This window comes from Falco punctatus, assembly GCF_963210335.1.
Source record: "Falco punctatus genome assembly, contig: scaffold_76, whole genome shotgun sequence".
Classification (NCBI taxonomy): Eukaryota; Metazoa; Chordata; class Aves; order Falconiformes; family Falconidae; genus Falco; species Falco punctatus.
The window spans coordinates 263333-406141 of record NW_027660277.1 but is presented as its reverse complement, the minus strand read 5'-3'; the positions used below and the strand labels follow the sequence as shown (position 1 = coordinate 406141).

The 142809-nt window shown below is 51.2% G+C and overlaps 2 protein-coding genes across 2 annotated transcripts; both read right to left on the bottom strand.

The window, feature by feature from the left end:
• Positions 1 to 26654: 26654 nt before the first annotated feature.
• On the bottom strand, positions 26655 to 127428 carry LOC308057288 (hydrocephalus-inducing protein homolog). Its single transcript, XM_080411431.1, has 52 exons — positions 126125 to 127428; positions 124844 to 124969; positions 123092 to 123211; positions 119553 to 119687; positions 112685 to 112884; positions 107071 to 107195; positions 104287 to 104488; positions 100896 to 101079; positions 96160 to 96259; positions 94530 to 94648; positions 92251 to 92474; positions 91927 to 91994; positions 89731 to 89966; positions 88823 to 88923; positions 87413 to 87548; positions 86765 to 86929; positions 83319 to 83471; positions 74867 to 75105; positions 72247 to 72502; positions 71001 to 71144; positions 69104 to 69247; positions 67842 to 68276; positions 54676 to 54809; positions 53506 to 53671; positions 49983 to 50151; positions 46593 to 46714; positions 45933 to 46433; positions 45427 to 45610; positions 44798 to 44939; positions 43766 to 43932; positions 42372 to 43159; positions 41748 to 41921; positions 41220 to 41422; positions 40859 to 41041; positions 40495 to 40614; positions 39033 to 39150; positions 38721 to 38893; positions 38009 to 38207; positions 37049 to 37148; positions 36072 to 36171; positions 35407 to 35575; positions 34889 to 35127; positions 34398 to 34566; positions 33604 to 34042; positions 33011 to 33246; positions 32247 to 32398; positions 31094 to 31286; positions 30444 to 30552; positions 29595 to 29858; positions 28868 to 29010; positions 28306 to 28527; positions 26655 to 27125 (listed from the first exon to the last, which is right to left on the bottom strand). Exons 1-52 carry the CDS (start codon positions 126242 to 126244, stop codon positions 26961 to 26963), a joined length of 9975 nt encoding a protein of 3324 aa, XP_080267557.1. The 5' UTR covers positions 126245 to 127428; the 3' UTR covers positions 26655 to 26960.
• Positions 50135 to 52792, bottom strand: LOC308057291 (hydrocephalus-inducing protein homolog). Its single transcript, XM_080411434.1, has 4 exons — positions 52566 to 52792; positions 52292 to 52480; positions 51741 to 51890; positions 50135 to 50666 (listed from the first exon to the last, which is right to left on the bottom strand). Exons 1-4 carry the CDS (start codon positions 52731 to 52733, stop codon positions 50304 to 50306), a joined length of 870 nt encoding a protein of 289 aa, XP_080267560.1. The 5' UTR covers positions 52734 to 52792; the 3' UTR covers positions 50135 to 50303.
• Positions 127429 to 142809: the final 15381 nt, after the last annotated feature.

Genomic DNA, 142809 nt, shown 5'->3' with positions numbered 1-142809 from the left:
GTTCCCAAAGCAAACATATAATTGGTTATTAGCCCCTAAGCACGCGCTGCTCTCACACCACTAATTATCATGATTAGAACAAGCATTCTATCCACGCAGCTACTTGCGTTAGCCATGTTTTAGCCTTGCGGTTTGCTACTCCCTTTATTCCCATCCCGCTCCCTATCTCCCTTGGCCTTGCGCCTGTCTTCCCTGACAGCTGCAGCTTGTTACAGCCACGGCCTGTTAGTACAACAAAGTTACTTGGTCTCAGGATTCAGGAATAGATCAAGGCCACTTTCTTGTTAACTTCAGCACAACAACTTCAGCACAATTCTAATTCCAGGCCTGGATTGTGCAGATCTTTAGGGATTCTATGGCCACGCTTCTGCAGCCATTCTGCCCTAAGGAGATCTTGTCTATCGTGCAAGTGTTGGTGCTGGCTTAGAGGAAGGGGAAGATCTGAGGCCAGCTCATCACGCTTACTGACCAACCCAAACCACACATCCCAGTAGCTCTCCAGTGCTCAGTACCAAACCCCCCTGCAGCAGCGCCCCGCGTGCGGGCAGCCTAAGCAGCAGCTGCTGGCCAGCCTTCAGGACTGGGGGGCTGGCGGGACCCTGCCAGGGAGGAGACGGCTCCGGCAGGGCTTGCTTCTCCACGCTGCAGGCTGGAATCACCACCCCTGACGTGTTCGACAAACACACAGATGTGGTGCTTTGGGACACAGTTTAGCGGTGGGCTTGGCAATCCGGGTTAAGTTGGACTTGGTCATCTTCAAGGTCTTTTCCAGCCTCAATCATTCTATGATTCTACGAGGCTGATGGCATTTGCCCCACGCCTAGCAAGCAGCAATGGGGAGGAAACGATGCTGGGGACCCCCTGCTGTCAGGGCCAGGCAGCAAAGCTCAGGGGCAGGGGAACAAGGCAGCCAGAGCCCTCCCTGACCCAGGGCAAGGCAAGCTCTGCTCCACATCATCTCCAGCTCCCAGCGTGCTGCATTGAAGAAGCCTATTTAGCTGCTCTCTCCTGCCATACAGGAATAACCTGAATCTGGCACAGAGCAAGTTTTGCTGCCCAGGGCTCAGGAGGGGAGACATGACTTCACCCACTTCCTATGGGGACAGGAACTGAGCCAGCGCAGGAAAACTCACTCTGATTAACAACCACGGAGCCAGAATCAGACCCTGCTCGCACCTTCTACCTGCCCTTGAAGCAAGCAATTAAGGAGCCGAGGCTGAACTCCCCCAACTGTGCCCTGGGCGTGCAGAACCACAAAGGATGCTCTGAGCCTGGGTCTGCCATCCACAGCAAACAAGCCAAGATTTGCTTTAGCACAGCTCCTGCTCAGCAGCTGTCAGCCCTCCTGCAAGCTGTGTGGGAAGTTGAGGGAAAACAGGGTATTCATCTGCCAAACACCTAGATGGTTCCTCAGCAGGCTTTTAGCACAAGGCTGGAGGCTTCCAGCAGGACTAAAACCACCGAGAACTACTCCTGAGCCACACACGTTACCTCTCTTCTGGGGAAACTGCTTTTTGGGGCTCCGAACCAAGGGGAGACAGAAGAGTAATGGAATAGACAGTCCTGCTTGAGGGCTGCCTCCTCTTGGGTATGCTGTCTTCTAAAATACTCCTATGGGTATGGGTTCTGATCTCCCTCCTCAAAGAGGGTGAGATCCTGCCCCCAGGCTTTTGCTTCTGCATTAGACTCACAGAGCTACTGAAAGAGAGCCATCTGCATCATTACTTTTATTACTGACAGCAATAAAAGCATCTCAATACATAGTGTCTGTCAGCCATGCACAAGCTCAGTGGTGCTTTGCTAATTACTGAAGTTTTCTGTGCTGACAAAGAGATGCCAAGGGATGCAGCAACCAATGGGGCAAAACTGCACAGAGGAATTTCAGTGCCGCACCACAGATCCCCTGGGCTAGAAGCGTGTTGTAGCGCCTTGCCACAAGGGCCAGTGGGCACTGCAGGCACCCACATACAGGCACAGGATCTGGTCCTACACCTTGAAGACCACCCATCATACTATACTAGGTACTCTTTGGAGACAGGAGTCTAATGTGAGTCAGCATTTAGGGAGCTCTGAGTAGAGAAGCAATTCTCCTTTCACAACTCCAAGCATCTCTCCGGCACCTCCTGTCTCTGGCAGCCTTCTGCACCCGCATGGAGCACCTGCCATAGACGTTATTGTTTCTGGATGGCACTGGACTGGTGGATTTGCTTTGCACCTCTGGCACACCTCTGGGAACCCGTCATGCATCTCCTCAGCCACGTGTCCCTGAGCAAAGCTCACCTTCCCACACCAAGCTGGTGCTACGCTGCCAGGTTGCAATAAATGTTGTTACTGCAGCAAACTGGGTTTGGTGTACAATCAGCAGCACTCAGGGCAAGCAGCTTGGGCATCATCTCACTTGAGCAGGACTTGACAGCTGAAAGAATATCGAAACTTTATGAATACTGACTTGGTTGAGACCAGGACTTACCTCCATAAACTTATTTTCCCACATCCACACGGTCCACACAGGGTGGGCTGAACGTCATCTGGGAAAGGCCAAGTGACCAACAGGACTTTCAGTGGAATTGAAACCTTTTCCAAACCTGTACGAGTGCTTCGCACGCAGGTTTCAGAAACCCTTTCAAGTACCATAATCTGATGTTAAGGTGCTGGGCAGGGATATGCTGGAGCCCAGAACATCCCAAGTCACCCTCATTTCAGTACGAGCTGGGATTTTTCACACCCAGACACATGTACACAGGTGAAAAGAAGGAGTTTAGGCATGTAAAGCACTGAAGGACAAGTTTTCATTGTAAATCATTACGCTCGTAGCAGCAAACATTTTCTCCACACTCATCCATAAATTTGTAGCAACAGAACCGCCACCACACACACAGTCCATCCAGGGGACAGTACCTGTGCTCCTAAGCAGCCCAAAGGACACACAATTTAAAGCAACCAAATCATACGCTAAGGGAAAAATTGTGACTTGTTCACATGGAAGAGCTCCATGCTTGCTTAAGCAATGCTAGGGACAGATCTGACCCAGCTTCGGCAGAAATTTAAGCAATGTTCACCTGATTCTGCGTAAGTCACCCTAAGAAGGGTGTGATCCATTGAGAACTACTGCTGCCTGCGAGCAAGTCAGTACCGATACACAGCCAAGCGAGGGAAACGCCTCCCAACACCTTAAACTGCTGTTTTGCTCTTAGCACTTCTGTTTCTTAATAAACACTCTGTTGGTGGCTCCGAAAGAGCAACCCGGCTGCTTTCTGTACGCGCGTCACAGGGAGCCTGCCGTGGTGCCGGACACATTAGCCAGGGCTCGCCGCGCGAGGTCAGGGAACGCTGTCTGGTGCTCTGCACTACTCCTGCAATAAGCTCTGCACCACACCTCGAAAGACTGATTGATTAAACGTTTCTGCTTCACTTTAGCAATTAATCTCAGCAGCCTTTCACTTACCTGTGTGCTTCAAAGCTAGAGAGATAATCCCTTCATCATCCCCTTGCTCTCCTTCGCAATTCGTAGTTTATTTCAAAATAACTGCCACATTGTACTGGCAGGCAGGAATGAAATCCTGGGTTCTTCTCCCAGGGAGCTGCACATGTTCCTGGGAAATCACCCATCTCAGAGCCAGCAGAGAGTTTATCTCCGTGGCCTACCCACACAAATCACTTTTGCAAAGATTGACTACGGAGGAACCAGCTGTTTCAGTAAGAACAAGACTCTCAGGTTTTTCAAAGCAAGCCACAAAGATCCTGGCCCTAATTATTTACTCACTCTGTTCCGTCACAAAGTATAAACCCCACGGCCCTAGTCTCCACTGTCACTGCTCATCTGCCCCAGAGAAATTCTATCCCTCTCAATTTCATCCTATAGATTCTGTATAGGCATACAAATAAGGCACTTTTTTGTGCTTCCCTAGCTGATATTTCATTTATTCTTCCTAGAAACTGTTACCCAAAACAATAAGCTCCTCTGAGTGAGCATAAACCATTCTCCGTGAATATGTCAATAACTGGAAAACATTAGATAAAGCTGAAATAAGTCGTAAGGCTACATAAGCGTTTGGAAGATACAGGAGCATTTGTAACTTCCACAAACCCAAGACAACTAAAATGCTCTTTGCCGGGCTAAAGCAGCACACAGTATCACCTCGGTTAGGACACCACACTTCCAAGGACCAACGCTGAGGAACAGGGACAAACCAAACCTCCCTCTCAGGCGAGAGGAAACACACGCCAAGTGCCTTCATGCAACTGAGGAAGCGTCTCGTTCGGCACCACAACGTACCCCTGCTGAGCCAAGGCCGACAGAAGCATTTTAACATGACGCCTTTTCCTAAAGATATTCCCCACTTACTCTTGAGTGAAGCTTAAAGCTGATGGTGTTTCTGTGGCCTGATCTTGGCTTCTCCTAGCCTAATATAAATTTTACACCTATCTCAGGAGGCAGCGAGCTCTTCCTGCCAAATCCCAAGAGCCCTCAAGTCCTGGCTGCATTAGTCATGATGTCGTGAGCTGTGGGATGCAGGTGGGTAGAGGGCAAAAAGAAAGAACAAGGGTCTGCGGCAAAACAACGTAGAAGCAGTGCAGGGGACAGATGTGTAAGAGACAGTGGCATTGCAGCGAGTCTGACAGAGGCACGCATTCCCACGTTGCGCTTCAAACATAGCACCGCCAAGGAATGAAGCTTCACACGTGCGTATGCACACCGTAACGGAGAATCAAGGTTCCTCCCGCCTCCGAATCAGCAACTCCCAGAAAAACCGGATTCCAAAAAACCTCATTCCTGCTTGAGGGGATGCACTTTAAAAGCCCCCCTGAACACCAACTATTTGTCACTTTTCTTTGAGGCAAAGCCGGGACAGGGGAGATACACCTGGAGAGGGAGTTAAGGTGACCAGGACAACAGGGAATGATGGTAGATGACAGTCATGGGGGGGCTGGGTGGAGAGCACCGAGCCGACACAAGCATCCCCCAGGGAGAGGCCGGCACACAGCCACACAGAACAAGGGCACACTCAGCCTTTGTCCCTTACCTGCTCACTTGAAGCACCAAAACATGCAGAGGTTCTGAAATACAAGGTTTTAGAAGTAGTCTGCAAAGCAAGCTTCACATTTTTCTGCTTTGAAAGGTCTCTGTTTTGAAGGACGCAGAGACTGGGCACCATGCAGTGCCCAGACCTTACCTGTGTCGTAGTGTACTGTCAGGGACCCGGAATAATCACCAGTCTTCTGTGGGTGGAAGTCCACTGTTACTTGCATGGCATCGCCAATCCCAAGAGTCCCAGCAGAGCGATCAACAGAGAAAGGGCTGCAACACGGAGAGGCACATCAGGATTACTGTGGGACATTTGGGGACTATGCTCCTTCTGCCGTCTAGCTCACTCCAGCTCACCTGTATTAGCAAGGGGCCAAGAAACCACAGTCAGCAGCAGAAAAAGAGAACATACAGGGCCAGGAACTGAGCCACCGACCCAACTCCTGAAGAGCTCCAGCCTAAGCTATAAAGATCCTAAGCTATAAAATGACCTCATCTCCCCCATACCCTGCATCCAGTTCTCTGCAGCAAGGCTCAAGAGTCTGACTGCTAGCGGTACGATCGGAGGAGGGTTTTTGAAGGGCACAGAGATGGCAAGAGTTATTTGCATGCACAACTTGACACTGAGTTCCTCAGGAATCCGTCTTTTCCTGCCACCTAATACACCTCAAGAGATGCAAATGTCAAGGTGATACCTGTCCCAGTGAGATTACAGCCTGGAAATCAGACAGGGAGAACAGAAGTTTATTCTTGAAGAACAGAAAATAATTAAACTCTAATTGGCAGAATTAATCTATTTTTATTTTTTTTTTACCTTGAAAGCATCCTGGTTTTGACGTACGGAAAGCAGACTCCACAATCAGTAAGATTGTGAAGTAGGTATGTTTATTCAGCGCTGGGCAGCACGGGGGAGTAGTCCCGCCAAAACCGTGCGCGCCTGATACGAAAACTTGCTCTGTTTTTATAAGACAACTCATTACATATTCATAATATGATGTAATACGCCTATACATATGCATTACCTATCCCCGCTTTGTATTAAAATTAGTTCTGCGAGCCATTTCCGTATTTTTTTCTCGACTGAGTTTGCGCAGTGTCCCCTGGTGGTGGTCGTCAGGGGTCCTGAGGATGAAGGCAGGCGAGTCTTGCTAGTTACCCCCACATCTGGCGCAGGCTCAGTAACGTCCTGCTCTTTGTCCAAACCGCAGAACCAGCTTTGACTTGTTTTTGCAAGGTTGTAATCTTTCTTTGGACTTCTATGGTCATAAAGCTGGACTTATATGGTCATGAAGCCCTTTACTCCCGTACACCTTATCACAGTACCCAAGCAAACCGTGTAAGATTTGGCAAACAGCTTTAATTTTACAACTTTTACCCTAAACAGCTAAACAGACTATTACAATTGTTAAACTCTACCCTATCTCTTACCCCCCCCCTCTCAGTTTTGCCTAAGAAAGGGCACATTTTATCAGTGTTTCAATGAAAGCTGCCCTAAGCCAAGAAAAATCTGTAGGAGTGCAAAGGCAGATTAGAGTGATACAGAAACAAGAAAACAAGACACAAAAGGAGTACCCATTTACAGCCTGAACAATTAAATCTCTAGCTAAATGAAGCACCATTACCAGGAGCATTTCAAGGCACCTTTAGCAGGAGGTTTTCGGTGTATTCACAAGCGATGCAGTCTGGGGCTCTGGGTTGTGATCCAGGCTTGGTAACTGTTTGCTTGGCCTACTAGAGAAATTCTGTGCAATGTGTTGGAAATAATTATGAAAAGGTTTTGGTGTACTTTGGATTTAACAAGAGCAATTATGATTTGTGGCCAGGTAAACAGCTCTCAGCTGACAGACACATAATTCAGTCCTTTAGTGCTCAGGGGAAAGTCAGATGCAACATGTTTCTGCACAACAGCAGCTGGGCTTTGTGGCTCTTGTACAGCCTCACTTAGAAAGCAAAAGTTATTTGGTTTAACACTTTGCTGGTGGTCAATTAACCTTAAAAATATGTTCTGCAGAGTTTCCCAGTGATTGGGGAATGCAGCCCACAAAAAATGTGAAAAACTGGAGCCATGTGCAAGCTGAGCTTCGTTCATGTAAGCAGTGACAGCTGATGAAATTGCTGGAGTTCCTGCTCATTAAGGAGATATTGCTGCAATTAGGGGCCTGACCTGCTCCCATTACAACTAGCAAGAACATCACCAGTGACTAATGGGGAAGCACTGGGCCTGCAATGTTCACGTGCTGGACCTGAGACTTTTGAGAGGGAGGAGGAAAGCCAAGGTGCCACCAGCCTCAGAACCGGACTGCTCTCCATGGCCCTGCACCTGCACTGGGGGTTGTGCCTGGTTATACTGGGCAGGGCTCTGCTGGTGCTTGGCTGGCATCACTGCCTGCTGGGGGAAAGGCACAGAAAAATTCCCCCCCACCTCTTTTATTTTGTTGTTTTTACCAGAAACATTGCCGGAACAGAAAAGTTGCTGGTTAAGGGCCACACTTCAGCACTACCTCCCATCCCATCCCCTTCCTACTCCATCCCCTTGTCTGCATACCCCTGCCCTCAGATAGCTGGGATGGGAATGACACTCCCAAGGATGACTTCAGGGGATGCCCGAGAAAGTAGATACCTTTACATCTTCAAATTACCAGAGAAGAGGATCCCACCGAGGTCAGGACTCATTCTCAGGACTGAGAAACAGAGCGCAAGTCAGACGCTGCACCTCCTGCCTCCCACCCCACGCTGTACCCACAGGAACACTTGGTTCCTGCTGTAGCAGGAGCTTGTTATCCCTCACGTAGACCTGGTTCTCAAAGACCCAGAGGGATGCAAGGTCCATGCTTAACCTCAACTCTGAACTTCAGTGCACGTCACTAAGCTGTTCCCTGCAGCCTACAGATAAGAGATGCTAAGGAAACGTCCCTGACACACTAATAGCCACATGAAAACCACTGCCAAGAGATGAAGCTGGCAGGCTAAACTCTGGCCTTTTAGCCATTAATTGTGAGCTGCTCTTTAGGATAATTCTTGTCCTGTTAGACCTACCCTGTTAGTGAATCACTACTGCTCCTGAAACGACAGGAAAGATAAGGTTTGGAGGTTTTTTAACAGCTTCTCTTCTGACATCCTTTTTAACTATGCCCATTTGTACGTTTGCTTTGTTGTACAACATCTAAACTGTCACAGGTCCAGATCTCCCAGCGGTGCCTTGCAATCCCCGGCTTGTATAAACTCATCTAGCTGCACCAGCCCGAGGGAGACCTTCCTGCCAGAACCTGCTGAGATCTTGCCCGTAATTGCCCTTCAGAAAGGGAACAACACCAGGTTAGTAAGCAATTTCGTTGTGATCTATCTTGGTGTTTACATCTTGCTTGCTTTCACCAGGCATCAGCTCCCCATCTTGACAAAGCTGGGCAAAAGTTAAATCCCATGAGGATACCACGGGCAAAATACTCCTGACAAGTCAGAAACACAACTGACAAGTGAACAACGCTGACAATTCTGTGGCTCAGGATTTCCCGACTACCGCGCTGCCTTTTCTCCTGCAACCATACGTTTAGTCAGTGCAGCGTGCAACGAGGCTGCAACATCCTTCGTCCCATGGTATGTTTCTCTTCTACAACCCCAACCCCTTTAGTCCACTGGTGCCTTAATTTGCATTATAAAATCATCTGAGTTTGTGAGAATTGATTTCATTAAAAGCTGCCTCCAACCCCAAGACCGACAGTAAAATTACTGGTTTGAATTGCCTCATCTGTCAACTAAGACCTATTGCAGGAAAAAAACCCAAAGATCATTTAATCTTGGCATACAGAATTTTTTGGTAATGGTATAAAAGCCAAAGTCGAGCACTGTAACCATTCCAGTAAACACAGTCTGTTAGGTCAAAGCATCCAAGACTCCATCTCCATACTGAAAAAATCCTGCACAGAGCCAGCATCTCACAAGCTCTCTCTTTCCCTCTTTCCCTGCACATAGGCTCTGTTGTCACATCCCTGTACATCCCATGGTAACTCTCCAATCCCACGCCTCCATGTAGTATAATGGGCACTGCAGGGAGGGATGCAAGGCGGCTCCTAGCACTGTGCCATGTAGGATCCTTTCCTGAGCTTCCAGAGCTTGATGGGACATTCCTAAATGGACCTTCTCAGACAGATCCTCTCTAACCCCGTAGCACAGCATAGCACAATGTAACATCAGGAAAAGGCAGTGCTGCACTGAGATCTGCTTCCAGGCAAGCTTGGGGGAGTACAGTCGAGATACCGGACTGCTGGGCTGCTATTCAGGGGACACAGCAGAACTGCATGCAGCCGAGGGATGGGAAATGCAAACACCTGTATTTGGGGTGGAAGAATCCCTGGCAGTACAGGCTGGTGGGCACGAAAACCTTTCTACGGAAAGGGAGCTTAGGGGCTGCGGCACAGGACATACAGGGAGATGCTGGGATAAATGGCTTTGCACAGCCTTGAGAAGGAAAGACGAAGGTTGGTATCACTTGGTCTTACTTTTCGTGTTGTGTGCACACCTGATCAAACTTTGACACTTGCTTTGAGCACTGTGTTTGCTCAGATGATCTCCAGAGGTCTCTTCCAAAGTTATTCTATGATTTTATCTTCTCCATCAGCCCAATTCCATTTCACATGTTCCCCAAATTTCCAATATTTCCTATACACCTGTGCATATATATAGGCAGATGGTAGACAGACAGGCATTAGAGGAACTCAACCTTTAAGAAAGTTCCCAATGAGGAATTCATTATGACATTTTGCTGAACACTTAAAGCCAAAAAAAAAAAAAAAAAAAAACCAAACCAAAAAAACCCGAGCAAAAAGACAGGAACCTCAGAGTATTTAAAAAGAAATCTGAAGGAAAGTGGGGGTGACCTAATTAGAATAAAAAAGCAAAACGCTGCTTATATTCAAAGATCATCAGTTTGAAATTTCAAACTGGCTTTCAAAAGTTCATAACGAAATGGAAGAGATGACCGATGCCTTTGGCTGACATGGGAAATCTTACCAGCTTTTGATCTCTGCGCACATGCAATCCAGTTATTCAGAATTGTACTTTCTTGTGTAGTTTGAAATAAAGCTTTCGTAACGCTTCCCATCCCTTTGTTGCAAATCAGGACTGAAACATTCAATTGCTGAAGTTCAGCATAAAAATCGTATCAAGCAGGATTCAACATACGCTGGATCACTCAATAGAAGAGTTGGCAAGGACGTTGCCAAGAGATGCTACACACGACTGGGTACTTGTTTTGGTGGTGACGACTAGATCTGGAAATCCCAGAGGGAAGCTGTACAGGGATTTACAAGGTCCTGCCTATGTATTTCCACAGTGACAAGCAGCAGCCTGCTTGAATAGCATCCTGGAAGCCTGCTTCCATAGCCTTGTCAGGCTTTGGTAGAAGCCTCTTGGACCTTCACGTTTCCCAGGAGAAAGAGCAAAGAGCCTTCTCTTGACCCCTGTTTTCCTGGGGAAGAAACTGAAGCAACTCAGGTGCACGAAGGCAGACGGCACGTCTTTGCTGCATTCTGGACCTCAGCTCCTGCACCAAGACCTCTGGGACCAAGCAACTCGGAGCTAACTACCAGCCAGCTGAACTGGTTTCCTTGCAGGTGCAGTGTCCAAAATGCATTACCTTCTCCAGTCCAGCAAACTGGAAAACCAGTGACTGTCTTCTGAGACCAACAGGAACAGTACAGGCTGTCCACGACACAGCACATGTCAGGCACCTGACCAGGAGACTGCCCAAATACCACGTGCTTGTGGCCTCCCAAGGAACGTGTATATTTGGCCAACAGGGCCACATACCCATTTCAGAAGGTACTGAAGATCAAGGAGCTTGCCGGTAGCTACTACAAAGTGCTAGAGCACTTTCCAGGAGATCTGAGAGAGACAAAGCTCTACAAGAGGCTCCCACCCCACATACCAGGTATTTGCTGCACCTTTGGCCTGTGCGCCCATTGGCATTCTGCTTTGGGGCTAAAGTGCAGCTTTGAAGCTGCTGCCAGCTCATCTCCACTTAACAGCTCATTCTAATGAAGAATACTGGATCCCAGGGACTAGATCAAACCTACTGGAAAACCAGGTTCTGGACCCCACAGGGTTTCTGTCAGGGTCTCAATACCAATTGCTTTGATCTATCATCTCTGATTGCACTTGCTACTCGAGACAAACTGCTGATAAATTCTTAAATGTCTCTTCCACCAGCTCAGAGCTTGCCCATTTCTTAACACTGCCCTTGGTCTGCAGGAACTGAGCTCCTAGAGCTGTCGTCTGCCCTGCAGGATCTTCCACAGCCCAAGGGCAGTCCAGCTGCCTTCTTACAATTGCTCTTTCAGTCTAACAGAATCAGCCTTGCACGACTGTGCTCTGAAGACACCGTTGCACTATAAAACTCCACTCTGCAGCTTGCAGAGTTTAAGCAGAGGTTGCGCCATGCTTCAAACACTATAATCAACAGCAAACCCCATGTGCCCTGCCCATTTCCAGCCATGGCAGCAGTACAGCAGCTCACATGCTCTGGTTCCTTTTTGTCGCTGTTTCCCAACTATATTATCACACCACAGTGTTTTGCACAAAAAGAGATGAGCTCCCTACCTCTGCGTGCTGATGCAGTAGCGGGCCACCCAGTTACCAACGTTGCGAACCAGCAGCGTTTTCTGGGTGCTGTACTTGACGGGACAGGCTGAGAAGTTCACCTGGTCGGGGAAGTCCAGGATAGCTCGGGCACCTATAGCTCGGATAGGCACAACAAACTTCTCCCTTTCTGTGATGCAGATGAGCTCGTGGAAATAATCCTGCAGGGAAAGAAACAATCTCAGCACAATGCATTTAGCATCATTCCCACGGCAGAAGGAAAACCGCTGTTTTTCTAGGACTGTAGCAGTATCGTTCAGTAACGCAATAATAGTACCTTTTACCTTCATGAGCTTTCATTCCAGTAGCATGACTTGCACAGGGTCGTTAACTTGCAAAGAAACAAGCTCACTGATTCACCCGCTTTCGCAGCAAGCTGACAGCACCACAATTATCTGATGCTTTGATTCTGAGACACCAGAACAGTCTCTTCGTGCAAGGGATCACAGCACTAATGGAACCTGCTTCGATCGCCACCGCAGACTATTGGAAGCACCACTGAGAACCCAGCTGTGCCACAGCACTAACTCCAATGCCAGCAACGCGGCGACCTCGTTGAAGCTTGGCAGGGGATGCTCAGGTACGTTTTCAAAAGGACTTCACCACATACGTGATCAACGGTCAGTCTTTGGTGAAATACTTCACAAGCTGGTGACATACAGAATTAGACAATTGCGGCAGCGTCAGGGCAGTGTAGGGTACGGGTGTATTTCCTGCCCCTTCTCACAGCGTTACAGGACCAAGGCTGGGGACACGCACCCTTCAAAAGCCACCTGGTCCATCTCCCCACACCAGAGCTGGCTCAGCTCCAGACCCAAACTGTTTTTGCGAGAGGTTTCACAAGTACCTAAAAGCACTAACAGTTCCACCCCTGCCCTCAGCAGCCTACGCCAGCTCTGCGCTAGAGTTAAAGGGTGTTAGTTCTTCCTGTGTCTGAACTCTGTTTCCCTTTACATCTCACCCCAGCCTCAGGAGACAGCTCTGGCTGATGCCTTAATCACACCCCTCTGTAAGGTCTGTTCTAGAGGAGTAAGTGACGGGGTGCCTGGTTAGCACACCCACCCCAGGCAGGTGGCATCGGGAGCTGCACACGGGGGACACTCAGACACCCCACCAGAGCAAAGCCGGCTGTGCATTGCCAGCCACTGCCTTCTGCAGAACAGAGCCAGGCAATCCCCCCCCATCCCGGCTGCCTGGCGTTTAGCAGCAGGAAGGCAAATCAAATTACCAAAATCATGTTACTGTAGGGATGAGCAGATCAGACCCCAGATGGATGGCAGGCACCGCTGGCTGCGCTGCAAGTACCACCTTGCCCCCATTGAAATCAGTGAGGAAACTGTTGCCCCAGGGCCAGGAGCCATTGCCCCCAGCAGGCTCTTATCAATGAGCTGATCAAAGCTCTGCTTCTCATCAGTCACTGGCTGCCCTGATTTTTGCCCCGGTGCTTTTAACTCACTTGATATTCTTGTAATTGTTGAAGCAGGAAGCGCTTTGATTTAGGAACCGCACACAGCGGCAAACTCCCTTCAGCAGAACTGATCCGGATTCCTCCACGGCTGGGATTTCCTGCTCCCATCCCCTCCTGGAAGGGCCCTAAGGCAGCCAGCCCAGGCACAGACACGTACCCAGTGCTCCAACACAACAGCTGACACCCAGCGCCTCACCCACCACCCAGCGCCTCGCCCACCGCTAAGGTTGCCAAAACAGATGCTGCCCCATCCAAGGCACAAAGAATAAAGAAGGATCTCTTTTTCTAGACATCTCAAACAGTCACCCTACAAACTACACAAGGGCTTTTGCTTCTCCTATTTGGAAGGTAAAATACTAGCAAGGGAACTGCAGCAAGCAACCTGCAGGATTTAACATCATATTGCAGGCAAGGGTTTCATCTTCAGCAAGTCTTTGTGAATTAAGCAAATTTGTACTCAATCTTGCAGCCCAAGCCCTCTAAAATAAAAGCTATGGGCAGCCCATATGACTTTAAAGCACCCATTATCTCCCGGGTACTTCACCTCCCAGACTGTTCAGATGCTCAGAAACTGCATTAGCAAATGGAGAGTGCCATTTGCTTTTGCTGTTGTTGTTATTTCGGCCACACTACTGTAACAAAGGCAAGTCCAATTGAAAGCTACCTGCCTTAGTCAGTCTTGGCATGCCATATTTACTTACCTCTCTCTTCCGGATGCCAGGTAGACAGAGGAGGATGCAAGTACAGATCAGCAGGGAGATAAAAAAAAAAAAAGGAACTTCAACAATTGGAGGTATTTGAGGGAAGTAAAAGGAAGTAATTGTCAAGTCGTTGTCATTGCTAAGAAGCAAATGGATCAACAGCAATGCAATTAAGAGCCCAAGAAATAAATACCCCCCTCCCCCCAAAGCAAGCACTGGCAGCCTTCCCAGCTCCCTTGTTGGTGAGGGGCACTGGGACCACCTGCACAGCAACGCACAAGGAAAGGGAATTCTTTCTCCAGGGACCTGAGGGCAAGGCTAAAGCAGCAAGGGTTTGGTTTCACAGAGACAACCACGAGCTTGGGAGAGAAAGCTGCCTCTCGCCATTCCTGCAGATGCACATTATGCTCCAAGCCCCCTCTCCAGGGACACCGTGGGACATGGCATCCCGTGCAAGGCTTGACTCAGCACTTCAGAGCGGGCTGACCCTTCAGCCACGCTCTACCACCCCACCAAAGTGGGACCTTGCACCAGGCTGAATGCAGCGTCAGCCCAAACAGGGGGAAAGCCAAGGCAGAGGGGTGCTAGGCAGAAGCTGGCTGCTTGTGTCGCTGTGAACCCATGGTCCCTTAAGCTTTTGAAAGCTGACTTGCCCTCCCTTGGGGGTAAGAGGTTGCAAAGTCTCTACTGCAGCACTGCCTCGTGTTACCAGGGCGCTAACTCTGCTACGCCCTTGCTTGTAGCCTAGGGGCACAGTTGAGACCAGTGCAAAATGTTGTTCTGCTTTGCAACTGCAAACCCTTAGCAGACTGTTTAAGACCAGGTTTCTAAATAGACATGCCTGGATGACAGAGGGGTTGCATCCCATCTATGCTTTAAAGTTTGTTGTGTTTAGACACAGCTTCAGGCTATAGGTTTTCATGCAAATACGACTTCATCCTGCATACAACTCCCCTCTCAATTTCAAGGAAGATACAGACAGTCGTACGATGGTTCCCCTTTTCGTGCTCCCCTGTGACAAGCAGTAAATTACAAGCTCTGGCCTTCCAGGTTTCACCACTGGCATCTGAACTGGCACCCACTTGAGACTGAAGCAGCTGCTCATCTTTGGTGCTGTTTCAGGCTCTTTGTAAACTCGGGCTAACAGCAATTACTGTCACACTGACGTGCGGAATTAGACTCTATAACTCGAAAGTTATAAAGTAGGTATGTTTATTGCGCGCAGATGCACGGGGGATCGCTCCTCCACAAGCGTGCATACCCGAAGTGACGAACCATCCCACATTTATACAATGAAACAAATGAATATTCAATTAGCGCCTATACATATTTGTTACCTAAACCCCGCTTCGTATGTTAATTAGCTTATCAGTCCGTTTCCTGGAATGTGGTGGTCTTGCAGGTTTGTAGGTGATTCATGTTCTTGTGACCATCCAATCTTCTCCAGCAAGGAGACTTAGCACTCCCTTCCTCTAGATAGCATTTGAATGTCTCTCATCTTCTCTCATTCTCTTTTAAATAGCCCCTTTTGTTAGAGAAAGAACGGCAGGCGTCTCCCCGTCTCCCCTTTGTTAGAGGAAGAAGGGCAGGCGTCTCCTCAAAAACTGTAGTTGTCTCCTCAGAGCTGTGTGCCTATGTGATCAGACACCGCACCCATGACTAGTCACCCTACCCACATTTCTGAGTAGACATATACAATCACAGTCGGTGTTAAGCGTCCCCATTTCACACTATTTCTCCATATCAACACCAATATCAACCCTAACTGCCCAGAACCCCAAACTCAGATGTCAGTTTCCCTGCATAACCTATCCCAAACGCTTCACTGAACTCCTTGCAGCAGCCAACCTGCACAGAAAAGATCCTTGTAGCATGAGGTAACACGGCAAGCCAAGCAGGGAAAGCTCCCGCTGAAACCCTGATATCAGAAAGGCTGGAAAATAAGGGCCATGACAAGAGAGGAGGGACCGGAGGATGAAGATCTGTTTGCAGCAGAGGGGGTGCCCCTGCGCCTGCCCCCCTCACCTGCCGGTTCGCAGGAGTCTTTGAAATGAGTCACTTGGCTTCACGTTCATGTGGCGCCGGGCCATTTGCCTTGGTCTTCTGCCCCTTTCCTCCTCACAAGAGTCATCTTAAAAGTATTCTTGGAATAGCTTCTGTGCACAACAAAACATCTAACAGGGCTGGGCTGAATTTTAAAGGACTTCATTTCAGTAACGCAATAACTCACTGTCCTGTCATATTTCAGAGTAATCAATGTGCATTAATTCAGTCTCCACTGAGCATCAGCAATGAATTTCACAAACCTCACAGACTGAACTTGCATTGCCTGAAAACAGTGCACTGCTACAGTGAAAAGAGCAAGAGGACAACACAGAATAAGCTCTGCTATGTTTTTATGTGCTTCTTACTTCCTTCTTCCTTTACAATAAACTATTAATAAGCCTGTAGGACTCACAAATGGAAGTATTTCTGTCTGTTGTTTATCTGCCGGTCAGTGCCACAATGGTTCCCAATTCAGCAGAGACTGTCAGACCATAACGCAAGAACACACGGGAACAGGGGCTGGCACGAGAACACCCACGCTGTACAACTGGAGCCATAAAACAGAAACGTGCAAATCAGAAGCAGCAAGAGTAACAAATTGGAAATGTTGCCCAGCAGAAAAATTAGCAGTTCATTTATAACACAAGTGCAAATAAACCAAGAGGCACACCAGCTATTTCTTTTCTGACAGTCTGAGCACGTGGCACATTCCCAAATGACTGCGAGACAGTAGGAAACTGCTCATTTTCCAAGAAAGGGCTACGTGGCATTTCAGCCACTAACAACTCACATGGCCCTATTACTTAGGGCTTAGCCACAATTTTACTCCTTTCAATCAGGACTGACTTCACTGAAGTCAGACTTACCCCAGGGAAGAACAGATTCAAAGCAAGAGAATTATACAAACCAACTCCCCATCAGGAAGACCCACATCCCAGTTCACTGGGTTACCCACAGTCCCTGTGGATCGTGCAGCATCAGGGATGTAGGGGTTGTTCAAAGGCAGCACTCCTGAGCCTTCCACAACTAGCACAGATACTCTGCAGGCAAGCAACTGCAAGCCCAGCGCAGGTGGCTTTACAGAACCATTTCCCAAAGCCTGCCTCTTGGCCAAGGGCTTTGCAAGGTGCTCTGCACATCCTGACCATGCTACTGATGCATTTCTAGCTCAGCTACAGCACTCTGGCACTTCGCTGACTCACACTCCATCAAGTATGAGACGAAACGTTCCATTTGTACAAAATTCTGGTTCTGCTGTATAACACCCATGTGCTCCTCACCCAGCGGCCCACATCCCTCCCCCAATGCCCTGCAAGGAGCGCAAAACCCAGTTCGGCAGAAACCGCCGTGGTGTCGCTGAAGCTGTGCAGAGGACCTTGCTGGCACAGCTCCCTAATGCCACACACTCACCAGTTCAAGGGCAAGACAAGGGACAAAGTACTGGACATGAGTGCTCCTGGGGGTTCTCTCACCCTACTTCTATTTGGGGTGATGTTCATCTGTTGCTCTGCTGCTTCTCTCTAGTTGAAGAGCAGCAATTTGCCCTTCATGGGAACCAATTTACTTCCACACCCAAAATGAATGCTAATTCATACTAATAAATCACATTTTAAAGGAAGCAGTGCCCTCTGCAAAGCATGCCTCAGTGAGGTTAAGCTCTTGTGTCACTTGGGCAGTATGGAGAACTGCCCTAGGCCAACATCATTTTTACCTTCCATACGAATGACGTAAAACCATTTCTCAGTCCCTCCCCAAAGCAACAGATCATTTCACAAGCTCAGGGAGCCAGGGACCGCAGAGCATTTCCTCTCTAGTTTGCTACAGCCACGCTGTTTGAGGATAGGACAGGGCATTAAACTAAATCTAAGCAGCGAACGCAAGATGAGAGAACAGCTGTGCCCAAAGGGATCCTGCGCCTCTGGCCTGGTGCGGAAACGCCAGCTGGCTCAGAGCGACCCCCTCACCTTGCATCACCCACAAAGTCACACAAAGAACCCTGCCAAGAGGCAGCAGAGTGCTGGTGCAAAGAATCAGCCTGTCTGTCTGTGTTCCCCTGTAGGACAAGGCCTCAAGGACAAGAGTCCAAGTACTGATAGCCTGATGAACAGAGACTTGTTAGAACCTGTAGAGCACAAGCCCTGGGAACCAAGGAACAAGCCAACTGCAGACCCCTGAGCCGCTACAGCTGAGGAGGCAGCCAGGCGGACAGAGAAACAAGTAGCCGGATAAGGGAACGGATGGCGCCGATATGTAATCAAGAAAGCCGCGTAGAAAGAAACTCCCTAACTTTGGAATAGAAATTATTGCTATGTCAAGATAAACTAATAAGTTCCTATTTTTCTAACGGTGTGCCTTAAATATCAACCAATCAGTGTTTTTTACGCTTAAGATTTAACCAATCAGTGTGTAATATGTAGAAGGTAGAAACGTATAATTGTAAGAAAATCACTAATAAACCGACAACTTGCTTGCATCAAGCTGCGTCCCGTCTCTTCATTCACCGCAAATTGGTGACCCCGACATGATCCGGTGAAGGATTTGATGTGGACGGACTCTCGAATCGCCTATCTGAGCGACATGCAGCGAATCCCACAGAACTTTGAATGATCCGCTGAAAGGAAGTGGGAGCTGGCCAGAACACCCTCCGGAGTTGAGAGGTGAGCTGTGGGAAATCCGTAATAGGGAATCAGGCTTCATCCCCGGAAAGAGACGTATATGAGCTTATGAAAGGTCTCCCTAACAAACATAAGGAAAGTATTTCTGGGCATGACCTTAAAGCAATGCTTAAGTGGGTGCAAGTAAATATGCCTGCAGTGACCGCAACTACAATTTTCACGCGGGAACTTTGGGACGACACAGGGGTGAAATTGTGGGATTCTGCGACAAAAGGCAATACTGAGTCCCACCATCTGCTCTCTTCATGGAGAGTTATTTTTGAGACTATAAAAGCACAAAAAGAAAAGGCAGAGAAAGGAGAGAAGGAGGAGTCGCAAGCTCCTATAGCCCTTTCCTTATCAGCCTCTAAATCACAGTGCTCTAAACCCCTGGGTGTCAATGCAGTGGAGTAACTGCCAGAAAACGATCCCTTTGACCCAGGACTGGTAGAGCCTGAACAAGAACCTGATTTATACCCTCCTGATCTACGTGATGTGTGGGCAAAAATAAAGAAACAAGCCTTAAAGGAGGGGGATCTAGAAATGGCTAAAACTATAGTTGCTCCGGTCTTGTATTCTCAGGGTCGGGCAGGGGGAGCACGATGGGAGGCTCTTTCTTTTTCGGTTGTTAAAGAACTGCGCCGCACGGTTACGGAACATGGTATTTCTTCTCCCTGTTTTATAAGTCTGTTATCTTCTGTGTTTGATGCTTATGTCATGACTCCTCATGATTTGAAATCTTTAGCACGATTGCTGCTAACCCCGACTCAGTACACGTTATGGGAGTCGCACTGGAGAGGGGGACTGCAAGCACTCCTGCTCACGTACGTTAACCATAATGATGCTGCATCAGCTGCACTGGCAATAGAGCATCTTGCGGGCACCGGTGCACGTGCTGATCCGGTAGCGCAGGCTCAACACTGCCCCCGTGCGGCTCTCGAGGCAATTAGAGAAGAGGCGAAAAAGGCTTTTTTCCAGGTCCCTGACGTACAAACGCCACAAAAAGCCTTTACTAACATCACTCAGGAGTCTCGAGAACCTTATATGCAGTTTATTGGTAGACTAAAACAGGCTTTGGAACGTCAAGTAGATAATGCGGAAGCTCGGGATATATTGTTAACAAAACTAGCTGTTGAAAATGCTAATGTTGATTGTAAAAGGCTACTGAAGTCTCTTCCCAACCCGAACCCCGCTCTGGTGGAAATGGTGGAAGCATGTAACCGAATCGGTACGGTTGACCACAAGTTTGAAGCTATGGCTGCTGCTTTTGCAACGATGCGTGGTGTGGGGAATTGCTATGGTTGTGGTAAGCCTGGTCATCTAAAGAGAAATTGTCTTGCTCGGGCTGCGGGGAATAAACAACAACCTCCTGGTCCTGGATTTTGTCCGAAATGTCAGAAAGGGCGTGATTATGCTAATCGATGTTGACCTAAGTATGACTTCCAGGGACAACCGATACAGGGAAACCGACCACGGAGCGCGGGGCAGCGACGCACGCAGACACAAATGCCACAGCTGACATTTCAACATCCTTGGAGAGAAGCACCGACACCTCAAGTCTCTGTCCAGCAACCTCAGGCAGCGCCGGATTGGACCTGGCAACCTCACACACAGTAACACTGCATGATTCCTTGGTTCATTTATTATCAACAAATGTCAAAGGACCATTACCCTCCGATACACAAGCTCTGTTAATTGGTAGATCTTCCACAACATTGTCTGGTCTCTTTGTTTTACTGGGTGTTATTGACTCTGACAGTGTGGACGAAATCAAAATCATGGCATGGACTCCATTTCCACCTTGTACGATACCTCAGGGTAGTAGAATAGCGCAATTGATTTTGATCCCGGCAGGGGTAAGCTCTCTTACCACTGATCACCCTCTGCAGAGGAGAGGAGGTTTTGGTTCTACAGGGTTGCCTCACATTTTGTGGGCACAATCTATTTTTCCACAGCGACCTATGTATCAGTGTACCCTTATTTACAATGACCAACAAATAGCACTAAATGCGATCATTGACACTGGAGCTGATGTCACAGTAATTTCTCAAGCCAAATGGCCTCCGCAATGGCCACTGACTAATGTCTCTCAGACACTGGCTGGGATAGGGGGACCGGTAACAGTCGTCAGAGTTTGGAACTAATTCGAATTCAAGGACCAGAGGGACATGTGGCTTCTGTTAAACCTTTTGTGCTGCCTGTCCCTATGGTTTTGTGGGGACGTGATATATTGTCACAATGGGGAATGTCCATCCGTACACATTTTTAGATGGGGCCATTGAAGTGCGCGACACCCTGAAAATAACTTGGAAGACTGATGTTCCTATTTGGGTGGATCAATGGCCCCTTCCTTTGGAAAAACTTCGCGCACTTCAAAACTTAGTCTCAGAACAACTGTCCCAAGGACACATTGTACCTTCTACTAGCCCATGGAATTCACCTGTTTTCGTTATTAAAAAACAAACTGGCAAGTGGTTCTTGCTCCATGATCTTAGAAAAATTAATGATGCTATGGAAGATATGGGAGCCCTCCAACCCGGGCTCCCGTCCCCGACTATGATCCCTTGACATTGGCATCTAACTGTCCTAGATCTTAAAGATTGTTTTTTCAGTATCCCGTTACATCCAGATGATGCCCCGAAATTTGCCTTTTCATTTCCAAGCATCACCATGCAAGCTCCATTGCAGAGATATCAGTGGGTTGGACTGCCACAAGGTATGAAAAATAGCCCTACAATGTGTCAATGGTACGTTGCAAAAATACTCAGTCCTGTCCGAAATGCTATGCCTACTGTGTTATTGTATCATTATATGGATGACCTTTTAGTGGCAGCACAACATCACAAAGTCATGGAGAAAGCTGTAGCCCTTGTCACAGATGCCGTGAATTCGGCAGGTCTCTCTATAGCACCAGAAAAGGTCCAGAAGTTTCCCCCTTGGAAATATCTGGGCTGGGGAATAAGAGCACACACTATTGTTCCTCAACCATTGCAGATCAATACCAATGTAAGAAACCAGCATGATGCACAAAAATTACTGGGAACAATAAATTGGGTTTGACCACTATTGGGAATTTCTAATACAGACTTGGGTCCTCTGTTTGACCTACTAAAAGGGGACACTAATCTTTGTTCGCCACGTAGTCTTAACTCTGAAGCAGATACATCTTTACAAAAGGTTGCCTCAGCTATCGCTTCTCGACAGGCCCACCGATGGGCCCCTGAACTACCTTTTTACTTGATTATTTTAAACCCTGCTCGACAGCCTCATGCCCTGATATTTCAATGGGACCTTCAGAACTCAGACCCCCTGTCGATTATTGAATGGATCTTTTTACCTAACCAGTCTACAAAAACTATTTTGACACAACACGAAGTGTTTGCCTCTCTGATTGTTCAAGCTAGATCACGCCTGTTAACCTTATCAGGGAAGGATTTTGTCTCTATTTGTCTGCCAATAACAACAGTATACTTACAATGGCTTTATCAGCAATCAGACACCTTTGTTATGGCACTTGCCGACTATACAGGTCAAATAACTTCTCATCCACCTTCACACAAACTGTTTAACATTGACTTTCGTCTGATGTTAAAACCCAAAAGAAGCAAACAACCCTTACAGGCACTTACTGTCTTTACAGATGGATCAGGCAAATCACATCAATCTGTTCTCCTATGGTGGGATGATCAACAGAGACAATGGGACTCGGACATAGAGACAGTCTCCGGTTCACCTCAAATAGTAGAACTGAATGCAGTTGTTCGTGTTTTCCGAAAATGGAACGTACCACTCAACCTTGTTACTGATTCCACTTATGTTGCAGGTATTGTTACACGAGCCGAAGCTTCTGTGCTGCGGAATGTTTCACATTCACAACTCTTTACCCTGTTACAGGAACTTATTTTCCTTTTGGACTCTCGATCTGCACCTTATTTTGTTATGCATATTAGGTCTCACACCTCACTACCTGGTTTTCTTGCAGAAGGCAATCGACGAGCTGATCTATTGATGTTACCAGTTCAAGTATTGCCAGACCACATTGCACAAGCTAAACTGAGTCACTCTTTTTTCCATCAAAATGCTGGAGCTCTTAAACGACAGCTTGACCTTACTTCTCACCAAGCGCCAAATATTATTGCTGTCTGTCCTGATTGTCAAAAACATTCTTTCCCATCAATTGCTGCAGGAGTTAACCCTAGAGGATGACAAAGCCTACAATTATGGCAAACAGACGTCACACATTATTCTGAATTTGGTAACCTTAAATATATCCACTCTTCCATTGATACATTTTCAGGTGCCTTGTTTGCCTCTTGTCACACAGGGGAAAAGGCACGAGATGTTCGTAGACATTTAATGCGTGCTTTTGCTACTTTGGGTATTCCCTTAAAGATAAAGACAGATAATGGTCCAGCTTATGTTTCAACAACTATAAAAACCTTTTTTGCCCTATGTGGTATAACTCATATTACTGGCATTCCTCATTCCCCCACCGGTCAATCTCTCATTGAACGGTCTCATCAGTCGCTAAAACATCTATTACAACAACAAAAAGGGGGAATGGGAATGGCTATTCCAGAGGAACGGTTACAGAAAGCATTGTATGTTTTCAATTTTTTAAATTGTTCCCACCGGTCAATCTCTCATTGAACGGTCTCATCAGTCGCTAAAACATCTATTACAACAACAAAAAGGGGGAATGGGAATGGCTATTCCAGAGGAACGGTTACAGAAAGCATTGTATGTTTTCAATTTTTTAAATTGTTCTTTAATAGATAACAACCCACCGACAGTTTGACATTTTACTGCAAATACCTTCTTCAAGGCACGGGTTAAAGCCCCAGTATTGGTTCGAGATCCAGAAACAGGTACAATTATGGGACCATATCCTCTTGTTACATGGGGAAAAGGTTATGCTTGTGTCTCCACAGAAAAAGGACCCAGATGGATCCCAGCAAAGAATGTACGACCTTTCCGTGAACCTTTACCGCAGACAACTGATACCGACACCGACCCTACAGAATGAAATAAAAACTGTGTGAGGATTTCTGTTTTGCATTAGTGTCAGGTAACCAAATTCAGGATATAGCATCTAGATTTCACTTTTTACAGCGCTTGGAACGGACAATATCGCCCTGGATTAAACCACTTAAAAAAGGTAATACGTTTGGACCAGACCAGATCCCCAACGCACTGACAGCACCGCTAGCAGATATTATCTTCCATTACATCGACTTTCAACGACACTGTCATGAACCAGATTGGACAGCGTCTCGATTTCTACGGTTATGTTGCTATGAACATGGACCATCTTGTCGACCGTGGATCAAGATTCATCGTGAACTCTGTGATCACGATCGCTGGTGAGTTGTAAGACTAAGGGACAGATGGGGTCATTGGATGTGTTCTGAGTGTAATAATCAAATATTAAGGTTTAATCATATACAGTGGGCTGAACGTTTTATGGGAAAACCTCTTTTGGAATTAGAGGGAGTTATAGGGTTAGGTTCTGAGATTTTGCCAGACTTAGTTTTTGCAAATTTTTTATCATTGATTGAAAGCGTAGAAGTACGGGCTATTGCACGATTGTTGTTTCAATATATTGTATTAGCAAGCAGAATTTATATTATTAACAAGAACATTACTGTAGGATTAGAGTGTGGACAATCAATTGCAGTGCCTCGGTCATGGACAGTACGACCAGAAGAATGGCTGGTTGTAAAACAACGATGGAAAAAGAGAAACAAGTGTTGTCAGTAATATGGATAATGATGTTCATACTTGGACCTTGGCCTATTGAAGGTGGCTCTTATCCCCCTTTTCTACCAAAGGTAAATGTTTGGGTCACGTTGGCGAACTTGACTGGACAGGATACTCTGTGTCTTGCTATGGCCACTCCAGATCAGCCTTTTTCCACATGTCTTGTGGGCTTACCATTAGATGAATGGCCTATACCTAGGGACCTTCAAAGTCTTTTTCCACCCAAAAACGTATCAAAAAATGTGACAGACAATTGGGATGTATGGATACCCCATCTCCCACTGGCCACTTTGGAACCACAAGAAATTGAACTCCTTGGTTCTGTAAAAATGGATTTTTGCATAAAATTTAACTACATGGGAAAGAATCAATCTAGGGCATGGGACGTTTCCCCTACTCATCCTGTTTTTAGAAATGCAAGTATCTGGTGTAATTACACTGCTAGCGACTTGTCTAAATCTAGCAATGCTCCGCTCTCACTACCTGCTGGAGTATTTTTTATTTGTGGTGATAGAGCATGGCCTGTCATTCCTTCTCATATAAAAGGAGGTCCGTGTAGCTTAGGGCGACTTTCCGTCCTGACTCCTAACACATCTATGATTTTACAACATTGCTACTCTCGAAGGACAAAGCGTGGCGTTCATGCATTTGCCTCCGATTGTGATGATAACATGCAATTTTGGTCCTTTGCCCAACGCTTTATTGCATCTCTTCTGTTGCCTGGAGCTGCTGCAGGAAAGGCTCTGGCAACATTAGATAAGCTTGGCTGTTGGCTTGCCAAACAAACTAATGCCACAAGCAGTGCCCTGTCTGGTCTTTTATTAGATGTTGATAGTGTTCGCCACGCAACATTACAAAATAGAGCTGCAATAGATTTTTTGCTTCTGGCACAAGGTCACGGTTGTGAAGAATTTGAAGGGATGTGTTGCATGAACCTTTCAGATCATTCGGAATCAATTCATGCTAGCATCCAAAGATTGAGGGATGGAGTTTCTCATCTTCAACAAAGTGATACTTGGGATTGGTTAGATAAACTGTTCAGTGGTTGGGGCATTTCAGGATGGTTAAGAAGTTTAGTGAAGATGATTATATATGCTTTAGTTGCTTTTTTGTTTGTTTTATTACTTATACCTTGTCTTTTACAATGCTTACAAAAATTAATAACTCATTTGATTTCAGGGGTTCTTTTTGTGCAACAGGAAGGGGGAGATGTAGGACAAGGCCTCAAGGACAAGAGTCCAAGTACTGATAGCCTGATGAATAGAGACTTGTTAGAACTTGTAGGGCACAAGCCCTGGGAACCAAGGAACAAGCCAACTGCAGACCCCTGAGCCGCTACAGCTGAGGAGGCAGCCAGGCGGACAGAGAAACAAGTAGCCAGATAAGGGAACGGATGGCGCCGATATGTAATCAAGAAAGCCGCGTAGAAAGAAACTCCCTAACTTTGGAATAGAAATTATTGCTATGTCAAGATAAACTAATAAGTTCCTATTGTTCTAACGGTGTGCCTTAAATATCAACCAATCGGTGTTTTTTACGCTTAAGATTTAACCAATCAGTGTGTAATATGTAGAAGGTAGAAACATATGTAATTGTAAGAAAATCACTAATAAATGGACAACTTGCTTGCATCAAGCTGTGTCCCGTCTCTTCATTCGCTGCAGCACCTTACCATCCAGACTGGGTGGAAGCAGCTCCCCAGTGTGGCTCAATGCCCTTTCGTCCTCCACAGCCGCCATCCGGTTGTATTCCAGGGCCACATTCCCCGTGTTGGACAGCATGGAACTGAAAAGCAAGAAGGAGGAGTGAAAAGACAATGACCAATAAATACAAAGCAAGTAGAAAAGTAACACTGTATGGTGAGCTTCTGGTACCCCTTCCTTGATGCTCAGGAGTATCTTTGTCCCCAGGCAACTCTGCCACGTCTAGACCACTGCCCTGGGCTACCCGGAGACAAAGTGTTTCAAAGTTTGGAGGTTAAAGAGGAAAGGGCAGGCATGGTGCCCAGGAGACTTAATCCAAGGGTCTTACTCTGGTCTTTACATCTCAGTTTGACATTATTTTGACTGCAAACCTGTCCTCGAGCAGATGAGGACAGGCAACATGCAATGGAAGCAAATCCATGGTTGTTGTCAGCAGAAAGGCATGGCAGAATTGAACCTTTCCTGGCACGCCTTGGCAGGACGGTGGCCACCATCTCCTGCTTGGCTTTACGTGCAGATACGCAGGCCCCAGCACCCTGCCAGGACTTGGACAGGATGAAACAATACATGATTTGTTTAAAGAGAAGAACAGCAGGTGAGACTGAACACAAAGCCCTAGAAGGGACTCGAGTCCACATATGAGGCATCTCCAGGCACCCAGGATGTGTGGAAGCTGAAACCTCAGAACCAGCAGGCAGCAGCACACACACCCCTGCCCCCACCCCCCGCCAGGCCTAATCACCCAGTTAGAAATTAGAAGAGGCTTATTAAGTGGCCAAACAATAAACATGTCAGTGTTTTATTTTTTGCCTTTATTGGCACTTTATTGCCTTTATTTTCACCAGACCACGAGCAGAAGGAGAAGCAGAGGCCACCAGAGAGCACGGCACAGCTCCGGCGAAGCAGGCACCAGGTCAGCCCTGGGCAAAGGCAGCTCCCACGCACGGGTCCCTGCCTGGCCTCTGGCTCTCACGGGAATGTCCTCGTCTGGAAGGGCAAGGTCTCCTTGCACTGAATCGTGTCCGTATCCAGCTTGAGCTCAGCGTAGTCGACAACAGCACTGAGGCAAAGCTCCACCTCACGGCTGCTCTCCTCCAGGACAGTGTGAGCTGGTTCTGGGTCTGTCTCGATCACCTCCAAACAGGAAAGGGAAGAATCACTGAGCAGAGCCTAGAAAGCCCGGCTGAGCAAGAGGAGGCTTTTGGCCTCCAAGATCAGCCTCGTACAGGGGCTAGAAAGGACCATTCCCATTTATTTCCCCGGGAAGGTGACAAAATTTAACCCTTCCATTACAGTGTTTGTTTCTACCGACTGAACACCATAATCACCACCATGACTGAGAATACACCCATGGGGACAATGACTGGGTCAATAGGTACCTGTCCCTGTGTTTCAACCCTGTAGAGTGTCAGACCTTTTTCATGGCCCGCTACAGATCCAGCAGGCCTCTAAATTAGGATTAAGTTCCCCTGTGGGAGTTCTGTGGATGGAGAACCCCAAGACTGAACAAAACCAGAAAGCACCTTTTCCCTCTTGTCTTAGCGGGAGGTGCTTTCCAGACACCATGTGTGGGGCAACAGCCACGCTGGTGAGGGCTGGGGACGGGCGTTTTGGAATGGGGACGAACTCACTAGGAAAGCCTCCGACTGCTGCTGCTGATGGGGAAGAAGAAGGGGTTTACAGGTCTTAAAAAGGCTCAGAAACTAGGGAGGAACACGTGCCAGGTACGTGTGTGTGGCACTTTCTGGAGCGATGCTTCTCCAGACTGCTGCACGACTGCCACGCAGCACCTGGGCTGCTCCACAATGAGATATCCCACACAACATGGGCACCACCACCAAAATCTCTGCTATCGGTGTAGGCAGAGCTGACAGCTCACCCACCGTGTGCCGGTGGGCTGGCCAGCGCACACACAAGAGCACTAGTGTGGCTCTCCACTCCAAAACAAGAGTCAGAGTGCAGCGCCTTAAACTCCTTGTTGGTGAAAAGGCACTGAAGTCGATGAAGAAATTTTAACACCACAAAACGTGATAAAATTGTAAAATGTGCCCTCCTGTTCAACACAGGTTGCAACACTTCAGCTTTTGGCAGAGACCGGTAGTTTGCATGTGGCTAAACATGTCTTGTCAAAAGACATTTTGTGTTGGTGTCACAGGTCACTGCATCTGCCTCTCCCCCAAAACGCACTGCGGGTGAACCTCACGGGTGGATTAAACGTCAGGAGGACGCAGGAGCTGCTCAGCCAGCAGAGATGGTGGCCTGCCAGGGGTTTTTTGTAGCAGCTCCGTTAGCTTTTCCTGTTTGCGTTTCTTACCTTCTTCTTCACAGGCCACGTGGCTCCTGGGCCCCTCATGGTGGTATCCACCCACTTGATGGTGCGCAGGCAGTCATCCAAGTCTTTAATCTGCTCCGGCGGCAGCGGGAAGGTGATCCTAGCCACCTTGCACTTCACAGGGTGCATTTTGAAGGTGACCGCGACATCCGATTTCAAGGTCACTGTGATGGCCTTAGCACAGCCAGCATGGAGGTGTCCCACCTAGGGAGAACCAGAGAGCCAAGACCTAACTGGAATCACTAGCAAGGGCAGGACTGACAGCAAAGAGATCGATCGATGTGGTGAGCAGCTGTGCCAGGAATCTGCCTCTTACCGTGTATTCATCTGGGGTTTGACAGAGGAAAATACAAAAGATGCCACCTCCCGTAACACTGAGCCTTTTCTGTGGGGTTGACAGCCCCGCGCCAGCTAACCAGGGATTGCAGCTCCTTTGTGGCACTGAAACAGGCTCTCACCGGTACGTGGTGACTCCCTGCCAGCTCCTGGGAACCCGCCGGGCAGGGCTGGAGCAATGGGAAAAGGCAGAGCCATCCAAACTCACCTTGGGGGAGAAGTGAAATGGGGTGTCTGCCAGCCACTCAAACCGCATCGCCTCCGTCCTGCTGCGGTTGGTGATGGTGAAGGTCACGCTGTAGGGTTTCCCGATGTGACAGTCCCCGAACGGGATGTGATTCACTCTGGCAGCTGCTAGGAAGGAGAGCAGGAGGTCTCAGTGTGCCTGAGGTCCATCCACCCTCCTCACATCCACAGAGACAGGCGTGGCCAACTCTTCCTTGCTCCAAGCCTTCCTCCCTGGGGAGACGCAGTTCCCCATCCTACCGCTCCCATGGAAGCGCCCTGCCACATCCCTAAACCCGTGGCTGTGGCTGTGCAGAGCCACGCAGCACAGCATGCACTGCCCCTCTGCACAGAGCCAGCACGCTCCCAGACCGCCAGGCCAGGGGGTGACAGCACAGGCTGCGTATATCGAGGGCACAAATCATTAGACACGGGCTTCATCTCCATAGCATACCATGGGCTGGCAGCCCTCCTTTTGGAGATACTCAGCTGAACGCGGGTATCTCTGACCCTTCCCTGCTAGCCTGCAAGCTTCTCCCTTGACAGACGGTCTTCTCTTCTGCTCTCAAGCTGCCTCTTAAGCCTCTGCAGGCTACAGAAGGCAGCAGGATCTGGCTGCTAAAGCTGGACCGCAGGTGCGCGGCACAGGGTGAGCAGAAACGTCTGTTTTCCTGTTCCTTGATCCACCTGGGCAGCCTTTCCTCTCTTACCCTCAATTACGTCTTCCTCTAGATTGCCCTCAGCATTCTCCTCCTCCTCACTGTCTGCCACCAGTCCGTGGATGTTATCTAGCGTGAAGTCATCCTCGTAGCCTTCGCCCACCAGCTGAATGTCGGTCTCCTCATACGGGTTGTTCACCACCGACAAGTGGATCCTGCCTTCCACACGCTGGGCCAGGGTGGGTTTGAAAAGCACGTCAAACTCTGCTAATTCCCCACGGAGCAGGACCAGGAGAGCGGTGTGAGGCTTCCTCTCTGCACAGCAATGAAATCAGCGACAAGTGATACAGCTGTACCGCTGAAATATTTCTGTGGGGCGTAAGGGGTTGAAACCCAGCTACCTCTAAGCACAGGTTCTCCCACCAATGGTGCCAGACCCTCCTCCTATGCTCACAAGGCTACGACAGCACCACGCGTATCACTGCTGAAGTGCCTTAAACACAGGTTAACACCCAGCGCTCACTCAAACTGCAGTCAGTCAGCTCCTGCCACACGTAAAGCTGAGCCAAAGAATGGGTTTGGCTTCTGTTGGCTGGCTGTGGGCTCAGGGGCTGCCTCCATTCAGGCTGCTACTCCCACACGCAGCAAAGACCTCAGATGGTCCGCTGAAGTGGTGACAGCCCCCCGCAACTCAACCCACCATGTCCAGAGGAACAGAAAAAACTTCCAACCACTTTCTAGGAGGAAGCCGTGCGCAGAGTCCACATGAAAAGCTGGGGGTACGGAGAGCCCCAGCGAAGAAACAACATCTAACATTTGGCGGCTGCTTGGCCAAGCCAAGAGCAGGGCACACATTTCTCCCCTGTGTGGATGACCGCGCTTCACGCTTACTGGATTTACCTCCTGCAGGAGAGTCCTCCTTCACGCCCCCAGCTTGGTAGACGCATTGTGTGGTGGGCCTGGCTTTCAAGAAGAAAACTCCCGCTTCATCCAACAGGTCTATCGTCAACTGAGAAAAAGGAACACAGAGCACAACCACACTGCTGTGGGTACAGGGTGACACGTGGGTTGGCACCGTACTGGTGCTGGTCCAGCACGGGGCATCCAGCATGCTTCCCCGCTTCAAACACAGCTCTTAGCTAAACTTACAAAGTTCAAGTAAAACTAGACAGAAAAAAGAAGCGTTCAGAGGCGCTGGGATACAAAAGTAATGAACAGAATTTTTCATTAAAGTGTAGTAAAATGGGATCAAATACAATCTAATGCAACTAGGACATCACACGTGCCCACCCGAGAATCAAAGCGTGAGAAGAGAGATGGGGGGAAAACACCCCACCAACTTTCTTGCGCTGTATTTAACTGAAAAGGATAGGCTAGTCAGAAAAATCGCATTTCCAAGAGGAACTCTCTTCCTGGAAATTACAAGTCAGTCATTTGCTTAAAAAGAATTTCTGAGAGCTGTTTCCAGGTCTGCCATGCTTCCTGGGACCTTTTCTCCACGAGACAAGCACTTGTTCCCAGACCAGAGCGTTCCCTGAGCAGGTCCTCACCTGGACAGGTAGGGTGCCACCATTATGAAGGACCAGAGGGAGCTTTTGTGAATCACCCAGCAACAGCTTCTTAAAGACCAGCAGAGGGTTCCCTCTCTTACTGTGAAGTACCGGGCGCAGGACTGTCACCCGAGGCACAGTCCCATCTCCACTGACACGGAAGGTCAGGCTTTGCGCTTTAATTGCTGCAGGGCTGCAGGAAAGGCAGAGGAGAGATCGTGACGGCCGGCACTAACCAATTTCCCACCTGGCAAGCAACAAAGAGGGGCCACCCACTGCATTTTCCCTGGCTGGTGCTCCTGTACCCCACGACACAGGTCTCCTCCACCCCCCTCCTCCCAATCCAATCAGGGCCATTCACAAGAGCTCTGAAGAGCCAGAGCCTTCCAGAGTAGCAGTTAAAGAACATGTCACTGAATCGAATCATGCAGCACAGCAGGTAAATAATGAGGCGAGAGGTGAGACATGGCAAATTCACTGGCTGCGATGATATGAGACACATGCAAAAAGCACGAGCGCAGCATGGAAATAGTATAAAAGCAAGAAGGGAAAAATAAATGGCACCATCAGTAATGATTATTTCCAAGGACGCTAAAAAAGGAATTGCGTACTAGAGCAGAAAGCTGACTTGTCCTGACTCAGCCACTAAACGGCTGGGGAAGAGCCGGTCAGAGCCCTGGTACACACGTCCCAGGACAGGGGAACTCGGCTCCTCTTTTAGAAGGGCTCCAGTCGCTCCTTTGACAGAGAATAGCTTAACATACCCCAGGTAATCACATACAATCATCTCATTTTAACAGAAACAAGGAGGAAATAATGCACGCTGGCTGGCTGGCACAGAAACGGCTTCATCTAAACCTTTGTCCTTGGAAAGCCCCAGCTCAGCTGTTGCACATCTCCATTTCTTGCTGATTCACTAACTCCCAGCTGGCTACCAAATGCTGCACTGTCTTCACAGTCACTCGCAGAGGCTAAGCTATAACCCCTTCTCTTTCTACTCTGTCTAGTAGTTACCGCCTCCTCTATTCTCTAATGCTAAGCACTCTGCCTAAGGCTACCGAGAGCATCAGGGTTAACAAGAGGTCGGGGTCCTCCCAGAGGAGGGGCAGCCATCAGGCAGGTCCCCCCGCCCAGATTTCACAGGGGGAGTTACCTCGCCAGGACATCGAGGGAAGCCTCAAAAGTGCACTGGTAGCTCTGCATCATCTGTGGAGTGAAGGTCACCGTAGCAAAGGCGTGGGAGCAGCTGGGCACGCACATCCGAACGGGATCCACCTTGAAAATGTCACTGATGGGGCTGTGAAACTTGGGGGAACCCACAGAGCCGTGTTAGGAGGAAACATCCTTCAGTGTTTCGTACGCAGTCTTATTCTTATATGCGTCACCGGGAACAGCCCCAGACAGCGTGTCTCCCTTCCTGCTTGCCCTGGGCAGGCTCCTTCCATCGCAGGGGTGACTCCAAAGCGGTGCTGACCTTGCACAGGGAGCCCAGGAGCGCAAAAGCTGGCTTTGAGCACTGGGCAGCCACCCCAGCACACAAGGGAGGGGGGCACTGCACGGAAACCCCGCAACTAACCTCAAACTGGCCTTTAAAGAGAAGGAAAAGGCCAGGGAGCCTGAGGGAATGGTCTGCTTTGAGCCCAGGCACGTCAGGCCAGTAAAGGCCCCCTCTGAGCGGGCTTCCAAGAGATGTGCAGAAGGGTTTGGGTCTCCCACCAAAGACCCAGCCAGAGCGGTGAGCCAAAGCCTTGCTCGAGACGTGCCAAATTCAGAACTGCCACCCTGGCACTGCTGCTCCCCCCTGTAGCCTGACCTGCACGGAGCTGGACTAGGGCGGGCAAGAGGAAGCAACGAGTCTGGAGAACAAGGCAGCGCAGCCTGTAAAGAGCAACGGTCACCTTGGCCTCTTGTTCTTACCTCACCGGCGATGGGTTTGATGGAAAGGACCACATTGCAGGGGACTTTGTTGACATTGTGGATCTCGAAGCGAGCTGTGGCCCGGTGCCCAACCCGAACGTCGGTGAAGATAAACTTGTTCTCATCTCTGACATACACACCCTTGTCTCGCACCGTCTGCGGGGTCTGGCAGAGGTTGACGTTGCTGCAGATTCGATGCTCCTCAAAGATGGACTCGATGTCATCAACCACAAATGCTGCGGAGCAGAGCAGAGGGAGGGCTGAATGCTGAATTCCTGATGAATTTTTCGGGACCCTGCTGGCCTCTCGGAAGGCTTGATAAACCCTTTCTGCCCAGGTCACTGCAAAACCCAGCCTTGGGCGGGGAGTCGGCTGCGAGGATGGAGCTCAGTCCCAGTCAAGGAGTATTGCTTTCCTTTTATCCTTCCATGCATCCCTCCCAGCCTCTCCCCGCTGGCTGACTTGAAAAGAACTGGAACCTCTGAGGATTTTAGGGTTTAGCTTCAAGGTCAGGGCGCCTCTCTAACCAAGCAATAAGTTCAGGTGCTGACCAGCAGCAGGTCTGGCTGTGGGAACCTGTGGACGGGGCGTACCTGGGAGGCAGGACTCAGCCAGCAGGGTATAGGGGATGCCGAGGGGATTGTCCTGGGGGTCTCTGTCGCTGATATCGATGCGCAGGTGCTCCTCGCACGTCCCCAGTGATTCCGCAGAGCAATCCACCGTGATCATCTGCTGGCCCCCAGGAGGGATGGAACCAAAGCCAGGGTACACCGTGAACATGCCTAGAGTGATGCGAGCCTGCAGAAAGAGTCCCAGGAGAGGCTGACGTCCAGCAGCCCAGCCTTGAGCATCCCCAGCAAGGAGTACGCCGCTCCTCAACCTCCAGCCAGGCCGAGCCCCCAGTCCCAGGGCAGGGAGGGATGACTCCACGGCCCAGAGGCAGCCCCAGGACGAGAGGGACAAGCCAGGAGGAGCTGCAGGCCTATCCTGGCTGGCACAGAGGACGGAGTTTGGGTGTAAAAGGTGAAGGTGCTAGCTGGGATCCTCCAGCCTCAGGGGTAAAACAGGAGAGCAGAAATAACTGTGAGAAGTGACGGGAGGGAAGGGAGGGGACTGGGAAGACGAAAACACAAGGTCATCTGGTATCTATGGAGTGGGACTTCAAACAGGAACGTGCCCACATCTGTGGTATTCACAGTCCTATTTTGGCTAGCAGCCACCAAAACACGGGACCTGCTCCTCTCTCTTGACCCCACAACTCCAAGTCTGAGCCAGAGCACGGGACTGTCAGTGCAACTGAGCAGCTCCTGCCTCTGCTTGTGGCTGGGAGATGACGGACCTCCATCGTGCAGACCATGTCCCACCCCACGGTGATGAGCCCCCATCAGCGTCCTCCCCCAGCACCCGCAGCAGTGTGTCTTGGGGAGCGGGAGCCACCCACCTGCATGGAGGGGCTGGCAACCTTCTGCAGCGAGCGCTTGCTTTTCTTGGCTGAGCAAGTCCTTTGGTGTAAGTTCTCACTCTTGCCAGAGTGGGCAGATTTCATTTGACATCCACTAAGAGCAGAAAGCAGAAACACCCATCATGCTGAGCCCCCACCCTGCCTTCCTCTGAAGCCAAAGCTGACCTTCCCCTCCCCACAGAGGAAAGCCTCCCTGCCCCTCGCAGCCCCGGCGGCACCTCCTGCAGCTTACAGACAGCTCAGCTGTATCACCAGCTTTGCCCGACACACGGGGACACTGAGGCACTTCTCCACTCCCTGTTCACAAGCAGGTGACGTGAACTGGACAATAACCCAGGTGTCTGGGCTGCCTGTCACACACCAGCCACGCTGTCGTGCCTCCTCAGGCAGGACAGGTGATGCAGGTCTTCTCTCACCTTTTCTCTTGCAATCGGGATGCGTCCTGGTCTGCTCGGTAGATGAGGAATTTAAAGTCAAGGCTGCCTTTGTTCTCCAGCATGAAGGTGCAGGTTTTCCTGCTGCCCTTCACCATGGCACCGAAGTTGATGAGCGAGGCGGGGTGAATGCTGTACTTGCTGAACACAGCTTTCGCCGACACCCTCACTGGGATGATGGCGACGGTCTCGCCTCCTCCGCAGATGCTGGGCTCCATCACCTGCAGCCAGAGGAGGGCTTGGTAAAACCAGCAAAGAGGCCAGCCTCTGACTCTGTTCCCTGATCCCATCCCAGGTCCCCATCAGCTCATCCTCCCTGTTTCAACGCCTCCTCCGGAGCCAGACTTTCAGCTCCGCTTAGGAAGCATCACAAATGTTTTCTGAGACATTGCTGTCACCTACGAGAATTACCCAGCTAAAGCCCTCCTTCCAGAAGGCACCTGTCCTGCTCACGCTCCCAAGACGTGCTGTGCCACCGCTGCCTGGCTGGGGCAGCTCACCTGGTAGTGCAGGATGGGTTTGTCCTCGATATTCACTTCCGTCTTGGGGTGGAAGAACACCTGGACCTGCACAGGGCGCCCGGAGGCAGCCAGCAGGCCCTTCTGCGGCTGGATAGTGAAGTGGCTTGCCAGGTCTGGTATGGTGGTGCCTGCAGCTTTCAGCTGGAAACTGGGGAGAAAGGGAAGGAACAAAGACCTCTGCAGTTAAAAGTACAAGTGCCACCAGCACAGCCAGGGCTTGACATAAGACCATAAAAAAATTAAAAGGGAAAGAGTCCAGCTCTGCTTGGGGAATCTCAGATCTTGAGAGAGTGCAGACCATCATGAGTGTTGCAAACTAACCTCGACAGCCAATTTTCTCATCCCCTCCTTTAAAGAGTCATAAAGAGAAAGGAGCTGCCCCTCAGAGGAAGGCAATGGATCTCAGCAGTGAGTGGCTTCAATTTCAGGGCCTCTCCTTCTGGTTCCTGCTCAGCTGTGAAGGACTTCTGGTGTGGGGCTGCATTCTCCCTTAAAGTCTTTGAGATTAGGGAGCCCGGGCTTTTTATTTAACCAGACCACGAGGCAGCCAGCACGGGAAGCGGTTCTAGCCATGGGCAGGAGGAGAAGGCAGGCCTGGGCAGATGGTGGCACCACGCGTTCACAGACCAGGCAGCTGGACCCACCTGTACGCAATCTCGTACTTCCCCTTGTTCCTCAGAGTCAGCACTTGCTTCGCATCATCCAGGACTTTCAGGACTCCAAAATCCACGGTGCCACCTGCACCTGCAGAAAACCCGCAGAGCCAGGCAAGAAACGGGGAGTATTAGTGAGCTGCTACAGACCACACCAAGTGACAAGACAGATATTTCAACACTTCCAGGCCAATTTCAATTGGCCTCTCAATACTGAAATGGGGCTTATAAGAAAGGTGGGGACAGGTGTTTCCTGGGGGGCTGTAGTGACAGGACAGGGGGCAATGGCTTTGAACTGGAGGAGGGGAGATTTACATGAGCTGTTGGGAAGAAATTCTTCACTGTGAGGGTGGCGAGGCACTGGCAGAGGCTGCCCGGAGCAGCTGTGGCTGCCCCACTCAAGGCCAGGTTGGACGGGGCTTGGGGCAACCTGGACTAGTGGAAGGTGTTCCTGCCCATGGCAGGGGGGTTGGGACAAGACAATCTTTGAGGTCCTTTCCAACCCAAACTGTTCTATGACACTGGGAGTTCTCAGGCAGCCCAAAACCCTTCTCAGGAAGTTTCCGTTCTTGGAAATTTTCTTTAGCTACTTTGCTGCCCTTGCTCTTCTTACTCGGAGAATATCTGCAGGGTTTAGCAGGTGAGGAGCTGGGTTTCTGTCTTCTTGCTTCCAAGCACTGATCCAACAACTTTATGTGCCCTGCTGAGCCCTCAGGAGCTGCCAATTGCTCGCTCACATCGCTGTGGTTTCTAAGCCCCCAGACCAACCTGCACACTGCAAAGCTCAGGGGCGAGAGACTCGAGGCTGGCTGTGCCCTGACAGCCCTTCACTCCACTCAACTTGCAGGATACGCGCTTTATGTGACCGGGCCACGCTTGCATGCTACCCCATCCCAAGCGCTTTGGTTGCTCACCTGCCAAGGCAAGGCAACGCACCCAGACTGCTTTGTTTTGGGGCATCCACTGACCTTTAGGAATGTTGATGATTGGAGCAACATCATAGCCCTCTGCAGAAATGAGGATATTTTCGGTCTGGACAATCCCCAGGATGTTTTCTGCATCTGAAACCTGAGGCAGCGAGAAACGAACAGTGCTTAGACCGTTCTCTTAAATTCTTTTGGTAGACAACATACGAGTCCTTGTCTCTGCTGGCTGCTTCCACCATGGCCTCCCCTGCTTGACAAGCACTTGTGGATTCCCAAACTCTCCCAACCTGCTCATCTCACGGGCTGACCCAGCGAGATGCTGCTGCAGTAAGAAGCCCTACCAGCCCAGCTCGGCACTCCTTCAGCAGGCAGTGCTGCCGCGGAAGCACCCGGGGAGACACAGCGATGGAAAAACAATCTCAAGAATTGTGAGGTGTCCCAGAGCAGGTGGCATTGACCGTCAACCCTCTCCCCTTCAATCACCCAGCATCCTCACTGAAGTGCAGCCCCCAAACACGGGGAACAAAAGCCCAGGGTGACAGCTTGTTGCTCTCCGTTAAGAGCCCCGGACAGGCTCCAGCATGGGCGCAGGGAGCACGCCGAGGTCTGGACAACCAAACAACAGCATTCAACCACACACAGCGGCAAGGTGGCTGTAACGCGGGCTCAGGACACAGCGCCTGGTTGTCTGGGCTGACGCAGATGCTCAGGGATGCACCATGTGCTCTGGTGAACCCAGGCTGAGGCAGCAGAAGTTGGGGTCACAGCAGCCTTGTGTCCCTCAGGTGCAGCTCTTCCTGGCCCGGCAGCACACATGCCCCCTGAAGCTCAGCTATAAGAGCAAGTTCCTTGCCGCTAAGGGCCTGCCCCCCCGGCGATGCGGGTAGAAAGGAACCTCGGGAAGGCTCATCCTTTGTCCCCCTCTTTGCAGGGAACCCTTCAAGCACAGCCTCCACCCCAAAGATCTCGTTGCCCTGCCAGGGAGGGCACAGTCCCCCTCACCTCCAGTCGGATCTTCTTCTCAATGTTGAGAGCCTTTGTGGGCTTGAAATACAGATGCACGTCAAACTCCGTGCGCGGACCAACGATGCCCTCGCGTTGTGACACGGAGAAGTCCTCGCCCAGGTTTTCCAGCCCACAGAGCCGCCAGGCCACAGGCAGCAGGGTGCTGTTTCGCAGGACCAGGGTCTTGCTGTCCTCCCTGCAGAGGCAGAAAGACACCCTGCACCAGCTGCTCGATGGTCAGGATAGGCCTTGCAACTGAATGCATCTTGGAGCAGCCCTATGCATTAGTTTATATATATATCTTTATCTATACACATCCAGTATTTACAGTATCCATAACATTAGTTAAGTGTTTTCTCTGTGTCACAAGTCTCAGAGGTGAGGTCCTGGGGAAGGGCTGGGTGCTAACGGTGTATCCAACAGAAGGGACATAAGGAGGAGCAACTGCACTGCTCTCCGAACCAGCAGACGAGATACAAATGAATCAAGATGCCCATTGCACCACGTTGCTGGGGGGCTACAGAGCTTGCGGCTGTCCTGAGAGAACCAAGCCAGCAAGGAACGGTGAGCAAGAGACCGGGAACTGCTGGCAGAAAGAGGGACGCCAGCCCAACATCCAGCCTGAAGGGCCATGCAGCCAGCCAGAGAGGCTGAAGGGGAGCTCACCGACAGCACCCGTCCCCAGCAGAGGGGCCGCGGGATGACTGACCTGTGCAGAAGCAGCCTGTTGAAATGCACGCGCTTGGGGCTGACCCTCAGCTCCACCTTCACCCCCTGGCAGCACAGGGGGAAGACCACCGGCTCTGGGTTCTCCTTAATGCGGCAGACGAGCTTGTCTTCCACCAGACCAGCTGAAGTGGGGTACGCCCAAATGCTCAGCTTCTAGCCCCGTCCCCGAAACAAGAAATACAGAAGAGCACTCAGTGAGCAGGAGGAATGGCTCCTGGGCACTTACACCAGTGCCTGCCCTACCTGCTGTCCCCTACCTGTTCGGTTTCAGCCTCATGCTGGGAGGTTCTACAAGGAACGTGTCCGCCTTGAGAGCGCGCTCAAAGGAGAAATGAGCCTCTACTTCCAAGGGGGTGACGTTGAGGATGGTTATCATCTCACAGTTGCTGGGATAGTCCAGTGCCTTGTACCTGTCCGCAAAAGGGGAGAAGGCTGCAGAGGAGACCGTCGCCTTCATCCCACACCAAGGAAAGCGCCATGTCCTGGCAGCGGGAGGCTGCACTGCAAGACCATGTTCCAACAAGCAGGCCAAGAAAAAGGATCATTTTCAGGGGCACACTGGATGCTATGTGTCTCCATCCTTGCGTTACTTTGATGTCCACCCCTGTACTTGGTGCCTCCAGCCCAGACACGTGATGATGCACAGGCCACTTAAAGAGCATTTTACAAATTAGAAATTCAAAGATGCCTGGAAAAACAGAGGTACTGCAGGCACGTGGGTTCTCCCCCTTTCTTTGTTGGGTTTCCTTCCCTGCAGGGTAGAAAGAAATGCTCTTGGAAAGAGCTTTTAAAAATAGTTTAGCTTTTGTCTTCCAAAACAGTCACGAGATTGCCTTGTATTTCATAGGTTAGCTCAAAGCCTGAGGGAAGGAAATAGAGAGGATTCATTCCCAAGAGGAATGCTGAATTTAAAAAAAACGTCCCTTCCCTCGGGTATGGAGCAGATTTGGGAGTTAAAGGGTTAAAAAGCACAAACAGAAACCCAAGGCCATGCAGCAGCCTGACTAAAGATCCTCTTTTGGTTTTTGAACTGTTTTGATTTCATTTGCTTGGGTTGTCAAAATACCACCAGCTCTCCAGAGCTCCCATGAAGAGGACAACTTAATTTCTACTATTGAAAAAAAAAGCTATGTTAAAAATAGAAATGCGCCAGCAGCTACAATGGCAACTTTTTCAGGCAGACTTTGTCCAGCATTGAGGACGGGGAAACAGAATTTCCATTTTCATTCCTCTGCAGATCCCCCACGCCCCCATATCCGCAGGTCGAATCATAAGGCCTTACTAATATTACAAACGGATGAATGTTTTACAAAACCATCAGCAGAGTAATTGCTTGTTCAGTCCACCTGTAGAGCTCAAAGCACTTTTAAAAAACACCATAAAGTTCATTTCGTAGGTGGCGAAGCTGAGATGTGGCGGGGGGACACAAGCTGCTCCAAGTGACCTTCAGGCTGGAAGCAGCACATGGCTCTGGCCACCAAGGCACCCACCAGGGAGGAAGATCAGCTCCGTCTCTCCCCTGCTCCTCCAGGACTCACTTGCCCATCATCTGCTCAAGTTCACACATCTGTGGCCCTTCAGCCCCCTGCATCTCCCAGGCAGGTCTCCACCTGGGCCTGCCCTGAATTGTGCCTCTGGGACGGCTCATCCCCAGACGTGTCCGTGACAGCACGAGGCCCTGGAGGTGCCATCCCAACGTCCCATGCTGTGCAGGCAGCACATCAGGATGCTCGCTCAGGGCGGGGAGCACGTACCAGTCTCTTGACTTCCCACACAGCAGCGGTCCAAAGTGGAAGACACCCGTCTCCGTGACATACTGCTTGAAGACAATGTCATCGTCTCCCTTGCTCTTCCTTTGGTGGGGAAACACCAGCCTGGGCAGAGAAAACAGGGAATGAAGAGCTGTGAGATGCTCCAAGTAGAAAACCTGGTCAGAAAGCCGTAACCCTTACTGGTGGCCGCGGTACCAGTACTCCCAGCTCCAGGCATGGGACAAGATGCTGGGCGGCTCAGGCAGCACGCTCTGCCCGAGCCAGAAGGTCACCGGGGTACAAGGGGCAGCCCTGGCTCTGAGCCCAGGGGGGAGCAGCGTGGGAGGCTCCCAGGGGCAAGCCTTACCGTGGGTCTTGGCTGATGGTGGGGTACAGGCAGGTGCCCCTGCAGGGCAGCTGGTACAGTCGCTTTGTCCCCAGGATCTCGAAACGCAGCGTCTGCTCAAACTGGCCCAGCACCGTGGAGCTGAAGTGGACCTTCAGTTCCACCTCGCCGCGGGCAGGCACTATCCACCGGCAGCTGCTCAGCCTGGCAGTTAAAGAGAGGGCTTCAGACACGGCTAATGAGCAAACAAGACGAGGAGGAGGGTTGTGGACTCGCCATCCCACGGAGGCACCAACAGAGGGGCCCTGAGGAGCTGGGGATGACAGACCTCACTTGACAGGGTGGCCGCGAAGCAGAAGGATCTCCTCAGCCCTCAGCTCACCTGACATGTCTCGGCGGGGATGGGACCGTGTCCTCGCCGCTTTGGTGCGCCCCAGGAGAAGATACGGGTCCTTCCCTGTCCAGCCCCTGGAGACATCTCCTGCCCTGACTGGAGCTCTGCTTCTCTCTCGCAGCCTCCCAGCTGCCCGCAGCTTTCTCCTCGCTCGACTGGCTCCTCACAGGGGCGACCTGCTCCTCTGCGGTCTGAGCCACAAGGGGAGGGAGAAAACAGAGAGGTGAGACCTGCCCCGAGACATCCCCCTCCGGGAAAGCAAGCTGTGGGTTTGTTAACAATTAGGGGAAGCACTAAATAAACAACCACATCTGCCCAGGGACTTGGTCTTCCTCATCAGGTTTAGTTTTGCCTACAACACTCTCCTTGCCCAGGACCTCAAGGCAAGGCGAGGGCTTGAGGGGTTTTTTTAAACCGTTATTCTCATCTTACAGACATCACAGTGATCCTTCCCCACCCACCCCCCTGCCCTGGCACCTTCACTTCAGGCACAACGGGGGCATCCACGAGACTTACGGCAGCATTCTTGTCTTCTTCTGCAGTGGCGCCTTCTGGCACAACAAAGACAAAGTGCTTGAGGGCTTCTCCTGCTGCAGGGGCCATCCGCTCTGCCGGGTAGTGGATCACGGAGTAGAAAGCAGTAGGGGGAATGGGAAGCCCGGAGGGACCCAGTCCAAGGCTATCCAGGACCTAAAGCGTAAGAGAAAACCCTGTTTGTACCCCTGTCACCTTCATCCTCACACTCACTCCTTAAAGGCACGGAGCTTTCGGCAATGTGGTGGGGCTTTATTTATATGGGGCACAGCGCTTCTTCATGCCCAGTGGAGTGGGCAGGCTCCAGAGCAGTGCCAGGACCTACAAGTGGGACCTCGAGAGAAACCTCTCCCTGGAGTGACTCAGCTGAAGGAAACCTGAGCTGCCCTGCCCTGGGACCATTTGCAATGATTTCCAGGCTGGGAAATTCTCTCAACAGACGGGATGCTTGTACAGAGAGCACTCCTGCTTCCCACCCACCTGAGGGATGGTGAGAACCTCCCCAGCCATGGGGCTGCTGCGGAGCCGTTGTGGAACATCATCGGTGGCCTGGACCGGGGCCCAGGAGCACGGTAGGCTCAGCCTCCGAGCCTCACAGGGCTCTACCTGCTCTGCCGCTGGCAGCTCGCTGCTCTCCAGGATCTTCCTAGTCATATCTTCTGAGCCCAGCACCTGGATGTCCAAGCAGGGCACCCCGACACCCTGGCCTCTGGCTGACCCTTTTGCACCTTCCCCTTCCAGCTGAGGTATTCTGGCATCCTCAAGAGCCTTCAGTTTTGCCAGATGCTCTTTCTCCAGCCTCTCCTGATGCTCCTTCTCTCTGTCCCTCCAGCTCCTGGGGCTGGATGCGTGCTGGGGCTGCTCTTCTGCTGGGCGCCGTGCATCCTCGTGGTTCAGGGGGAATAGCAGGATACCCTGAACCCTGTCCCAGGATGCCAAAATACGCGCAACATCCTTCTGCGACGTCTCGTAGATATTAAACCTCAGGGCCAAGTTCTCGCTGTCACTCTGGGCCTCATTTTTTGTTTCCCCCTCTTCCAGGTCTGTGGGGTGTGCAGCCGCTGCCAGGTGGGCATCCATCAGGGTGACCTTGCTCTGCTTTTGCTCATCTTCCTTTGTGCAGCGTGCAACAGAGCCCAGGCGCTTCCTTACAGATCGTGTCTTGACCACCCCCTTGGTGACCTCCGACCTCTGGCTGTTGGATGTGTTGGTGTTGCTGGTGGGACTGTTCATGCCCTGGGCAGGAAGAGCAAAAAAAGCAGGGAGCATTTCAAAGCACTGACTCAGGTGCTGTAGGGCAGCAATGATCTTTACAATAGCACCCCAAACCTCGCTCGAGACCTGTGCTAGGCACCCTACAAATCCCAGTTCAGAACATAGCTGGTACCCAGTTTAGCTCAACAAACCAAACTCTTCAGTGTCAGACTGATGAGCGGTCCTGCAAACCAGCTGAGGAACAGAACAGGTTCCCAAACCAAGCAGAGAACTTAAGACACCTCCTTACTCCCGTGCAGTCCTCTGGGTTCATTTCTGGTGCGCTGAGCATCCCTGTGGCTGGCTGATTCTTTGCAAAGTCTGCCTGCTTCTTTGCAAAGTCTGCCTGCTAATGAATACCTAAGGCCTGGGGGCATCTCCTGCCAGACATGTAGGAAAAGACCCCACATCCCAGACAGATCATGGCTCACAGGTGTAAGTCACAGGCAGAGTGGGAAGAAACGCTGGACTAAAACTACCTAGGGCTTCAGTAGTCAATATGTGGAGTTACATGAAGCCAGGACTCAAAGGCAGCATGATCTTAGTAGAGCAGCTCTAGCAGCAAACCCATGGGAAGACACCCCGGTGCAGCAGCAGCACGATCAGACCCCGGTGGTTGTTTCCCAGCGCAGCCCCACATGTTGCTCCTGCCAGGTGCTCGTCCCCAGCACTGCGTGGGGCTCCCTGAGGCACGGCGCAGCTCCGTAGGAAGGTCCCCAGGGCTTTCAGTCATCTCTGTAAACAACCACGCACCTGCTTGACACCAGGCCGGCTTTCCCTCCTCAAAGCATTCTCTTGGTCTTTTCCAGTCTTTCTCTTCCCCTGCTCAGAATTCTTCAGCTCTTCCTCCTTCAAGCGTTCCAGCTCCTGCCGACGCTTTTCCTCAAGCTCTCGAGCTAGCTGCTCCATCTCCCTTCAGCAAGCCAAACAGAAAACACGCCCGAGAGTCACCACCAGAAGTCTGGGCTTGCCGCCATCCCAGCTGGTCCTGCACTTCATTCCCTGACCCTGAGGCCAGGCAGAACCGTTAGGCCATCTCTGTGGACCTCCCTCAGCCTGAGGAGGCTGGGAATATCCCAAGTGAGGAGAGGTGGGAGGGGACCTCCAGGGCCAGCCAAACCTCAGCCTTGCTTCATAAGGGCAGCCTGGGCTGAACGAAGTGCGGAAACACACGCTCGCTTTAAGCGGGTCCCCCTCCCAGTTTCGGACTTAGCCTGTGCATCCTCCTCAACCCCTGCGGCCTCCCCTCCTGGGCTGCTTTGCTGGATCAGAGCTTCTCCCAGGCTGACCTGCTGCTGCAGCTGAGGGTGAGCCCAAGAGCCACCGGCTTCTATGGCCGGTGTCGCTCAGGAAGGAAAAACCTGGGAGATCAGCAAGGACTTCCCCTACGGCAGGACTGGGATCTAAACCAAGCCAGCACGGCTGTGCCTCACACCAAGCCACACCACAACCCCTCTGGTGTGGGGAAGAAGGGGGGTGAAGATGAGAATCAACGTAATTAACTTAGAGACACTTCTAAGGAGCAGCGGCCAGGCAAGCCCAGAGCCCAGGTGCCGGCAGCCACCGTCTAAACCCGCGGGCTCCCTGCTCAGCTGGAGAGAAGATGTTCTCTCCCGGGAGGAAGGGCCTTCCTCTGCTGGGAACCTGGGGGTGGAACTGCCCGCCTGGAGCAGACCCTTTCAGGCCTTCGCTCCGTGACCCCTCTGAGCTCAACCGAGGTCTCCGGAGCAGGAAAACCCTGCAGGGGCACCCTCCTGGGGAGTTACAGGCGCACAGACCTCTGCCTCCTCTCGCGCTGGACTTGGCGTATCTGGTTATGAAGCTGAATTTTCTGCTCCGCAGTGAGGGCATCATACTCATCCTCGTCCATCTCCCAGAGACGTTCTCTCTCCCTGCGGGCAGCTTCTTCCTGCTCCCGTCCTTCAGCCAAGGCCAGAGGAGAAACCATTAGCAGAGCTTGCTGTTGGGGGTGAGCTGCCAGGATTCACAGCTGTGTCCCGAGCCAGCCGATCATCCTGCCAGGAGGTGCTGGGGAGCTCACAGCCCTGCTCCAAAATTCAGATCAGCCCCTGAACTATCAACAGTTCACGGCGAGTTCCCGCGCCTTGCCTGGCTCCTGCGCACCAGCGTGGCGGGCAGCTGCTGCTGCTGCTTCGGTCCTGAGCCACAACAGCTGGCACTTGTGCCCAGGCTTTCACGGTAGAGACCAAGGGAAGTCTTCACAGCCTCAGCTCTGCTCTGCTGCATTTTAAGCAACTGTGAGCTGAGCGCTGGCTACACCCAGGCAGAAGGTGGAAGGATTAATAAGACCACTTCTTACAAGCCCTGCTGGTAACCCAGATACACACAGATAAGGCTGAGTGCTTGACAGGGAAGATTTGAGAGGTGCGGAGATGAAAAGTCTCACCTTCCTGCTCTTTTGCAGCTGTCTCCCTGGCTTTAAAGGACACATAATCCTGGAACAGGTTCACGACATAGATGTGAGGCCGATTTCCAACAGCTTTGAGCAGGCAGAGGAGAGCAGATGCCATGTTGTGCGCAAAGAGGGTTTCCAGGCCATCAAACACCACGCCCTGGTAGCAGTCACTCAGCTGCGAATAAAGTTGAAAAGGAACAGCTTTTCTAGCCAGCTGTGGCACACACGGGGCTCTCAGCCAGTCAGTAAATGTCCACTGTCAGCAGATGTCAAAGGACACCAGCCATCGTTGTGTCCAGCGCATCGGCCCAGACAAGCTCTGATCTTTCCCCACGTTCTGCCACCTTGGGGCATCTGCAGCTTCCCCCAAGGATCCCTGCGTGCAGCTCGGGGCTCCTCCGAGAGCAGATACAGACCTCCTCTCCAAACTGCCTCGCTGCCTGTCTCTGCGGAGCAGGAACGCAGCATCTGCCCCCACCCCACCCCACCCCACGTACCTGGAGCCTTTCGGAGAGGATGGCCACCAGCAAGTCCTCGGGCAGCACGCAGCTCAGACAGCCCAGCCCTCCCTCTGTGCTGCCACCGATGCTCAGCCATCGCTGCGCAGGGACGCAGGGAAGGGGAGGGTGGAGATGAGAAATGGAGGAGCCCTGCAATGTTGAACGCCACAAGTAAACCAAACCACTTGGGTAACCCCTGAACAGTTCCAACTGCTGGGCTTGCAGCCAGGGTTTCCCACTAGCGGGAGGCTCGAACCAACCCTGCAGGCCAGCAGCTCCAGGGGACAACCCTGGAGGACACATCCCGTGGCTTGCAAGCCCCCGGCACAGCATCCCGCAGCTTTGCCCACTGCCTGCGGCCACATTAGCCAGGACTGCGCTTTGCCAACAAACTGTTGAGGCCCAGTCGAGATTTCTGCCAGAGCACAGGGGTTTGTTCCCACCCCAAGCATGCCCAGCTGGCGCTCTGCACCACACACCCACACACCAGCCCCCACTCTAAGCAGCCCCTTCGCTTCTCAGATGCAACAGAAAGGACCCAGGCATTACCCAGCGCAGATCACGCTTCACCTGGCAGCTTGTCGAATCCCTTCGATGCTGTTCCCGGGATTGGGATGCACGGCCATGCGGCTTCCTCTTGCTTGCTGCAGTGCTCACCGGCCTTTGGGAACTCGGGGACTGCAGGCTGCCGTCCTCCTCAGAGCTGGACTGGCGCAGCGCTGAGCTGTGCCCGGCCTTGGCGCGGCACTGCACGCTGAGAGACACATCTGCATTGTGACCTGCAGAGGGGACAGACGGCTCAGCGGGGCTGGCGATGGGTGCTGCGGGGAGCAAGCAGGCACCTTCCACCCCTGGCAGGGACACAGCACTTGTCCCCCAGCCTGCTGGGCACTAGCAGCGCTGCTCTCCAGAAGCAGCTCCTGCCCTGCTTCCCTTACTAGCACGATAAAGCTGAGAGAGGACGGAAAGGCCAGAGAGTTTGTCGTGCACAGCCCCGTGTCCCTCCTTAATAAACATGCACACAGGTAACACTTTGCACAGCAGCTCCCCTATGGATCAAGCCAAAGATTCGTCCCCCAGCACCATCATTTTCCTACCTTGCACCCATCCTGCCTTCTCCCGTGGAGACTGTAACGGGCAGCCCTGCCCCAGCAGCATCACCCATCTCCATGGAAGCTAAACCCTCTGCCTGGGATAACCCCACCTGGCACCCAGAGCCTCTTCCCTTCCACCAGCTCCCAACCACCCAGGTTCAAAGCTGAGCAATGTAAAACGTCCCCTGCCAAGGCCAGCGTCTGGCCTCACCCTGCAGAGCTCAGGGCAACAACTGCCCAAGAAAGTTTCCCCAAAGTCTCCAGTCTCACATGGAGCACAGCACAGCACGTGCCAGCTCCGCAACCTGACAGTGTCAGTATAGGGGGAAAAAAAAATACATTTCCAGAGAAAAAGAGCTCATCTGCAGTGCGTCTCATCCAAAACTCCTCCAAGAGGTTATTCTTCCCTTCCTCTCATGTCTGTGAAGCCACACTCACAGTCAGTCACCTAGAGCTTAATGAGCCACTTCGGAGGGTTATTCCTTGTTCAAGCGGGCAGCAGTTCTGCCTGATGGCCACAGGGAGCAAGCTGGATTCAGCTCGGAGAAAATGTGTTTATAAAGCTCTGAGAAAGGTACGGGTGTGCTTCACCACTCCCAGAAAAAGGAACGTGTGTCAAGAAGCCCAGAGGCAGTAAAAATGCCTTTGTCTGACCCCTCAAAACAGAGCTTCTTATTCACCCGAGCTGTGTTATGAAATGGCTCTGCATTTCTACACGCTTGCACCCGTGCTCCCCAAGAGACCCAAGGGCTGCCAAACTCCTCTGGAGCAAGCAGAAGCAGGTGGCCGTGGTGGGTTTCCAAAGCGCCGCTCTGCGCCCAGTGTTCCTCCTTACCCTCATCCTCTGTCTCCTTGTGGCTCTGCTCAGCGGCAGCCCTGATGCACAGCTCCCGGGCACGGAGCCCTGCCGCGCTGCTCCCGTCAGAGATGGCTTCTGTCACCACGGCGTCGATGGACAAGCAGGCAGCGCCGTAATATTTGGACAGGGCGACCGCTGCCGCTGTCTTTCCTTGAGAGAGAGAGGAAGGCGGCTTGGTGACATTTGCAGGTGAAGCATTCTCAGCGACAGGCTCTGGAAAGCCCCCCCAGAGGCTTTGCAGGTTTCAAGGACGTTCAGAAAGCACATGTCCCTTTAGGGGACACCACGAGGGAGGCAGCTTCAGCACGGTCAGAAGCGCTGAACTCCAGAGCCAGGTGGATCGCCTCCACCTCCGGTTCAGCCCAGGACTTTGTCCCTTGTGGTGTGACCTCAGCCCTGGGCCAGGACATTGTTTCGAGCCCTGGCCCACCACCACCGTTCGCTACCCTGTGCTGGTGGGTGCCAGCTGGGCGCAGTCTGGGGGTCAGCATGGGCTAGGGGCTGCTCCCATGAGGAAACACGGGCACCAGGCAATGTGGTCCCATGCAGCAAGAGCGACATGGCCACCCCATCTGGGGGGACAAGAGCCTAGCTATAGGGACACAAGATGAGCCACACCACTGGCACCAGCTAGGCAGAGGCCTGGGACCGTTTCACGGACCAGCAGAGCTGTGGCTTGCCTCGCTTCGCTTCAACTGGCCGACCAAGCACCACGGCCCACCAGGATAAGTCTCTCCTGCTTCCCGCTCTCCTTGCAGCCAACAGCTCACGCACCTGTCCGAGGTGCCCCATGGACGATGATGACGATCCCTCTGCGGCTTCCGCCTGTGCGCCGTTCGGCAGAGATATCGATGCCCAGGTGGCGGGCGATGGCCCTACGGACAGGGCTGTCGGCCAGCTCTCCTGCAGCCTCCTTGCTGCTGCTGGTGCTCTGCTGGTGCTCTGCTGTGTAGAACCAGGTAGAAAAGTCAGCCTCCTGCCTCCCTGGGACCCTGATCGCCCTCCCCATCCCCTCAGACCCTGGGAGAGGAGACTGCTGCAAGCAATGTCACAGCTCAGATCTCATCGTGCCCGTCCTCGAGGCTCGCGCAGATCCAGCTGCTGGCGAAGGGGCCTGTTCAGAGCACAGTAAGTGGGGTGGCAGGAGGAGGAAAGAGCATCTGGCAACACCCAGGAGGCCTGGGCCACATCTTCCATGAACCCTCCCCACGGTCCTCATGGGAGTTTGGTCCCGGGTCCTGGTGCCTAAGGGGGGTGACAGGTGCAACTGGGCATTGGGAACAGTCCCGAGGGAGATGGCACCAGGCTGCAGTGAAGCAATGGAGGTGGCACTGAAGTCCACCGCTGGGGCCCTTTTGCCACAACAGACAAAATAGGTGAAGAGCTTCGGGTTACCACCCGTCCCGCGTCTTTCCTTAACACCTTCCTCCTCCTCTTCCCCACATTCAGATTCTGAATTCACCCTGTTGGACTGGCTTTCATCGAAAAGGGAGGGGGGAACGACCGAGCTACGGGGTGAGGTGCTGCCAACAACCCCAGCGGAGTGCTTTCTGCCCCCATCTGACAGGTGCCAGGCACCTTCAGAGCTGGCCGAGGAGGAAGGACGTGGGGAAGGAATGGCAACCTGCTCTTGGCCATTCCCACTTTGCAGGGCCACAAGCAAAAGCAAAACTCTCCTAAGGAGGGAGACTCCCAAGGCACCGAGGAGCCTGCCCAGGGGTATTCTGAGCTTGTGCTTGTGTTGCCGCGAAGGAACAAATCTAAACCAGCTCGTTATATTAGACTTGGTCCTACAGGCTGAAGAACTCATCTGAGCCTGCTCTTTGTGGCTGAGGGACACAAGGGGACACCCTGATGATTTCCCCAGTGTGTGGCAGTAAGATATGAGCTTGCTTTAGCTGCACTCAGAGCTGCGAGAGGATGCGTCTTACAAGCCACAGGTTTTCACCTAGCAATTCCTCCACCAAGCTGGGGAACAGGCGGCTGCTAAAAGCACGGGCTTTCCGTGGAGAATGAGGTCATGGAGAACTCAGGGTACGCAGCCTGGACTCCCTGCTGTGTCCACACTCAGGACAGACCATGCCAAACCCTCACCCTTGTCCTGGTCCGCTGGGTCCCCAGTCTTGGGCTTTGCTTGATCATCCTGCAGCCCCTTCTGGTCCTGAGAGTACTCCAGCACCTCTGGGGGCAGCTTCTCACCCAGGCCACGCAGAGGCAGCAACAAGGTGTTGCGGCTGTCGTAGTCTTTCAGCATGCGCAGGACCTGTGTGCGGAGGGACAAGAAACCACATACAGGAGGGGTTTCTTGACCACACGAACACACTGCCCAGCCAACCAGTCTTCTCCCTCATGCCTTCCTCCCAGCACGGACTACCCAAGCACCCCCCTCGGCCTGGCAGCAGGGCTGGCTGCCCCTCAAGTGCCACCAGGCTGTGCCCTGGGGACTGCCTCCATCTCCCTGGCGCAAGCCCGGGAATGCCACCACAGCACTGTGAAGCTACGGCAGCACGCACACGGGGACCAGACCTTCCCGCTCACCTGCTCCTCCTCAAGGTACTGCTGGTCAAACTCCAGCGAGTAAAACTCGATGGGAAACTCGCACGGGTTCTTCACCACCACTGTCCCCTCCGCCCCATGGCTGTATGGCAGCACCGGTCCCAGCTCAAGCACTGGGGGGCTGAACTCCAGCTGCGGCTCCAGACCTTGTCCCGAGACCTGCAGCTGGAGGTGCTGGCTGCTCTGGCAAATGTTAATCTTCAGCCTCCTTCTGTAGGACTTCTGAAAAGAGAGAAGCACAGAAAGGTCCTGCGCTAAGTCCCAGGTGACAAGGGCCTGGAATTCAACCCTTGCCCCAAGGTCAGCGGTGTCATCGGTACCTCTAAGGTGAATGGAAAACAGGTATTTAATTATAGCAGAGGCTGCAGCACCTGCATGCTGGCTCCAGGTAACTGGGATGGATCCTGGGTGAGGTGTAACTGGCTGTTTGGTGTCAGATCTGAAACAGTCTGCCACACGTTTTCACCCAGTCACGAGGGAGCGCAGCGCTCATGAGAAAGGTCCTCGGGGTTACGCTGCCCAGACACAGCTGTGGCACTGCTGCATCAGGCAAACACCAGCCACGCAAGAGGCAGATGAGCTCTCGCTGGCTAGAAATAAGGGTCATCTTCTCTGCTCAGCGTTTGGCTCTGGCCAAAGCCCAACACAAGCTGGTTGCATCCCTACTAGCAATTATACCGTCCCTGGGACTGTTCCCAGGCATGGAAGCACTTGTGTCCATGCTGTCACACACTGCCAGCTTCCAAGTCACTGTGGCCACATGCAAACTGCCTTTGGGAATGCTCCATCGCTTAAGCTGACTCCCAGACCGCGTGGGAACACGCAGGCAGGTTGGGCCAGAGCCACAGGGACTGCTGGCAGTGTACCGCTACAGGTGACAGTCCCGCCGTGCCCAGGAAGGTGTCTGGCGGCTGTTTTGTCTGCTGGTACCGGCAGCAGGATTAGCCCAGGTTGGCCCTTCCAGGGTTGTCCCCCGCGAGCATGCCAGCTGCTCTGCGCCGGGGCGTTGCAGCCTGCAGATATGCCCACACGAGGTGGAAGGTGAGGGGAGACAGGTGGATCTCCTCCATGTGCCGAGAGGGAGCCACACCGCCGAGCCTGGATGCTCCCTGTGCAACTCCCTGTGGGGATTCCAAAGCGCTTCTCAGAAGTGCGCGCTACAGGGGAAACTGGGGCACAGCGGGTACGGGGCTGGCAGAAAGCTCCATGCGGAGGCCAGACCTCATCCCCTGCGCTGGGCTCTCATTTCCACACTGCCCTGCCAGACCTCCGCGGGGTGACACCTGCCAATCTCACCTCTTCCACGGGTGAAAACCTGACTCGCATGTTGCATCGCTGTCCGGGAGCGAGGGTTCCGGCCGAGGGCAGTGCCTCAAAGACACGGGGCTTGGCTTCCAACTCCTGCAGCAGCTTCCGACGCATGCTCGCTGACAAGCATTTGTCCACCTGGGCACAGAAACCAGGCGTGTGAGGTGGCCTTTGTGGGGACAGACTCTTGGTTCCTGCCGTGCTCTGAGATACTGCCACGGTGCGAAGAGCACCCACGTCCAAACCAGACGTGGCCACCATAACCTGGTGGCACCATAAACGGGAGCAAAGATGTGTAGGCAGGGCAGGCAGATGGGGAGGCGCTGTCCTCAGAGGAGGAGGAATGGGTGAAGATGGCAGAGAAGTGAAGCATCAGCTAACGAACAGGTCCAGGCGAAGCAGCCTTGCCCCGTACCCTCAGAAGCTTCCTCAGCCGAGCTGTAGCCCAAGCGCCCAGGCAGCCACGGGGGCAGAAAGGGCAAGAGAGGCAAAGAAAACCCAACCAAGAAGTTACGTGTCACACCTTGTCTGTGCTTTACCTTAACAGGCTCGTGCACGGTGACGAACCATTGACAGGGGACCTGGAGCTGATTGTGGAGCTGGACAGTTTCTTCCCGACACTGCCCACACTGGACAGCGGAGAACTCCAGCCTGTCCCTGGAGAGGCAGAGGGACGGCACAGTCACGTCGGCACGGAGGCGGACATGGAACGTGGGGCCACCTGCTACCTAGTGAAGGACAGAACATCCAGCTGAGAGACCAGGTGACATCTGCTGCTGTGTCCAGCCTGCTGCCTGCCCCAAAAGGTGGTACCTTGATGGGCAGGAGCACGTCCACCTCTCCCAGTGGCAGGTTGGCGCTTTGTGGGTCAAAGCGCACTCTGAAGGTCTTAGTCTTGCAGCAGGGCAGGCACTTCACATGGTCCAGATCCACACTGAAACCTTGAACAGATGAAAATAAAGCAGCTGAGATACATCTCATGTCGCTTGTGTGTCACAAGCACGTTAAGGCCACGCGGGCGTCCTGGCTGGCAGCTCTGCGAAAGACCCCCTTGTACCCCGGAGAAGCCTGCTGCTCTTTCTCCCTTGTCACCGCCCAAGGAGAAAGCGTTTTCGCAGCCAGAATCCAAGGTCCACATGGTAAAAATGAAACCCATCAGGCTGAGCTTCAGCAATTCCTTCCTTGGGCATCTCAGAGAAGGATGCACAGACCTCCCCGAAGGAGAATTTCCAACGAAGATTCCCCCATGCTGCGGTGTTCCCTGGACAACAACTTAGAGAAGACACCTGACCACCCCTCAGACACAGCAAGTCACCGTTTGATGGGACACAGCCTTGCCTCAGGGCCTGTCGTGGAAGCCTGTTTTGATACACCAGAGGATCTCACAGGCTCTTTTCTCAATAAAGGCTCAACTGAAGGGCTATGACATCATGAAGTCTAAACAAAGCACTTCCAAACCACAAAGGGTCCCGTCCGTTTGCAACACGAGCCCACAGAGAGCACAAAACCTCGGCTGTCACTCATGGTAGCCAAAAGCAGAAGATGATGAGAGGTGACCAAGGTGATCAGCCCACCTAGTCCCTGAAATGAGGTGTCAGGGCAGTCCCAGGCAGACCAGGTCTCTGGGCACTGCTGGCCAGGAGAATTCAGGCTCTAAAGCACCGAGCAGGGGGCAGTCAGGAAGAAAAAAGCTGTACAAACAGGCACGCAACACGCCCCCACACACCCAGTGACTTAAGCTCATCTGTCAAGCCCACGGGAAGTCCCTCCAGCACTGGTTACCTGTGCCACACAAGGCACGTCTATCAGCGAGGAAGGACACAGGCAACCGCCCGGGGTTGGTGATCTTCACAAGGTGCGTGCGGAGGGTACCAGGAATGACACAGCCAAAGTCCAGGATGTACTCAGGCAGCTGAACTCTGAAAGGAAGAGAGACATTCCTTAAACCACAGCCCGGCTACATCTCCAGGTGGACAGAAGACACAAATAAAGTGGGTATTTGCTGCTGTAAAAACCCAGCTCAAGCCTGTGAAAGCCAAGGCCTGACCACCTGGTAGTAACACTTCAGTTAAGTCATGGAGGGTGCAGGTCCTAGGTTTTATCAGCTACCATTGGGACCTCAACACAAAATTGTGTTTAACTGGTCGCAGCTCCTCGGCTACAAAGAGCCACTGTGGCTAAGTCCACCAGACCTCCACTGGCCTCAGTGGAACTGCTAACCTGGTGTACAGCCCAAGCCTGAAATCGCTTCAGGACCTTGCAATGAGATTTGCCTGCACAGGCAATCTTCCCCGCTCTGCAGCCAGGTCTGTCCCCAGAGCAGCCCCGGGAAAGGCAGGAATCGGCACCGACAGCGTTCAAGGGCAGCTCCTTCTCCAGAGCAATCCCACTCGGGAAAGCGCATAAGTGGTCTGTTTTGCAGAGCATTTTCTTCCTGAACTGGAGCCTACCGTGCCCCTGCCTCATCAGGAAGGAGCAGAGGGAAGGACCAAGTCACCCAGGCAAGCCCTACGGTCCCACCAGCATCTACACCCCCTGCTTTAGGGTTTCTCAGCCCGTGCGATTCCCTGCTGGCTTTGCTTAGCGTGGCCTGTTAGTTGGAACAAAGATGCCAGCTTTGAGTTGCCTCTTTCAGAGCTGGTCAGCAGGGACGGTGTCTGTGCTGTCTGGAGGGGCTGAATGGTCTGCACTGGACCCCCTCAGCACTAAGAGCACAACCCAGCATCTGTGGGGAGCTGAGCACCCCAGGGTGGCACTATGAAGTGAGGACACTCGGCTGCTCACAAGGAGCACGTCAAAGCTACCAGGGTCAGACCCTTTCTGCAGTGCCCAGCTACTGCCAGCTCTGCAGACACCAGGAGCTCTCGGGAGCAGGGGTGCACTGCTGGGTGTCACCCTCGGGGCACCTGGAGTCTCTACTAACTTGAGAAGCCTCCGACGAGCACGCTGGTCAAAGGCCGCTTCCTCTGGGGGGCCGGAGCTGAGAGCTTTCTGCTGCTCCAGGGCATGTTCCTCTATCAGCAACTGCTCCACCTGCAACTGCAGCTGCGTGTCCCACTGAGGCAAGGAAAGAGAGCGGCTGGTTAGCAAAGGTCCTGCCCAAGGCACAGGCTTGTCTCTGAGAGAGGATCCCACCCTGATCTTGTTGAGAGGGGCGATGGAGTCCCTCTGCCTCGCTGCTCAGCGTCTGTGACACCTCCTGCTCCCTTAGTCAAGACCTGATCTCAAGGGAAACAGACTCCAGCACCTTCGCCTGCCCAGTCACTGTCATAAAAGCTGATCTGGCCAGACAAACAGACAGGCAGGCCAGGAACCTTCCAGAGCTCCGAGTATTTGCCTGCCCCCAACCAGTGCCAGAGCAGCTTGGACAGCAGCTCTCTTGGAAAGGGAGCCACGAGAAAGCTGATGCCTCTTGGAGATGACCGCTGACAGCACAGCCCCAGGGCGCAGTCAGGCTGCTGCTGGTAAGCTGGGTCGTGAGCAACAAACCCCTCAGACACGACCCGCAGCTCCTTCAAAGTGCCGGGAACTCAGTCACTTGAGCACGGCCTTCAGGAGCTCTCCCTGAGGCAGTCGGGGAGCTGGTGCATCTGCTGGAGGGACAACAGCCAGAGCTGGGCAGCCCTGGGGCAGCGCTGAGCTGACACATGGTCGTGGCCAGGTGCGGGCAGGGAGGTCCCAAGTGCCAGCAGGGCCCCAGGAAGCCTGCTGCGGGGTGCCCAGGGCTCGAGTGACACAGGGGCAGGGTGGCACATGCCAAATGGGGCTTCTCACCGCGGTGTCCGCGTCGTCCCTGGGTGGCTCCGCGGCTGCAGCCTCCCCCAGAGCAACTGCTTCAGCTCTCTGGCTGTCCTTTGCCATCTTCTCTTTGGCCTCTTTGAGGACCTTCTCGTATTTTGCATTTCCTGGAGGAAGAAGCGATCCACAAATAGAAGCGTGGACGCCGTGCCAATCCCACTTAAGCTGGGAAGCCCCACTCCCCTGATGCTGGCCTCTCCCAGAAACAAACTCCTTGAGCAATCTATGGGAAGTGGATGCTGCTGCTCCTCTCTGAATCCTGACGTTCACTACCACCCACCTTCCCCCCTACAGAGGAGCATCCCATCCCCTGCAACGCGATGGCAAATCCAACCCTGCCAACATCCCTGCCAGCCCGCGTTACAGCTTCCCCAAGCTTTTCTGCCCAGCCGCCACCTTCCCAGGCCTCCGACAGATATGCTGGCAAGCTCTGCAGGGTGGTTCCTGGGGCAAAGCCCACATGGGCTCACCTGCTAGAGACCCAGGAAGCAACCCGAGGGTTGAGTGTTGCTCTGACAGCCCTGAAACCTCCAGGCTCGGTGGGGGTGGGGGTGAGCTGCCCTGTGGGCATATGGCATGGGGAAAAAGCCAGGGGACCTTCCCGCGGAGCAGAGAGGCAGTGCTCACCGCTGATGTTCCTGGGCAGGTCCAAGCAGATCCTGGGAAGGGTCCCTTCTCCTCTCAGGGTGATGCTTGCTGGTTCCAGGTGACCCACTTGAATCTGCAAAGCCCTGCAGAAGACTCCAGGCACTCCTGGCAGGTAACAGACTTTGAGCACTTGCTCCTTGCCAGGTCCAATGTAACCCTGCAGGGCATGGGAGACAAGAGAGGGAATGCACCAAAGAGCGTTTGGTGGGGGGACGGCTCAGGCGATAGGCACACTGAGAAGAGAAAACAGCTTCTCCTATGGAAGAAAACGTCAGACAACACGGCCTTCTAGCTTTCTCGTATCCTAAAAGCTCGAGCCTCCTACACCAGGGTGCAGTATGTCCTTCAGAGGGCTCGTAAGGCTGCATTCCCACAGCACAGACTGCCCTTTGCTCAGCGGGAGCGCAGCTCTGCTGCTCACAGTGCTTACCCTCTGCTAGCAAGGGCCAGACTGAATAAAGAAAAGCTCTTTTACCAGCTGCTGCGGAAGACGAGCTAAGGCCCATGCCCTCAGCAGGGCCAGCAGCTCCTCACACTGCACGTCAGCGGTTGCCAGGCTGCTGCTGAAGGGCCTGACTCATTCATCATCCCAACCAAACATCTCCTGCCTGCGTGGTTACACCAGGGGTGCGTGAGCCCATCCAGACTCACAGCGACCTGCAAACATACATCTCTGGAAATGCAGGAGCAGACCAGGACAAATTCTAGGGAAGAAGGTGTTGCTGGGAAGGACATCTCCTCCCTGGGCTTCCAGAAAGGCTCTCCAAGCCTCAGGCTGGGCTCACACCAGCCACACTGAGAGCACATGGAAGCAGACAGCAGCATGGCTCTGGGTGACCGGGCACAGACGCAGACGCCTTTGGCTCGCCGTCTGCACGCTGGGCTGGACCCTCGGCTCCCCGCTCCCCTGCACGCTGCAGGGGAAGCCGCTGAGCGGGACAGCTCCTGCCACTTGGTCCCCTGAGCCCGTACTCCAGCGCACAGCGCAGCTGCAGCAAAGGTGAGCCCTGCCAAGCTGCCAGCACCCACGCTGCTGCTGCAGCAGCTGGCTGCACGGGTCCAAGCAGAGCTGCGTCTTCGGAAGCCCGCGGGAAGAGGGCATCAGTGTGTCATCCCTTGTAGGAGACGGGCATGAAAACAATGTGAAAGCCATTTGGCTTCCTCTTCCCCTTGCAAAAGGGACAAAGATAGGAACGCTGCTTCAGCTCAAAGACAGCCACGCGGGACTAAGAAGCTGGGGCGCCAGGATGCTGCAAACTCCTCTCCTGGCTGTTCCAGCCCCGATCCTCCCTGACCCCCTCGCTGCCCCACAAAACTGCTGCAAAGCAGCAAAGCTGGAGGAGGGACCAATACAAGGGCTGCTAAAATTTCTGGCAAAGCAGCTTCATGCCCAGGCAAGACAGTATTTCAGCCCTGCTTAGTGCTGGCAGGGGGCAGGTGAGTTCTTACAGGCAGGGACAGGGAGTACGTCCTGCTTGACCACACAACCTGGGGAAGATGACCCTCACAAGAGCCTGCACCGTCTGGCTCCAGTGTCGGCACAACCACAGAGCTCAGCACTCGGGGTCCAAAGAGCTACCGAAGCCCTCGTGCCTCCCGCCGGCGGCTGCTGCAGGATGCCAGAGCCACCCACCAGCAAAGGCCATGAAGGGGCTCTAGTAGGACCGCGCTTGCTCGACCTTCTCTGCCACCCAGCAGCAGTTGCTTACAGCCCTGGCTCTCCGTGCCGGTTTTGTGGCTCTGTCTTCCTTTTCTTTTTTTCCACCTGCCCCACCACCTTTTTTCCCTATAACCCTCTCCTGGGCAGCCTGGCCAGGGTGAATCACTTGTGCTACTCACCGTGCTGGGCACGGCCAGGGGCACGCCGAGCGGAGGGCTGTCCGCAGCGGCTGCGCTGGAGCCGAGCACCACGTAGGTGAATCCCACCTTCCCTCTGTTCTGCAGGGTGACCTCCGCTTCCTTGACTTTGTTAAACAGCTGGAGAGAAGACAGAGGAGCGGGAAGTTACAGACGCAGGTCTGCTGCTGGGAGTCTCCTTCCCTTTTCCCTGGCTTGAAAGCACATGAACACAGCGCAGAAGCAGGGAGCGCAGGGGAGGTACAGGCACTGCGGTGTCCTGGGTTAACCTGGGCGACCCCCAGCCACAGGGTACCCCTTAGCCCTACGCAGGAACACTATTGACGGCAGCACGTAGAGGTGCAGTAATAAATAAACCAGGGGATACAAGCCCTCTGCTCTTTAAGGTGTCACCTAACAGCCAGCTGAAACAAAAGAGGAGGCATCGAGGCATTTCAGAATAAGAGGCACCTGCATACAAGTATTTGCAAGCAAAACAGAAGCAAAAGTAGAGACAGACAGGGCAACAGCCAAACAGGGCCAACAGCTGGAAGGGTCTGTGGGGATTTTAACTGAAAAGAAGTGCCAATTGTTCTGGGACATTCTCTCCAGCTGCAGTGACTGGAAGCCCAAGTTAACTTCCTCCCCAGTTTATTTTGTTGATTAATCAAGAGCATTAAAAGAAAGCATCTCCTTGGACCTCAGGCTTTAGGAACGGATGGGCGGATGAGGGTCCTGGGGACATGTCCCTTTGGAGATCACCACAGGGTCCTTGCCTGTCCCGGGAGGCAGCGCTCGTGACCTTGAAGAGGAGGAAATCCCAACTATTGGGGGGTAGAGATGGCCATTAAAAAACAACTCTGATGCAGAACGTATCACCCAAAGGCAGTACTTCCAAGCGACAGAGCCAACAGAGTAGCTGGGAAGGGAAGAGCGCCCTAGACCTAGGTGGGCAGCAACGCGCCGGCGACAGTTCCAAGACAAGGACCTCTGCCAAGAGAAGCGTGCGGTACCTGCAGCCCGCAGTCGATCTCCGTCACGTCAAGGAAGTAGTTGATGAGCGAAGCCTCCCCACTCAGCGCAATCTCGTAGGTCGGGCCTCCCTCCACACTGCACAGCGCCGTGACACGGGCAGCAATGTTTGTGCGGCCAACGAAGGTGAAGGTGACGCGCTGGCTCTTGCCCGGCGGCAGCGCGCCGTACAGTGGCAGGACATCAAAAACCTGGAGGCAGGGGAGGAGAGGTAGAGATGTCGAGCGTGGAAATTGATGCAGAAGAGCAGCCGTGGCTTGGAGCAAAGTACAGATGTGGCTGGAGGGGCCTCTTCATCACAGGCGAGATCACCCTAATCTCATTCTGCATCCATTCCACTTACCGGTGGGAGAGACCCTGGGAAAAATCTTCTCCCATACTAATTAATGTATTAATACACTAAATTAATTTGGGATGTCTCCTGGCAGCAAGACATTCTCTCAGCTGAAGAACTTGCCTTTAAAAACACTTTTTACTGCCTTCAGAAAAACACAAGACTTGGAGATGAGAGCCCTTGGAGCTGGGGGTGGACTCCAGCCCAGCTCGTCTAACTCCTGACACTTTTCACTCTCTCTCCGACCCGCACACTGCTCTCGCAAAAGCTACTGCAAAAATTTCCTACCGAGCACCTGATGAGTAACAAGACGAATAACACCCTCCACAGGCGCTGCACAGGCAGGACCCTCGGTCAGCCCTACATGGCCGGTTGCTTCAGCAGCGCTGCGCAACGTGCTGGGAGGGATGCGAGGCCACTCCGTGAGCAGCACCGAGGGCCACCAGTGGCAGCGGGGGCTACGTAACTGCTTGCCACGCTGGGAGCCCAGCGGGGAAGTGAGACAGATGCCCACTTACCTCCTCCGGTCCCGAGGGGAGGGGCTCCACCTCCACAAACCGCATCCTTTCCTGGGTCCTCACTGGCCTCCGACTTTCCAGCTCCACAGCAGCGGACGGCAGCAGCTGGAAAACAAGCACCATGGGCTACAGGAGGCAGCTGGCTGGGCTGAGGGGGATCACTGTGCTGCAGGCTCCACCGCCTCATCGAGCCAAGAGCAGCTAAGATGGGACACAGGCACACACCAAGTACGGGGACGCCTGTGCCATTAGCCGAGTGTGGGTCCAAGACCCGTGCGGATGAGACACGAGGTGCAGGTGGAGCCCGTGTCACACCGGCAGGCGGGCTCGGACCCACCGGCTTGCACGAGGAAGCGGGGTGCTCCCAGCACCCTGTCCTGGCAGGGACCTCGAGGGCACGTTGCACCCTCATGCCACCCCAGCTTTGCTCACTCCTGCCCAAGAAACGCACCAAACACCCCACCCCTGGACAGCTCAGGTTCTCCATGACAATAATAGGAATGCAGCTGCAAGCGAGAAGTGTCAAAAATGGGAAATAAGGACTTCAGAAGTCCTTGGCACAGCTGTCCCATTTCAGGTGGTGCTTAGCTTTCCCCTTGTGCACTCATCAGTGCTGGAGGGCTGAGGATCGCCATTTCTCTCGAATAACACCATCCTGAAAAAGGCAGCTGAAATGTTTTTCTGTCTTGCAGCAGCTGAGGGCTGGTGTTTAACCTCAGAGGTGCCATCCTTTAAACGGAACCTCGTCCCTGGGCTTCTGACCCCTATTTATAAGCAAGGGCTTTGTGATTGCTCTTGAAGTTTAAGAATACCTGCTGCTTCGGTAACATGAAGGAGGGCTTTGCGCTGGGGCTCTGACATGGGCAGGGTATGTACAGCACATCCTCAGACCTAACCAGAGGCTACATCTCTCCAAGGAGATAAAGCACTGGGGAGGGCTGAGCCTTCTCACATCTCAGTGCTCTTTCTGTTGTCTCCACATCTTCCAGCCTGCAAAGCTTTGCCAAGGGCATATTCCCAAAGACGCTAACCCACATCTTTCCCAGGCTTATGGTCTCCCACCTCCCCAGGAAGGCTACATGGGCATTGCCTTGATACAGTGACACAAGCAGAAGACAACGCTGCAACCCAGATGTATCCTTTGAAGCAATTTTGGATCCTACCTAGCCATATCCCCTTGAATTTCCCTGCTTTATCTGTGCATACATGGCAACAAAGCAGGGCACAAAAATGATTTCATGCTTCTATCTGAAAACATTCAGCCGCGCTATTCTTTATGCCTACCGGGTATCCTTTTTCCTGATTCAGAAAACACGTGCAGAGCTACAACATTAAAACCACTGATATTTAGATGTCAGCAGGTGCGACCCCCCTCCTTGAACTTAACACCAACTCCGGCACTTTCAGAACCTCCTGTGCTCTCCTATATCCTTTTTTATTGCCCCAGGAGCAGCCTCTGTCCCACGTGATGCAAAAGGCGCCATCAGCTCCCACTAGCACCGAGGCCAAGCTCCAAAGCACCGAGGCTCACCAGGAAGGTCAGCAGACCAAAGGCTGTTTTCCATACTAAGAGGAAAAGACAGCAACTTTGTCAAGTCTCCATTTATAAAAAGGCAGCTCTGTGGCCATCGCTGCAATACCAGGGCTCGGGCGAAGGCAGAGACGTGACAACGGGTGGCTCTAGCTGGGGCTGAGAAGATGGCACATGGAGACCAGTACTGGGCAGGGCTTGACAGAGGAAGGGAACTGGAAGCCTCCACATCACGGTGCAGGTAAAACCCCTCCTTTCACAGTGCAAAAAAAACCCAACCAAAAAACCCCAACCTCACCATAGGTCAGGAGGACCTGAATGGGCTTCTCCAAACAACACTACCCTACTTGTCCCTCCCCATAAGCCCCGTGTCCAGCTGCTGGCCCTGCTGCCCAGCCCACTCTCAAGGCACATGGCAGCAGGGCAGCAAAAAAGGGACGCTGGCACCAGCACGGCTTTTTGGTGGCAAGCTGGGGGAGGCAACGCAAAACAGTGAGTGTACAAGAAAATCTACCTTTGCTTCCAGGGAGTCCTCTGCATCTGCTGGCTCTTGGGCAGGATCCCCCACTGCTCCCAGGGCTTCAGCTGGCTCCTCTACGCATCCATCAGTGACACTGCTCTCTGCAGATGCCGAGTGCTCCGAGCAGGCTCCCTCCTCCTTTGGTGGCTGGGGTTTGATGAAAGGTTTAGGTGCTGGAGGGCTGAACCTGGAAGAAACCGTAACTTCAATCATGAAGCTGCAGCAGGAGGGAGGAAGACCTGGAGAAGCAGTTCCTTGGCAGGACGTGGCCCCTGGGTGGGCACTGGTGCCGCCAGCCCAGGAATGGATCCGACCTGGCAGCTCCAGAACCAGGATGCAGCAGGTCAATGCTGGGGGCTGCCCAGGGACAACGCCGGTCCAGCAGTGGCAACTGCTTGCAATGAGGAACTGCAGATATCAGAGGTGAACACCTTGCAGGGAGACAAAAGGACAAACTGCACAAAAAGGTGGGACTGAGACACAAAGGGGCAGATCTGGATGGTGATGAGCCAGCACAGACCCAGTGCCGCAAGGAGGTTTTCAGCTCTTCTAGGTATTCACCCTGAATTTTCCCCTGGGCGGTTACGCACAGCTGCGGGTCAGGACCAGCAGTGGCGATGGCAGGAGCAGGGACGGAGCCCGCCGCCTGCTGTGCCTGAACCCCGACGGAGCCGGCACGAGCCCAGCACGGGACACCTTCGCACACGCAAGGAACACGGGAAGACACGTCAAGCGGCTCCAGGCAGAGACTCACAATTAAACAGCCCATTGATCCCCGATGAGCACCAAAGCAGCCGCAATTAGTGCTTTGGGGAAGGAAACGCTGGTCATTTTTAATCAATCTATTCCAATCGCGACACTGAGATTCAGCTCCCTGCCGTGCCGCAGGTACTCCCTGGCTGCAAAACAGCAGCTCGAACCGCACCTCGCGCCAAAAAGGCTGCAGCTCTGCTGAAACGAGCTTCTAACCGGTGTGGCACGTCCTGATGCCATCATTACCTCCCCAGCATTTTCTAAACACAAACTGTTGGAGGACAAATTTGACAAATGGTTCAGCAAAGCAGTTCAACCGCTCGTTTTGCAAACAGAGCCGAGTTTATCCTTTGAGCAACAGCAGCCAGTAAAAAGCGTATGGGTTAACGTTTTCAGAATTCCCAAATGACTCCAACTATGGTCCCTGTATGAAATTGCAGCAGGTGCTCACAGTAGCTCTGCTTGGATTTCCAACGCCACGTGGAGGGACGCGCTCGGGCCATGCCTACCTGCCGCTGTTCCTATTCGTAAACGTTCCCCCCGCAGTCAAACACGGCACATTTTTTACAGCTGGGAATTCAGTGCCTTGAACCACGGGCTCCAAACAAAGATTTGTCTTTAGTATCTAAGGCTGGTTTTCGTTTCTGGATTACAGGCTCTGCTCTTCACAACCTGAAAGAGATCCCGCCTGACTTGCCCTCCCTACAGCGACATGCAAGAACACGGCTTCGCCCAGGTGAGCCCCTGACAGCCCTCCCTCCGCCTGCTGCTGGGACGCCACGGGGACCCCGAGCAACAGCTCGGCACCATCCGTGGGGAAGAACAAACCAGGGCTGGAGGGGATGAAGGCGCTCGCTCAGCCCTGCAGCGCATCGCCCACCTACGGTCCCACCCACGCAACCTCTGCTCCTCTCAGCCCAGGCACCCGGGTGCATGTTGGGGGGCCCTGACGGGCGACCAAACTGCCCAACACCTCCAGCGGCCGCTGACTTGGGCAGCTCCGTAAGGATGAGATAAATCCAGCTCAGCTGGGACAGTGGTGCTTTTGGGCAGCCTGCAGCTGCACGCTACCTTTCCCTGGCGGCAGGGGAGATGCCCACAGTGTCGGGCCACCAAGAGGAACACCTCAACACCCTCCAGCCACGCACCAGCCCACGCACCCGTTGGGCGCCTGGGTCCGGCCGTCATCGCGGCAGCTGTCCCAGAACCGCTCGCTACGATGCACATGGTGAGGAAATGAAACCGCAGCTCTTAGAGTGGCTCGTGATAAATAATGCGGCTTAGTAACAGCTCCCGAGGAGAGGGAAACCCCCAAGATGGAAAAGCCATAATCATTTATTAAGGTACCTCTAGTTCTACAGAATGGTTTGAGGCAACTTCACCAGACCGTGGTGCCTAGACAACAACAGTATTTTTCCCTCTAAAGTAGAAGCCCTCCGGGACCCAGTGCTGGGAGATGATGTGATTAGCAAGTCCTGCTGCAGAGAAGCGTGAAGCAGCACAGCCAGGGACTCTTTCCAGTGGGGGAAAGTCAAAAAGAACAACAATGAGCATCACATGAAAAGGAAGGGAGTGAGGAACCCGAGATGTCAACAGAAAGCTGACCCCAAGGACACGACATCTTCCTGGCACTGAAGGAAAGGGGGTTGGTCCTGGGAAAGAAGGGCAAGATGATGAGATGTTCGGCATCAGCCCAGGCTTGAGGTAACCCTTTCTCAGAATCGGGACCTTCTGGGCAGCCTCCAGCACTTTCAGAGCAAGGCTGTGAACGCAGGGATGAAGGCAAGGAGCAGAGAGCGGCTCCTCCACCTGCAGAAGGCACCAGCCCCAAAGCAGAGGGGCCAAAGGGCTGCGGAAGTGCCTCCACCAGCACGCTGGAGTGGAGATGAGGAGCCTCCTGACATAAGCAGGTCAGCCTGGGGCTGGAGGGGCTGACAGCAAGGTGTTAACCCCCCTGCGTCCATCTCACCCAACCTGACCACCCGTCAGATGAGACAAAATGGATCCAGGTATTAACAGGGGGGATTCAATGGCAGCACAGGCACACTGACAGCAGGGAGAGAAGAGTCCTTCCTGCTAGGGCCAGGACAGCCTTGTGCCACCCACCATCCAAACCGCTGAGACATTAGGAAAAAAAATCATCTCAGCCTGTCTCTTGGTTTCTGAGCCTCCTAAGGACACAGCTTCACACCACTCCCCACACCCACCTCCCAAAATAGAGGAGCCAGAAATCACACCGCTTCTGCAAACCGCACGTGAAGATTCAGGCAGGATGACGTGACCTTGCCAGCTCAGGCTGTGCGAGAGCCACCACCAGCAGGACAGACACCCCAGAACGGTGATCGGAAGGCCCGAGGTCCCTGCAGGTCCTGCCAGCACCAAGGACACGTGCCAGGAGCCACCACCCCTTTGCATTAAATGCAGGAGTTTTAACAGCGCTGAGGCTGCTGCCCTGGTGCGTGGCACCCACACGCCCAGCATCCTTGCCCAGGCCCCCAGGAACCACACGCTGGTGCATCCCTTAGGCACAGCCGAAGTACCGGGGGAAAACAAGCCCCCCAACAAAGCCCCAGCTCTGTCACAGGGCAAAGCACCAGAGACCATGCACCCCTGAGGCATCTAAACAGGCTTATGGACCCCGACGATGCACTTTGATTTGTCCTGCAGGCCAACAGACTTAGATTGAAAAGGGACTTTGGAACAAGCAAGACAGCTCAAGGGTGTTTGAAACTGAAAACAAAACAATGTGATACAGAAGTAAACTCAAAACCTGCCCAGTGCACCCTGTGGGAACACGTGGCTTGAGCTGGGCCACCTGGCCAGCAGCTGGGGAAGGTGGTGGTGATGGTCTGCCCTCGCCAAGAGCAAACTCGAAACTGCATTTTGTCCCAATGCCCTGATGCCTATTTCTTTGCTAGGATAAATTCCTCTGCTGAGCTAAGATTTGTGCATTTACTGAACCACCTGTTGACATTCAGACCAGGCAGCGCGGAGACAGAGAAGCAACATCATTGCAGTGAGATCCGACACCTCCAACTGTCACTGTGCGCGCCCTGGAAATGACTAACCGCACAGCAATGGCTGGACTGTGTTGCTGATACGATTGCTCAAAGTAGCAGCAGTGACTAAAGAGTAAGGAGGAAAAAATGGGTTGACCAATTAGAAGAAACAAAAAAAACAAACCCACTTTAAGCACAAATAGTCTTGTCCAGGCAGAGAAACAACATTTTTCTCTCCTGGCCAAAATAAATGTGTGTGTCTGATTGATGCTGGGAGTCTCTGGCAATCAGCTCCAGCAAGGTTAGAAGTGTGGACGCTTCAATTCTATCGATCTCGCCTTCACGAGACCTGATGTTTGATTCCCTCGATGTCAGACCGAGTTAGTTTGATCTGATAATTTAGAATAGCAACAGTGCTTAATGTAGACCAGAAATAATATCTGACATGCTGCCCTTCTGCTGGGCTCTTAATGAGCAATCTGAGGTGTTAATAGCCTGGAGACCATCTTCATTTCCAGCCCTGACATGGAGAATCACATGGTGTCTGCCGAGGGACCCAGAGCGAGCACATTACTGCTTAATTAACATGCAGAGCAGAAAAGGGAGCTGTCCTAACGTCCACAGCACTAACGAGCCAGCAAAGGGGCTATGCCAAACGCTCTGGAGCAGGGGCTGCTATCCTGCCAGATGCTCAGGACCCTCAGCTGCTACCAACTCAGAGCTGGGTGACTCAGCGTCTGCCGGAAGAACCTGCAGGCTCAGGTCCAGCAAAGCCAACTTAAGTGGAGATGGGGGAATTAAAAGCTGAAAACTGATTCAGCAGTCACATTTCCAAAACCCTAAAAAAAAAAAAAAAAAAAAAAAAAAGAGTCGATACAAACAGGCAACTGGCCAATAAGTGGCCCCAGAGGAAATTCATTCCACACAGGCTTTGCTCCAATGTGTGTGTTTCTCTGTTATCATAAAATATATGCATTGTTCTATCATCAACGTTAGATTTTTCCCTTAGCTTGTAATTAAACCCTAATCTAATTTACCAGGAGATGACAGGGGCTTCCGAGCAAAGCTTACAGCCCTGTTACTCTTTCCCTGTCCACCTCCTTGCACCTGCTTTTGCAGACTTTCCCCTGCATTTTAGGGTCTGTTCTTGAAGGCGCCGCGCATGAAGGGCCACACCAGACTGGCCGTTACCTGGTAAGACCCCGCTGTGAACGGGCTACCCCAGTGTCCACAGCTTCTCCCCCAAGCCCTCCTCACCGCCATGGCTAATGCCAGTGCCCAGTCTCCTCTAAGCCAAATTCCAACTCCCTAAACAAAACTGTTTATTTATGATCTCTGTTATTTGCAATAGCAGCACTTCAATGCGCAGTGGTTAACTTTGCTCGGTTTCCCAGGGCATTATGGAAAAAACAGTTGCTACTGTCATTAAAACCACCCAGACTAGGCTTCTGTACTACGCAGAGAGGCCACAGCGGGAGGAACTGCTAGAAATGTGTTTATAGATGTGCTGCAGCACCACTGCAAGAGTGCTCTTGGGCTTGGAAACCACTGACCAGGGCTGGATGCCCTGCCTCCCAAGGATGCTCAGACAAGCGCTCCCACCGACACCTGCAGCTGGACCTACAGCCCCAGCAGAACCTGCCGTTTTGGTGAAAAATGCTGAATCAACTGCACATCGCATTCACAAAACAGCTAACAGACAAAAACTCCCTTCTCCAGGGTGGTGTTTGCCTCAGGCCACCAGGGTCTGCGAGCACAGCTCTCCACAGCAGCTTTCCTTCCCGGGGAACCAGTACGGGAGCTACAGCAAAGCAGCAGCAAGGGACCGGGGCAGCAGCAGGTCCTTCTGGTGGCAGCGCCTATGTAGGTTCTTAGGATGAAATGACAACGTACAGGGTCGGCAGGGATGGAAAACCGGTGATGTTACCGTCCACCTGCCTAAGCGTGGCTTTGTAGCTCCAGAGGCACAGCAGGACTCCAGGGTATGGGCTAAGCAAAAAGCGTTAGTAGTGTCATACAGCCCCAGCTCGGCTGGAGAACAGGGTCTCCCCCCCAGCGTCCAGCTGGCGGAGATCACCTTTTCCCTGAGCATCTAGCCTGACCACGGCTGGCAGGTGTTATTCCCACCAGGGAGAGCTGACAGCTGCTTGCCAGATCCCAGGCAAACGGCCTGGGTCTTCGCCAGGTACAGACAGGACACTAGGAAGAGGAGCTTCAAGGAGAGGGCAACGGTGCACATACCTCAGCTGGCTCGTGTGGCCGCCCGTCAGGAACGACCAGTGGTACCGGACGAGAAGCGGGCTGCAGTTGGTCATCTCAATGTAACGCTCCACCTCAGTGTCATTCAAGATGCACCCAAAGTCCACGGCCATAGTCTGGAACTGGAGATTGGGGAAGAAGACTTCTCCCCGAACAGTGACCTGCTCCTCGCGAGGATGCTCGAGCAGCTGTATCTTCAGAGCCTTCTCTGCCACCCAGCTATTCAGATGCTCCTCGTGAGCAGGGTTAAATCCGATGGAGAAATGACGTTCCTCCCCTACCTCCAGCTTCATTGGCTGCAAGGAGATTAAAAAGATCAAACACCAGCGTAATGAAGTCCAAGGCTGGATAGCATGGAACATGTCAATGTCTTAAAGCATGACCTCAGCGTGGGCTTCTCAGCCCACCCTGCACGTTCTTTACAGCGAGTGCCTGACTGCAAGCACCACGCTCTCCTCAGACTATTGCAGGCTCACGTTTCTGTGCTTTGCATCGATACCAGGGGGAAATAAATACTGTCCTACTGAATTCTGGACCCACAGAGGCTCTGTGCTAAACACACAGCCGAACCAGCACTCCGGCAAGCCAGGGCTGCTGCCCTGACTCCAGAGAAACTCCTTTATCCTCACAGCACAAGTGCACCGGCACGGCAGCCTCAGCCTCGCAGGGGCCAGTCACCGGCACGGCACAGGAACGGTGCCCGCACCTCCACCAGCACGTGTCCAGCACAGCCCACGTCCAGCACCTTCCACCACCGACAGGGCAGGTGCCAGGCGACAGCGGGAGGAGCATCCTCAGCCTTCCCGAAGGCAGAGCTGCCCTCACAGAGAGCAAGCTGCTCTTGAGGTTGGCTGAGGACGGCTGCTGCAAGTCCCAGGAGATACCTTTACTCCATGGCTTGCCCAGCCCTAGGTGCCTGCTCCCTTCTCCTCATGGCTTTGAGCCACGAAGTATCTTCCCAACTCGGGTATTTTTGTTTCTTCCAGCAGCTCACTTCAGATCTGATTGAGTTGGGGCCAGGCTACTGCTGACTCTGCAGAAGACACTGCCAGAGGACTTCCCAACAGGAACGCACCGCCACATCCCTCCTCCTCAAAGCCCACCGCGGGAAGGTCCTGCTCACCTGGACATCTGCAGGGAGGGGCTGCTGGGCCGCATCACAGACTCTGAAGGGTTGATCTAAGGCCAGGACGACACTCAGCGGCAGGGAGGACATGTTTTTTAAAGAAAGAGGCTTATGCTGTAGGCTGAGGACGTCACTGGGTAGCTACAGAAAGAGGAGACAAGAAGAAAACAACCTGAAGTGGCCACGCACCTCCCTTCCCTTCCGACGCATTTCAGAGTTTTCAACCCCAAAATTGCACACATCTCTTAGTCACTGTCTGTATTAGTTTCTACCCTTCTACAAGGTTTTTCTTTCAGAACGTCAGGTGCTTTTCACGTTTAGAAACCACAGCATCCCCCAGGGGGCAGGGAAACAGTCTCACATACAGACGAGGGAACAGCACCTTGAGAGGAGGCAGCTGCTTGACCAAGGTCAAAAGCAGAAAGCGAACCCAGAGCGCTTGTCTCCAGTTTACCCTCTCTTGGGCAGAATGGCACAAGACGATTTTCACCCCCAGTCATTTCCTACAGCCTTAGTGGCTCCAGGAGCCTCACAAAAGCAGGGATGCTAGTCAGAAGAGAAAAGCAAGCAGGATTTGGCCTGGAGCAGAGAGCCTGCAGTAGCCTAAGGTTAGCTTGGAACATTTACACGCACAAACAGCCAGCTAGAAACCTCAACGGTCTGGTTGCAACGTGTGTCCTGCTGTCCCTGCTCCAGTGACAAAGTGTCTGTAGCCTCACAGTTAAGCTCAGCCTAAGCTATTTCTTTCTGTTTATGCATCGCTCTGGCCTTCCTGCAGGGTTCACATCAACTAGGCAGTGGCTGGGAAACTAGTTCTGGCTGTATCGATATCCAACAGCTGCAGCGTCATAGCACTCGATAAACTAGAGCACAGGGCATCAAGCAGAACACAGGCAGACATCAGGAACAGCTGAAAAGCTTCTCATTAAGTGTGAACCACCCGCTCACAGGATTTTGTGCTTCTCTGGAAGCCTGGGAACCAGAGGAGAGGCCTGAAAATACAGAAACTAAATAATGAACCATCTTCTCTGTTTCAGACACCGCGTGGGAGAGGGAAAGATGATGGAGGAGTCAGGACCCAGAGACTAAAGGGCTCCTGTTTTGCATCGGTGTTGTCATCACTGCAGCTGAGGGATGACTGCAGGTCCTTTGAAGGAGGTGAGGCTGAGGGAAACGCAAAGAGCCAGCATCCATGCCAAGAGCAGGGAAGGCAGAGAGACAAAAGATGACAGTTTTCCTTCACCAGCCTGAGGAATTGGCAGGAAGCTCCATTCTTCTCAGCTTCCCTGCAGGATCGGTGTTCAGACATCCCCATGCCTTGGAGGAGCCTCAAAAACCTCCCTTCATCTTGACTACACAAATGCGTGTCTCTCTGCAAGTGGCTACGATCCCCCCTCAGCGCAGCAGCTGCAATCTCAGCGTTACTTCGCTGAAGTCAGAAAACCATCTCATCGCTAAGAACATCCTCACTTACTTCACAAAGCACCTCAGGAAGGGCGAGGAGGGGTTTAGCATCGCTCAGCTGCAGCGATCGGCTCTCCCCCCGGCAGCCCCAGCGCACAAGGCGGCTGTGCAACAGCCACGCTGCGCTCGCGGGTCCCACTGCCTCACCTGTGCCCTTGGCGCAGCAGCTCCATCCTGCCTCCACCTCGAGAAGGGCAGAGCTGTGACTGTCCCCGACCCCAGGGCAGCAAAATCACCATCTCGGCGGTAGAACCATCTCGTGGTAACGGCCAAAGCTTGCTCTGGCTCGAATCGATAGCTGAAGCCCCGTGGACTTGGGGAAGCGGTTTAACCGTCCCCATCCCCCCCGTGTTTAACAGGCACGCACACCCTGCAGGCTTTCGGCCATCAGCCACGCTCTTCAATGCCAGGATGCAATCCTGAGACTTACCTTCTCCACCCGGAATGCGATTTCTCTGGTAGACACTTGCAGAACGGGATCAACGAACTCACACGTGACGTCCACCTGCATTATCTGTGCCTTCCCCGCCTTGCTCCCCACCACGGCGTGACACAGCAGCCGCTCCTTCACCACCTGCATGCAAGAGTCACGCGTCACCCAAGCAGGTGCTGGCAGGGCATCCACAAAACACGCTGCAGTTGCTAGCCACCCAACCACGGACCCTATTCCTGCCGCAACTTACAGCCACTGCCCTCCTCAATAGCCCCCTCCTCTTGTTATGCTGCATCCTGTTTATGAGGGCACTCAGCTAGGTGAGCGATCAAGCCTTCTGCAAGCTGCCACTGAGGCAACCCTTGCAAGCACCTTTCAGATCATTAGGAACAGCAGGAGCTTCCTGAAGATTCATTCCACATTTGCTTAAACACCTGGGCCCAGCGGTCCCAGAGCCAAGGAACGTACACCAGGGTTAGCTGGCAGCTCCTCTGCAGAGTGGGATTTCCCCTGGCCTGGAAAGAAGGGCCCGGGGGGGAGAACACCCCGTGACCCTGCTGAGCTGCCACCCAAGGGTGCTGCCAGACCCGGCTGCCCTTGGGACACCAAGGCTGGCTGAGAGTCTGGGGTGAGCTGGTATGGAAATACCGACAACAAGTCAAGCTGTCAATTATAACGGTCCCTGGGAACACTTTCCCACGTGGATGAACGTCACTCTGACCATCAGGGCTGGCACGCACTGTTTTTCTCCTCCAGGACTCAGCGCTAGACAAGCCTCTGCCCATGTTTGTCTGCAGAGGAAAAATGATGCTGCTCTCGGACTCTCCCTCTCTTCACAGGTTTAGTGCTTGGGTTTTTTTAACTCACTCTTTTCACCACATCTATGACCTCACATGTTTTCATTTATTTACAGCCTCTGCTCCTAGCCTAAGTGTAACTTATTTTCTCCGCCCTTCCTTTCTGCCTCAGCACATGACACCCTGTAACCTGCCCTCTGCTTCTGAAGCAGCAACATTCCCTTCAGCCAGCATTTTGGTACCAGCGAGCTGGGTTTATGGTGACTATGGAAACACTGATGGTGGCCAGCAAGGAAAGCAGCCGGTGCTGCCATGGTAACTTGTGGCATTAAAACAGTTTCTGGAAAGCGCTTGCTCCTTTTCCCAAGGCAAATGTCAAGGGGTCGGAAGAAGCCCCAGCGGAGGTGACCTGGTGGGGAGGGCACAGCCCTCGTGGGGCAACTCACCTGGGGAGTGCTGGAGGAGCCTTCCAGCACCATCTCCACAGTCTTGCCCGGCATCAGCTCTGTCCTCAGTGGTTGAAGCTTAAACACAGGGCAGGCAGGTTTGGGGCTCTGGAAGGAATCTGTGCCCTTGGTGTTACTGACGGCACGGAGACAGTCACGATGGCTGAACATGGGGAAGCCTTCTGTTGACCAACACAGCTGGTGGGTGCGTCGTCCTCTGTTTGTCACCTTGAAATGGTAACAGCAGCGATCAAAGCTAGAAGAAGAGATGGAAAACGTTATGGGGGCTGCTATTTCCCAGCGGTCACCCAGCTTCAGCACCCCAATGGCGTTATCTGACCGCACGCTCAGCAATAATACCACCTCTGAAAAGGCTGACCTAGCTCGAAGCTTCAGCCAAAGCCAGACCCCGGCTGGCCCTAAGTTCAGCAGCCAGCAGCTGGTCAGTTTGTGTACAGCAAGGAAAAGCTTCGCAAAGATCCGTCACCTCAGGTACTCGTGAGCAGAGCATCACCCTTTGGTGCTCAGCACTCAGAGGGTTTTCCCAAGGTGCGTCCTGCAGGTCTCCCTGCACCAGGCACAAAGCTGGTCTGACCTGGCTGCAGGTGGGTGGACGAGCAGCTCTGCTGCCATTTCACCTGCTCCTGGGGAGCTGCTGCCTCAGGTGGCTTCCTCTGAAGATGCTACTGGGGAGCTGGCAGGGTGCAGAGACTCATCTGGAGATCTGGGCACCAGTTATCCCACCGCCGGGGCCCATCTTACCCCCCCTCCTCACTCCCCCATCTCTTAGGGAGCATCCAGCTCTCCCTGCCCCCAACGCATCAGCTGAACAGGGCAGCTGGTTTTGTGTCTTAGGAAGGTAAATGCACTGTGAGAACGCAGGATCAGCATAAGCTTCCCCCAAGACAAACACAGCAACAAGACCCGGTCTACCAGCTGAGGGAATGGAGTGACAACAAGAGATTGATCACTACAGCTAGATATAAACCGAAACGAATATTCAATGGAAATTGGTTCCATTATGTAAAGAAACACTAACTGCAGGCCAGCGTGGAATAATTATTCTACCCTCTATAAATCTGAGCGCCACCAGGAACAGAATTGTTCCTACAACAATTATTGGGTTTTTGAAAGGTACGGAACACGTGTCTTGCAAAATGCACATCTGCCACAAGCAGCTAAACACCAACACAGAAGTGACAGATTAGAACAAACGAGTCTTTGAAACACACTTTACAAATGATGTGTACAAGGCTTAGTATGAACCGGTTTTCTGTTGTGGACAGCGGCAGATGAAGGCTGGGGGAAGCTCTGGGTAGGTGCCTGATTTGTGGCTCTGGGAAAGCCCACCTCATCTGGGATGTCACCTGGGTCCCCCCAGCTCACCTGGTGGCAGCTCTGCACCCACTGCCAACGGCGGCTCCCAACTAGCTTGCGGGCAAAGACACGAAGGGGGGCAGAGGACAATGACACCAATCCCACCCACGCTCTCCCCTCCACTGTGCAGCCCATCTGTGGCTGCACAGAGCACAGGGCACGCTGGCCAAGTGCCAATCTCCCTGTAACGTCCCTGCTTACCTGGGGGGCTTGTGGGTGCATGTTTAACACACCCCAACACCCCACCCCACCCCACTAGTCTAGCCTAAACGCTTAAGGCAGCATCAACCTCCTCTTTCTAGCCCAAAATTTAGGTATCGGAGCACTGTGGAGCCTCTTTGCAGCCAGCAAAAGGAACAGGCACTTGGAGAAGAGTATTATTCTCGTCCCAAGAGGACTCCGACAGCAACAGCGCTTTGAAAAGGCTTATTTTTTCTCCCATTTGTAAGAATGTAGCCAGTTTCAGACACACGCACTAGGATCCGTGAATGCCCCCTTCCGAGCTAAGCTCTTTCAGGTAGCACATGCAATTTATCCCACCCAACCTCAGCCAACTTCTCCTCTTCTCCCGCTCAGAGCTGCTCCTGCAGGCACCCTCGCTCGCTTCTGCCTCGGGCTGCCGCCGCCGCAGTGCTGGCAGACCGCAAGGAACGCGGGCAGGGGAAACGAGGGAAGAGCGAGCGCCTCTAATAAAGAGCGGCCCAGCAGGGGAACCGGGGAAGACGAGCAGACTGATGGATGATACAGGGCAAAGAAACTCTGCAGCTCCTCCAGGACTCCCAGGCAGAAGGGAAATAAACCAGCACCATTAATTCAGTCGAGGAGTTGCTAACAAGCTACCACCAAGGTTTTCCACTCTTGCGAGAGAATAGTCCATAGCGAGTGGAAAGGTAAGCAACGTTATTGCAAACAGAAATATGTTTATACTTGTAATGTAGCATTTTCCAGCAGGAGGCTTCTGGGACCTGCTGTTTTCCTCCAGCTCATTCTTTGATAAAGTACAGAAATAAATATATTCCAACTAAAAACAAATCGGGGACAATCTAGCAACTGGTTTCCATTTTGGTCGTTTCTGAGGGTATCTAACAACTTTCAAACGGCCATAGAACACTCCTAAAGGAGTTCCTGTGGCTTCGGTGAAGCAGAGCCAGGACCTCGAGCACTGAAGAACAACTAGCCTGAAGGACTACAGCAAAACTCCTTGCCGAGCCCACGTGGGAAGCGGGAGCCGAGAGATCCCTACCTGAAGTGGAGGCCCAAGTTGAGCTCTGGAGCAATGGGTTTGTCTGTGACAATCGTTGTGCCCGTGCCAACAGCCTGGACAGGGATGACGTAGGTGTGGCTGTTCTCTATGGACACCTTCACCTCATCCTCAAATCTCTCGGTGTCGTCCAAGTTTGCTATGATGGCCACAGACACCTCGCTCTCGGGGGGGATCACTCCTTTACTGGGTTCAATCCTCCAGCGCGAGCGTTTGCCAGCCTGTAAGATGAGCCAAACAGTAACTCAGGATGGAAACCATGGACCCTGGTCTCCTGCGGGATGCAGAAAAAGGATTAAAGACATGAGGGTAAAAACCATGAAGGCTTCCTTTCCCCAACTCGGAGCTACAGTGCCTGGAAACAGCACCCGTGCAGGAGCTCATACAACCTCTATTTTACCCTCCCTTAACAGACTCACTTTGTTAACCCAGCTCTGTCTGACCCAAGGGATGCTCACCCTCAGGAGAATGCTATTGTCCCTCCAGCCTCCCTCTTGGAGGGCACACCCAGGGAAGCCACTTGATATCTCCTGGCTTCCCGACAACGGCGGCCGGCTCTGCCGTAAAGGCTCCAGGCCAGAGGAAGCCAGGACTGCTCCAGTCCCCCCGCAGCAGCCACACGGCTGGGGGATACTGCTGAGACCCCAAAGAATAACTTTGCAAAAGCGGTTGATAAAACCCCAAAGTCTTCTTTCCCAAGAGTCAGGCTTCTCAACAGCCCCTCAAGGGCTGCAGCCCTCTGTTCCCACGGATCATCACCTGCAGTGAGGTGCCCCAAGGCCCTCTGCTTTGGCAAAGTCAGCTCTAAGTGTTTATAGCAGGGCAGCGAAACAAGAAGCAGAAAGAAAACCACAAGACATGTGCCCTGTGGGCACGGCCTGGGCTTCCCAAGCACTCTTTTCCTCTGGTTCCTCACGGGCCTCCCTCTACGGATGGGGCAACAGAGGTGCTGGACCCCTCCAGCCCACCTAAAGCCACATTCACAAGGAGCCAGCTCGCAGAAGAGAAATGCACGCAGTGCTCCCGGGCCAGCAGGAAATGCACTGGGATGCAGACACGTGGCTTTCAAGTGTCCGTCACAGCATCGGTGCTACATGCATCACAGTTCAGCGCTGTGTTTGGGATGGCAGGCACCACTCATCCAAAACTCTACAGTACTGTCGAGAAGAGGGTTACTTTCCTTTTCTTTTTCTTTTTTTTTTCCCTTTAAATAGAAAACAACGGTGTGCTCAGAGGCCTGACATGATAAAAGCAAGTGCTCGATCCAGGTGAAGTTAGCTCGAGCTTCCGTCCGTCAGGCTGGCAGCTCTGAGCTCTAACAGGACACCAGCCAGCCCAAGGGAGAAGAGCAGCAGAAAACCAAGCAGCACTTTGAAGTCACAGAAACATTTAAAATAACACCCCAAAATGACCTCTGCTGACAAGGTGAAGGCTAGCTGGAGGCCAGGGAAGCGATAACTTGCTGAGCATTCAGGGTCCCAGCAGCAAGCGTAGGTGCTCCAGCTACGCTAACTCCTTAGGCTGGCTGTGCCCTCCATGTAGAGCAGGTCAGGGCTGCATGCCTGCATCCCGTAACAGAGTGTGCCAAAGGCATCAAAACGATTCCGGGCACCAGCAACATTTATACACTCAGCTCCATTTCATTTGTCCTCTAGGGCTTCAAAAAAAGAGTCTTGAAAAAAATTTCTAAAAAAGCAAGATGAGACTGGGATGGAGGCAGGTGGCTGCCACGGGGTAAACACTGGGGCCTCACTGACCACGGAGGATTCCCACCAACCCTCCCCTGTGGTCCCTGCAGCTGGTCGCTGGCCTCGGAGGCATCGGCTGCGCTGCCGCCAGCCAAGGGCTACCCAGCCAGCTCATTCACACTGAGCCAGTGGGCGTCAGGTTTTCACTGACGTTAATGTACAACTTCTCCTCCGATTCACGCTGACACAGGGTAGCTTGCTTGAAAAGGAGACCCGATAGCGCTGCTCCAGAGGTGAATCTGCAAGTCTGCTATCTGACAAAGCTCATTTATCACAGCTTGGCAACAAGCCGGGCAGGAAATTGTACCCAAGGAACTATTACTGAGGAATAATGACAGGCTGTCTCGATGGAGCCAGACTCGCAGTGTCCCGGGGTGACCCAGCGCAGACCCACCGTGCCCTGCCAGGCCAACAGCCCACTCCGGAGGAGCACGATTTGCATCGCGTCCTCATCCTTTCCGTTAGCATCTGGTGTGGGTCCCAGGGGCAGCACAGTGCACCACTGAACAGGAGACCTGCCAGGACCAAAAGGCTCTGCTGGACCAGCTCCGCTCAGGTTTTTAGGTCAGCTTCTGCCTACACCGGTCCAGGCTGTGTCCCAGAGACAAGAAATCCCTTGGGAACACGCTAAAAGCATCCATCCCCCTGCTCTGAAGGCCAAAATCTAACTTCTGACAAGATCCCTGCTCCTCGCTTAGGCTTGAATGCTCCAGAACACGATGCAATAGCTGCACGTGCTGGGCAGACAAAGACAGCGGCTATTTCTGTCCCTGCAGGAGCTTGTACCACTGGACGCCAGAGTCAGAGCGCCAGGCAAGGGCTGGCATCAACCGCTTCGAGAAGCTCAGCGCTGAGATCGTTAGCTTCTCCTGGGACAGATTTCATTGGGAATAAGAGCTGCCAACGTTTGCTTCTAGTGGGCATCAGCGCGCATCAGAGATGGACGGCTGGATGGCTGCCCCAAGGGATGGCTGAGGAGCCACCACGCTGCCCTCTGCAAGTTACTTTGAGCCCGTTAAGTGAAGTCATCTGGTCATTCCGGCCTTGCACGAGTGAAAGAAGCAGCAGAACTCAACATGAAAAATGCGGCTGTACTTTACCAAGCCATAGCTCTGGCGAGAGAGTGCTCACACCTCGTCAGGCGGATCCACCGACCCCGGTGGGGGTCACGCACGAAAGGGAAATAACCCCCCGCCACATCAGCTGCGCACGGAGCCTTGTCCCAGGGGCTTTAGCTGTCCTAAGGGGCGGGAGCCTGTGCTCTTCATAGCAGAGTGACTCCTCACCCGCACAAACGGCCAGTGGCAGAAAGAGCCCAGAAGCACCCTAAGGCCCACAGGGTGGGGATCAGAGCACAAGGCTGGCCGGATGCTCCCACCAGCCACCAGCCTCCTCCTGGCACCTCGGCACCAGCATCTCCTCAGCAAAATCAGGGGGACCGCTTTGGTTGAGCCTCTGCCCCAGAGCACCAGCAAGGAGATGTTTTGTGAAATCGAGGCAGAGCCTCTAAAGCCAGTAAAAAAAAAAAAAAAAAGAAGAAAAAAAAAAGAATTAAAGTGTGGCACTCACTGCCACCAACAACGGAGCCCAATTTGTCACACTTGCTTCAGCTAACAGCAGCTGCTGAGTGAGCCAACGAAGCTTGTCTCCATTTGTGTCCCCTGGCCATTGCTCAGCCCTCCAGGTCCCATCTGCCCTCCCCGCTGGGCTGGGGAGACCAGTGCCACCACTCTGCACATTGGGGCTCTCCAGCCAGGACACGGACACGGCTTGGCCAGCTGCTGCCAAGCACAGGATTGAACAACCAAAATCCTCCTGCTTTTCCCTTGGGAAGAGAGCTCAGCTGAGTCACTCTGGCCTGTAGCAGCGTAACTGCTTTGAAGACTTCTACCCTTCTTGAACCCTGTTGGCCAGCGGGTGCAGCACAACGTGACAAGTTCCCTTTTCCTAGATGAGCAGAGTAACAATTTCTTCCATTACTGAAACACAGCAATTTTGAAAGACCATGAACCCATAGAAGATACCGGATGCCATAAAATCCAAACTCTTCCCTAAGGCCAGGTTTCAGGCACCTTTTCCAAGGTCTCCTCCAAACCTTTGCTCCCCCTTTTAAGGCCCACGTGCCCTGGACCTAAGCCTGAGTGACACTGGGAGGGACACAGCCTTCTACCTTCCTTGGCTTTTGGTACAACCCCTCACCAGCATGAGATTGGACGCTCCTGGCCACGAGCCATGTTCACGACTGATGCTGTGTGTTTCCAGGCCCTGTCAGCTACAACAAAGGGCTCCGGCAAAACCAAACTGGGTGGAAATGCACAAACTGGTACTGCTGTATAAGCAAAACACAGCCTTTAAACCCAAACCAAGGGTTTCATTCTAAAGGTGAGCTTTTGGAGCACCATGAGGCTCTGGTGGGACAGCTCAGGAAAGAGTTAAGCCTATCCATCTTCAAAACTTCTGCTCACCTTGGAAGAGGCCACATATGCAGGGCTAGTGCTGCCCGTACCCTGGAAAGTTAATTTAACCCTGATTTCTAAACAGCACTGCAGATATCATGAGAAGGGCGCAGCACTGTCTGCCTCTGTCTCACTATGAGCAAACACTGACAGGCTGGCTAATTATTCAGCTGCTTTGGGGGCGGGGGGAGTGATTTACAGTAGATTTGAAAACCACCCTCTTGCTGATTGAAGTCTGCTCCGACTTCAGCGAGAGTAGCAGGGGAGAACTGCAGACAATGCTGATGTGCTCTTCAAAGCCTTCACTGCCCGCAACCTGCACGATTTGCTCAGAGAGCAACAGAATCGCCCGTCAGCCAGACCCAGAAACAGAGTCACTAAAGCAGCATCGGCACCGTTTGGAAGTTTATCTCCGTGTTTTGCGGTCTTTCCATATGGCCATTGCATTAATAAAAGCAATGTCATCAAAAGCTTGAGGGAATAAGCAATGAAATTAGTAAATGAAACAAATCCTGCACTACAGGGGAGCAGAGAGTATGGGAACTGTGTGTTCTGCCCTTGCTTACACCGCACCTGACCAACAGCCTTTATACGCTGCCTGAAAAATCCATGGAGTTATCCACAGCGAATACCAGTGACAAGATAACCAGGTACAGCTTTTTTTAAAAAAAACAAAACCAACCAACCAAATCTTGGTCTAAGTTGAATGTGGCAGCAGCTCATCCCTGGGAACGCAGAAGGGGATCTGCACTGAGCCACCAGGCACCCTCCTGAAGACAACCCAGCTGGCTGTACAAGCACTGCTGGAAACCAGGCAGCAGCGAGCTTCACCTGGAGCACAGGGCTCTGGATCAGGGAGCTCAGGGCTCAGACTGAAGGAGACAGGACCCCGCATTACGACTGTCATGAGACGAGGAAACCCCAAGGAAGGTTTTCTCTCTCCTCCTTGTTACAAGGCACTGGGAAACCATTTGCCACCCTGCGGTAGCACATAACAGACCCAGCACGGGGGTTATGCAGGCAGAAGAAAGCTGCCACTGATTAAGAAAAATTACACCCTAGGCCTGTCTTTTCTTTCCTGATCACAGAGACGTGATACGCAGCTGCCTTCTGTGATGCCAAGAGATGACAACCTTAGCAATCACACAAAAGATACCTGAGAAGACAGCATGACAAAGAACAAGTAGGAAATGATCTAAGAACGATGCTTTTCCCTTTCTGCAGGGAGAGCAAACACTTCCATCAGTCCATAACAAGCCTTTGGCACTTGTCAATACGGCAAAAATCAGACACTTCAGAAGGCAGGAAAAGAAAATGACCGCGGAGCAAGGAGGAGAAACAGCCACTTTTGTCAGCAGGTTACATCAACCCCCAGCTAAGCTGCAACAGCTCCTTCATGTTGACCCATTGCTCCAGTCATTTTTACCCAAGACAGACACAAATCCCCCCCTCGCTGGATCCAGAGGATTCCCTAGCAGGCTGGGCTGCCTGGCAGCTGGGAAAGCAATCTGACAGGGAAAAGCACACCCGACAGACACAGGATTCGCTGGGTGAGCACAGGACGACACACTGGTCCCAAGGGTCGCAGATCTGCAGACACCCTGGCAAGCAGGGATAAGCCAACCGAGGACGCAGGTATGCAGTCCCTACACCCCTCTTCCCACCCAAAAAGCCCCATCTCAACACACAGATTTGGCGGGTTTTTATTTATTTTCTTCTGGTGGCAGAGATGCTCCCTGCTGCTCCCTGCAACTGAGAACAGAACAGACACAACTCACCCAGCAGAGAGAAGAGGGGTACAGGGAAGCTGGTGCCTGAGGGGAACTGCAAGTAATTCCTGAAGTCACTATCCCAAAGTGAAGTTCACCACAAATCATCCTGGCTTGCTCAGGTAATGATCTTGTCTCCCCCAAAGCGAGCAGCAAGCTTGCCTTAACAGGAAGAGCAATTTTCACTCGACGGTTAAGAGTACCATCGGGGTGGCAGCACGGCCACCATCATTACAGCATTTTCCTTTTCTGTTTCAAACAAGACACCAGCCTTTCGTTTGCCCTGTTGCTGCCCCTTCAATTAACCTCATTCACTTTGTCAAGCTGCCGGTCAGTGCGCATAACATTCCCGATGCAACGCTCCTGTGAAAATTTCAGCCAATAACTCGCTCTTTCAAGTGGAGACCATGACCTCTGAGCCTCACAGCCACCGTTTGCAGATTGGCCAACAAATGGGAGACAGGGAAATGACGGCTCACCACCCTGCAGCAACCTCCAAGCAGGAATCAGAGCAGCGGCTTTGGCGCTTTAGAGGACACAAGGCTTGGGTTCAGGGACACGGGGGAATGAAGGATGCCCGTGTCACCCATCAGCAGGGCTAAGGCACAGCCCAGCCTGCTCCGCTCTCAGATGGACACGTGTGCATCACCCTGACACCCGACTGCATCTCGGGCTTTATCTCCACAATTATTCAGTCCCCTCTGCTTCCCGTCAAGGAGCTGCCAGGCAGCGTAAGGCAGCCAAGGGCAAAACTTCAACTGGGGCAGCAAAAGAGCAGCAGAGCAGGCAGCTGCTGAGGGCCAGGGCGCAGCTCGGGCACATCTCGCCCACGCCCGCGCTGCTCCCATCAGGCAGCCTCAGCAGCACCGTGCCCGGAGTCTGGCTGAAGAGCCCTTGGTGAAGCGGCTGACGGAGCAGGTTCCCAGGACCTGCCTCCTGGCACGTCTCCATGAGAGCAGCAGCTGCCCTGAAAAGCAGAGATGCTCACCATGGGGGAACTCGGCCCCGTGGAGTCAGCAGGGGGGAGCATCACACACACACAGTCACAGGGCGGCTGGGGCTGGCGAGACCTCTGGAGATCATCTGGCCCCAGCCACTGCTCAAGTTTCTTTATTGCAGGGAAAGAAACCGTCCCTGAGCCGCCGCGTATTACTGCTCTAGTGATCGATCAGCCCCAGGATTGGCAGGGATGGCGGTGAAGCACGACAGGCTTTATTGCCCAGTCCCATGGGTTAGGGCCCTGAGGCAACGGAGGGGCAGATGTACCCTGCAAGCCCCCCGGCGACACCGCGAGCTGCCCGGGGAGGAGGGAAGGCATTGCACCGGGGCAGCAGGACCCGAACAGCTCTGCGGGTCACTGCCTGCGACAGGCATGCAAACCCATCATTTCAACACCAGTACCAGCCATCCCTGGTGGCTTGCTCTCGCCACAGATGGCAAGCGGGTTTTCATGGTGGATTCAAAGAAAGCTGCCCTGGGAATCCCTCCCCCACTTGGAGGTTACCTTTGTCCCCCAAACAGCTGGAAAAGCCGCAAGGAGGAAATTCGCCCCCCTCCTCCTTGGCCCAGGGGGCTGAGCCTGGCCTCTCGCACGCTGCCTGATGCTTTACCCGCAGACCCAGCCAAGCCCACAGAGCCAGGCCTGGGTGAACCAGCTCCACAAACCCAACACACCCAGCGTGGAGCAGAACAAACCTCCCCCCAACCCTGTTTTTAAGCCCCTCACAGATCCCACCTCCAGTGAGCGGCACATCCCACCCAGCCTCTGCACAGGAGCCCTCCCTGGCTGCACCAGCCCTGCCCCCCCTGCCAGGGCAGCGACCCAACCTCCTCCTGCCACCTGCCACGCAGCTTGTCAGCTGCGGCCTCCATCAGTTAAACAGCCTTTCCCTGTGGCTGGCCCCCGGAGATGCTCTGCAACGCGACGGAGCCCACAGACTCTGTAGCTACACAACCCTTACCGTTCTGTGTTTGTGCAACGCCACAGCTGGTCGGGCCCCCAGCAGGTGTGAAACTCACCTCACCACAAGCAGGCCGAGGACAAACTTCACACCCCAGACTCTGTCACAAACAGCAGTCTGACACAAAGCAAATGCAGATCTAATGGGGAAAGCGTCAGGAAATCCATGCCCTTCCAGGAGCAAAGGGCCACAGGGGCCTCTTGATCTCTGAGCTCCAAAGACACGACTCTCCGTTAAATACCCTCCAGAAAACAAAGGGAAAACCTGTAAAGATGATCCAGACTCCTTTCTGCACAAACGTCTATGCAAGCTGTCTACTTTACTGAGGGGGTGCCCCAGCTAAAACTGCCCCCAGAGCCAGGCTCCTCTCGCTGCGTTGGGACGGAATATCTTGCTTTCTCTCCGAGACAGCAATATGGAAACGTTGCATGTAAAAATCAAGCCACAGGCTGCTACAGACCAGTCAATTTTCATTGGGAAACAGCCCCACAGATACTTACCATCTCTACACAGAAGGATGCAGGGATGACAGCCTGATTGGAGAGGTGGAGACTTTTGGACGCATCTTGCAGAACTTCAATACTGCCAAAATTTATCTCCCTCGGATGCACGTAGACAACTGGTCCTTCTCCAACGCTCACTAAAGAGACATTCTGCTCCAGGAAGCAGGTAGGAAAGAAAAAAAAAAGCAGGGGAAGTTAAAAAATACGAGACAGCTCTAAGGGTCCTCCTCAACGAGGCGATAAGTACGGCTGTTGGAAGTTTTCAGCGTTGCAAGGCTGAAACAGAAGGCCCGGGGCAAGTGCAGGCTCGGGAGCGATCCCATCTGAAAGCCACAAGCTCCCGTTCTCAGGGGACAGAGAAACCCTGGGTCCCACGCTTTCCTTTCCAGACCTCCTCCACAGTTAGCTCTCCTTTCTCTGCCTTGTGCCTGCTCCCGCTCCTTCTGCCGCTCAGCCTTGCCCCAAACCTCCCTGATCGCTGCTGCTGCACAGCGACACTTGGACAGTTACTTCTTTGACATTCCCAAAATGCACCTCTGAAAACCAGCACAAGCCAGAAGCGAAGCAGGCTCTTCAGAGCAGAGATCGTGCAAGTTATGGCCTCTGATGTGTGCCTAGGTGTATTGCCGGTATGACATGAATAACAGGCATTAATTATTCATTACATCATTCAAGCGGTGTTTTTTCTCTTGACAGTCAGACCCAAAAAGCTTTCTCCTTGCAGAACTGGCACAGACTACTGGAGGAGGAACACAGATCCCTTTGCTAAACCACCTTCCCACATCATTAAAAACAATGAGAATTTGTCCAGTCTTGCTGTGGATTTCACTGGTTCCAAACACCTCAACACTTCAACAGGATCTGAATGCATAAAACTCCCAATGCTGACCAGACGCTGTATGATTCACTGGAGGGCACAGAGTACGATTTAACCGAAAAAGAAACCAGCCTCCACCGTGTACAACCTTTAATGATGTCTGGCTCAAGGAAGTGGTATTGACAGCTGTCAGAATCACCAGCCCAACTCAGCCAGAAGCAGCAGCAGCATCCAGAAATGCTCATCCCTTGACAGGGCACTGCTGCGTGCAACTAAGCACCAAAAAAAATCACCTACCAAGGCTGGGGCCTCAAAAATAAGGAACTGAAGCCATGCACGACGATGCATGTCTGGGTGATGCTGGCCAAAGCTCCCAGGAAGGAGGAGCTGCAGGGAAGAGCTGCGCCTCGCCAGCCAGCTCAGCTTCCTGGTGACAGCGGGACAGCAGCAGCAAAGGTAGGGCAGAGCCCTTTGGGGATGAGCAGAACAACATCTGGAGGATGCCCAGGTGAGCTGGCTTCTGTCAGACTGTGTACTAACACCACGCACCCTCACCACCAAGGAGAGGACTTCAAAAACCCCAACCCCTTTGTCTACAGGGTTCTTAAAAGGGACAAGAAAAATGCCATGCAACAGCGTTACAGGCAACATGGCACAGGGAAAGGAAGGCAGCAAGAAGAGATGGCAGCTCTGCCATCGGCAGTATTGCCACAGCTACAGACACAGCCACCAGCCACCCCCCCACGCCCCCCCCAGCACCGCTGGCTTTGTCAACAGGTAGGTCATGTCACATTTGATCACTTAGGAACGAAGAGCATCTGACCCTGGCGGACAGCTGTGCTCGAGTGCCCGCTTATTCTGACAGCGGCCAGCTGCCAAACCCCCTGCCCACGGCACACGAGGCTGCCTTGCCACCAGTAACGCCAGGGCTGGGATTTACCAGCTCCTTCATGCAGATGATACACACCAGACTGGAGCTGGCACGTGGTCACCTGCAAACAAAATACCTGACAACAGAGCTGTGGAGGGACTCTGCACAACCTGGATGAAAGATCTGTACCACGTTCCGCCTGAAACGGTGGTAAAGACCAGGCATCGACACTGGGCACCGCAGCCTAAGGCAAGAACGAGCTTTGAAGTTCTATTGGAACACGCTACAGCGATTCCCAAGGTCAGACTTGCAGCCGTACGGGTAGGATCTGCCACCAGCGCAGGACGTGTAACAAGACAGCCAGCTCTTCTGCCAGCCCAGAAAGCTTTGGGTGCGTCAGCTACCAGGGAACTGCTGGAACTGCACTGCAACCAGAAGACAGACCTATAGAAAATGCAGCACATCTAGTCCTTTCTTTAGGGACAGCTATGATTCTCCAGCTGAAATGCTCGCCCTTTGGGCAAAACATCGACACGTTCATGTCCAAATAGAAAAGATTACGGTAAGGTCAACTTTCAATTTATAAATTGTTAGCCCAAGGGTAAAAGCTTTTCAAGGGACCTGCAGCTCAAAAACCAGGTGACAGTTAAACAACTGGCTATTCCAGTGGGGAGAAACCCTCCTCTTCCAGGGAAGCATGCCTTCTATCCGCGAGCAACTGTTTTGTCAAACGTGAGACTTCCCTGCAAAGCCTGCATTGCCTGGCCTTGCTGTTGACTGGTTTACATGCACATCCCCAGCAGCCTGGGGTGAGATGATCAGTAGCATCCAGGGGATTTGGCATCATCGTTTCAATTCATTTTATAAAAAGTTTATATCCCTGCATTTGCTTTCAAAATGCCAGCCTTCCTTTCCATTACAGAAAGCTTCAGGTTCTCAGGAACCCTCTGATATCCCCTTCCATGCTCAGAGAGAGGACAAGACATTTTAAAACAGCTGCTTCAAAAGTTAATCTCCTTTTAAATTCAAAAGGTTTTTAAATTAAATTATTAACTAAATTTGTTCTCTGTTTCAGCCAGTGGAAGCCAGGACACCACATACAACATTCTCTTGCCTACACTTTGTTGCTGCTGTACATGCCTGAATGCCAATGTCTTGTAGGAGGCTTTAGTCCAGGAATGCTTCACCTCACCCCTTTCCAAGTTTGGTAGGGAAAAAAAACCAACAAAAACAGTCTGTGCTCCAGATGCAAGCAGCGTGGAGTCTCATGCATCTTTGGCTGGGGCTTTTGGCAAAGAGATACGATGGTTATTTCTCAGGCGGGATGGACCTGACTTTCATGAAAGCTTAAATCCAGCTTTACAGAATTCATCATTTCAGCACGGCCTCCTACACCGCCCTTGCTTTAGCGGCATGCAGCAATGTCCCCGTGTGCTCCTGAACAAAACTTCTAATGAAGCAGCAGTTGCTGCTCATCTAATAATGCAGGAGAGCGAGAGACCCAGGAATTGTTCTGGGTTTCAGGCTGGGCTTGTTATCCCGCCTCACACGCCCATAATTAAACACATCTCAGACACCTAAGAGGACACCACCCTTCTCTAGGTATTAGCTGTTACTTATGCCACAAACCCCTTCTTTCCTTGTCCACACCAGCCACATATTATGACCTTCTCCCTTTCCCTGGCAGAACCCCTGTACACTTTATGCCCCACCAAGATGAGTCACACAAAGGCACGCATCTCGCCTAGCACTCACCAGCGGGAAACTTTCATTCCCAAACACTGAGACACTAGCAATAGTGTCCTGCCTTCCTATCGCCTGGGCTTCCAGCATGAACGGGATCTCCACCGAGCTGTGAGGCTGGATAATCCCACACGGCACAGGGCTGGAGTACCACACAGCAGCATCCTCCTTGTGCTCCTGTAAGGGACAGAATCAAAGACAACAATTGTCAGAATGTGACAGAACCTCAGAGTCTGAGGAAACTTCAAGCTCCTTAACATCTACCACAGCAGCAATTCACCCACATTTTTAAAAATCCCTAGGAGAAAGCAGAAAAGCGCAACACAAGGTGCAAGATTTATATGGGGCTAAGTAGCATCCTCACAGGGTCCAAAAGCTGCTGCACCCACAAACACCCACTCCGGTGCTGGTGGCCTCCTTGCAGCCGCTTTTCACAACCTTCAAAGTTCTTCTGCATGAAAGCACCCCAAAGACTAGAACCAAAACTGCTTCCTAAAGAGTTCAAACCGCTCCTGAAGTTCATATTCAGGTAGCCTCCCGTTCTCTGCAAAACTTGAGGTTTGAACACTAAACAGCAAGGTCTTCTCCAAACCCCCTTTTTTTCCTAATAAACCCCTCGATAACGACGTTGGAGGGCAGGAGGCGAACGCAATGCCAAACCTGAGGAAGGACTGCATAGCAGCCTGGAAGATCGCTGTTGTTCACAAGGGTCAGTGTCCGCTCGTAAGGGAATTTCAGAAAGCACCGTCCGAACCTCAGAACAGGGCTGAGCACGTGCAGCGGAGGAACCACACACCTGGGTGAAGAGATTAGAATCTCTAATTAGAATTAGAAAGAAAAGGGAATTAGAGACACTGAGAGACTGTAGAAGTTGTTCACTCCCCAAACAGCGTGAAATAGACACAAAGCATTTGTCTCTGCCAGATAGACATTTCCTACCTCTACAGCAATCACTCACCTCTAACTTCTTTTTTCTCAACAGCCTCTTGTAAAGGAGGGGCAGACCCCGAGACTCCCGTGGCAGAGGCTGCCCAGTGCCCTGCCCCAGTGCTCTCTCATCAAGCTCTGCCCCTCCTTTGCCCCGGGAGGCCGGCAAGGACCCTCCCACAGTCCCAGCAAGGCACGAGCTCTGCGGGAGCCTTCCTGCTGAGGATCAGCGCTCCCCAAAGCTCAAGGAAAACAAGACTCCAGCATCTCAGTAAAAGCAACTCCCTCCTCTCCCGTACCACTCTCGCCCTGCCTGAAACCTCAGCCGCTTGCCCCCGTGATGGAGGGCACCAGCACCGCCTGCCTCTCGCACTGGGTGACCAGCTTCTCCCAGCTCCTGCAGCTGCCTGGGTCCTCCACCCACCAGCCCACACACTGACTCTTCCCATTCCCACTCGTTTTACAAAATTGCAGCCCAGGCACCGCCTGGCTGACCGCCTGGGAGAGGGAACAGCACCAGCGAACTGCGTCCCTCTTGTCATTAAACTGGCACCCACTGCGGCGCAACGCCATTGAGCGTGGCTGCAGCAAGAGCAGCTTTTGGGTTAAGTCTGGGAATGTTCATGCTCAAGAGAACCAGAGAAACCTGAGCTCACCTGCCACACCAAGGACGAGTTTCCCCTTTAGTTTCCCCCCACCAGTCCTGCCATAAGCCCCTTTCCCATTTGCACACGCCTTCATTAACTGAGCCAGACCCCAGCTTTCAGCAGGCTGCTCGCTGCCTTCCAAACAAATGCTGCATTTTGGGCCAACCCAGCACAAGCCCACCGCTTGCAGGGAGAAGCAGGGGCAGCCCTTTGCAGATTCGTTACTCCTCAAGTCCCAGACGACAGGCCAACAAGGAATATAAGCACTGTTGCCTTCAAAACAGAACAAGAAAGGCACGGCCCTGAGCACTGAGCACAGGTGCTTCTCAACACGGCCGCTGGCAAAGCACGGCTGTGCTCACAGCGAGCTGGGCAGAACCAGCTCATGAAGCACCATTTCTCCTTTGGGGCGGCAGCCAGCACACCACACGCCAGGCAGCGTGCTGGGCCTGGCTACGCGGGGAAAGGTGGCCAGCTGCAAGGAAAGCGCCGGTACCTGGCTGTGAGAGGCAGCGCCAACACCTCCTGGCCAACACCATCCACGTCCAGCACCAGCGCCAGCTCGTATTGCCTCACCGTGTTGGAACACAGGGTGACCTGGTAGAGGAGAAGAGCAGCGTCAAATACTTCAGCACTCCCAGAAGCCATCAGCCACGCACGCGTGGTGTCCTGCACTTCTCCTTCCACGCTAAGGAAAGGGAGCGTTTTGCCTTGGTTCTGCTGCTGCTCCACGTGTGGACCACTGCCTTTCCCAGGAACAAAACTCTGCTGACAAACCCCACCTGTGAAATACACCTTGCACACCAGGGCACGTGTAAGCTAAATCAAAGCACAACTCATGGTCTACTCACCACTGTATTAAGGGACCAATTTTTCATCGCAACTACAATAGCGGGAACCCAGGGGAGATCTGTTGACTTTCCCAGAATGAGTTCAGCTTTACAGTGGGAACCTGAGGGCAAAACGTGGCCCAGCAAAAGCTGTGCAGTTTGTTCATGGCTGCTGGAGCTTTCTCAGCCCCCGCTGCAGTGAATGCAACTCATCCTGCTCAACAGGAGAGGAAAAATAAGACCGGGAAGAAAAGCAAACTGCTTTATGCAAAGGCATCTCTCTTTTCAACAGCCACCTTCCGTCCTCACCCTTCCTCGGCCCCCTTCAAATCAAACAAATCGCTCTAAGCAGCTCAGAAACACATGCACGGCTTCTGTGCTTGACCACACGATACGTGATCCTTGGCTTACGACTCTGGAAACAAAACGCTGCTCCATCCCAGAGTCCCTCAGCTAACAAAAGCCCATCTCTTACTTGGTTATGCCCAAAGCCAGCAGCGCTGCAGCCCTCGCGCGCGTCACTGACGCTGCAGCTCCACCTGTTGAAGCACGTATGGCCGGGCTCATCCCATACCTGGATATCCAGGGCTCCTTGGGAGCGGATGATGCCTTTGCAAGGCATTATGGTAAATTCCATTGGCTTGACGTGATGTTGGGCTCCCTTCCTCCAGGACAGGCAAGCGTTGTCTGAAATCTGAGCAAAACTGGTGACGCTGCGCTGTCCCGAGCCATCGCCAGGAATGCGAAGGTTGAAAGTCACAGGCACCAAGGAGGTGTTAGTGAGGCGACACGACAGGGTGTGAGGAAAGCCTGGGAAGGTGAGACAAATATCAGTTAAGTCCCCAGTTACGCTGTGATTCCTGCTGCAACTCTCCTGTTAGGATAAAACCCTGCTTGGAGTTGAGCTCTTGTCAATGTGCACGGCAGGTAACTGAGAAGCTCAGGGAGGAGCGAGTTGTGGCTGAAGTTGCCTTTTCTCTCGACGGCCGAGCTTGCTTCCTTGGGCAATGGGCAGCGGTGCTGGTGCTGAAGAGCACAAGTCTCTCTTTAACTGTGAGGAACCCTCTCACCTGCCCCCAAACCAGCCCCAACTCTTTCTCACTGACGAGCGTGCATCCAGACAGACCATTTATCCTGAAAATTCAGCCTGTAAAATTCCCCATTAACTCCATGAACATTCCCCCGGTTTTCAATATATGAAAGTAGCAGATTTTCCTTACTGTAGCTTCTCTTCAATAACAAGGAAGGACGAAATTGGGCACTACAACATGATGCACAGCACTCTGATGCAGCTTCCCTAGGCAGGATCCTTAAGGCAGCTCCTGTTTCGGGGCAGCCAGACTGAGCACAGCACGACTGAGCACAGGACAACTCAGCCCACCCCACTGCAGGCAAACCTGACGCTTCCTTAGAAACAAGCAGGAACGTGTCTCGCCTTACCTAACAAACGGGGACATCACATCCTCGCTGCCTTTGATTACTGCCCGCAACGCCTGACATCACTTTAGCTCTGACACTTGCTTTCCCTAATGGAAAACCAGTGATACAACCACACTGGGTGGCAGGGGATGTGCTGCAGAGGCAGGACACCAGCCCGCAGCTTGCTCTGGAGCGGACACCAGCTCTGCCAGAAGGAGACACCTCCCATGCCCTGCTTACCAAGCGCTATTTGCATACAGACAGGGAGGAAAACCACCTGCAGGCACAGCAGAGGTTTCTCCCGTGCCCATCAGCAGTGAGCATTGCCCACCACCAGCAATTACTCTGGCCGGGGGGCAGGGGGGGCACAGAAAGGACACGCACAGACTGCACAGCCCCAAATGGGACCGAAGTCGCCAGATGCAGACAACAGTCAGCAGCACAGTTCCAAGAAGCAAAAATACAATAGCTGCCTTCAGCTGAAAAGGCCTTGTTAACGAAATCAGATTAAGTAGGATGAACCTCCTATTACACAACCGTATTCCTGCCCGGTGCGTTTCTTGTGGGTTTATTTATTCAAAAGGAAACACAGCAGTGGCAGAGTGGTGACGCAGGGAGAGGGGGAAGTGGCTCGGGGAAGGTAATGAGCTTACTTAAAAAGCCCACAAACATCATGAAAACACAGAGGCATCCAGGGCACAGAATGATAACTGCCCTTCAATCAATCCACAATTGATTTCACATTTAAGCTTTAGATCGTCTCAGTAAAAAGCCTTTTGTGAGACTCGAGATGGAGAATCAGAATCTGCATTTCAATGGAGACACTGGGGCTCAGCCACCCGCTCTGTCAGCGCTTCAGCTGGGGAAGGAGAAGGAGCCCACATCTCTGGGGACATCAGTGCCCAACGCAGAGCTACTGCCTGGGCTTATTACTGGGCAGGTGATAACGAGGAGCCCTCACGGCACAAATCAACATCTCACACTAAAGGTCAAGTGGGGTAAGCATTCGCCCCGAGCAGCCACAGGCTAGCGTGTGGCTCAAACGCCCTTCTCCTTCAGCCCCAACCCCTGGGCCCTTCTGGGACAAGGGCTTTCACCATCATTCTGCCGCCAAGGATTGGCAGGCTGGGGCTGAGCAGGCTCTGAGGGCACCAGAAAAATACTGGCTTGCTATTCCTTTGGCCCTGTTTGCTCTCACAACAGCAAAACACCACCTGAGCAAGCACCAGCCCTGCTTTTAACACCCTGAAGGCTGCTGTGGAGGAACACAAGCGACAGACGCTCTTCAAGTGCTTCATTTCAGTAAGGCACAGACCTCCCGACCTGCGGTCCAAGCCCAGGGCACACTCACCAAAGGAGACATCACCGAAGTGGAGGGAAGGTACATTGAAATGGAGAGTCGGTCCAATGACACAGCCCCTGTAAGGACAAAGGCAGAGGAGGAACTGGCTTGGTTAAAAAGAACTGCAAAGCATTCACCTTTTGTTACCACCGGGACAGATAAAAGCTGGTCTCAGCACCACAGTGGGTTTCAAACCAACCCGTCACCCTCGTGCTCGACTAAGACATTAGACAACACTTTTTGCTCTGCTCCATCACCAAATGAGGTAGGTGGGAGATGATTACCCAGAGATGGCTACAGATGTGCCCACCAGGCTCCTAGAACCCTCCTCACCTGACAGTCAAGGTCACAGGCTCAGGGGATCCACCCACACTGAACCGGAATTCTTCTGTGAATGGCCCCAGGACGGTGGAACTGAAGGAGATCCGGAGGATTTGGAGGCCATCTGGTGAAATGATGCCCTCCTGGGGGTGGAAGGAGAAGCAGGAGCCCAGAGCCGTTGCTGGAGGAACCAAGCTGAAGGGGGCATCGATGACTCCTTTGTTAAACAGGATCGCCTGCAGCAGCAAGAAATCAAAATGGAAATACATGAGGAATCTTCCTTCCTTACAGAAGGCTGATTTCTTCTCTAATTAGACATCTATAAAAGGCAGAAGATACTGTGTGTTGCTGCTTGGCTGAAGCTAAAGAACACGCAACGGGACAGGTTCTTCCTTTGGGCTTTTGCATGCAGTACAGCGATAACTTCACAGAAACGGAGTCACCCTGGGCTTATTCCACTGACACAGAGCAGTCCACTGGGCCTTGCAGTGCAGAGGACGTGCTCAGCATCACCAAGGCGATGCAGACCTGCCCCAAAGAGCAGCAAAGGGCGGTCGCAGCATTACTAGCGCATCGCCACCTCACTGCTTCTGCTCCAGACGAGCCCAGTCCCGCCAAGGGCAAAACACATTCAGCTCCCATTGCCGCCAACAAGCTCATCTGATGTGGAAAATACCTCGGGACAGCCCTATAACCAGCTTCAGCAGCACTCCCCGGCTCTGCTAGGGTACGTCAGTGAGGCTCATTTTATTCTTTTCTTTCATCTGAGAGTCTCTCTGTCTTTGCTCAACCAGACACGTCAAGAAAGGGCGAGAGTGAGGTGCATGGCAGCTCCACCTAGTCTAAAGAATTTCTCTTTCACAAATATTCGCAGCCATCATCTGCTAATTTACCATTATTTGCTGTTCCAACAAGCGACGCAATCCTGCGGCGCTTGGTGAGATTCAGCTCTCTTCACGTTCAGCAAGGAGCGCCCACACCTGCCTGTGAGTACCAGCACGCTGCTGGTCACCAGACCTACCCAAAAGCAAAGCTCTACAGTTTCCGATGGCTGCAGGTGACATCCTGCCATTTCTGTGCTCCCAACTACCTGATCTGGAGGTTTTTTCCCTAATTTCTGTCCCCACAAAACCTGTCAGAAAAACTGAGACAGAAGCAGACATACAGCCCTTATTTTCCAGTTTTGCAGCTGCTGTTGAAAACATTCACCTATTCCAACTCTGCACTGGTAACTGGAAAACTGCTCATGTGTTTTACACCTTAGTTACAAATTGCACTTAGGGATCCTATGCTGAGGTTTACCTCCAGTCTGGCTGCTCCATACAGCACCTACAGTATCATCTACTTATTCACATTTTCTCAAGTAATGAAAAAAAAATAATTTATATAAATAGACTCCTCCATAAAGTATCAGCATTAGCATAGAGCGCACAATATTTTGGAAAGAAAACCCCTTAACATGTCCTTCCCTGCCACAGTCAAGCTTTTGAAAGTGTCTGGCACGACGTATTGCCTCATTTTCTACCTCTTTCAGTTGCTGTATTTTTTTGGGGGGGTTAGATTTTTGGGGGTTGGGGGGTTTGTTTTTTGGGTTTTTTTTGGGGGGGTTTGGGTGGGGTTTTTTTTGTGGGTTTTTTTTTTTTTTTTTTGACAGAAAACTTGCCACCATGGGTGGGGGGAGGGAAAGCTCCTCTGCTTCATTTCCAGAACTGCTCTGCTCTGTTCATAGAGCCAGAGGGGCACCAGGTCTGAAGGGTGGCAGGAGGCTGCTCAGCAGGGACAGCGCTCCCGGTGCCTGCGCGGGCAGCTCTGCGCGGGGAGGCTGCCCGGCTTCCCTCCGGCGCCAGGGACCAGCAGGATGCACTTCACTGAAAGGTGTTTGCAACGGACTCGAGTTGGAACACAACACGTTTGTTCCAGCTGCTTTTTAACCGCCAGGGTACAAAGGTGCAGTGACTCTAGGGCTGAAACAAAAGCCTCTGGATCCCGACCTTTTTGACCCGGTGTTGCTTTCATGTGTCAAGGGCTGGTTTTTCCGCACGAAGCCTCCCAGCTGGTCTCAAAGGGAGGTTGCCAAAAAGCAGCGACTGGGGCTTTGGGAACAACAGACACACCCTTCAGACCCCATCAAAACTATCCAGATTCCACAAAACCTCCCACATTTCACTCACGTCAAATATTCCGTGCTCACAACTGCCGGCGTTGCCAGAAATCCCACAGGCCCACAAAGCTCACCGCTGCCCCAGGAGCCATCAGGATCCACCCCAACCCCGGAAAACCCCACTGCTCACCTCATAGCTCTGGGCTGATCCAACAGAAACCTTCCCGATGTCCAGCTGGTCAAAGCTGAAGCGCAGCTGGGGCCCTATGCCGCTCCCTTTGATGCGCAGGGGCAGCCTGGTCTCACGGCCTGGGGAGAGATCGCCATGTCAGTACGGAATTCCTTCTGTTCGCCTGGATTTTCCAGGCAGCCTCGGAGCCAGTCCCTGACTCCGGGATGGGTGGCACCAGCACTAGATGCTCCGCGAGAAGATACAGGACCCCTCTCTTCCCTCAGGAGATATACTTTGGGGCTGGCTTCTCATTTCTAACCGAGTCCTTGGGCTGCTTTATAACTTAGCAATCACTTTGCACCCTGAAGAAGATATGCTGCGCATAAAAGACGATTTCGGAATTCCTTCCCATGCACTTAGACAAGCTTTGAAAGCCGTTCAGTGAAGGCACAAAGCTCACAAAACAGAACCAAAGATAAAAACCTGCTGTCTGTATCGCTGCCATCAGAGACGACCGCACAGGAGCTGAGAAAGAAGAGCCCAAGCACGGCCCAGCAGCCGGCTGACAGCCGCACCCCAGCAGCCTGCGGAACCCTGCGCAGTTACCGTATCAATAAAAAGCTGTTTCCTGGCCTTTGCATCCGCCAGCTTGGAGCAGTAAGGAAGGGATCAAAGCAGCTGGGTTAGTGATCTCAGCACCCTCCAGAATGGGAGCCTGGCTGCTGGGGACCACGGGCCTCGCACCTCCTTCCTCTGAGATGGGGAAAATCATTTCTCTGGATGGAAACCTGACAGGGACCTCCTGCTCTTGAAAACCACCTCAAGCAGCACCACACGGACGGAGAGGAAGGACAAGGTAACCTGAACCACGGAGCTTGCTGCAAGCATTCCCTGCCCCGTGCCAGCACAGCAAAGCCATCACCTCTGTAAGGGCAAAGGCAGCGTAACTGGGTGGGTCAGTGATAACCGCTGCCAGCAAAAGACGTGACAGCACTTCTGTCAGCCAGGAGGAGCATAAAGCTTGTCTAGCAGACTGCTCGCCCCGTGCTTCCTGGGCAGGGAGCTCACCCTGCTGAGGGCAGCGAGCCCTGTACAACACTACGCAGATGCAGCACGGACTTCGAGCCACGAGGTGACCGGTCCCACGCAGGGAGAGCGGCACACGCCTGGTACTTTCACAGACACCCTGCGCTCAGCGGGGCTCAGCCACCTACGGTCTGGCAGCGCCTGGAGAGCGGGAGGTGACCCAGGGGCAGGGAGCACGTTTCACTCAGCTCCTACCGCCTCAGGAGCCTGGCAGTGCATCCATGGATCCAAGGCTCATCTTGCAGGTCTACAGGGGCTTAGTGCTCCTCCACCAAAGCTCTTCTGCGGCGCAGCTCTCTGGCCTTTACAAACACCTTGCAGCAGAGCAAATGCCTGGTAGGAAAGCTTATCCCCTCGCTGCTTTGGCTGCTCTAGAGCCATCAGTGGTCAGAGCCAGGCATCCCAAGCCCTGGCTCTGCACAGACCAGCTGGAAGCCACAGGGACAGCAGGAAGGTGCTGGCGCTGCCCTTCCTAGCAAGTCCACGGGGACCAAGTGGGCTGGAAGAGTATTTGTGCCCTGCCTTTGCGGTGGGTGGCAGGAGGAGGAGAAAGGAGCCGTACCTGAGATGTCGCAGTAGACTGTTTGTTGATAGACTCGGGCTTCTCGGGGTTTGAAGATCACCTTAACTTCAATTGAAGAATTTGGCCAGACATCTCCCTCCTAAAACAGAAGCAGACAACAAACCATTTATCCTCAAACACTACATTTCTTGTTTGCAACCACAGCCCTGTAAGCCTTTATTTAGAGCATCAATGAAGAGCAAGAAGCAAACAGCACTTATCCAGGTTTGTAAGACTTTGGAAGCAGCTGCAAAAAATGTCAGTCCCTTACCTTTACTAGCACCTGGTAAAGGCTTTTTTTTTTCCTTAATTAGGGTTCTAATAAAGGAACCCAACTGGCTGGCTTCAGCAAATCAAGCATTTCTTCAGAAGTACCAGCTGATCTAAGCACAAGGCACCTTTTTCCTCCAACCCTTCCCTTGCATCCCTGTCTCCCTATGGCCATGGGAATGTTTTACCCAGATCAGAAGAGAGTCAGCAAGTCAAAGGGATTTTTCCACTCTTCGTTACAAACGTGCTGCCTCTTATACCCTCAACCTGTACGTGCATGTAACTCTTTAATGGATTCTGGTGAGTCAGGGCACTCGGCACCAAGTAGAACAAGCCCTCCTGCCTGGGGAGCAGTGAAGACCAGGTTCCTCCTGCCCTGTGCCGCCAGCACTGAGCCAGCTTGCAGGCTCCTCCAGCTGATGGATGACCTGAGAAGGGAGCTGAGAGTCACATGCAGCCCGGTTCTCTCTGCAAGGTGCGTACATCCCTGTTTCCCTGAACACAGGCTCAAACAAGAAGAGATGGCATTTGCTTACAGCTCCACACCTACTGCAACCAGCAAGCTCTTTTCCTTGCCAGGCTCTTGCTCCGGGATTTAAGTCCGGCCCATGGTACCAGTGTGTGCGCAACCGCTGCTTCCTCAGGGTCTTCATTCTCTCCCCCTCTCTCAGAGTCCTGGCACTGGTGCTCAGTCCCAGGGAGCCTCGTCATGTGTTTTCAGAGACATCCCTGGCTTCTAAAGGCTCTTGCTTCTTGCGACCGGTTTCAACAAAGGCACCACTGACATTCCCCTCCGTCCCCAGCACTACAAATGCTTCCTCATCCATTTGTTGGCATAAATATATGCGTCTCTGACAACCGTAATAATATTTTAAAGCAATGAAAAAAATAAGGAAGACCACAAAAAGAACAGTTATTTTTCTATGCACAAAGCTTGATTCTGCTTGCTGCTGGGTATTCTCCGTACTTTGTCCAGAAGAATCTTGAACTGACTGGAGCCTCCAGCACTGCCGCAGCATAAATATTAAACAACTATAATACTTCCCATCAACTTAGCACATAGAGCTCAGAGGCCAGCCCCCACAAAAATTAAAGAGCTATGACATGCTGAGTTACTGGGCTGCACCTACAATGATTCCCTAATGCACAGCCTGCTCAGAGGGAAGAACAGGTAGAAAGAACTGTTTCCAACTCCAACAAACCAAGCGTAAGAACACAGAAGAAACAATAAAGTCACCTGGATTTTTCTCAAAACCTAGAGAAAACACTTTGCCAGATCAAATGGACTTTGTGTTTCTACCCAGCGAGCAACTGGAGGAAGATGAAGCATTACTATACGATAACACACTCGCTTGAGGAAGCAAACTGGGGACACCAGCCTGCAACCCACAGTCAGCGTACGAGACAGCAGATCCCTCGGGTCCTGCTGGGATGCTGCACGGACTCAAAAGCGTCCAGAGAGTAATCTTGAATTTATAGGAATAAAAGCCTTTGGGGTGCTGCTCCAAACAACATAAGCTCTGCTACGACACCTGGAGCTTGCCTAAGCCAAGCCACTGAGAAGAAACACTCAGATGACGGATTTCCCTGGCTTGGCTAATTAGAGTCTAATAACTCACCAGCGCTCCTCACCCAGCTGCTCGCTGTATGTTTAACAGACTGAATTCAGTGGTCTCACCCTGGGCAGGCAGTCCCTGGGGGGGCGGGGGGTGGGGTGTGCATTAGGCAGCTGCTTGCATTTGCTTCCAGCCTGACAGCTGTAGCTGAACACACACCCCGGCTCACCGGCGTTCTGCGCTCCTCCTTAAAGGGCGCTGCGTGGGCTGAGCTGCCCGGTGGTGCCCTTAGATCCTCCAGCTGCTGGGGTCCTCTGCCCAGAGAGCTGCTGACAGCCCTCGCTCGGCTCCTGCGTGACAAACTGTGCCTTGCCAGGCTTACCAGCACCACCCGCCACACAAACCATCGCTGCTGCTGTGCTGAGGAAGGACGTTAATGAAATGCTGAGAGTAGTGACGATGCTTGAGGTCTTCATCTTAGAGGGGCACCAAGCGGGGAAGGAGAGCACATCCTGAGCCTTCAAACCAAATCTCTCCTTCCACTGGGGCCAGAAAACAAGCTTCTGGCAGCCTAAGGCAGCAGTATCAGTCTTTCAGGTCAACTATCTAACAAAGTACTCTTTTGCTGCTCGTTTCTGCTGGATCACAAGTCAGTGGTACTCACTGGTCTATTTTATGTGCCGCCATCAGATATATTGGCCTTGTGGACGCTTCGGGGCAGTTTGGTTATTACTCAGAGGCTGACAGAGGCAATACATCTCCCGTTAACGGAAGCAAGCGTAACACAATTCATAAGCAAAAACGAAGCTAAGCAGGAAAGGAAGAAAATTAAAAAGAACCGTTGGCCTGGTGAATATGTATCTGCTAACAACAGCGCGCTTTTCCAGCTGAGTGAGTTTAGCTGACTTTGGGATTCGATGAACTCCAAGGCCAGCACACCTGTGACAGAAATACAGCCGACATCTCCGATAAATCAAATCGGAGACACGCTCAGAAAGCCAGACTTACACAACAGCTTGTCTCCCACAGGCTTGGATGGCTGCTCAGAATGTTCATGCTCACATGCTAATTCCAAAATCACTGCCTCCTTTTTTGTTACTATTTTCATCCACAAGTTAACCCCATACAGGCTGAAATAACCCGCTGCAGCTTCCACAGAGAGCAACACCTGGCAGCTACCGGCCCGCTTACACAGCAAAGCTGCTGCACAAACCCTGCAAAGCCACCCTGCCCAGAGAGCCTTTCCAAGGCTATCGTCCCTCCAGCGGCCTCCAACCTCTGGGAACCTCCAGCTGCTTCTTCCAAGGGTTTGATTCTTTCTATAGGGTGCTCCCAGGGTGATAGGTGGGAAGAGCAGCAGCCGCTTTTGGCCAGAAGGTCTGAGGCAGCAATGTCCAGGCTCTGGCGGGGCCCCTCCAGCAGATTTACACGGCGCTGCCAGAAGGGGCCTGCCCAAGCTAAAAGTTACGGGGCTGTCACCGGGGAGAAGGTTGTGGAAGTCGGCGGCAGTGCATTCTTAGATTTTACACTTGATAAAGAGGAAAAAATACTAACATTTGATGTGAAGACACCCATATGCCGGGGGGGAAGACAGACACCAGCGAAACTCTGAATGTGAAACTCATTGTTCCACAGATCATGGAATTAATGGGAATCAGAAGATTGATAATGCTGGACAGGACAGAAGGGAGAGGCTCCTGCAGTAGCCCACTTACGCTCAGTCCTAGAGCAAACTATAACATCAACACAGCCATTTAGGAAAGGTTTCCACTCAAGACTTGAGGCCAGGCTACACTCTGGCTCCGTACAGCGCTACACGGAGCACCAGGACTCAGTGGGCAGCCAGGCTGCTGGACCTCACCCTAATGCACTTCAGGAGCCCAAGAGCAGGTTAAGCTCGTTATGGAGGTATAGTCGGCTGTACTGGAGCAGGAGCCCTGGGACACGCTCCAAAACCGGCTGACACACTGCAGGATGCTCTTCATGTTCAGCTGATCAGCTCCCACTCCCTGCTACAGCCCTGCTGCTCCGACACAGGCTCTTGGTCACATCACACTGCTCTCAGCTGCGGCGGTGTGAAACTGCAGCTGTGCTGACATGGGGGGCTCTCAGCCTTGTACGGGCTATAGGAGCAACCAAGAAGAGAACATGATCCCCTTCCTTAAAAATAAATAACAAAACAATAGTTTCCCCTATTTTACAAGAAAGAAGAGGCTAAGATTATTCTAGGGTTTGCTCCAAGATGAGAAGGGATTTTACACTGCTCAGGCAGCAGGCATTCATCATCTCAGACCATGCAAATATTCAGAATCAGGGCTCTAGTTAATTGAAGGACATGAGGTTTTGTTTGCATAAATACAAAAGCAAAAACTTTTCTCTAAGCGTGCAATAGAACTCAAAAAAGTCCGTTTAAACCCGCCAGCCTTGCGTGCAGGCTCACAGACGACACTGGGAGGGAGATTCAGGCACGGTCTAAGTCCAGATTATATGAAGGGATTGGTCTTGCCGCAATTAAACTTGGGCTGAACTTGCCCTCCTTTCCATAGAGGACCTTTTCATTCTTCAGTATGTGAACTAATACTCATGGTTAATCCCCACACACTACGTGTAAGGAGTGCCCTTATATATAATCATCGATACCTCGGAACACTGTCAGGACACTTAGGAAGTGCCCTTAATTTACAGCCCTTGCAGCAGAGCTCAGCTTTAGGCAGGCTCTCAACGCCTGCCCGGAGCTCGCAGTTTAGAAATGCTTTTTGCAACAATCTCTCCCAGCCTTACTAGAAACCTCACGTCTCCCTCTAGGCACATCAAGACACTGATGCGGGGATCTGCCAAGCGACCTCATTCAGGGAGAAGGAAGAGGAGGAAGAGGAGGAGGAGGAAGGGAGGTTCTCAGCTATCACTTACCACTGGCTCAATGGCAAAAATATCATCAGAGAAAAGCATAGAGTCTTCCTGCACCTTTGCCCTCTGGTTCTGGAAGGCACGGGAGAGAAGGGCAAGGCGCTCTTGGAGCGTGGGGTCCACCGCGCGCTGCTTGAGAAAAGAATACCTCTCATTCTCCTCCTGCTTCTGCAGCCTGCGACAGCGCCTGCAGCCGTGGGGAGAGACAAACCAAGCAGATCATTTAATAAACAACATATTTGCAGAGACTGTCATGTAAGCGCAGGAGCAGCAACGCACTGGGGGAGGAACAGCAGCAGCAGCTCAGCGAGGGGCTGACCCCAGGCCACGGGGTCCCAAGCAGATCAGGTTATCACTCCTGCACTGGCACGGCAGGCACTTTTACGCCACACTCACAAGCTAAGAAGAGGGGTTTGAAAGCTAGCAGCCCTCCGGAGAGCCTCCTGGCTCAAAGCTACTGCCACGACTAATGCACAACCCCACCAACACCCTCAGATGGCTTTGCCGCCCATAGAGGTGCTCGGGGGAGACGGATGGAGATGAAGGAGCACCCACTGCAGTGCTTCACTGGGAAGCGGAGAAGCAGCCGGGCTTCAGCTGCAGGTTACCAGCATCACTTGTTTATCTTCCCTTTTGCACCGGCAGGGATAAGCGAACTGGCTGCTCCGTTGCCTACACTGCCATCCAGCAGAGGATCCCAGAGCACTTGCAAAGCAAACTAATGCATTCGGGCATCGCATCACTTGAGTGAAATTAACGGGTTTAGGTGCATGAAGCCAGAGGCCCCGAGAGCCTTGCCTGGCATTGAAACAGAGCAAGGTCTTAAAAAGATTCGTCAGGATGTGTTTGGTACTGTGCTCTGGGTGATGCTCTCTTTGTGTTGAGGTAAGAGAGAGATGGCAGGGCCTATTCCCTCCCACTGACCACGTTCAAGTAGAGGAATGTGCTCTGAATGATTAGAAAAGGTAAAGGCCTGTACTCTGAATAATTAGGAAAGGTTCCACTGAGGATGTTAAAGGAAAACCATGAGTCAGAAGATCATTGAACAAAGAAAGTTGAAAGGTTTACTCCACCTAGATCCCACCTATTATGAATAGAATGACTAGATGTCGAAATCAAATGAATATGTATGTAAAGATGTTGTAACCTCTCACAAAAACTGTATAAATTACCCGACTTTTCACTGAAAATTTCGGAGCTGGTTTGTCCGGTGCGAATCGGTAGCTCCCCAGTGTTGCACGAAATAAATACCTTTGCTGCTTAAAGACAAAATTAGTCTCCGAGCTGTTACTCTGTGCCGTTTTGGCATCAGCATTAGCCAATAAAGAAGTCAGCACCAGCACCTCTGAATCCAAACCCCTACATCCAGCCTTGAACCACTTCACCTTTTTCCTCTTTTGGGCCTTCTCCACAGAGCTTTGACACAGGTCACCTCTGCCTTACTTGGTAGTTGTAGCAGCGATCATTGCAGCGTTGAAAGCTCACAACCGAGAGGTGAGGAGGGAGCACTGCTGCAGAGCACTTGCTTCCCAGCTGGCACGTTGCTGTGCCCCCTTCACGCTCCAGTCCCCTGGCCACCAAGAACCAGCAGGTGACTACTCGAGGGGGGTGAGGGGAAGGCTCCGTACACAGAAAATCGAGGCAACACGCTATAAACAGGACAGCAGTCACCACCCAGCTGAATTCCAATACAATCAGCAAGGAAACACAGTCACGGACGTTCCTAGCGGCACACAGACAGAGCCTCGGGCAGATGCTGTCACCGGTGCCAAAAATACTTTCTTTGGCTCGCTCCCAGTGGAGTGTCGTGGGAAATGTTTCTCCATGGCTGACCTACAGCGCTGTGCATGAGGAGGGCTTCCAGCCACCGACATGAGCAACCCTCAACTCAGCCATCAGCAACGGACAAGAATTCCACCACTACATCCCAGAAAGTCCTGCAGGAGGGAGACAGAGCAAGCCCCTGGGTAGACCTTGTGACGAGCCAGGTCTTTCTGGGTGACAGCAAAGCACAGGCTGCTGCACTGCCTCCTCCCATTGTCAAAGTCCTCTCTGCTCTCAAAAGATCTCAAAAGCTGCTCCGACAGCAGCACAGTGGCCTCAGAGCCATGACCACCCCTAAGACTGCAAGTAAGGAAAAACAAAGCGCCCTGGTCACAGTAAAGAACACAGGCTGGCATGAGATCAAGCGTCTCTGCAAAAAAATTGGGGAAACACGTTAACTCTGGCGAAAGCTGGTTGCTTCTGAGGGGAGAGAGGATCACTCCGGGTCCTGTCTGAGACGGGCAGCTGGGGAGAGATGCGAAAAGAATGGCACAGGGAAGTACTAAGAGAAGGTCATGAGATTTTTTCCTTTAGCACACTGCGCTTGCACCAAAGTCACACACTGTGCAATTAAAAACAGAGAACAGTGGGAAACTAGGTTTGGCCTTCAAGGCATTTCTGACCTAATTACATTGAACTTTATTTGCTCAGAAGCCCTTAAAAAGTGCTCCAGTTGAAGGCAGTTTCCTGATCAGCTCTGGGTTCAGACTAACTCCTATACACCTACAGCCGTCCAACTCTGAAAAGTCACACAAGGACTCCCTAAATCACCCCAGCTTTGAAGTGTCGTTTCCAGTGCCTCCCCCTGGGCCAGAAGCGTTTCCTTGCTGCCCCAAACGGAATTTCAAAGCTTCAGAGACACCCTCTGGAGAGCCTGCCCCACCTCTCAGCACCGTGAAGACACAGGTGCTGACTCCCAAAGGCACTTCCAAGTCCTGTCCCTGACTTCCCCGCAGAACCCTCCACCTCCAAACTCTCCCCAGCCCCGGAGAAGGGGCAGGGATACCTCGTTGTGCTGGAAGCCGGGACAGCGCGAGGCAATTCAGCATCCTACAGCCGGATGGCCTCAACGTTCAGGGCCAGCAAAGCACCCTGCCCTGCGCACTACTGCAAAAGCAGGCTGAAGGAGGTTGCTGTCCTACCAGAGCTGGAGGGGAAGAAACTGCAGTGAATATCACAGCAGGTACGCTGCCTGCAGCTGTTAGGTGCTACTGCTCAACGCCGTCCCAGGTAAGGAGTGCCGACACTTTCCTCAGCCTCACAGACCCCCTGCCAGCCCAAGGACCAGGCCTCACTGATTTAGGGCTCCCACAGATGGGAATTTGCTCTCCGAGGAAATGCAGTCATTGCAATCAGCCTTTCCTCCCCAAAACATCAGCTGGAACACGGATGGAACCAGAATGGGAAGCACCGAGCTCCATTACCCTGAAGCCCAGGGACACAGACCCGGATGCGGTGGATGCTTTATTTCTCCTACACCATCCAAAAAAGCACCAACATCCCTCTGAGGCCGTATGGTAGTTTCACCCCTGGGCAGTGTGTCTTACTGAAAGGAATCTTTCCAACGAACCTCAGCTTCTCCTGATCCTCCTCCTCTTGAGTAAGAAAAGCCTTCCACTGGAAGTGGGCTATGATTTTACTCCGGTTGTGGATGACCACACATCTGTGATTTGACAGCGTGATGTAGGTCTTCCCAACTGCCAAGGAGTTTCTGTCCAGCCTAATGTTGACATCTTCAGCGGCTCCATGAAGGCTTGTGTGCGTATCTTCACCTAGAACAAAGCAAAAGGCAGACATTGCTCATCGCCCTTGCTGATGGGAGTACAAGGAACGGAGGAAGCCACAGGGAACAGAAGTGTCACAGCTTTTAGCTGTGTGAGCAGTTCCACAGATCAATATATTTATTGCATCCCGAGAGCTGCATGTGTACAGCATGAGGATGTCCTGGGCACCACCTTAAGCACCTTATTTCTGGGTGGGCTTGTAAAGATTTATCCCCAAGGTGACACTATCTACAGGGAGATGTTTTCAGTGTGCCCAGGTGGCCTTTGGGTCACCATCCCATGCGGGTCACAGGGAATTCTGCATCTGAGTCGTTCAGGTGACTCTGAGGAGGCCCCACCTCGGTCACGGCTCGCCCAGAGTCTCCTGCAAGCACGCCACCAGGGTTGTGTCTCTCCTGATCCCTTGTTGCCAACAAGTGAAGTTGCCTGGGGCATGCAGGCAGAAGAGGGAGATAAAAAGAAACAGGCAAAGTGACAGCCCACGGCAGGATGGGACGCAGATGAGAACTTCACCGTGTTGGAGCAGCAGTGCCCTCACTTGCTGTGGGTCTGTGAAGATAGGTCGGAACGAGACCGGTGGGGCACGGCCCACACCCACCTGCCCATCACAGCCCTGCAAGTCCATTTCTTCTGCCTGGAGCCTGTCGGTGCCTATGCCCGAGCGTGCAAGTCTACACCGAGTGTTCCCAAGCTGTCCCACAACCTGAGCGAGCACACCTTTGCTTTCCACCTCAGACCGAAGAGGAGAGAGCCCCTGGCTGCGCACAGCAGCCGATTAACACCTGGAGTCTTGCTGGAGCACCTGCCAGCCCTTCACCCTCCAGAAGAGACCCCCACCAAAGCGCCCTCACTGCCAGAGCTTCCAAACCTTCATTCTTCCCAACCAAGCAACTCCCGGGAGTCAACTAAGCTCAAACTTGAGCACCGAGCCTACTCTGCCTGTTGCAGGTGAGGGTCTCCCAGGTGAGAAGCAAACCCCAAACACGAGACATTCTCAATTGAAATGGCACCTCTGTGGAGCGTGTTTAAAGCCTCAGAGCCAGCCCCAGCTGAGAAGGGCAGCGACCCGGCCATCCCTGGAGAGCATCCCCCTGCCGAGGCAGAGCCTTCCCCTCGCTGCACGGGTTACAGCAAGGCAGCCAGGGGATGGACCTCCCTTTCCAAGGCTGCCACGCAACAGCACGGGGGAGAGCTGGCTGCCTTCTGGGTGGACTCCTTAAACCCTAAGCCAGACACAATGCGGCGAATCACAGTCGTGCCAGAAGAAAGAGCCCCCCCTCTCTTGGAGGGAGGTTGGGGAATGAATCACCCTTCAAACAGATCTCTGCAGCCATTCCTTCACCTCCACACATGGAGAGTTCAGCCTTCGTGCCTGTATAACCTCAACTTCTCTGCTCTTAAGGGAGCCCAGGAGGAGTGGGAGGGATTCGTGGCCAGACATGAGTTGTGTTGCGAGAGAAACAGCAACGTCCCCATGACTGGACAGCCTGCTTTCTATAACAGACAACTCAGCGTACAAAAATAACCGAGGTTCAGAAGCGTTACAGAGGCAGGCGTGCTTTATAAGCCTTGCCTTCCCCCTCCGCTGAATCCTCGGCATACGTTGGCAAGCAGAGGAAGCAGGACCCAAGAACTGGGAGACATGCACAGTGCTTTGAGCATGCACAACTCCGGTTCATGGAAACATGACCTAATGCTCTACGGGACAACTAACTACAGCAAAATAAACTCCACGAAAACTATCATGGTCTCACTTCTAAACCCATGGCCACGTGGGTCTTGAAATAATGGGTATAGTTCTGATCTTAAAAAGCCAAGCTGAAGCCTTTGAAATTTAATTGTTCTTTCTGCCCTTCTCCAAAGTACAGAGCAGCTTCTATATGAAGACTGAACAGGATTCCTCAACCTAGAAATCACACAAGAGATAGTGTAAAAGCACAAACGGCCTGGGAAAATCCAAAGGAGGAAAAATTTGTCACCATTTGTCGTAAAACAGGAACCCAAGGGCCTGAAATAGTATTAGTCAGAAATTACAGAAGTGTAGTACCAGCACTTTCCCAAGGAATATTCCTTCCTTTGGAACGTACTGCCATGGGAGCCTACAGAAGCTCATAGCTACAAACCCGCAAAGCAACTGGACAAAGGCTTGGAAGGTAAAACCATCAGAAGTGATTAAACAAAGATGGGAATAAAGCCTCCAGCACAGAAAAATACTAACTCCAGGGCCCACGAGGCAGAAAGCACATACACTGCCTGCTTCTACACGCTTTGCTGAGCATCCCCTACTGCTGCTCTCCTGGAGAGGAACCGGGCACACAGACACACTTACACTTACGCTCCTGGCTGACACCAGCATCCCCCAGGGAGAGACCAGCACGCAGCCACACAGAACAAGGGCACACTCAGCCTTTGCCCCTTACCTGCTCACTTGAAGCACCAAAACATGCAGAGGTTTTGAAAGAAAAGGGTTTAGAAAGAAAAGAGTTTAGAAGGAGCCTGCAAAGCAAGTTTAACAGTCTTCTGCTTTGAAGGACGCAAAGCATGGGCACCATGCAGTGTCCAGCACTTACCTGTGTCGTAGTGTACTGTCAGGGACCCGGAATAATCACCCGTCTTCTGTGGGTGGAAGTCCACTGTTACTTGCACGGCATCGCCAATCCCAAGAGTCCCAGCAGAGCGATCAACAGAGAAAGGGCTGCAACACAGAGAGGCACATCAGGATTACTGTGGGACATTTGGGGACTATGTGGCTGTCTCGCTCACTTCAGCTCACCTGCGCAAGCAAGAAGCAAACAAACCACAGTTAGCAAAAGAAAAAGAGAACAGACAGTATCAGAAACTGAGCCACCAACTCGACTCCTGAAGAGCTCCAGCCCTCAGAACATCCTATGCTATAAAACGACCTCGTCTCCCCCATACCCTGCATCCAGTTCTCTGCAGCAAGGCTCAAGAGTCTGACTGCTAGCGGTACGATCGGAGGAGGGTTTTTGAAGGGCACAGAGATGGTGAGGGTTATTTGCATGCACAGCCTGACACGGACTTCCTCAGGAATCCGTCTTGTCCTGCCACCTATACACCTCAAGAGATACAAATGTCAAGGCAATGCCTGTCCCAGTGAGATTGCAGCCTGGAAATCAGACAGGGAGAAGAGAATTTCTTCTTGAAGACCAGAGAATAACTGGAGTTTAAGTTGCAGAATTCAACTCTTTTTTTTTTTTTTTTTTTTTTTTACCTTGAAAGCATCCTGGTTTTGCCTAAGAAAGGGCACATTTTATCAGTGTTTCAGTGAAAGCTGCTCTAAGCAAAGAAAAATCTGTAGGAGTGCAAAGGCACATTAGAGTGATACAGAAACAAGAAAACAAGACACAAAAGGAGTACCCATTTACAGCCTGAACAATTAAATCTCTAGCTAAATGAAGCACCATTAGCAGGAGCATATCGAGGCAAGTTTAACAGGAGGTTTTCGGTGTATTCACAAGCAATGCAGTCTGGGGCTCTGGGTTGTGATCCAGGCTTGGTAACTGTTTGCTTGGCCCGCTGGAGGAATTCTGTGCAATGCGTTGGAAATAATGATGAAAAGGTGTTGGTGTACTTCGGATTTAACACGAGCAATTATGATTTGTGGCCAGGTAAACAGCTCTTGGCTGACAGACACATAATTCAGTCCTTTAATGCTCAGGGAAAAGTCAGATGCAACATGCTCCTGCACAACAGCAGCTGGGCTTTGCAGCTCCTGTACAGCCTCACTTAGAAAGCAAAAGGTACTGGCTTTAGTGCTTTGCTGGTGGTCAATTTGTCACCTCAAAAACACCTTCCAGAGAGTTTCCCAGTGATTAGGGAATGCAGCACACAAAAATAATGAGAAAATCAGGAGCCATGCACGAGCTGAGCTTCATTCATGGAAGTAGTGACAGCTGATGAAATTGCTGGAGTTCCTGCTCATTAAGGAGATATTGCTGCAATTAGGGGCCTGACCTGCTCCCATGACAACAGCAAGAACTTTGGTAGTGACTAATGGGGAAGCACTGGGCCTGCAATGTTCACGTGCTGGACCTGAGACTTTTGAGAGGGAGGAGGAAAGCCAAGGTGCCACCAGCCTCAGAACCGGACTGCTCTCCATGGCCCTGCACCTGCACTGGGGGTTGTGCCTGGTTATACTGGGCAGGGCTCTGCTGGTGCTCAGCTGGCATCACTGCCTGCTGGGGGAAAGGCACAGAAAAATTCCCCCCCACCTTTTTTTTTTTTTCTCCCACCCCTCCCGCCCCAAACATGGCCAGAACAGAAAAGCTGCTGTTTAAGGGCCACAATTCAGCACCACCTCCTATCCCGTCCCCTTGTCTGCATATCCCTGCCCTCAGATAGCTGGGATGGGAATAACACTCCTGAGGATGACTTCAGGGGGTGCCCGAGAAAGAAGGTATCTTCCCATCTTCAAATTATCAGAAGAAGAGGATCCCACCGAGGTCAGGACTCATTCTCAGGACTGAGAAACAGAGCACAAGTCAGACACCGCACCTCCTGCCTCCCACCCCATGCTGTACCCACGGGACAACTTTGTTACTGCTGTCGCAGCTTGGTATCCCTCACGTAGACCTGGTTCTCCAAGACCCAGAGGGATGCAAGGTCCATGCTTAACCTCAACTCTGAACTTCAGTGCACGTCACTAAGCTGTTCCCTGCAGCCTACAGATAAGAGATGCTAAGGAAACGTCCCTGACACACTAATAGCCACATGAAAGCCACTGCCAAGAGATGAAGCTGGCAGGCTAAACTCTGGCCTTTTAGCCATTAATTGTGAGCTGTTCTTTAGGATAATTCTTGTCCTGTTAGACCTACCCTGTTAGTGAATCACTACTGCTCCTGAAACGACAGGAAAGATAAGGTTTGGAGGTTTATTAACAGGTTCTCTTCTGACATCCTTTTTAACTATGCCCATTTGTACGTTTGCTTTGTTGTACAACATCTAAACTGTCACAGGTCCAGATCTCCCAGCGGTGCCTTGCAATCCCCGGCTTGTATAAACTCATCTAGCCGCACCAGCCCGAGGGAGACCTTCCCAGCAGAACCTGCTGAGATCTTGCCCGTTACTGCCCTGCAGAAAGGGAGCAACTCCAGACTAGTAAGCAATTTCATAGGGATCTGTTCTGGCATCTGTTGTCCTGTCTTTGTACATCCTGTGGTAACTCTCCAATCCCACACCTCGATGTCGTATATGGGTCCTACAGGGGGCTCCTAGCACTGCACCTTGTAGCATCATTTCCTGAGCTTTCAGAGCCTGGTGGGACATTCCTTAATGTATCTTCTCAGACGGATCCTCTCTGACCCCAAAGCACAGCGTAGCACAAGGTCTGTAACATCAGGAAAAGGCAGTGCTGCGCTGAGATCTGCTTCCAGACGCCATTTTCAACTGAAACGTACTGGAGTGACATTTATCTCCCTGAATGCCATGGAGAAGAAACTCGTTATCCAGCCTTAACAATGAGAACGACAGGAAGAGACTTTCTATATTTACACTAGTACTGCTCTGACTCTCCAGCCTACTTGTCACGCTGGCTGGGAGGCCACTTCTTTCCTGCTGGGGTTGCTGGAGCCACTGAGCTCACCTGGGACCTCGGGGCAGGTACCTGGGCAACTGCTCACAGCACAAGCAGCAGGGAACCCACTGTCACACAGTGCAGTCCCCAGCACTGGCTGGAAGAACCGCTCCTGGCACACCATGGCCTCATCACACAGCGAGAAAGAACGTGGGAGTTCTGCTCTCGGGCTGCAAGGGAACGTGCTGACCTGGTCAAGAGGGGGGAACACTTGGATTCTGAGTGGGGGATACAAGCTTGGGGCACTACAGTCCAGATACTGGAGGGCTGGGCTGCCATTCACTGGGACACAGCAGAACTGCATGCAGCCGAGGGATAGGAAATGCAAACACCTGTATTTGGGGTGGAAGAATCCCTGGCAGTACAGGCTGGTGGGCACAAAAGCCTTTCTACGGAAAGGGAGCTTAGGGGCTGCGGCACAGGACACACAGGGAGATGCTGGGATAAAGGGCTTTGCACAGCCTGGAGGAGGACAGAGCAAGGCTGGTATTACCCGATCTTACTTCTCGTGTTGTGTGCACACCCGATCGAACTCTGACACTGGTCTTGCTTTGAGTGCCGTGTTTGCTCAGATGATCTCCAGAGGTCCCTTCCAAAGTTATTCTGAGTTTCTCTTCTCCATCAGCCCGATTCCATTTCACATAGCCCCCAAATTTCTCATATTTCCTATACATCTGTGCATATATGCAAACAGATGGTAGACAGACAGGCACTGGAGGAACTCAACCTCTAAGAAAGTTCCCAATGAAGAATTCATTATGACATTTTGCTGAACACTTAAAGCAAAAAAAATAAAAAGAGCAGAAACACAGGAACTTCAGAGTATTTAAAAAGAAATCTGAAGGAAAGTGGGGGTGACCTAATTAGAATAAAACACTGCTTATACTCAAAGATTTAAATCATCAGTTTGAAATTTCAAACTGGCTTTCAAAAATTTGTAATGAAATGGAAGAGATGACTGATGCCTTCAGCTGACATGGGAAATCTTACCAGCTTTTGATCTCTGCAGACACACACAATCCAGTTATTCAGAATTCTACTTTTTTGTGTGTCGTATGAAACTTTTGTAACACTTCCCATCTCTCTGTTGCAAATCAGGACTGAAAAATTTAATTGTTGAAGTTCAGCATAAAATCCGTATCAAGCAGGATTCAACATACGCTGGATCACTCAACGGAACAGTTGGCAAGGACGTTGCAAGAGATGCCAGACACGACTGGGTATCTGTTTTGGTGGTGACGACTAGATCTGGAAATCCCAGAGGGAAGCTGCACAGGGATTTACAAGGTCCTGCCTACGTATTTCCACAGTGACAAGCAGCAGCCTGCTTGAATAGCATCCTGGAAGCCTGCTTCAACAGCCTTGCCAGGCTTTGGTAGGAGCCTCTTGGACCCTCACGCTTCCCAGGAGAAAGAGCAAAGAGCCTTCTCTTGACCCCTGTTTTCCTGGGGAAGAAACTGAAGCAACTCAGGTGCACTAAGGCAGACGGCACGTCTTTGCTGCGTTCTGGACCTCAGCTCCTGCACCAAGACCTCTGGGACCAAGCAACTCGGAGCTAACTACCAGCCAGCTGAACTGGTTTCCTTGCAGGTGCAGTGTCAAAAAGGCACTACCCTCTCCAGTTCAGCAAACTGGAAAACCAGTGACTGTCTTCTGAGACCAACAGGAACAGTACAGGCTGTCCACAACACCGCACATGTCAGGCACCTGACCAGGAGACTGCCCAAATACCACGTGCTTGTGGCCTCCCAAGGAACGTGTATATTTGGCCAACAGGGCCACATACCCATTTCAGAAGGTACTGAAGATCAAGGAGCTTGCCGGTAGCTACTACAAAGTGCTAGAGCACTTTCCAGGAGATCTGAGAGAGACAAAGCTCTACAAGAGGCTCCCAACCCACGCACCAGGTATTTGCTGCATCTTTGGCCTGTGCCCCCGCTGTAAGGCATTCCTCTTTGGGGCTGTAGTGCAGCTTTGAAGCTGCTGCCAGCTCATCTCCGCTTAAGAGCTCATTCTAATGAAGAATATTGGATCCCAGGGACCAGATCAAACCTACTGGAAAACCAGGTTCTGGACCCCACAGGGTTTTTGTCAGGGTCTCAATACCAATTGCTTTGATCTATCATCTCTGATTGCACTCGCTACTCTAGACAAACTGCTGATAAAGCTGCTGATAAATTCTTAAATGTCTCTTCCACCAGCTCAGAGCTTGCCCATTTCTTAACACTGCCCTTGGTCTGCAGGAACTGAGCTCCTAGAGCTGTCGTCTGCCCCGCAGGATCTTCCACAGCCCAAGGGCAGTCCAGCTGCCTTCTTACAATTGCTCTTTCAGTCTAACAGAATCAGCCTTGCACGACTGTGCACGGAAGACACCGTTGCACTATAAAACTCCACTCTGCAGCTTGCAGAGTTTAAGCAGAGGTTGCGCCATGCTTCAAACACTATAATCAACAGCAAACCCCATGTGCCCTGCCCATCTCCAGCCACGGCAGCAGCACGGCAGCTCACATGCTCTGGTTCCTTTTTGTCGCTGTTTCCCAACTATACTATCACACCACAGTGTTTTGCGCAAAAAGAGATGAGCTCCCTACCTCTGAGTGCTGATGCAGTAGCGGGCCACCCGGTTACCAACGTTGCGAACCAGCAGCGTTTTCTGGGTGCTGTACTTGACGGGACAGGCTGAGAAGTTCACCTGGTCGGGGAAGTCCAGGATAGCTCGGGCACCTATAGCTCGGATAGGCACAACAAACTTCTCCCTTTCTGTGATGCAGATGAGCTCGTGGAAATAATCCTGCAGGGAAAGAAACAATCTCAGCACAATGCTTTTAGCACCATTCCCACGGCAGAAGGAAAACTGCTGTTTTCTAGGACTGTTGCAGTAGCATTCAATAACGTAATAATAGTACCTTTTACCTTCATGACCTTTCATTCCAGTAGCATGACTTGCACAGGGTCGTTAACTTGCAAAGAAGAAACAAGCCCACTGATTCACCCGCTTTCGCAGCAAGCTGGCAGCACCACAATTACCTGATGCTTTGATTCCGAGGCACCAAAACAGAGTCGCTTCACGCAAGGGATCACAGCACTAATGGAACCTGCTTCAATCGCCACCGCAGACTATTGGAAGCACCACTGAGAACCCAGCTGTGCCACAGCACTAACTCCAATGCCAGCAACGCGGCGACCTCGTTGAAGCTCGGCAGGGGATGCTCAGGTACGTTTTCAAAAGGACTTCACCACATACGTGAGCAACGGTCAGTCTTTGGTGAAATACTTCACAAGCTGGACACGGTAATTGCTGCGATGCCAGGTGAGTGTAGGGTACAGCTGTATTTCTCACCCCCTCCCACAGCCTTACAGGGCCAAGGCTGGGGACACGCACCCTTCAAAAGCCATCTGACCCATCTCCCCACACCAGAACCGGCTCAGCTCTGCACCCAAAGTGTCCCTCCAGATGTTTCACAGGTACTTCAAAGCACTAACAACTCCACCCCTGCCCCCAGCAGCCTACACCAGCTCTGCACTGCAATTCAAGAGAGTTCTTCTCTGCCTAATCTCAGTTTCCCTTTACATCTCACCCCAGCCCCAGGGGACACAGAGACAGCTCTGGCTGATGCCTTAATCACACCCCTCTGTAAGGTCTGTTCTAGAGGAGTAAGTGACGGGGTGCCTGGTTAGCACACCCACCCCAGGCAGGCGGCATCGGGAGCTGCACACGGGGGACACTCAGACACCCCGCCAGAGCAAAGCCGGCTGTGCAGTCCTAGCCACTGCCTTCTGCAGAACAGAGCCAGGCAATCCCCCCCCACCCCGGCTGCCTGGCGTTTAGCAGCAGGAAGGCAAATCAAATTACCAAAAGCATGTTACTGTAGGGATGAGCAGATCAGACCCCAGATGGATGGCAGGCACCGCTGGCTGCGCTGCAAGTACCACCTTGCCCCCATTGAAATCAGTGAGGAAACTGTTGCCCCAGGGCCAGGAGCCATTGCCCCCAGCAGGCTCTTATCGATGAGCTGATCAAAGCTCTGCTTCTCATCACTCACTGGCTGCCCTGATGTTTTCCTCAGTGCTTTTAATTAATTTGATATTTTTATCATTGTTGAAGCAGCAAGCACTTTGATTTAGGAATTGCATACAGCAGCAAACTCCCTTCAGCAGAACTGATCCAGACTCCCCCACAGCTGGGATTTCTGCTCCCATCCCCATCCCCTCCTGGAAGGGCCCTAAGGCAGCCAGCCCAGGCACAGACACGTACCTATTGCTCTAACGCAACAGCTGACACCCAGCGCCTCACCCACCACCCAGCGCCTCGCCCACCGCTAAGGTTGCCAAAACAGATGCTGCCCCCTCCAAGGCACAAAGAATAAAGAAGGATCTCTTTTTCTAGACATCTCAAACAGTCACCCTACAAACTGCACAAGGGCTTTTGCTTCTCCTATTTGGAAGGTAAAATACTAGCAAGGGAACTGCAGCAAGCAACCTGCAGGATTTAACATCATATTGCAGGCAAGGGTTTCATCTTCAGCAAGTCTTTGTGAATTAGCAAATTTGTACTCAATCTTGCAGCCCAAGCCCTCTAAAATAAAAGCTATGGGCAGCCCATATGACTTTAAAGCACCCATTATCTCCCGGGTACTTCACCTCCCAGACTGTTCAGATGCTCAGAAACTGCATTAGCAAATGGAGAGTGCCATTTGCTTTTGCTGTTGTTGTTATTTCGGCCACACTACTGTAACAAAGGCAAGTCCAATTGAAAGCTACCTGCCTTAGTCAGTCTTGGCATGCCATATTTACTTACCTCTCTCTTCCGGATGCCAGGTAGACAGAGGAGGATGCAAGTACAGATCAGCAGGGAGATTTAAAAAAAAAAGGAACTTCAACAATTGGAGGTATTTGAGGGAAGTAAAAGGAAGTAATTGTCAAGTCCTTGTCATTGCTAAGGAGCAAATGGATCAACAGCAATGCAATTAAGAGCCCAAGAAATAAATACCCCCCAAAAGCAAGCACTGGCAGCCTTCCCAGCTCCCTTGCTGGTGAGGGGCACTGGGACCACCTGCACAGCAACGAACAAGGAAAGGGAATTCTTTCTCCAGGGACCTGAGGGCAAGGCTAAAGCAGCAAGGGTTTGGTTTCACAGAGACAACCACGAGCTTGGGAGAGAAAGCTGCCTCTCGCCATTCCTGCAGATGCACATTATGCTCCAAGCCCCCTCTCCAGGGACACCGTGGGACATGGCATCCCGTGCAAGGCTTGACTCAGCACTTCAGAGCGGGCTGACCCTTCAGCCACGCTCTACCACCCCACCAAAGTGGGACCTTGCACCAGGCTGAATGCAGCGTCAGCCCAAACAGGGGGAAAGCCAAGGCAGAGGGGTGCTAGGCAGAAGCTGGCTGCTTGTGTCGCTGTGAACCCATGGTCCCTTAAGCTTTTGAAAGCTGAATTGCCCCCCTGGGGGGGGAACGGGTTGCAGTCTCCCCTGCAGCACTGCCTCGTGCTACCGGGACACTACCTCTGCTACACGCTTGCTTACAGCCTGGGCAACTGTTGAGACCAGTTCAAAATCTCGTTCTGCTTCGCAACTGCAAACCCTTAGCAGACTGTTTAAGACCAGGTTTCTAAATAGACATGCCTGGATGACAGAGGGGCTGCAACCCATCTATGCTCTAAAGTTTGTTGTGTTTAGACACAGCTTCAGGCTACAGATTTTCATGAAAACATGACTTCATCCTTCATACAACTCCCCTCTCCATTGCAAGGATGACAGACAGTTGTACGATGGTTCCCCTTCTCTCACACCCCTGTGACAAGCAGGAAGTTACAAGCTCTGGCCTTCCAGGTATCACCACTGGCATCTGAACTGGCACCCGCCGGAACTGAAGCAGCTGCTCATCTCTGATGTTGTTTCAGGCTCTCTGCAAACTCAGGGGCTAACGGTAATACTGCCACAGCGATATCAACCTTAGCTGCCCACAACACCACACTCGGATGTCAGATTTCCTGCATAACCCATCCTAAATCCTGCACTGAATTCCTTGCAGCAGACGACTTGCACAGAAAAGATCCTTGCACAGAAAAGAAAAAGTAGCATGAGGTCACATGGCAAGCCAAGCAGGGAAAGCTCCCGCTGAAACCCTGATATCAAAGGCTGGAAAATAAGGGCCATGACAAGAGAGGAGGGACCGGAGGATGAAGATCCAGTCGCAGGAGAAGGGGGTGCCCCTGCGCCTGCCCCCCTCACCTGCCGGTTCTCAGCACTCTGAAATGAGTCGCTTAGCTCCAGGTTCGTTTGGCACCGGGCCATTTGCCTTGGTCTTCTGCCCCTTTCCTCCCCACACGAGCCATCTGGAAAGTATACTTGGAATAGCTTCTGGGCGCTACAAAGCATCTAACAGGGCTGCGCTGAATTGTAAAGGACTTCATTTCACCGATGCAGTAACTCACTGTCCTGTCGTATTTCATATTAATCAATGTGCATTAATTCAGTCTCCACCGAGCACCAGTAATGAATTTCACAAACCTCACAGACTGAGCTGGCATTGCCGGAAAATAATGTATGGCTACAGTGAAAAGAGCAAGAGGGCAAAACAGAATAAGCTGTGCTGGTTTTATATGCTTCTTCCTTCCTTCTTCCTTTACAATAAACTATTAATAAGCCTGAAGGACACACAAATGGAAGTGTTTCTCTCTGTTGTTAATCTGCCAGTCAGTGCCACAATGATTCCCAGTTCAGCAGAGACTGTCAGACCATAATGCAAGGACACGCAGGAATGTGGGCTGGCACAAGAACACCCACGCTGTACAACTGGAGCCACAAAACAGAAACGTGCAAATCAGAAGCAGCAAGAGTAACTAAGTGGAAACGCTGCCCAGCAGAAAAATTAGCAGTTCATTTATAACACAAGTGCCAATAAACCAAGAGGCACACCAGCTGTTTATTTATTTTCTGACAGTCCGAGCACGTGGCACATTCCCAAATGACTGCGAGACAGTAGGAAACTGCTCATTTTCCAAGAAAGGGCTACGTGGCATTTCAGCCACTAACAACTCACATGGCCCGATTACTTAGGGCTTAGCCACAATTTTACTCCTTTCAATCAGGAGTGACTTCATTGAAGTCAGACTTACCCCAGGGAAGAACAGTTTCAAAGCAAGAGAATTATATAAACCAACTCCCAGTCAGGAAGACCCGCATCCCAGTTCACTGGGTTACCCACAGTCCCTGTGGATCGTGCAGCATCAGGGATGTAGGGGTTGTTCAAAGGCAGCACTCCTGAGCCTTCCACAACTAACACAGATACTCTGCAGGCAAGCAACTGCAAGCCCAGCGCAGGTGGCTTTACAGAACCATTTCCCAAAGCCTGCCTCTTGGCCAAGGGCTTTGCAAGGTGCTCTGCGCCTCCTGACCACGCTGTGGATGCATTTCTAGCTCAGCTACAGCACTCTGGCACTTCGCTGATTCACACTCCATCACGTATGAGCCAAAACATTCCGTTTGTACAAAATTCGTGTTCTGCTGTACAATCCCCATGTGCTCCTCACTGAACAGCACGCATCCCTCTCCCAATGCCCTGCAAGGAGCACAAAACCCAGTTTGGCAGAAACCACCGTGGTGTCGCTGCAGCTGTGCAGAGGACCTTGCTGGCACAGCTCCCTAATGCCACACACTCACCAGTTCAAGGGCAAGACAAGGGACAAAGTACTGGACATGAGTGCTCCTGGGGGTTCTCTCACCCTACTTCTATTTGGGGTGATGTTCATCTGTTGCTCTGCTGCTTCTCTCTAGTTGAAGAGCAGCAATTTGCCCTTCATGGGAACCAATTTACTTCCACACCCAAAATGAATGCTAATTCATACTAATAAATCACATTTTAAAGGAAACAGCGTCCTCTGCAAAGCATGCCTCGGTGAGGTTAAGCTCTTATGTCACTTGGGCAGTATGGAGAACTGCCCTAGGCCAACATCATTTTTACCTTCCATACGAATGACGTAAAACCATTTCTCAGTCCCTCCCCAAAGCAACAGATCATTTCACAAGCTCAGGGAGCCAGGGACCGCAGGGCATTTCCTCTCTAGTTTGCTACAGCCACGCTGTTTGAGGATAGGACAGGGCATTAAACTAAATCTAAGCAGCGAACGCAAGATGAGAGAACAGCTGTGCCCAAAGGGATCCTGCGCCTCTGGCCTGGTGCGGAAACGCCAGCTGGCTCAGAGCGACCCCCTCACCTTGCATCACCCACAAAGTCACACAAAGAACCCTGCCAAGAGGCAGCAGAGTGCTGGTGCAAAGAATCAGCCTGTCTGTGTTCCCCTGCGATGCTTCCTCCCTTCCATGCCATGTGCTAAACCCTTCTGCATTAACAAGCCTCCAGACCACACTGTCACCCCTTCACATCACGGCACAGTGCAAGGCTTGCCAGAGCCACAGCACCGATGCTCCAACCTCCGAGCAAAAGCATGGCACATGGGGCAGGGAATAGGTGCCAGCTGACACAGCAGCCACAGCCACATGCACGCAGGCACAGCCACACCAGCGTGACTGCCCAAAGGCTCCGGGGTAAGTGTCTGCCTGCAGATTCTACCTGCCCCTTCAATGCCTGGGTGTGCTCCAGATGTCTCTGTCATCTGCAGCACACCGACCCCCTGCTGATTAAAGACATCTAGAGCTCAGTGCGGCTGTGCCAGGCTGGCTCCCCGCCACGAGCACAGCGCATCTTCTCCCCTAGAATCACAGCTGGAGCACAGGCAGGCAAGTATCCTCAGGGGCAGCACAGCGGCAAGGCTGGAACACAGAGGCTATGAAAAAGCATCACCTTCGCTCCAGCCCAGGATGAGGAAGGGAACTGGTTGCCAGATGGGAAAGAGGAAAGCTCTCTGCATCTATTCACTCCTCTAGTCTTTTCCATCATAATTAAGCCCCTAACACTGAGTAGAGAGGTGGGATGGCTAAACATCAACACTCCTCCTGGCCATTTTCCTACTGTCACACGTGCACCTTCCCCTGCAAATGCCCAGGAAAGCACAGGGAGGGAACGCACAGCCCGTCAGTCCCTGCTGCGGTGGCATCGCATGGTGCTGCCAGCCAGGCTGCCTGACCACAGCCTAGAGCAAACCTTGCAGCACGGCACGGGTTATAACCAGTGCGCAAGGGAAGTGCCGGCTTCAGACAGAACGTTCCGCTGTCTCACTGCTGTGTCCAACGTGATACACATTCCAGTGACTCCAGTTTTCAAAGGTGGTGGTCCTCACTCTGATCAGGCTCAACTTCGTGTCCTCCAAACAACAGGTCAATTTTAAATAGGCTTTTGTTATTTATAATTATCAGAACAAACCCATAACCATACAGCAACGGACAGATATTAGCAGTGCCGCAAAACCCACAGCAGACGCCCCGTTCTGAACCCAGCCCCGCAGCTTCGCCTCCCGCTGAAGGCACCTGTCTCTTGGGACCTCCAGTCTCACCTTGTTCTCATTGGGGGTGAAAACGATGTGGAAAGTCACAAGCATGCCAGGCGGTACTTTGCGGCACACGGCATGGTGGCTGATCAACTTGAAATAAGGTGACCTCTCCAAGGTGACCTTCAGCAGCTGAGGAACCTGCAGAAAAGGTAAGAAAGTATGATTTTGCAGCTCGTGGAAACAGGAGAAGAGACCTGCCGACAGCCTTCCTTAACCACCTTTCCAAAGCACTTTTAGCTCTGGAGGTACGTGCACATAATACACAAGAGTCAACATTAATCCCTTCTGCCTGGGCAAAACAGCTCACAGCCAGAGGCAGCAGGGCAATGAAGGAAGGGCCAAGCAGGGAAGACACCAGCAGCACCGAGATATAATATCTGAATCAAGCCACCCGTGTATTCAACAAGCCCAAAGAACCTGCCGGCTTCTGCCCGTACACATCCAGGCAGTCATGCCCCTAGAAGGGGACTGTGTTATCTGAAGGCCAAACAGTACGTGTTAATCCTGGGGGAAGGAAGAAATGCACTTTAACATGCTGCGTTTGAGCGGGGCACTCAAGCTGCGGTGCTACAGTCATGCAGGCAGACCAGCAAGAGGAGGAGACCACACATACTGTGGCCTCACTGGGAATAAAAGCAGGCCTGAAGAGCAAAAGGAGGACCATGGGAAGACAAAGAGACAACCCCACAAACTGAGGATGGCTAGGAAAATTCACAGGGAGCTGTAAAGAAGCAAGGGAGAAGCACAATACACTACAAGGAAAGGCTGATGCAGAGGATGAGAGCCAGCAACTTGACAAAGTGATGGAAAGCCAGGCGACCCCCCCCCCCAGGCTGTGCCTATCAACTATGGGCTCCAAAGGCATCTTCTGCCTCGAGGTACATGACCGGCACTGACTGGCGCTGGAGTCTCGGTTTTAAAAGCCAACCTCTGCTCTCTGGAGGCTCCTGCTGCCTGTGACCGTAGCCAGGCAGCTGCCAGCGCAGGCAAGCCAGATCCCTGGGGACCCCTGCCCACCCCCAGCAGTCCCTGCAGGCACCCTGCTGCACGGTTCTGCCCTCTGGGACACCACCAGCACACAGACAGCACACAGGCATTTCTCAAGCACATTGAGAGCGACGCCTGAGCACCAAATCTCAAAGTCTAAAGCAGGTGATTTGGACTGACGGGCAGCTTCACTGACAAACAACAAACCCACAGGAGGCTTGGAAAAAATGGAGGCTCGTTCTGCACCACCCACCCGAGCCTGGTAACCCGTGGCCAAGGCAGTCCTGAACTCTCCAAACGCCCTTGGAACCCAGCAGGGTCCTGGGGCAGCGGGTTCCAGGAGCCAGTTTCACAGTGCACACAAGCAGTTTGGTCACCAAGTCCCTTAGGAGAGGAGCACGTGTGGCTAAGACCTTCAGCAAAAGCCACCCGGAACACCTGAGGGTGCTGAGGAACAGCCTGAAGACAGAAAAGCAATTGTACAACACAGGTAAGAGCAGTAAGTATATAGCGAAGCACTTCTGTAGTTGCACGATTACAGAGCCTCTATTTGGAATATATTTTGCTGTCAGCTGGATTTTTAGGGGGCAAACAACTTCAGGCTGCCGTGCAGTATAAGATTCAGAAGAATCTGGGAAACCAGCGCGAAAACTCTGAGACAGAGCACAACACTGCTCTGCTCTTCTCCAGGACATCGCCAAAAGCCAACAAAATTAGAATAGAACACTCTCTCAGGATTATCATCTCTACCTTTCTGTATTTAGAACATACCAAGGATTTTCCTTAGAGCTGATCTTACTTTTACACCCACGCTCTCCAATGGTTGAGGTCTTACCGGCTTCAAAACTAGTTCGGTTTGGAAAAGAACCCACATTCACACATTGCCTCCCCCTTTACAGGGCACGTAAATCCCAAGGCGCAGCTGGACAAGTTTATTATTCCTTACTGGGAAGGGCAGAAATGTTATGCAGATGTTCTTTTCCACCCGAGGAAGCATGAACAGAGCAAATCAACTGTTTGCCTGTTGGCTGGTACTTGGCAAAGATAACCATTTTGAAGTGCTGCATGGATAATGGAGCAGCTGAAGCCAAAAGACTCAGTGGGAACGAAGCAGAGAGTAGGAAGAGAGAAACTGAGGCACATTTTAATTGGGGAAGAAGATACCTACAGCAAGGGGTGCCCAAAACCCAGTGCAGACCACACCAGTGGCATTCCCTGGGTGCAGGCACCCATGCCACATCTTATCCACGTTCCCAAGTTAAATGCCAGACCAGGAATGGTGCAGTATTCTCCAGGAATAACTGAGGGACCACACACGCATCCTTCCTAGCCAAAGGGTCTTCCCTTTTCGCCCACATCCCTGTCAAAACCTGTTCTCTCAGGAGATTCTTGGACTTCTCCCGCTGTCCTTCCACCCGCAATACACCTTGGCAGCTTTTTTTTGTTGTCCACCTGTTTGTCCCCCCCAGCAGGTAAATCTGGAAATCTGGGGGGAATTCACTGGCTCTTGCGCACACTTCCATCTTCCCATCCCACCCTCCCCTCACGCATACCTCTTATTCTTCATTACAGAAGAGTACCCTTAATTACACCTCCCTTCCTGACCTTTCTCTGCTGCCAGTGCACTTACTGCTACAGATCAAGAGAAACCCTTGCGTGTAGGAAAGCGCGCAGGGAGAGAACACCGAGCTCAGCTCCTTTCCTCCCTCTGCCTTTTCCCACCAGCTTGCTCTTGGCACATGCCTCATTCCAGCAAATATTTCCCCAACTGAAATTCAAAAGGTCTCAACTTCCCTCTTTACAGTGGAACAAAACTGCTGACATTTTCCAACTTTTCCATTTGCAACTTTCTTGGGAAATCTCAAAATGATCAGGTTTTTCAAGCAAAGGTGGAGACCTCCAAGGGCACTTGACTCTGAACGTGCTGTGGCTCTCCAAAGGGAAAACAGAGCATCACGTTGCCTCAGAAAAACCTGAGCAGAACCCAATGAAGCTTAGCAGGAGCCTGAAGCGGCACCTAAAGGCCTCCCACTGCTTCTGCTACATCAGTCTGTTTCCACTGCTGTTTCAAAACGCCTTTCCTGAAGCGCTGTTACCACTAATTATAACTTACTCCAGCATAAAGTGGAGAAGACCCCACCCCGAGCTCTGACAGCCCGTTCAGCTCTCTGTGCAGCTCACCCAGAGGCAGAGGTGCCCTGTGGAAACCAAGATTAACCACGGAGCCACCAGGACACGGTGCACACTCGAGGGAAAGCACGAGGGCAGGGAAGAACTGTACAGCCCCCAACATTCCCAGCCGTGCAGGGCTTCCACGGGGAAAGGTGCTGACTAGAAAAGCTCCTTTCAGCGAGGTACTACCAACACACAGCCAAAACCAGGGCAAGAAACCTCAGCATGGCAAGATTTCCACCATCTTGCAAAATAAAGGTGACGAGACCTTTTACTCCGGATGCGCTGTGCTGCAGCAGGCGACTGGCTGTGCTGTGCACCGCGCAGACAACACTGCTCTCCAGTTCCAGCACAGGGTTAAACTTCCACATCCCAGCACCTACCTTGTCCTCGTTCCTCAGAATCAGTGGCACTTCATAGACCTCGTAGGGGACGTAGCTCTGGAATACCACCTCTGACGGGAAAGGCTGGAACGAGTGCTGTTTCGGGGAAGGTGCCGAGAACTGCAGATGCAAAACAGAGTTTCAGCCGCTGGGAGAAAGATTCATCAATCAGAGAATACTACATCGGTCCCCAGTGAAGTACAGTCTCCCGGTGAGTACGCCTGCCCAGCTCACGCCAGGGGAACGGCAGCTCACCCACCTGTGCTCTGAGCAGATCAAAAGTTTCTGGGCCACACCGAGCAGGCTCAAGCGAGCAGCTCTTTTGCTGGCCGTTTCTCCAGGTTTCCTGCTCCAAAAGGCAAGGCAGCACTTACCTCCGGCAGAGCGCTGGGCTAACAGTCACACAGCTCCAGAGCACTTACTGCGAGAGCCGTAAGCACTCGTGCAGCAAGTGAAAGCAAGAATTTACAGGAGACTCCATGGGAAACAGTCTGGGGATTATCTTTACCCTGAGACAGTGACCAAGTCCAACCCATCCTCAAATCTCTTTTTTGATACACAGCCTAGAAACCATGAGGAAGAGAAGACAGGCCAAAAAGGAACACCGCCGTTAAGAAAGCAACAGATGAGGTGATAAGGTTCAGCTCCTTCCCCAGCACTACTGCTCAACTTGAGTAAGGCTGGACTTGGCATCTCCTTTTCCCATGAGCTTTCAACGGATGCTTCATTGCAGTCCATTATTGCCATGTCAGTTAGTACCACCACAGAAGCGTGCCTGACGACACACAGAAACAGCAAACGCTTACAGCGCAGAGGCATTACTTGGAGAAAATCCCTCCCTGCTTTGTCTCCCCCCTTCCAGCTGAACTCTTCGCACTCACAAGACACAGGCACATCTCCTGCTTCTCCACAGCAGTCAGGGTCGTGCTGAAGCCAGGAGCCACAGCACCCGGCCAGTTCTGTGCGTGCTCGTCCGAGGCGTTCCCAACCTCACGCGCTGTCTAGGGCAATCCCCAACCAATTTGTTACAGGTCTCTTGCTGGCACTTTTCCACTCAACAGCCTACCTCAGTCATCTACCCCTTTGGAACGTGCGTTACACTAAGCAGATGTGTAACAAGAGCAGCTTTCAACATACGTGTAAGCAAACACTGATCCAGATAAAGCACACCCGCTCCCCTCTGCCCAGCGCCATTCCCCTGTGTACCTGGCAGCCTGCAAAATCTAACACCCCGTAAGGGTCCCACTCGTTGTTCCAACCCAAAGCATTCATGCAATTGCTTGAGCTACACCTTGAGTAGTTACCGTAGGCCCTCAGCCCCCAAAGGCCAACGCAGCCACCACTGAGGGCATCCGATGACCCCAAGCGTTTGACAGAGACTACACCAAACCAAGGGCTGCCTATTTCAGCAGGAGGGTGGGAAATTGCAAGCTTGCATCCTTGTGTCCCGCCCCAGCCTTCCTCCAGTATCATGCTTTAGCCACAGAAGCTCGTCTCCAGCAAAAGCCACCAACTTCAGCAGAGGTGCTTTATATGGGCTTAGTGCAGGCCAGGACTTCAACAGCTCACTGGGGGAAAACGTTTCACCTTTCCCCCAGCAGAAGGAACTCCACCACCACCAGCAGCAGTTTGAAACGACAACAGGACTTAGTCACCAAAGTATTTAGATAAGCTGGAGGCAAGCCTGTCACAAGCATCGGCCCACTTCAAATGTCACGTCAAACAGCAAGGAAAAGGGCAAGAAAAGGCTACCTTTTGACGGGAGGCTTCGCTCACGTCGAGAAGCTGGGTAATCTGGGGCCGCCGCATGTCCCGAGTGCTGGCCAGCCTCTGCTTGGTGCTAAGAGTCATCTCCTTCAGGAAGGCAGAGGGAGTCAGCTGAAATGCAAAACACCAGCAAGAGCTACAGAACTGCCTTCATTCAGAAAGGCTTTTCTTGTTCAAGAGCCACTGATGAATAATTTGTGATCACAGCCACTAGGATAGTCCTGGAAGCCCCATAATTACCCGCTGAAATATTTAACATCAGTAAAGTAATGATAGAGAGCGGAATACACATGCTCCAACCAAGTGGCTCTGTCCCATTAGCTTCTCCTTTGTGATTTGATGTGACATGTTGGGGGATTTGGCTCTTCGGGCATTTGTTTCCTCTTCAGATTTGCTGGATTGAGCCAGTGACCTTTGAAGAAGGTCGGGAGGAGTTACCAGCAACCCCCTAACTCCATCCTTGCACAACGCTTACAACCACCACACGCATGGAGACGTCACTGCTGGGTGAGTCAGAGGAAAGCAGAGAAGCAGTGTTGTGCCAAGACCGAGGTGGAGAGGAATGGCTCCAAGTTTTAGTTATCTCTTTTGAATTAGCACTTGTTTTCTCTGTTCTGGCCTCCGAGACCCCTCCACAGAAGTATGCAGAGAGATCTCCTCGACAGAGCCTCAGCGCCAGGTCGCCTTCAGTCAGGTGAGCTCTGGTCAGCAAAGGACGTCTGAGGATGGGAAGGAGGAATTGCCCTGGCTCCGCTGCTGCCTGCAGCGCTGGGTCTGTGCTCCACACGGGATACAGGACAGAACAACTGTTCTGGAACCTGTTCCATCTGGGACCAGCCATGCCTCTCAAAGCCTTTGGGCAGAGTTCGAGCAGCCCACCACATGCCCAGCTGCCTGGAGGGCAGGTATGGTCAGAGCAGCGCTGGCAAGCATCCCGACGTGACAAAACATTGCTGCCCACACAAAGGGGACAGAACGAAGCACACGCTCACGCTTCAGCTATTCCGGTGCAATGCCCGGTACGTCCATTTAAATTGGCTCCGGTGGCACATCCAGACAGACTCTGGGCTTGCCCTGAAGCAGCACACAGTCCATCCCCTACTGCACCATGATCGCCACCTCCGACAGAAGCATGGCAGCAGAGAGACGGGGAGGTGGTGTCCAGCTTCACAGTGCGGCCAGACAACAGGAGGGGCAGGTAGAGGAAGGACGCGGGGGCAGTTTCCAGCCTTACACAGCTCCTACCTGGCCGCAGCAGGTACTTACAGTTGCAGGCTTCTCTGTCCCTCTGGCTAGCTTCAGATTACGAGGCACTACCACTTGCCTCGGGAATCCACCAGCCATCCTGGAGGACCCTGTGAACGAGCAGGGCTTTCCAGTGGCCATGCCTCAGTTGACCTGCAAGGAACAACAACAGGACTTTGAAAATCCAGAATCCCCTTCATGGCAGACCCAAAGGAGACAGCTGTGTCTCCAGGCTGTAGCATCCTTCATAACTGGACAGCAGGCGGCCTCCCCACCCTGTCTCATCATTAGACCATGTTGAAGCAGAAGAGTGAAGATTGATAGAAGTAAAACCCCACAACAAACATTCCCTGAGCCAAAACAGCCTTTCACAAGCCACACGCACACATCAGAGCCTGCTGGCATTTCTCACCTTCTCCCCCCAACTTCCACCTGTTTTGGAACTATTTACTGGAATTTTTATCCAAATCTCGATTAATACCCAAACTGTCCTTTATTACTCTTCAAAAGTTTTTCGGTGGGAACAAAAGGGAAATGTCACTTCACTGCTTCATTTTGCAAAAGCAGCTGACCCAATGCGACTCTGCGCCTGACCCTACTAAGCGCTCAGATTATTAGGAACAACCTTAAAGCCGGGGATCGCTGCTGCCCCGAGCATGAAAATCAGACGGCTCTCCTACTTTGCAAACCAAATGCCCACCCTTTGTGCAAGGAGGTTGGTGATGGTTTTAACTAATGGAGCACAGAGCTCAGTACTCTGATTATCAACTATGGTTTCTCAAAGCTAATTTGGTTAAGTTGCAAAAATGATCCAGCAAATAGGACTCCCTCCAGGCATGAAATTGCCACAGTGACCAAGAACCTTTCTCCATGGAGAACGAGGGCCCCTTTTTTCACTTATTAACACCCAAACTCAAGGCTCCCTACAGGCGTTTGAAGCTGTAACAGCAGAAAGAAAAGCATGAAACCATTCAAGCTGCATGAGCAATTAGCTCAAATAGAAACGCAACGTATGTGAAAGCAGGGCCACTTATAGGCTATCCTCATGGCAGCTCTTCTCCAGCATCCTCATCCTGCAGGCTGCATGGGTCAACAGGTCCATGGGCCGTTCTTTTTCTACCACCAGCCTGCTGACGACCTCTCCATCTGCATCTCAAAAAGTGCGGGTGCAAGAAAGGGAAAGAGGAGAAAACACCCCCAGAAAGCGGGTCTCAAGCACCGACAAAAATCAAAGAGAGGTCTGTACAGCACTTACTAAGCACTACTTTGGACTAGAAATCATTTCCCCTCCCTTCCTGGCTAACTGGACCAAGGGACGGATGGATTTGCCCACTTATTTTATGGGACTTGAAAGACCCGGCACTACCCTAACACTTTTTGACATCCCGAAATTAAGCAAAAACTCACAGATCCCAGCTTCAGGTAAATTCATCCAGACACTGCAGACAAGCTACTCATTTCTTTAAGGAGTACAGAAAAACCTCCACGCTGACTTACAAAGCAAGAACTTAATTCCTATTTTGCTTGCCTGGGGAGGACCCCAAGCACATCAACGCAAAAGAGAACAGGCAAATCACCGTGTTGCCACAGCTCCAACAATGCCTTTGGGGTGTCCTCTGTTGTTGCACCTGGTGAGCAGCCACCTAATGAGCTTGTTCCAATTAACCGTGCACACATCTACACACACGCCAGCCGAGGACATCCAACTTACAAGGCCATCTCGGCTGCCAGGGAGCTTCACGCATTTTCAGCGCAGCATACGGCATAAACAAACGCTTCCCATGAGACTCACGGCCACAAGCAAACCAAATCAGCACATCTGCTTGGCAGGGAACCAGGAACCCTCCGCTGGAAAACCAGCATACATTATCTGGAGCTTTACAGTCCGGACAGGGAAGATAAAAGCTGGCTCTCCAGCCAGCTAGCTTGTGGCAGCTCACTGCAACACGTGTCCCACATGTTGTCCAGACACAAACCTGAGCAGGAACTGCAGAGCTCAGATATGACACCCCGGTGCGCTCCAGGCTCCAAGACAGACGCGCTCTAAAGAAAGGGAACCGGACGCTGGGTGATGCTTCCTGCCTCAGAAGGCAGAACTCCAAGACAGACGTCAAGGTGAGACCCATCAGGGCTCTCATGCTTGGCCTTAGATGCACTCACAGGGCTGCCACCACGTGCTCCTGCCCACCGCTCCCCCACCTCAGAAGCAATGCCAGAGCCTCCCCGGCTCGGCACAGAAGTGACTCCTGCCTGCTGCAGGCAAGCAGCACAGCTGGAGCCAGGCTTCACACTCAGAGTGTTACCGAAATCCCGGAATGAAGAACTTATCGACACCAATGTGATGTAGATAAGCAGACACTTCTTTATTAACGCCCGGGTGCGTGAGCGAGTCCTCTCACGATCAACGCACACAAGGTCCCAAAATCAGATTCCATATAGAGAACTTATTCATACATATTCATTAAATATTCATGCATAATCATAACATTTCCCGTAAATCATTAACATACTCTCCTCCTATATCCGATTCTGCGCAGTAAAGCTTAGAAAGGTCTAGAAATGGGTCTGGGGTACCATTTGGGTAGGTGGTATGTGAGTCGGTGGTCGCGATCTCCCCCTGCCGGAATTACCTTTTACTAAAGTTCACGGTTTCTTGGCAGGCACCTACAAGCTGTTCCAGTCGACTCTCCCCAGTTCCCATTCATCTCATATTCTGACGTTTCAATACACCTCTGCGTACAGAAGACTGGTTAAATACAAAGGAACCTTTCAACCCTAGAGTTATTACCCAAGTTTTAACAATGGTTCCAGCCCCTTCTTCTAGCCTTGGTACAGGACGTACAGAAGATCTCATAACAACTTTTACTGTGCAGCTATAAGTTTCATTAAAAATATTTCTTATCCTTCTATTTTTCAATTTTATAAAATGATTTTATAAAATCAATTAATCAATCAAATAAAGTCAATCAATCTTAACTTATTAACAAATTGATAACAAGAGGACTTGACAAAGCAGCCGCAGGTGCTTAGCAAGGGAAACCGCTAGCTGCAAAGTGCCTTCATGGAGCTGCATGGCAGAAGCCACATGGAACCTGTGCAAAGCCTGCAAGCACCTCAGCATCCAATGCTGGCATCTCAGCCTGCTCTCAAACCCAACCACCCTGCTCCCACACTCAGCTGCGTCCCTGCCATTGAACTCCTCTGTTTTTCCAGCCCAAACCTTTCCGCCCTCCTAGGGAGATGGAGAGGGCCAAATCCATTCCTCAGCCCTGCTCGTCAGCCCAGACAAGATTTTTATCGATTTGTTAATAAGTTAAGATTGATTGATTTTATTTGATTGATTAATTTTTTATAAAATCATTTCATAAAATTAAAATATAGAAGGATAAGAAAAAAAATCTTATAAGAAACTTATAGCTGCACAGTAAAAGTTGTTATGAGATCTTCTGTACGTCCTGTACCAAGGCTAGAAGAAGGGGCTGGAACCATTGTTAAAACTTAGGTAATAACTCTAGGGTTGAAAGGTTCCTTTGTATTTAACCAGTCTTCTGTACGCAGAGGTGTATTGAAACGTCAGAATATGAGATGAATGGGAACTGGGGAGAGTCGACTGGAACAGCTTGTAGGTGCCTGCCAAGAAACCGTGAACTTTAGTAAAAGGTAATTCCGGCAGGGGGAGATCGCGACCACCGACTCACATACCACCTACCCAAATGGTACCCCAGACCCATTTCTAGACCTTTCTAAGCTTTACTGCGCAGAATTGGATATAGGAGGAGAGTATGTTAATGATCTACGGGAAATGTTAGGATTATGCATGAATATTTAATGAATATGTATGAATAAGTTCTCTATATGGAATCTGATTTTGGGACCTGGTGTGCGTTGATCGTGAGAGGACTCGCTCACGCACCCGGGCGTCAATAAAGAAGTGTCTGCTTATCTACATCACATTGGTGTCGATAAGTTCTTCATTCCGAGATTGCGGTAACAGTTTTGGCAACCCAGATGGGACCTCCCTGAAGGAGACCGGAGGAGTCGGGGACCTGATCGGTTCCAGCCGGCACCGAGGATTTCTCGGGGATACCCATCGATCCCCGATCCGTAAGGCTCTTCACGACGTTCCCTGGATTTTTGGGTAAGACACTTCTTTTTTTAATTGTAGTAAGTAAGTGCACTAGAGGAAATGGGTAGGAGTCCCACTATAATAAGTGTATGGGAAAGAGTGGGATGGAGTCCCACCAGTGGGTTGGAGTGCCACTGAGTAAGTCTGCCTGTCAGACGCGGTGAAAGAGCTGCGCAGGGTAGGACTAGGAGTCTGCCCGTAAGACATAACGAAAGCTATTGCAGGGTTGGACAAAAGTGTAGACAAGAGAAACTATATGCTATAGTGTTCTCTAAGGTAGTGCCTCTAACAAGAAGTTAGAAGAAGTTTTTGGGTTTTTTTGTTGTTTTGTGAGTTTGTGTATTAAGAAGAAAATTAAGAGGTATAATATTGTGTTGTATGTTTGTTTAAAGTAACTGTGGGAAAGTGTGAGTGTGGCTGTAAGTGTGAGACGTATAATTGAGCACGAAAGCGAGTGTGGAGTGTGGATCCGCGGATCGGAGTGACAGAGTTGAATAATTGTGTATTGTATTGTGAGTAATTACACCATGGCAACTAAGTTAACTCGGTTGTTTAAAAGTAAAAGCATGGGTAATCTTGCTGTAAATGACAAAATCCCGAAAAATTCTTTGTTGGGATGTTTATTGGCACGTTGGGGAAATTTACAGGATGATCTGCAAAAGAGCCAGATGATTGAGTATTGTAATAATTTGAGTATTGTAATAATTGGTGGCCTTTGTATATATTGGATGATCAGGAAAAGTGGCCCACGAATGGGACACTGAATTATAACACTATTTTGCAGTTAATGCTGTATTGTAAAAGAGAAGGGAAATGGAATAAAATGCCAGGTGTGGATTTGTTTTTTGACTTAAGACAAAGAAAGGATTGGCAGGATGAATGTAAGCTAACTATTAGAGATAATTTGGTAATGGCTATAACTTCTGATAATAAGAAAGTGGAAAAAAATGTTGTTTAAGTTGTGAGGTTGGGAGTGGATACAGGAGCGACATTTTTCTATTAAATACCTGTAAAGGAAAAATTGGAACAAAAACAGGCCATTCCTGCAACCCCTGGATTTGAAATTTGGAAATAAGACAATTACACATGAATTTTTGTATGTACCAGAATGTCCGATACCCTTCTTAGGAAGAGATTTGCTATCCAAATTAAATGCACAGATTGTTTTTGACAAAGGAGAACTTTTCTTGAAAATACCTGAGTCAAAAACGGGAGAAATCCTGATGATACAAGAAAAGGTAAAGGAACAAGAAATTCCACCGGAGGTGGATTTGGCAGTGATCCCTACTGTATGGGAAACAAATACTCCTGGTAAATTGAAACTAGCAGAACCTGTTAAAATAGATTTGAAGGAAGGGGCAGGAACAGTGAGAATTAAACAATATCCAATCAAACCGGAAGTGAGACAGGAATTGAAGAAATGGAGTGATAAATTTTTGGAGTATAAAATTTTGGAAGAATGTGAATCTGAGTATAATACTCCTAATTTACCAGTCAGAAAACCTTCGGGTGAATATAGGCTGGTGCAAGACTTGAGAGCAGTAAATCAAATGGTTAAGGATATTTATCCTGTAGTAGCAAACCCTTATACACTATTAACAGCATTGAGGGAGAATTATCAGTGGTTTACAGTGCTTGATTTAAAAGATGCTTTCTTTTGTATACTTTTGGAAAAGGAAACCAGAAAACTGTTTGCTTTTGAATGGGAAAATCCTCAAACCGGGCGAAAGATGCAGCTGACATGGACTAGATTACCCCAAGGATTTAAAAACAGTCCAACTATTTTTGGAAATCATTTAGCAAAGGAATTTGAAATCTGGAAACAGGACAAACCAAGACCTGGGCATTTACTATTACAATATGTGGATGACATATTGATTGCTACAGAAGAAAGATTTACTTGTATACAGGTGACTATTGACCTCTTGAATTTCCTGGGACTAAATGGGTATAAGGTATCCAGGAAGAAAGCCCAGATAGCCTGCCAGACTGTGATATATCTGGGCTTTGAGATTTCAAAAGGACAACGACAATTAGGAAAAAATCGCACAGAAGCTATTTGTGGTATACCTGAGCCGAGAAATATTCATGAACTCAGAGCATTTTGGGGAATGACTGGGTGGTGTCGCCTTTGGATCATGAACTATGGGCTAATAGCTAAACCGCTGTACGAGGCCCAAAAGAACTCTCCCTTTGTCTGGGGCCCACAACAGCAAAAGGCTTTTGTAGAGTTGAAACGTGCCTTAATGTCTGCACCTGCTTTGGGACTGCCGGATCTAACCAAAGATTTCCAGCTGTTTGTACATGAAAGACAACACCTGGCACTGGGCGTGTTAACCCAGAGGATAGGAAGCTGGAAACGACCAGTCAGATATTTCTCTAAACAACTGGACACAGTGAGTAAAGGGTGGCCAAACTGCCTTCGAGCAGTGGCCGCAACAGTGATGCTCATACAAGAAGCTCGGAAATTGACTTTGGGAAGAACAATAACAGTCTATGTTCCACACATGGTGACAACTGTCCTAGAACAGAAGGGGGGACGTTGGCTGTCCCCCAGCCGAATGATGAAATACCAGGTGGTATTGACTGAACAGGATGATGTGATTCTAAAGACAACTAACCTGGTAAATCCTGCAGTGTTTTTAAGTTCCATACAGGAAGAAGGACGACTGGAACATGATTGCTTGGCTACCATCAAGTATGTTTATTCTAGTTGTGAAGATCTGAAGGATGTGCCGTTGGAGAGACCAGACTGGGAACTGTGTACTGATGGAAGCAGCTTTATGGAACAAGGAGTCCGATACGCCGGATATGCGGTAACAACAGAGACTACAGTTATAGAAGCAGGAGCATCGGCGAGTACCACATCAGCCCAAAAGGCAGAACTCATCGCTTTAATTCGAGCCTTAGAGATAAGCAAAGACAAGAGAGTAAATATCTGGACTGACTCAAAATATGCCTTTGGGGTAGTGCATGTCCATGGAGCTTTGTGGAAAGAGAGGGGGTTATTGTCCTCTCAAGGATCAAACATTAAGCATCAAACAGAAATTTTACGATGATTGCAAGCAGTTCAAAAGCCAGATCAAGTAGCAATCATGCACTGTAAGGCACATCACATTGGGAATACAAAAATAATAGCTGGGAATAATTTAGCTGATAGAACAGCGCAAAAAAAAAAAAAAAAAAAAAAAAGGGAGCAAAGAAACAAGCATTGCAAATGGCAATAATTCCTTCTAAAACAGTAACCCTTCCTAGGGAAAAACCGAGATATTCAGAGGAAGATGACAAATTGGGTCGGTTATTAAATGCTAAGAAAAACGTAGCTGGATGGTGGATAACTCCTAATGGACAGGTAGTAATTCCACCTCTTGTGATGAGAGAGATAATTCAAACGAGACATCAAGAATGTCACTGGGGGGCAGAAGCCTTAGTAACATCTTTACGAAAGCAAGTAATATCAGTTAAGATGTTGGGAATAGCTAAAATGGTAACTGCAAAGTGTGAAGTATGTTTGAAAAATAATCCAGTGATTAAGAAAAAGGTTCAAATGGGTAGACTGAAGTCTGGTACAGAACCTGGAGATTATTGGCAAGTAGATTTTTCAGAGTTACCTAGACAAAATGGGTACCGGTACATCCTGGTAAGGGTTGATACTTTTACAGGATGGCCAGAAGCCCTTCCCTGTCGCACCACACAAGCAAAAAGAGGTTGTGAAGTGGTTATTACAAGAAATAATTCCGAGATTTGGAGTTCCTATTGGAATTTCCTCTGACAGAGGTCCACACTTTGTGGCTGAAGTAGTCCAAAGTGTTAGCAAAGTATTGGGTATTAATTGGGATTTGCATGCGTCTTGGAGACCACAATCTAGTGGGAAAGTGGAGAGGATGAATCAAACTTTGAAACGACAAATAAGCAAGATTTGTCAAGAAACCAGTCTAAAGTGGCCTCAGGCACTTTCATTGGCATTATTATGAATCAGGGTACAGCCAAAGAGTGGAACCTCAGTCAGTCCTTAAGAATTATTATATGGAAAACCATATGAGTCTCCAGAACCAAATCTAAACATACATGTAAAAGGAAAACAAGATGTGTATAACTATTTGCTTTTTCTAAGGAAAACTTTGGCTGTGATTTGGAGTGTAGTAATTTGGAATAGACCTTTACCCGTGGAAAATTCCGTGCATTATTTCCAACCAGGAGACTATGTCTATGTGAAGACCTGGGCCTCCGAACCTTTGCAGGAGCGCTGGAGAGGACCTTTCCAGATACTGTTAACCACTTTTATGGCTATCAAGATAGCTGAATCAGATGCTTGGATACATTATACTCGAGTGAAGAAAGCACCTACTCCATGGAAGATTGTCAATCGTGACCCAGAGACTTTAAAATTGACACTGAAACATGTCTAATTTTTATATTGGATTTTATTTTGGTCGGTAGTGTTGGTAGGATCATGGGCCAGCTTGGTGGACAGGAACAAAAGACAAGTAGAAACAGAACAAGTGATTGAAATTCCCAGACAAATGGCTGAGGAAAATTTGATGGTAGGATTGATTAAAGAATTTGCCAATTTACAAAATGTCACGCAGATCACTGCTTGTTTGCCAATACCAAGGGCAGTAGGTGAATCTATTCCATGGGGAATTTTAACTATGAATTTGACTAACCTGGAACATAAAAATGAAACCAACTATTGTGAACAAAGGCCAGTGACTCAATGGTACGAGCAAGTGAAAGTCATTAGAAAACAGTGGAAAACTCCAGGTAGTCTGGCGGATTGTGAAAAATTGTTAAATCATGTTTTTACCAAAATAGGGAGATTTAAGACTGTGGGATGGTGTTCTCATGATGAACAATTTAAAATCAATGTGAGCAAAAGTGTCATGGAATGGAAGTGTAACAAAACTGGCCAAAGCACCCAATTAGTAGACCAGTGGGACTCTATATGGTCTATGTCCATATTTTCCCATTTTCAGTATATGGCAAGAACTTCTTGGTGTTTTACCTGGGATGGAAAGGTTTTTTCAGTATTACCCTGGGTTGATGATAGGTCAACTACATTGGGAGAGAAGGAAAATAAAATAGTGCCATGGTGGAAATGTGAAAAAGTGTATGATTGTAGTAATGCAGACTTAGTAATCCAAAGAATTCCTCCGTTGGCCGCTGCTTTGAAATATGGTTGTTTTTGTCGAGGTCTTAAGAATACTCTCAATTTAACCAGCACTCTTACAGTCAGAAGAGGAACTTTGTTTAGTTGTAGAAAATCTACTATTCGAAGTCCAGGACATTTAGTTTGGGCATTAAGTGATGGAACCTGGACAACACACTTACCATTAGATGGTAAGGTGAAACAAATCACTTTAGGCATGCCAACATTGTGTCCAATCTGGAAGAAATCACCATTTAAAGGATCTCTAGAGAATTTAGAATTGAAACCAATAAAGAGATCTGGGATAAATGATGATATTTGGAATGAACCATCTACAGGAGTGAAAATTGGCTGGGCACTGGAATCACTTTTAAATCCTACAGCTTCATATAGAAACAGAGTATGGCTCTATCATTTAACTGGTCAAGTGGAAAAATTAGCAAACGTTACCAAAAAAGGGTTTAAGGAATTGAATATACAATTACAGGCAACTTCCAGAATGACTTTACAAATAGAATGGCACTAGATATGCTCCTACTTAAAGAACATGGAGTGTGTGGGTATCTCAAGGATAAATTGGACCACTGTTGTATCCACATTCCAAATGTCACTCAGGATGTGGAACATGATCTAGACCTATTGGGAAAAATTGAAAAAGAAACTGAAACAATTCAAAAGGATATGTCAGAAGATTGGCTTGGGAAAATTTTTAACAAACTGGGATGGAATTTGAGCTCTTGGATACAATCTATAATTAAGACTTTGTTTCTGTTACTAGTTGTCTTTTTGATGAGCATGCTAGCATATGCATGTTTCAAGAAAGAGTTTACCAATAGAATTGCAGTGAATCGTATGATTATGAGAGAAGTACCAACTATTTCACCAAGACATGATCCATTACCAAAATATGTTGAAACAAAAGATATATGAATAATGTGAAAATATTGAAATAATGATTTTCAACACTTTCAAAGGGGGGAAATGTTATTGATTTGTTAATAAGTTAAGATTGATTGATTTTATTTGATTGATTAATTGATTTTATAAAATCATTTCATAAAATTAAAATATAGAAGGATAAGAAAAAATCTTATAAGAAACTTATAGCTGCACAGTAAAAGTTGTTATGAGATCTTCTGTACGTCCTGTACCAAGGCTAGAAGAAGGGGCTGGAACCATTGTTAAAACTTAGGTAATAACTCTAGGGTTGAAAGGTTCCTTTGTACTTAACCAGTCTTCTGTACGCAGAGGTGTATTGAAACGTCAGAATATGAGATGAATGGGAACTGGGGAGAGTCGACTGGAACAGCTTGTAGGTGCCTGCCAAGAAACCGTGAACTTTAGTAAAGGGCCCTTTTGTTCCCGTTAAAAGAAAACAAAGGGGGGAAAGAAGAAGAAGAATAGAAGTGAGGATGAGATCCCTACCTCTCCCCCTCCGTATATACCTCCACCGCCCTCCCCCCCCCCCCCCCAGCCCTTACCACCTCCCTCACTCCCCTCCCGCTGCTATCTAGACCCTGTGAAAGTGTTAGGGTATTGGGGTGAGTTTGTACAAAGCCCCGTAGCCCCTCGAAGGTGCGGCTGAGTCCTGCGGGACGCATGGCAGGGTGTTTGCTGTTTGCCTGCGAAGGCATGGTATGTAAGAACGCAGACTTAAAGCAACAAGGAGCAGATTTGCATTCAGGGTAAGAAAGAGTTAAAACAGAAGTGCTGTAGCAGAGGCAGGCTTGTGTAACCTGCAGAGCAGGAAGAGCATCTCCTGCCCCGAACCCTTCCGATGGTGAGGAGGAGGGGGTTGCTGTTGCTGACGATTGAGCAGAAGGACCTGACAATGTCACCCCGATTGCTGCAGCATTTGCAGCACAACAGGACCGGTAACGGCCCCTCTAGGGCAGGCAGCGGGTCTGAGGAGAGTAAAGGTGAATCTCTGATGGGGAAATCTAGATGTTGGAAAGTTGGTTGTGAATAGGACTGGATAAAGGTTCGAGTTCATTTTTACCAAGGTAATCGTGATGTAGAAAAGTTGATAGAAGGAACAGAGGACGTGTACAGAAGGTAAGAGAAGAAGAGCTGGGTCGTGCTGAACTGGTAGAGGAGATGAAGCAGAGACCGAGGAGGAATATCAGGCAGACGTGAATGAGCATATTGTAGGGCAAGTGGACACTGGAAGCGAGATTGCCCTGAGCTAAAGAACCAGCAGGGGTTCTGGTGAACTAGGGACTAGGAAAAATGAGGTGGAATTTTTAGTGAATACAAAACCAACTTATTTGGTGTTAAACTTCAGTGAAAATAATTTGTTACAGTTGTGGGAGCTGCTGGCCACCAGAAAAACATCCTGAAACCTTTAAAGTACAAACTAAGAAAACAAGTAAGAATGCCAAATTCACCAAAATCTTTAAGTGGAAAAGAGGACCTCCCTGAAGTAAAAGAAATCTTTAACCAGGTATATCTGGAAATAAATTCCAGGTAAGGAAAAAATGCTTTACCTGTTACAGTAAAAATGATAGGGGAAGGCCTGCCTAGTTCAGTAAAACAATATCCCTTGGTCAGCAGGGCTATGGGGGATATTGGCAGAAAAACTGAAATAAAATACACTCTGTAGCAGTTCTACTAATGTAAATCTGTGTGTTTTACCATCACAGTGACTTGTTAGGGGATGTGCAGATGAAACTCTGCAGCAGCAGAGGAGGTAGGAAAGGAGGAATCATCCTTAATACCAGATGGTAAAATCCAAACTGTAAGTACAGATCAGGAGCCAAACTATTCTAATGATTCTCGATTACCTGCTAGCCGAAGAAGGAAGTGTTTGTGGTAAATGAAATGTTTCCAATTGTTACTTGAAAATTGATGGCAATGGTGAGGGAGTTAAACAAATCACATCAGAGACAGGGAAGTTAGCCCATGTTCACATCCGAACTTGGAAAGACTGGAATATTGACTTGTTTTCCTGGCTTCTTGGGAGCCCCTGGGTAAAACAAATCCTATTTTATTTGTTATGTGGATTAGCCACCTTATTGTTTTTGCCATGTGCTGTTCCATGTTTTGTAAGATTAATTCAACGCGTTATAACTAACATGCAATTTGCTACTATGATTTCACCCAATGGCATTAAACAAATTTGAGTAGTACGACAAAATGTACAGTCAACAATACAGATTATATAGTTAACACAATAACAATTTAATAGCAAACAGGAATCTGGGAATAAGTAACTATTAACAATTCATACAACAATGTAGGCCGATTAAGAATACACATAGAATAGCAAAGAAAACAACCATCAGGAACGCACAGACAGGGATGTGGTAACGTCTTTTATACTTTTCCACCTCCACCATAAGTTCTTGACGTGTGACAGTAGAAAAACGCACCCTGTGCCTAAACAACGAGAAAAAAAAAAGGGGTTTGATTCCCCTTTATAATGAACCATACAGGTTAGACGTTTAAAAAACACTCACCTTACGGGATGTTCCGAGGGGGAAATGCGCACTCCAGACCCTTCCTCCCTGGCAGGTGACGTGGCGGTCTGATGGTGAGAAAACATTGCATTGAAAGCAAGGACCTGTCATTTGGCCATAGTGCCATAAATGTCACCATTAACAAACTTACCGGAGTGGTAAGCTCGGGAAATGGGTCCAGGACTTCATCTGGACACTCAGCAGCCATCTTTTATCGTGTATGCCTTTGAACATGCGCATGCGCAATTTTAAACCCCACAGAATGTACTGGAACAATCTGGAAAGACCGCGCATGCGAAATCCCTATAGTCTAGCCATGGTAGTGACACATAGATAGATAGATAGATAGATAGATAGATAGATAGATAGATAAAAAAAAAAATGTTTAAAGAAACTATAGTATTTATAGTTCATTTATTACTTAAGTGGAATGTATAGTTTTAAGTGTTGGTTTTAGGTTTTGTTTTTGTAGGTTATTATTATATGTATTACCCAACCCTTTTGATTTATTTTGAAAACCGTGTGTTAGATGTAAAGTAAATTCAATGAATCATTTGACAACCAGTAAACAACAGATAACAATTTCTTAACAAACATGAACTAGAAGTTGAATAACAGAATAACAGTCCAGCAAAGTCTCATGTGAGGTGGAAAACAGGCTTCTTCACTCGTGAGTCCAGCACGGTCCTGAATAATGTCGGGGTGGTAACTCCATCTGTTCCCTCCACGATAGTCTGTCTCTGGTCCTTGGTATTTTTCTTCACGAGGTAACGAAAATGAACAGAAACAAATAACAAGTCACGTGGTAACTGCTGGAGATCAACAGTTTTCTTTTGTTTATATAACAGTCTCTCGCACTCTGCTTTGGTATCCCATGGGTTCCACTTCTCGGGGCGGATTGCGAGGAAGAGATCGCACTCTTCTGTACCGGCGTGACCAAAAACACTCACAAAAGCACATACTGATGGGTACTGTAGTCACGATGGGACAAAGGCTGAACAGCAAAACCGTACAGAGTGTGTCGTCTCCTGCTCCCATCTTTTCCAAAATGATAAGGACTGTTTGTGGCGAGACAAACAAATTGGTCCGTGACCCTCCTGGTCAAGATTCAGGCTAATGCCCTGACCAAAACTGCACAATGAAAATGCATGCGCAGCCTAACCTTAAAGGGGCATGAAAATTTACCCCTTTAAATGCCCACCTCTTGGCTCTTGATTCTTAACCCCCACAAACAAACCTTATATATGCTAAGAAATGTTTTATTGTGTTTTGTTATGTCATCCTGTTATGATAATGTTTTGAAATTAGCTTATGACATGTTTGAGTTTTGAGTTGTTAGCTAACGTTTGTTAGGGATTTATAGTTCTTGTTAGTCATTTGTAGTTATTGCCTGTTATTGTTTATTGATAATGGTAAATGGGTTTAATGCTTAGATAAAGATTGTTAACCTCCTTTGTATAGTTGGCAGAATCTTTTCTCTCTCTCTATCTATGCCACCCACGGAGCAGCAATGTTGAGCCACGGGACGGTGTGAAGGACGTTATTGGGACATCGCTATCTGTCTCAACATTGCTGTCTGACAGCAAAACAACACAGAGACGGAGATACCCGAATCACCCAGAATAGGAGATCTCCGGGGAATACGCTGCTTAAAACACCCCACTTCCAGACATGTATGTTGGGTTGTTTGCCAATGTCTAAATTGTAATAGAGATTGGTCCTGTGTTTCATTTAAGAGACAACCTTACTGTATGAAATGTCACAATGATTCGATACGTACCAGGGGACCAGAGGATCAAGTGGAAATTTGTAAATTATTTTGTGGATGGGAACTGTTAGTACCTGAACTTTGGGAAGTACATGAAACAGACTGGTACAGAGTTTTAAGACAGCGTACTATAAGATTCGCCTGGAAATGGACACAACAACCAAACAGGTGGAAATATATTTAAGAGATAACTAACTCTTTAGACCTTGGAAATTATTGACAGGATAACAGCAAAATTCCCCTGAAGACTACCTGCTGCTGCTGAGAAGATATTGATATCCCGTTGCTCTCTGCAAAAGAGTAGACGAGGAAGGCAGAGACGTACTGAACAGTGGGGAAATGAAAGCTGGTATCCTATTAATGGTATTGATTACCATGACTTCAAAAAAAAAAGAAAATGAGCATTACCCTTCAATTGGACCTTAGGTTGATGGGAAGATTCAATAGAAGTTCGGTATAACGTGACAGCCAGATCCCCAAAATTCCAAGTTAAATTGGAAGATTTAGTCTTTTATGAACTAGACCCACCCAGTTGACGAGAAAGAACAATAAAACCTTTTTATCTCTGCCCCAGTTCGAATCCAGGGAAAAGCTACTGCAATTTCCCTAATCACTATTACTGTGCATATTGGGGATGTGAAACCATAGCTTCAAACTGGGACGTAGCCATTAAAAATAGATTCTTAACTATAACATGGGGACCCAGAGGATGCAATCCGCCAGCTCCTAGCTGGGATAGACACGTAGAGGACCCCCATCTTGGCAACTGTAAGCTTGTTATGTACTAGAAATCCTGCAGCCTAATGACCACGGATGGCTATTAGGACGAACCTGGGGAATAAGATATTGGGAACCTGGAGCTGATAGAGGGGTCTTAATATTTATTCAGAAACATGAACTAAAAACGCCACAAGCAGTGGGACCCAACAGAGTTATTAAAGAACAAAAAAGGTAACAAGAAAAAGCAAAAGGTAAAGAATTTTACAGCCACAGTCACCCTGGCTGACTACTTTAATTTCTACTTTGGTGGGACCCCTCATAATGTTGTTATTGGTTCTGACTTTCGGACCCTGTATCATTAATAAATTTGTAACTTTTGTGAAAAACAGGTTGGAAAAAGCGCAGCTAATGGTGATGAAGCAATCGGAACTAGAGATGAAAATCATACCAAATGAAAATCCTGAATTAGATGCAGCTTGTGAGGTATTGTCTAGGTTTGATCAGCAAATTACTTACAAATAAAAGAAGGGGGGAATTGTAATAAGTAACTAAAGGTAATTTGCCGATCAACCAAGGTAAGCAAGAGGAACAAACCCATTGTGGTGGTCTTAAGAACTTCCTATTTAACAAGAAGAGACATGTCCACAATGTGATCTTGCTACACCAAACATGGGAACGTCCTGTCTGGCAAGAAACCACCACAACAGAAGCAGCAGAGGGGCTACTGAGGGTGTCAGAAGTGACCTCGGGGAAGAGAAAAAGAGCTGCTCAGCTTGCTTGAATTTGCGCGCCGTTGGTGGAGCAGGAGACTCCCCGGCCGCCCAGCGCTGTTTTGCTTACTTGTCACTTGCTTTAATAAATCACATTTTCTGACTGGCCAGTCTCTGGCATTTCATTGGACAGCTAAACTATAACAATACCTCTGGCACGACAGATTTCCCTCCAACAACGAACACTAAAGGTAATGCTGGGGAGAGGCAAAACGGTTCACCGACTTACACCCAAGCTGGTATTTCTCCTGCAGATGCCTGCTCTGTTTCAATCATGATTTCATGCCATCATACCTCAAAAGCATTATTCTCCGGAAGCCAAATCACGACCAAACACACGCAAAAACTACGCTGGCCTTAACGCCGAGCGGCTCTGCCTGCCGGTAGGCAAGCTGTAGCGCTCAGGGCTGTGCCCCCCCGACCCCAGACAGCGCGGTGCCCCCCGAAAGCCGGGCTGCAGGCAGGAGCCGCCCCGGGGCCAGCAGCCACCGGCAGGCGGGCAGGAGCCTCCCTGCCTGCAGAGAGGGGCTGGGGCTCGCCCGCTCAGCGCCTCGGGGGGCAGCCAGGGCAGGGGGAGCTGAGCCCCACCGGCCTGTGAATACGGAGCCTCTGGCAGGGGCCTGCGAGCTGCTGGAAGAAAACGGGCTGCTGAAGGGGTAAGGCTCAAGGACACCGGGGTACAATCACTGTGGTGGGGGAGATCCCGACCTCCTAC

Bases quoted from the DNA above. Each gene is read 5' to 3' on its own strand.
- LOC308057288 (XM_080411431.1), bottom strand. From the start codon at position 126,244: ATGGCCACTGGAAAGCCCTGCTCGTTCACAGGGTCCTCCAGGATGGCT. The intron at 124,970-126,124 runs GTAAGTACCTGC...TTTGCATTTCAG, and splicing joins GGACAGAGAAGCCTGCAACT to CTGACTCCCTCTGCCTTCCT. The intron at 41,042-41,219 runs GTGAGCTGAGGG...TTTAACTGCCAG, and splicing joins TCCCCGCCGAGACATGTCAG to GCTGAGCAGCTGCCGGTGGA.
- LOC308057291 (XM_080411434.1), bottom strand. From the start codon at position 52,733: ATGAGATGTATCTCAGCTGCTTTATTTTCATCTGTTCAAGGTTTCAGT. The intron at 52,481-52,565 runs GTACCACCTTTT...GTCCTTCACTAG, and splicing joins ACGTGCTCCTGCCCATCAAG to GTAGCAGGTGGCCCCACGTT. The intron at 50,667-51,740 runs GTGAGATTGGCA...CTCTCTTTTCAG, and splicing joins GGTTTTCACCCGTGGAAGAG to AAGTCCTACAGAAGGAGGCT.